General features: G+C 43.1%; 1 protein-coding gene across 2 annotated transcripts; it reads right to left on the bottom strand.

The window, feature by feature from the left end:
• Positions 1-56,530: 56,530 nt before the first annotated feature.
• On the bottom strand, positions 56,531-118,528 carry aifm4 (apoptosis inducing factor mitochondria associated 4). 2 transcript variants are annotated; one of them, XM_078224930.1, is made up of 19 exons: positions 118,360-118,528; positions 111,030-111,174; positions 108,161-108,270; positions 106,949-107,058; positions 104,115-104,159; positions 103,922-104,003; positions 100,994-101,106; positions 90,412-90,498; positions 82,471-82,562; positions 81,655-81,785; positions 78,349-78,462; positions 78,017-78,090; positions 77,837-77,900; positions 77,645-77,721; positions 74,853-74,970; positions 71,695-71,793; positions 61,832-61,907; positions 61,405-61,509; positions 56,531-58,083 (listed from the first exon to the last, which is right to left on the bottom strand). In XM_078224930.1, exons 1-19 carry the CDS (start codon positions 118,382-118,384, stop codon positions 58,050-58,052), a joined length of 1,701 nt encoding a protein of 566 aa, XP_078081056.1. In that variant the 5' UTR covers positions 118,385-118,528; the 3' UTR covers positions 56,531-58,049. The 2 variants fall into 2 exon arrangements, with proteins under 2 accessions (XP_078081056.1, XP_078081057.1); XM_078224931.1 differs by lacking the exon at positions 111,030-111,174 and having other exon boundaries at positions 118,360-118,489.
• Positions 118,529-144,179: the final 25,651 nt, after the last annotated feature.

Genomic DNA, 144,179 nt, shown 5'->3' with positions numbered 1-144,179 from the left:
TTTAAATCATTGCAACATGCTGTGGGATCTCTGCCGAAAATACTTCACAGAAAAGGATGGAACTCCATTTCAAAATATACAATAAAGACTTTCCCAGGAGCGATAGTCAATAGAGACTGGGAATCTTCTGTGATTCCATTTTCCTACATTCTCAAATTTAAATGCTGTCCCTGTAACTTGCTTTGTGTGTTATAACTGAACAAAAATAGTTTCAGTTCTGATTTTTTTTTTTTACTTCTGTCTCAGTATAGATGCAGTCATGAACAGACCAATTTGAATAATGGTAAAATTGCTGTGTCAAGATACAAATTAAAATAATGCTGAAGAGTGGAGTGAATATTGTAGATACATCCAAAACTGAATTGTTCTGATTAGATTGTCAAGAGGCCTGCTGTTTTGGCAAAATAAAAATGATTTCCAATATATGGAATGAAGTCAGATCCATGTAAATAGGTTAACAGTTTCCTTTATTTTGAGAATTGTCTGTGAAATTGGATCCCAAAGGGGTTTGAATGTTTAACGCAGAGCAGACCATAGCAGGTGGCAGTCTCTGAACTTTAAGATGTCTATAGGGAGAAATAAAAATTTGCATGGTAAGCAGTGAATTTCTTAAATTAACACAGAATTTGAGCTGAGTCAAAGTTTTATTCTGTGCCTAACTCTGCTGTTCTTGGCCAAGAATTGATTGATAGAGATACTATGGTTGGTGTTATACTCATCCTGTTGTACAAAATTTGCAGCAAGAGTGAGGAACTAAAATGTATTTTCCTAGAGCCCCTTTTACATATATGCAGCATCATTTACCAAAGAGGTGGCAAAGATTTTGAGAGCTGATACCAATAAGTGACAGCTGAAAGTGAGTAGCTTTGAGAGGTTTGGGATCAGAAGATGGTGGTGCCCACAAGCAGTCAGGTGTTGTCGTTATACAGGATGATGCTGAAGGAAAGCGAGAAGTTCTCCAGTTACAATTATAGGACCTTTGCACTCTGGAGAATTAAGGATGCTTTTCAAGAAAACAAAGATGTGACAAATCCTTAAGTTATCCAAGAGCTAATAGAAAAGGCTAAAGCTAATATAGAAATTATTCAATGACAGGTACTCATCAGCCATTTGTACACCTTGCGAAAGCTCATAATTGAAAATCAGTGAAACTGCAATAAGAGCCAACAAAAATGGTTTAAGAAAGAGTCATTCCGTCTATCACCTTCTAATCAACTATCTGGAACTTGTGGTGTCCCAATTTTCAAGGAACTAAAGCTTCTCTCTCACTGTGTATGTGACAGATTGGTATTGGAGCAATTGTACATCAACTAGACAATATTAAATATATACAATTTTGTATGTTAAAAAAAAAGTAACTCTTTGCACCTGCCAGGAGCCTTTTCTTCCATTTCCTCTTCCCTTCCATCCCAGACAAGTTGCAGGTTCATTCCCAAAATCAAAATCTTCATGCTTACCTCTTCTGAGGACTATTATCAGTTTTGGTTTTGTGAAAAGAACTTTGACATGAATTTAGGAAAATTCCCGATTTAGAAAGAATTGTTAATGATTAAAATGTATGTTTAACATTCTGAACAAAAAATCTTTTGGTTTGAATTTCTACTGGTCTTTTATCACTGTCGAGTGCTACCATCAGATGGGATCTCTGTCACTGATCAAGTTTCACTTCTGGGGCTATCAGTCAGGGAGGAGATCCATCAATGATAACTAGAGAGAACACAGTAAGAAGTTTAACAACACCAGGTTAAAGTCCAACAGGTTTATTTGGTAGCAAAAGCCACACAAGCTTTCGAGGCTCTGAGCCCCTTCTTCAGGTGAGTGGGAATTCTGTTCACAAACAGAACTTATAAGACACAGACTCAATTTACATGAATAATGGTTGGAATGCGAATACTTACAACTAATCCAGTCTTTAAGAAACAAAACAATGGGAGTGGAGAGAGCATCAAGACAGGCTAAAAAGATGTGTATTGTCTCCAGACAAGACAGCCAGTGAAACTCTGCAGGTCCACGCAACTGTGGGAGTTACAAATAGTGTGACATAAATTCTGATTCTAGGATCGCATGATAAAGACTCAGGAGGAAAAAAGCAGAAATATTTATGTGAAATAGTGTGACATAAACCCAATATCCCGGTTGAGGCCGTCCTTGTGTGTGCGGAACCTGGCTATCAGTTTCTGCTCCGCGACTCTGCGCTGTCGTGTGTCGCGAAGGCCGCCTTGGAGAACGCTTACCCGAATATCAGAGGCCGAATGCCCGTGACCGCTGAAGTGCTCCCCAACAGGAAGAGAACAGTCTTGCCTGGTGATTGTCGAGCGGTGTTCATTCATCCGTTGTCGCAGCGTCTGCATAGTTTCCCCAATGTACCATGCCTCGGGACATCCTTTCTTGCAGCGTATCAGGTAGACAACGTTGGCCGAGTTGCAAGAGTATGTACCGTGTACCTGGTGGATGGTGTTCTCACGTGAGATGATGGCATCTGTGTCGATGATCCGGCACGTCTTGCAGAGGTTGCTGTGGCAGGGTTGTGTGGTGTCTTGGTCACTGTTCTCCTGAAGGCTGGGTAGTTTGCTGCGGACAATGGTCTGTTTGAGGTTGTGCGGTTGTTTGAAGGCAAGAAGTGGGGGTGTGGGGATGGCCTTGGCGAGATGTTCGTCTTCATCAATGACATGTTGAAGGCTCCGGAGGAGATGCCGTAGCTTCTCCGCTCCGGGGAAGTACTGGACAACGAAGGGTACTCTGTCCACTGTGTCCCGTGTTTGTCTTCTGAGGAGGTCGGTGCGGTTTTTCGCTGTGGCGCGTTGGAACTGTTGATCAATGAGTCTAGCGCCATATCCTGTTCTTATGAGGGCATCTTTCAGCGTCTGGAGGTGTCTGTTGCGATTCTCCTCATCCGAGCAGATCCTGTGTATACGGAGGGCTTGTCCGTAGGGGATGGCTTCTTTAACGTGTTTAGGGTGGAAGCTGGAGAAGTGGAGCATCGTGAGGTTATCCGTGGGCTTGCGGTACAGTGAGGTGCTGAGGTGACCGTCCTTAATGGAGATGCGCGTGTCCAAGAATGCAACCGATTCCGGAGAGTAGTCTATGGTGAGCCTGATGGTGGGATGGAACTTGTTGATGTCATCATAGAGTTGTTTCAGTGATTGTTCACCATGAGTCCAAAGGAAGAAAATGTCATCGATGTATCTAGTGTATAGCACCGGTTGAAGGTCCCGTGCGGTGAAGAAGTCTTGTTCGAACCTGTGCATGAAGATGTTGGCATATTGAGGTGCAAATTTGGTCCCCATGGCTGTTCCGTGTGTCTGGATGAAGAACTGGTTGTTGAAGGTGAAGATATTGTGGTCCAGGATGAAGCGGATGAGATGTAAAATTGCATCTGGAAACTGGCAGTTGTTGGCGCTGAGCACTGAGGCCGTTGCAGCAATGCCATCGTCATGGGGGATGCTGGTGTAGAGTGCTGAGACATCCATTGTGACGAGGAGCGCTCCTGGTTCAACTGCTCCATGTGTGCCGAGTTTCTGTAGGAAGTCCGTCGTGTCGCGACAAAAGCTGGGGGTTCTTTGTACAATGGGTTTCAGGATGCCCTCGACATAGCCGGAGAGGTTCTCGCACAGGGTCCCATTGCCCGATACGATGGGACGGCCGGGTGTGTTTGCCTTGTGTATCTTCGGGAGGCAGTAGAGATCTCCAACGCGGGGAGTACGTGGGATGAGAGCACGGAGGGTGTTCTGAAGGTCCGGATCAAAGGTCTTGATCAGAGTGTTGAGTTGACGGGTGTGTTCTTTGGTCGGATCTGCAGGTAACTGTCTGTAGTGTTCCTCGTTGTTGAGTTGTCGGTACACTTCTTTGCAGTAATCCGTTCTGTTCAGTATGACGATGGCCCCTCCTTTGTCTGCTGGTTTGATGACAATGTTGCGGTTGGTCTTGAGAGCGTGGATGGCGTTACGTTGTGCTTGGGTGATGTTCGGGGCTGTCTTGTGAGTGCGGCTGATGAATTTGGTGTTGACGCACCTCCTGACGGCTTGGGCATACATGTCAAGTCGAGGGCAGCGGCCTTCCGGAGGAGTCCAATTCGACTCTTTCCTCTTCGGATGCACTGCGGATCTCTCTGTCGGCTGTTCCAGTTCATTGGCTGTCTCATTGTGTTCGTTGTTGGCCTCTTGGGGTTTGTGGAAGAACTCCCTCAGCCTCATTCGCCTGATGAATTCCTCTGTGTCTGCTGCGAGACTGATGGGGTCTATTTTGGTGGTGGGGCAAAAATTAAGCCCTTGGCTGAGACAAGATACCGAAAGGACTACAGATCACGAACCCACTCAGGTCAACCTATAACACAGACTACGCTGAGAGACTTTGCCGTCGCACCTCTCTCACCCTCCTCAACCACCTCATACACCAACTCTACAGCAAACGCCGCAGCCTGGAAACCAAGATCGAATCCATATTCTCAACTTGCGCTCAGGACGCAGACCAGCTGCGAAACTCTGCCAAGCAGACGAGACAAAGGAACTACACCATCTACATGCACACCAAGAACAGGAAACTTGAGAAACTCGGCATCACCACCAGCAGCAACCAAGCCTCCCCCGGTACCACAGTAGGAAACAGTCCCACTGCAGGGAAGTCCATTGTCAACTTGTCCGACTACACACTTCAACCAGATGAAATCGAAGTTCTCAGCCAAGGGCTTAATTTTTGCCCCACCACCAAAATAGACCCCATCAGTCTCGCAGCAGACACAGAGGAATTCATCAGGCGAATGAGGCTGAGGGAGTTCTTCCACAAACCCCAAGAGGCCAACAACGAACACAATGAGACAGCCAATGAACTGGAACAGCCGACAGAGAGATCCGCAGTGCATCCGAAGAGGAAAGAGTCGAATTGGACTCCTCCGGAAGGCCGCTGCCCTCGACTTGACATGTATGCCCAAGCCGTCAGGAGGTGCGTCAACACCAAATTCATCAGCCGCACTCACAAGACAGCCCCGAACATCACCCAAGCACAACGTAACGCCATCCACGCTCTCAAGACCAACCGCAACATTGTCATCAAACCAGCAGACAAAGGAGGGGCCATCGTCATACTGAACAGAACGGATTACTGCAAAGAAGTGTACCGACAACTCAACAATGAGGAACACTACAGACAGTTACCTGCAGATCCGACCAAAGAACACACCCGTCAACTCAACACTCTGATCAAGACCTTTGATCCGGACCTTCAGAACACCCTCCGTGCTCTCATCCCACGTACTCCCCGCGTTGGAGATCTCTACTGCCTCCCGAAGATACACAAGGCAAACACACCCGGCCGTCCCATCGTATCGGGCAATGGGACCCTGTGCGAGAACCTCTCCGGCTATGTCGAGGGCATCCTGAAACCCATTGTACAAAGAACCCCCAGCTTTTGTCGCGACACGACGGACTTCCTACAGAAACTCGGCACACATGGAGCAGTTGAACCAGGAGCGCTCCTCGTCACAATGGATGTCTCAGCACTCTACACCAGCATCCCCCATGACGATGGCATTGCTGCAACGGCCTCAGTGCTCAGCGCCAACAACTGCCAGTTTCCAGATGCAATTTTACATCTCATCCGCTTCATCCTGGACCACAATATCTTCACCTTCAACAACCAGTTCTTCATCCAGACACACGGAACAGCCATGGGGACCAAATTTGCACCTCAATATGCCAACATCTTCATGCACAGGTTCGAACAAGACTTCTTCACCGCACGGGACCTTCAACCGGTGCTATACACTAGATACATCGATGACATTTTCTTCCTTTGGACTCATGGTGAACAATCACTGAAACAACTCTATGATGACATCAACAAGTTCCATCCCACCATCAGGCTCACCATAGACTACTCTCCGGAATCGGTTGCATTCTTGGACACGCGCATCTCCATTAAGGACGGTCACCTCAGCACCTCACTGTACCGCAAGCCCACGGATAACCTCACGATGCTCCACTTCTCCAGCTTCCACCCTAAACACGTTAAAGAAGCCATCCCCTACGGACAAGCCCTCCGTATACACAGGATCTGCTCGGATGAGGAGGATCGCAACAGACACCTCCAGACGCTGAAAGATGCCCTCATAAGAACAGGATATGGCGCTAGACTCATTGATCAACAGTTCCAACGCGCCACAGCGAAAAACCGCACCGACCTCCTCAGAAGACAAACACGGGACACAGTGGACAGAGTACCCTTCGTTGTCCAGTACTTCCCCGGAGCGGAGAAGCTACGGCATCTCCTCCGGAGCCTTCAACATGTCATTGATGAAGACGAACATCTCGCCAAGGCCATCCCCACACCCCCACTTCTTGCCTTCAAACAACCGCACAACCTCAAACAGACCATTGTCCGCAGCAAACTACCCAGCCTTCAGGAGAACAGTGACCAAGACACCACACAACCCTGCCACAGCAACCTCTGCAAGACGTGCCGGATCATCGACACAGATGCCATCATCTCACGTGAGAACACCATCCACCAGGTACACGGTACATACTCTTGCAACTCGGCCAACGTTGTCTACCTGATACGCTGCAAGAAAGGATGTCCCGAGGCATGGTACATTGGGGAAACTATGCAGACGCTGCGACAACGGATGAATGAACACCGCTCGACAATCACCAGGCAAGACTGTTCTCTTCCTGTTGGGGAGCACTTCAGCGGTCACGGGCATTCGGCCTCTGATATTCGGGTAAGCGTTCTCCAAGGCGGCCTTCGCGACACACGACAGCGCAGAGTCGCGGAGCAGAAACTGATAGCCAGGTTCCGCACACACAAGGACGGCCTCAACCGGGATATTGGGTTTATGTCACACTATTTCACATAAATATTTCTGCTTTTTTCCTCCTGAGTCTTTATCATGCGATCCTAGAATCAGAATTTATGTCACACTATTTGTAACTCCCACAGTTGCGTGGACCTGCAGAGTTTCACTGGCTGTCTTGTCTGGAGACAATACACATCTTTTTAGCCTGTCTTGATGCTCTCTCCACTCCCATTGTTTTGTTTCTTAAAGACTGGATTAGTTGTAAGTATTCGCATTCCAACCATTATTCATGTAAATTGAGTCTGTGTCTTATAAGTTCTGTTTGTGAACAGAATTCCCACTCACCTGAAGAAGGGGCTCAGAGCCTCGAAAGCTTGTGTGGCTTTTGCTACCAAATAAACCTGTTGGACTTTAACCTGGTGTTGTTAAACTTCTTACTGTGTTTACCCCAGTCCAACGCCGGCATCTCCACATCATGACTACCATAGACACCGCAAACTGCCGGCTCCAAGTGGAGAGGATCGCCAAGAAGATCGCGCATATCGACACAGACATCAAGTTTCTACAAAGATGCAAGAAAGCAGACAAGATACCGAAAGGACTACAGATCACGAACCCACTCAGGTCAACCTATAACACAGACTACGCTGAGAGACTTTGCCGTCGCACCTCTCTCACCCTCCTCAACCACCTCATACACCAACTCTACAGCAAACGCCGCAGCCTGGAAACCAAGATCGAATCCATATTCTCAACTTGCGCTCAGGACGCAGACCAGCTGCGAAACTCTGCCAAGCAGACGAGACAAAGGAACTACACCATCTACATGCACACCAAGAACAGGAAACTTGAGAAACTCGGCATCACCACCAGCAGCAACCAAGCCTCCCCCGGTACCACAGTAGGAAACAGTCCCACTGCAGGGAAGTCCATTGTCAACTTGTCCGACTACACACTTCAACCAGATGAAATCGAAGTTCTCAGCCAAGGGCTTAATTTTTGCCCCACCACCAAAATAGACCCCATCAGTCTCGCAGCAGACACAGAGGAATTCATCAGGCGAATGAGGCTGAGGGAGTTCTTCCACAAACCCCAAGAGGCCAACAACGAACACAATGAGACAGCCAATGAACTGGAACAGCCGACAGAGAGATCCGCAGTGCATCCGAAGAGGAAAGAGTCGAATTGGACTCCTCCGGAAGGCCGCTGCCCTCGACTTGACATGTATGCCCAAGCCGTCAGGAGGTGCGTCAACACCAAATTCATCAGCCGCACTCACAAGACAGCCCCGAACATCACCCAAGCACAACGTAACGCCATCCACGCTCTCAAGACCAACCGCAACATTGTCATCAAACCAGCAGACAAAGGAGGGGCCATCGTCATACTGAACAGAACGGATTACTGCAAAGAAGTGTACCGACAACTCAACAACGAGGAACACTACAGACAGTTACCTGCAGATCCGACCAAAGAACACACCCGTCAACTCAACACTCTGATCAAGACCTTTGATCCGGACCTTCAGAACACCCTCCGTGCTCTCATCCCACGTACTCCCCGCGTTGGAGATCTCTACTGCCTCCCGAAGATACACAAAGCAAACACACCCGGCCGTCCCATCGTATCGGGCAATGGGACCCTGTGCGAGAACCTCTCCGGCTATGTCGAGGGCATCCTGAAACCCATTGTACAAAGAACCCCCAGCTTTTGTCGCGACACGACGGACTTCCTACAGAAACTCGGCACACATGGAGCAGTTGAACCAGGAGCGCTCCTCGTCACAATGGATGTCTCAGCACTCTACACCAGCATCCCCCATGACGATGGCATTGCTGCAACGGCCTCAGTGCTCAGCGCCAACAACTGCCAGTTTCCAGATGCAATTTTACATCTCATCCGCTTCATCCTGGACCACAATATCTTCACCTTCAACAACCAGTTCTTCATCCAGACACACGGAACAGCCATGGGGACCAAATTTGCACCTCAATATGCCAACATCTTCATGCACAGGTTCGAACAAGACTTCTTCACCGCACGGGACCTTCAACCGGTGCTATACACTAGATACATCGATGACATTTTCTTCCTTTGGACTCATGGTGAACAATCACTGAAACAACTCTATGATGACATCAACAAGTTCCATCCCACCATCAGGCTCACCATAGACTACTCTCCGGAATCGGTTGCATTCTTGGACACGCGCATCTCCATTAAGGACGGTCACCTCAGCACCTCACTGTACCGCAAGCCCACGGATAACCTCACGATGCTCCACTTCTCCAGCTTCCACCCTAAACACGTTAAAGAAGCCATCCCCTACGGACAAGCCCTCCGTATACACAGGATCTGCTCGGATGAGGAGGATCGCAACAGACACCTCCAGACGCTGAAAGATGCCCTCATAAGAACAGGATATGGCGCTAGACTCATTGATCAACAGTTCCAACGCGCCACAGCGAAAAACCGCACCGACCTCCTCAGAAGACAAACACGGGACACAGTGGACAGAGTACCCTTCGTTGTCCAGTACTTCCCCGGAGCGGAGAAGCTACGGCATCTCCTCCAGAGCCTTCAACATGTCATTGATGAAGACGAACATCTCGCCAAGGCCATCCCCACACCCCCACTTCTTGCCTTCAAACAACCGCACAACCTCAAACAGACCATTGTCCGCAGCAAACTACCCAGCCTTCAGGAGAACAGTGACCAAGACACCACACAACCCTGCCACAGCAACCTCTGCAAGACGTGCCGGATCATCGACACAGATGCCATCATCTCACGTGAGAACACCATCCACCAGGTACACGGTACATACTCTTGCAACTCGGCCAACGTTGTCTACCTGATACGCTGCAAGAAAGGATGTCCCGAGGCATGGTACATTGGGGAAACTATGCAGACGCTGCGACAACGGATGAATGAACACCGCTCGACAATCACCAGGCAAGACTGTTCTCTTCCTGTTGGGGAGCACTTCAGCGGTCACGGGCATTCGGCCTCTGATATTCGGGTAAGCGTTCTCCAAGGCGGCCTTCGCGACACACGACAGCGCAGAGTCGCGGAGCAGAAACTGATAGCCAGGTTCCGCACACACAAGGACGGCCTCAACCGGGATATTGGGTTTATGTCACACTATTTCACATAAATATTTCTGCTTTTTTCCTCCTGAGTCTTTATCATGCGATCCTAGAATCAGAATTTATGTCACACTATTTGTAACTCCCACAGTTGCGTGGACCTGCAGAGTTTCACTGGCTGTCTTGTCTGGAGACAATACACATCTTTTTAGCCTGTCTTGATGCTCTCTCCACTCCCATTGTTTTGTTTCTTAAAGACTGGATTAGTTGTAAGTATTCGCATTCCAACCATTATTCATGTAAATTGAGTCTGTGTCTTATAAGTTCTGTTTGTGAACAGAATTCCCACTCACCTGAAGAAGGGGCTCAGAGCCTCGAAAGCTTGTGTGGCTTTTGCTACCAAATAAACCTGTTGGACTTTAACCTGGTGTTGTTAAACTTCTTACTGTGTTTACCCCAGTCCAACGCCGGCATCTCCACATCATAACTAGAGAGAAGCCAGTGCCCACACCATTTATGACATTCTTTGTAATTAAAGAGAACTGGAATGGTTGAAAGCAAGAATTTAATGAAAGGCTGTGGAGATGTGGAGCGCAACCAATGGAAAGTCAGAGGCAGGTCTGCTTTATGCAAATTACTACTTTAAATAAAGGTAAATCTTTCATTTTAAAAATCCAATAAAATAATGCATCAAAAGGCAATAGTAATCTAATCTTTTGGGTTCAGAAGAGGTCAAGATTGCAAGAATAAAAATATCTCTGTTGAATTATAGTTTTAAAGTACTTTCTTTTACAGCTCTTTTAATATATGGAAACTACTTTTTCATTGTGGAAACTAAGAGAAGAGGTGGACTTCAGCAAGGCGTTCGATAAGGTCCCCCATGCAAGACTTCTTGAGAAAGTGAGAGGGCATGGGATCCAAGGGGCTGTTGCCTTGTGGATCCAGAACTGGCTTGCCTGCAGAAGGCAGAGAGTGGCTGTGGAGGGGTCTTTCTCTGCATGGAGGTCAGTGACCAGTGGAGTGCCCCAGGGATCTGTTCTGGGACCCTTGCTGTTTGTCATTTTCATAAATGACCTGGATGAGGAAGTGGAGGGATGGGTTGGTAAGTTTGCTGACGACACCAAGGTAGGTGGTGTTGTGGATAGTTTGGAGGGATGTCAGAAGTTGCAGCGAGACATAGATAGAATGCAAGACTGGGCGGAGAAGTGGCAGATGGACTTCAACCCGGATAAGTGTGTGGTGATCCATTTTGGCAGATCCAATGGGATGAAGCAGCAGTATAATATGAAGGGTACCATTCTTAGCAGTGTAGAGGATCAGAAGGACCTTGGGGTCCGGGTCCATAGGACTCTTAAATCGGCCTCGCAAGTGGAGGATGCGGTCAAGAAGGCATACGGCCTACTGGCCTTCATTAATCGAGGGATTGAGTTTAGGAGTCGGGAGATAATGCTGCAGCTTTATAGGACCCTGGTTAGACCCCACTTGGAGTACTGCGCGCAGTTCTGGTCACCTCATTACAGGAAAGATGTTGAAGCCATTGAAAGGGTGCAGAGGAGATTTACAAGGATGTTGCCTGGATTGGGGGGCATGCCTTATGAGGATAGGTTGAGGGAGCTTGGTCTCTTCTCCCTGGAGAGACGAAGGATGAGAGGTGACCTGATAGAGGTTTACAAGATGTTGAGAGGTCTGGATAGGGTAGACTCTCAGAGGCTATTTCCAAGGGCTGAAATGGTTGCTACGAGAGGACACAGGTTTAAGGTGCTGGGGGGTAGGTACAGAGGAGATGTCAGGGGTAAGTTTTTCACTCAGAGGGTGGTGGGTGAGTGGAATCGGCTGACGTCAGTGGAGGATGCGGTCAAGAAGGCATACGGCGTACTGGCCTTCATTAATCGAGGGATTGAGTTTAGGAGTCGGGAGATAATGCTGCAGCTTTATAGGACCCTGGTTAGACCCCACTTGGAGTACTGCGCGCAGTTCTGGTCACCTCATTACAGGAAAGATGTTGAAGCCATTGAAAGGGTGCAGAGGAGATTTACAAGGATGTTGCCTGGATTGGGGGGCATGCCTTATGAGGATAGGTTGAGGGAGCTTGGTCTCTTCTCCCTGGAGAGACGAAGGATGAGAGGTGACCTGATAGAGGTTTACAAGATGTTGAGAGGTCTGGATAGGGTAGACTCTCAGAGGCTATTTCCAAGGGCTGAAATGGTTGCTACGAGAGGACACAGGTTTAAGGTGCTGGGGGGTAGGTACAGAGGAGATGTCAGGGGTAAGTTTTTCACTCAGAGGGTGGTGGGTGAGTGGAATCGGCTGACGTCAGTGGTGGTGGAGGCAAACTCGTTGGGGTCTTTTAAGAGACTTCTGGATGAGTACATGGGATTTAATGGGATTGAGGGCTATAGATAGGCCTAGAGATGGGGATGTGATCGGCGCAACTTGTGGGCCGAAGGGCCTGTTTGTGCTGTGGCTTTCTATGTTCTATGTTCTATTAATTTTCTTTCTGCATAATTGGTAGTTTTCCCTGTAGATTACATTTTGAATTAAACTAGTATTGGCAAAAGTCAATTTCCATTCATAACCTGATCTAAATATCATTCAATTGAAGTACCTCGCAACGGTAGAATCATAGGCATATTACTTATGTTGTTTTACTGTGGGCTTATAGCCTAGTTGCATGGAACTGTTGTGTGCACTATGTACATCTGTTAATGCTATTCCACTTTTTCCTGTGTTTTCCAATTGGATAATTTATAGAAGCTCTGCTACATGGCAAACCCGAGATATAAAAGTAGTAGCTGCTACTTCCACAGAGTACGACCAGCTTCTGTGTTGTGGTAATGATCTGAATTTGTAAAGTGTTTCAGCAATGATTCACTCAGGCTTGTAGCAGATATTTAGAAGAGGGAAGAATATAAATTAGGTCTTCACTTTCTGCTCAAATGCAATCCGGTATTGCTAATCTAATATGGTGAATATTTGAAAGAAAATGAACACTTGTACTAATAAATAAATTCACATTTATGGCTTTTATTTGACTGAGTAAAATTTAACATGGTTCATGGGATACAGTGAAATTGTGATGAGTCAGGCTCTGATGACACAAAATTCCATTATGCTGAAGTCATCAATTAATCCTGCTGGCTGAATACACTACAATGTTTAGCACTGCTGCCTCACAGCACCAGGGACTCTGGTTCGAATCTCGGTTTGGATCACTGTCTGTGTGGAGTTTGCACATTCGCACTGTGTTTGCGTGGATTTCCTCCGGATGCTCCGGTTTCCTCCCACAGTCCAAAAATGTGCAGGTTAGGTGGATTGGCCATGCTAAATTGCCCCTTGGAGTCAGGGGGACTAGCTTGGGTAAATGCATGGGGTTAGGGCCTGGGTGGGATTGTGGTTGGTGCAGAGTTGATGCGCCAAATGGCCTCCTTCTGCACAGTAGGATTCTATGATTCTAATAGCAAATCTCATTGAATGATGCCCTTCATAAACCAAAATTCTGCATTGGTAACTCTGGGTAAGCAAATCCTCTCTAAGTTTGTCATATGACCACACCAATCAATCAAAATGGAGTTAGACACACAACAGCATGAAATCAAGTATTGAGCAAGCCTTCGTTAGACTGAGACTTCCTTGGAAAAGGAATTGCAAAGCCGAGGGTATGACTAAACTAAGCAGCATGAAAACAGGTTTGACTGCATTGACGACATGATGCACTGTATTGTGCATGTCCAATGATGGCATGCTAAACAGAAAAAAAAAGTTTTTCTGGAACTAACGCCCAGCCATTTTCAATGGAAAGCTCTGGCCTTTAACAAAGTCAGACCATTGTAGGGTGTGAACAAATTGAATAAAAACATTTTCACACATTTATTGCTTTACTGTTTTTTCATTTGGATCTGTTGTTTCTGACATAGACCACATGTGTAGGCATAAGGGGTTACATCGAGATGCATTCTTGGGAATGTGGCCTAGGCTATCATGAAATACCGCTTAACACATATTTGTGGGTGGATCCCCCGTGATTTTACTGTGCAGGCAATAAAATAGAGTTAACTGGAAAAAAATCTGATTGAAATGGCAAATATGCTTCTAGCCTTAATTGTCTTGGCTTCTTAACCCATTAAACTGAGTTACTGTTTTTGCTCAAATATGTGGACTTTCTCCTCTGCAGGCCCACTCTGACAATGCAAATACTTGGGGGAAAGTAAGCTGCCATACAGCAACAACTGGTAACATTCAAAGTTCTTTCTTTCTTTGGGGGGCAGTTATTTCTTGATCTAAGGAGAGTTTCAAGCTGTTTTATGAATGAACTGTAAGTCTGCTAATTTAAGTCAGTGAAGGAAATCTGAATTTTACACCTTGTTTGGGTGGTGATCCTTCTATTAGAATTTGTGGCCATAGATTAATTTAGTGAGGTTCTTCGATCTATACGTTCACAATACTGTTTTGGAAATAGCATAGAAACAGAAGTTTGCACTCCAACTTTTTGCTTGATTCATGATAGTAACTGGAAAGAAAATTACTAATACCAAACAAAAAAAAACTATCAGCAAATAATATTTGATGGAAATCTTCTCAATGCATGGGTATGATTATTTTTCCTTGAAACTAAGATTGGCTTCTGATGCATATTATTAAAAACAGCTTAGATTTGTTTATATGGTTTACTTCAATCCCCTCTGTTAAATTGCAGCCTTGTAACTGTGAACTCTTTTAAAAGCTTTGTATTAAAATGCTAACTGAATGTAGTTGATCTGTTTTCTATTTTTAAACTGCATATTGTATTTATTATATACTGCAGTGCACAAATTCCAAGAGGAAAATGGTTTGGAATTGCGTAAACATCTTGCATTTGATCAACTGTGCAATGAAGGATCTGATAAAGTCTTTGGCAGGTATTTGTGCCACTAATTTCATTGGGTAGGGTTTGCTGAAGGGAGCAGAAAATATTGCGAGAAGGCCAAAGTTGTGTTTTACATTGGCAGGAATGCTTTCTACAATCGCCCCCACCCCTACACCCCCCATAAGAGATGTGTCTCATTTCCTGTGTTGCAATGTCAGGAACCTCATTATTGGCCTTCACCAAGGAATCATTTCAACTCTTCTTCCCCCTCCCACCCCCCCCCACCCCCAAGGCCCAAATCAAAAGGTTCACCCATGGTGGCATGATGTCGTGGTGGCATGAATCACAGCTGATTTCAAAAGGTGTACATCTGGCAAGCAGCCCTCATGGGGAAGAGGCCGCAGACTATCCAAGGGGAGAAGGGATACCAGAAAAGGACTGGGGGTGGGGGAGTGGCGGGGGGCATTGATGAGCAGTCATGACCCAGTGGTGGTGGTGCCGGCAAAGGACTCAGTACAGGGATATGTCGGGGGTGAACAGCTTTGACTCCAGGGAAGCCAGGGGTCAACCTGGATGGCTAATGGAAGGAAGACTGTCAAGTGTGAAAATCAATGTTCCTAAGGCTACCTACTGCTGCTGGACCACAAGCCTCTTCAAAGGGCCTTAGGGCAGGAAGGGAAGCCTGGGGCAGTGTGGTAGGTGGTTGCGTTGAGGTGCATTTTGACAAGTACCCTCTATAGACTGTGTTGCACGCAAGGCATTGGAGCGAAGCTTGGGACCATACCTACACTTGAGATAAGAACTCAGGATCAGTAGAGTGGCAAAAGTTGTCACCATTTAGTCATGTAGTGTGGGGTGAAGTTGGTGTGGGGTGTTGGTGTGGGGTGTTGTCCATTCAGCAAGCGACTGAAGGACTGAGAATCAAGTGATGGCTAGGGCACGACTCTCTGGCTTTTGAGAGGCAGCTCCCGATGATTGATTGGGCAAACAGTGGACCATAGGAGACAAATTCTAACTGTCAAGTCTCTATCTTTGATATTGCAATGAAGAGAGAGAGGAGAGGTGGAGCCTGCTGAACTGACGATCATTCTTCGGATTCATAGGCAGGAGAAAAGATGATGTCAGTGGAGGCGCCTGGCTAGCCAAAAGAACAAGCAAATCCAGAGGAGGAAGGGGTGGCAGAACCTGCACCATAGGCAGAGAAGTAACTCCAGAAAGCAGTCACTCTCTGGCACTACAAAGGGGGCAGGAACTGCCTGAGGAAGAGATGGAACAGTGGCATGTTTCCTCCGATGAGGAGAATGTTAAAGGGAACGGGGATAAGGCAGTGGTGATGTCCAGGGCTCAGATGTGCTCATTGCTGCCAGATTCATGGAGAGTGATGAGGACCTCCAATGAAGACATCCCATTATCCTCACTTTTCCTCTGAGCATGGCTCTCCCATCTGAATGAAGTAGAAACCATATTATTTTAACAATCACCTGATGCTTAACACATGCTGTACATTTTTTGTTATCATTTATGAATTGCAGCTTTTATAAACAAATCTTTTATTCAGATTACTAATCTGTTGTACACTCTGTTCTTGTGACATCAGACATCCTTACAAGATTCCTGTAGTTTAAACAACTCCCATTTCAATAAACTGATGGCAATTTCAACAACTAATGACGTTTGATGTCATCACATCACGAAGAAATATTTATGTGCCCTGGGAGATTTTTGGCTCTTAATTTATTGGAGATGTTTTGTAAATATCTCCTGCGGTTCTGCACATCTCCATAGATTAGCCACCATTATGTGTGGTTCATAACTGGATCAGGATTTGTGTTTCTGGACTATAGTAGCACACAACCACTTAGAGAAAGCCAAGACCAACTGACCCATCCATGTTTAAGTGGCTGTTACAATATATGGAGATATCTTTCGTCTTTTGAACATGAAGCCTGTAGAACGTATTATTGAGGATGGATTTATAGCATGGTGCCACTGGCCATCAAATATTATCAAATTATTATTATTCTTCCACCACTGACTCTCATATTCTGACTCCTAATGGGATGGGGAAACTCTACCCACATGTGCATGATTTATGATCTTGCCTAGAGATGCATTGCAACTCTTCCATTTTGTCTTTTATTCTAACTTTATTCCCCAAGATGTATAGTTGTATGCAAGTTGGGCAATGACAGTTACAACACACTGACTTGAGTCAAGCACTCCATCTGCCCGAGCACCAGTGCACATCCTAACATTTCAGAGAACACAAATGGTGTGTTTGAGTAAGATTCATCGGTGATTCAAAATAGAATAAATGCAAGTTGCAGGAGGGGAAAATAAACAACAGGCCAAGTTGAAAGCTTGTGCATCATGCTGTCTGGTCAGGGGTTTAGTGCCATAACAGGCATTTCTTCCAAGCAGACAGTCACTATTGATGTACCTGAAAACAGCCAAGCTATTCAATTTGAATGCAAGCATCCTGTGAGTTTGGTATAAATATGTTTGTTTGACAGTATGCACTAATGAGGTTTAAACATGCATTTGCATTTTGGTTACGGCACTAGTTCAGTATTCACTCCGCACAGGCCAAATGCAGCTTGAATCTGAAGCCAGGATCAAACCTGAGATCAAACTGCAATGAGATTCCTGCTCCAATTTACTTTTGAGTGGTTTGTTTCCCGTATCTAATTTATACTCCACAAGCTCAACGTTGGAGTGAAATTGAAATTCCTGTGCATTAGCACTAAATCTATCATGTCAATACAATGTCGAAGGTACATTCTCCAATCAAGCTACCTTGTTCTGATAGCTTCAGATGCACCACCCAATTGGAGAAATACACAGGCCAAAGAGACGTTTGAACTGTCACTTATGGTCAATATGTGGGATCTTTTAAATGAAAATTATGCTAAATGCTCTTAGTATTAAACTGTACCTTTAAAGGTAAAACAAATTCAACCAACCACAACTTTGCTTGAAGGGATAAGTCGAAACAGCTCCGTTAAAATGTACATTATCCAAATTTAAAGCAAAGTGGGCTTTGCAGTGACTGCCAAATAACATAACGTTCGGCTTATTTTAATAATTCAATTTAAAGTTCCACTTGTGATTGGTGATGCTGCTTTCAGTTCACAAATACTTTGCTGTAAAAATTCAGCTTTGCCTTGTAAATTTAAGGCTCATATAATTAAATCTTAACTGTAGCACATGTCTACACAATCTCAATTCTGCCTGCGGGGGGGGGGGGGGGGAATATTACAATTCACACAGAAAAACATTCTGTTTAATAAACTAAATTTTTAGGTGAGCTCAAAATTTTGATAACCAAATGCACACCAGGATTACAACAAAAGCAACTTTACTTCCAAAGTTCATTTGAATGGTGTCTCCTCAGACAAATCAATTAAGCAAACTCCATTTAATCCTGCAATTAACATTTGTTTGTGGTTGACAGTGAAGCCTGTAGTTGTTTGCATTTTACAATGATGATTTATGTGATAAAGTCATCAGGAGAGCTGTCGATAGGCCCATTTCCGTAGTTTGCCTATATTGTCATAATGACTTCGAAATGCCATTGAGTTTGTGATCTTTTAATGGTAGTAATCTTACACCATCAGCTGAAAGGTCAGATTTTCATTTAAATTCTTTCCAAAGGTTATTTTGCTTTCATCTCCAAACTTTTCCAAAGCTGATGGATGCTCTGCACCCTGAACTCCATCAACTCCTGGAAAGCAGTTTTTAAAATTTCCATTAAAAAAAAACTGATGCTGGAATTCAATGATATTTGCATATGCTGAGTTATTCATCGTCAAGTCACTTGATGATTCCATGTTGCACAGTGGGATGGATATCTTGTACTATGTCCCTACGAGTGAATGAACCTCTGTACCTACTCTTTTGAGTGGCATTGCCATGGATTTTATAGAATCATGGAGAAATTTTCTACATGATTCTACAAAATACTCGTCTTTGTAATCGGCATTCACAATTCTGCATCTATTCCATCACAAAGTGTGTGGTTTTAGAATAAAAACAGAAGATTTAGATAAACTCAGCAAGGCTTGAAGCATCTGTAGAGAGAGAAAAAATTAACATTCCTGAAGAAGAGTCATACGGATTTGAAATGTTAATTCTGTTGCTCGCTCCATAGATACTGCCAGACCTGCTGAGCTTTTCGAGGGCATTTTGTCTTTTTATTTCCAACATCTGCAGTATTTTGCTTTTATTTGAATGCTGGCAACAAAATTTGGTACTCAAAGGAGTACCAATATGGAAACAGGCCCTTTGGCCCAACTTGTTCATGCTGCCCTTTTTTTTTAAAACCCCCTAAGCTAGTTCCAATTGCCTGCGTTTGACCAATGTCTCTCTATACCCATCTTACCCATGTAACTGTCTAAATGCTTTTTAAAAGACAACATTCTAGCCGCCTCTACTACTACCTCTGGCAGCTTGTTCCAGATACACACTACCCTCTGTGTGAAATAATTGCCCCTCTGGACCCTTTTGTATCTCTCCCTTCTCACCTTAAACTATGCCCTCTAGTTTTAGACTCCCTTACCTTTGGGAAAATATATTGACTATCCAGCTGATCTATGCCCCTCATTTTATAGACCTCTATAAGATCACCTCTAAGCCTCCTACACTCCAGAGAAAAAAGTCCCAGTCTATCCAGCCTCTCCTTATAACTCAAACTATCAAGTCCTGGTAGCATCCTAGTAAATCTTTTCTGCACTCTTTCTAGTTTAATAATATCCTTTCTATAATAGGGTGGCCAGAACTGTACACAGTATTCCAAGTGTGGCCTTACCAATGTCTTGTACAACTTCAACAAGACGTCCCAACTCCTGTATTCAATATTATGACCAATGAAACCAAGCATGTCGAATGCCGCCTTCACCACTCTGTCCACCTGTGACTCCACTTTCAAGGAGCTATGAACATGTACACCTAGATCTCTTTGTTCCATAACTCTCCCCAATGCCCTACCATTAACTAAGTAAGTCCTACCCTGGTTCGATCTACCAAAATGCATCACCTCGCATTTATCCAAATTAAACTCCATCTGCCATTCATCAGCCCACTGGCCTAATTGATCAAGATCCTGTTGCAATCCTAGATATTGTCCACTATTTCCACATTGTCCTATATGCCACCAACCTTGGTGTCATCTGCAAACTTATTAACCATGCCTACTAAATTCTCATCCAAATCATTAATATAAATGACAAATAACAGTGGACCCAGCACCGATCCTTGAGACAGCGCTGGTCACAGGTCTCCAGTTTGAAAAACAACCCTCTTCAACCGCCCTCTGTCTTCTGTCATCAAGCCAATTTTGTATCCATTTGGCTACCTCACCCTCGATCCAGTGAGATTTAACCTTATGCAACAACCTACCATGCAGTACCTTGTCAAAGGCCTTGCTAAAGTCCATGTAGACAACATCAACTGCACTGCCCTCATCTACTTTCTTGGTTACCCCTTCAAAATAGTCAATCAAATTTGTGAGACATGATTTTCCACTCTCAAAGCCGTGCTGACTGTCCCTAATCAGTCTCTAAATGCCTGTAGATCCTGTCTCTGAGAATACCTTCTAACAACTTACCCACTACAGATGTGAGGCTCACCAGCCTGTAGTTCCCAGGCTTTTTCCTGCAGCCCTTCTTAAACAAAGGCACAACATTTACCACCCTCCAATCTCCAGGCACCTCACCCGTGACTATTGATGATTCAAATATCTCTGCTAGGGGACCTGCAATTTTCTCCCCAGCCTCCCACAATGTCCTGGGATACACTTCATCAGGTCCTGGGCATTTACCAACCTTGATGCGCTTTAAGACTTCCAGCACCACCACCTCTGTAATATGTGCACTCCTCAAGACATCACTATTTTCCCAAGTTCCCTTCAATGCTTTTCTCAACGGTGAATACTGATGAGAAATATTCATTTAGTATCTCACCTATCAATATAGCAACTAAACTACTTAATATTAATGAGAAAGTTGTTAATGTTTCCTTGGACACAAAAATCTTATTATTTTCTTCTCCTGAAGATTTTTGACTCTATGGACCACAGTTAAATGGAGGGAATCATAGAATTCTTACAGTGCAGAAGGAAGCCATTCGGCTCATGGAGTCTGCACCGACCACAATCCCACCCAGGTCCCATCCCCGTAACCCTACCTATTTACCCTACTAACCCACTGACACTAATGGGCAATTTAGCATAGCCAATCAACCTAACCCACACATCTTTGGACTGTGGGAGGAAATTGGAGCACCCGGAGGAAACCCACGTAGACACAGAGAATGTGCAAACTCCACACAAACAGTGACCCAAGCTGGGAATCGAACCTGGGTCCTGGCGCTGTAAGGCAGCAGTGCTTGCCATTGTGCTGCCGCTCACCATTAAGCCAAGTTGCCATTATCCACAAGGGATCGTATCCAACTCTGGTATGTAACAGCCGAGTCACATCCTATCCTCATCTAATGTTCTTGAGTGTGATCTTTTAGCAGGGAATCAGGTGATAAGTTCTAGTGCAGCATTATTGAGGCTAACCACTTTGAGAGAGACCAGCTTATGTAGCAAACATTTAAATATTGAATCCGGAATCTTCCTAACTTGGAGGTTTCAACTACTAACTTGGAAGTTCATATCTAACTTCAATTTCCTTTTGAAAGGTGCTGTTGGCTACTTGCTGGAGAAAGATAACATTTGCAGTGTTCTAGAGAAATAAGAGGGAAATTTGATAGCATTTCAAAGAGTTGACACATAGGCACAGTGGGCCCAATGGCCTCCTGTGCTATGGTGGTTATTCCATGAGTCAATAAATCACACCAAAACTCTATAGTCGCACTACATCTAGTCAGAAATGGTGGTGGATAATTAAACGACTATTAATTGTGGTGGATAATTAAACAACTCCTCAAGGAGGAGGAGACTCGATGAACATTTCCATCAGCAGTGATGGTAGAGCCTTGGAACATGCTCCTTAATTAACACCACTGTGGCTGCACATACACCATATAGACTGCAGAGGTTCAAGGAGGCAACTCACCACCACCATCTTGAGAGCAATTAGGGACCGGCAATAATGCTGGCCTAGCCAGTAAAGTCCACATCTCTTGAATAAATGAAAAAAAGCCTAGCATATGAACACAAAAAATATGGCTGAAATTTTGCAACCATCTTCAGGCAGAATTGTGAAAAGGATAATCCATCTCTGCCTAGATCTCAGGTCGCTGCCATTGCAGGAGTTAATCTTCAACCAAATCCATTCACTCTTATGTGATATCAAGAAATGGCAATTGGAGCTCATTGGATATAACAAAGGCTATGGGCCCTGACAACTTCATAAACACAATATTTTATGGCACAGAGGAAAGTAATGCAACCAATTTTCTTTGCTGGCCAAAAAAGCACTAAGCAGCCCAACCCACCTTCCAGCTCTTGATCTGTAGTCTTTTAGGTTGCAGCAATTTGAGTATCTATCCAATGCCCCCTGATTATTGACCTCTCCACTAAGGGAAATACACCCTTTATATCAACTTTCTATAGATCCCTCATAATTTTATACACCTCTAATTAAATCTCCACAACCACTCTTTTTCCAAAGAAAACAACCACAGGCTATCAAATCTTTCCTCAAACCTAAAATTCTCCAGTGCTGGCAACATACTTGTGAACCTGCACACTGTCTAGTGCAATCAAATATTTCCCATGACTCAAACCATCTGCAGTACTGTAGCTGTCATCTAACTAATGTTTTACACAGTTCAATGGAAAAACAGTAGCATAGTGGTAATATTGCTGGACTAGAATCCAGAGACCTAGCCTATTGTTCTGGGGACAATTTGAATTCGGTTAATAAATCTGGAATATAAAGATAGTTTCATGGTCACTATCATCAATTGTCATAAAAATCCGATGTGATTCACTAATGTCAGTTCAAGAAGAAAATATGCCTGGTCTGGCCTACATTGACTCCAGACAACCTACAGCAATGTAATGCCAATGTAATTGCCCTCCGCAATGAGCCACTCAGTTCAAGGGAAATTATGACTGGGCAACAAATGCCAGTGACAAATTGCCAGTAACACCAATATCCCATGAAAGAATTTTTTTTAAATGAGCAGGATTTTCCGTCCTGCGGCTTATTTTCCAGCAGCTGGAAAGGGCTGGAAATTTTCGGCCAACATCCCTGCTCTTTTATATCCTGTGCCTCAACTATAAAGAAAAGCATTTCAAATGCTTTCTTAATCAACTTATCTAACTGCCTTGGATCTGTGGAAATGTCCCTCTGTTCTCCTACATTTTTTAATATTGTATAATTTATTTGTATATCTCCCCCCCCCCCCCCCCCCCCCCCTTGTCCTCCCCAAGTGCATTACTTCACACTTTTCCAAATTCATTGAATCATAGAATCCCTACAGCGCAGAAGGAGGCCATTCGGCCCATCGAGTCTGCATCGACACTTACCCAGGCTTTCCCTGTAACCCCATGTATTTACCCCACTAATCCCCCTAACCTATATATCTTGGGACACTAAAGAGCAATTTAACATGCCTATTCAATCTACCCTGCACACCTTTGGACTGTGGGAGAACACCGGAGAACCTGGAGAAAACCCACACTGATGCTGGGAGAAGTTGTTGATGCATGGGAAACTGGTACTGTACAGCAAGTACATCCTAAGATGACTGGTCTTCAACAAAATTTCCATATATACAATATGGAGTCTGGAAATCATTCTGATAGTTGGTATAGGCTGTTCCTAAACTCATTCCTGCACCAAAAGTAATAGGGCCAACTGCACAGCTTAAAAACAACAGAAATTACAATTCCTAAACTGAAGCCAACACATAATTTCACCAGTGAGTTCACCGTGCACCGCTCCGCTTTCTTTCGGTCTCCACCATCTTAGATTGCCTGGAATTTTAAGCGGTAATTTTAAAGGTTAATTCCTTTCTGAAATGTAGTCTAGTTTGCAATTAGAGTTTAACCACAATGAACCATTTAAGTTTTTATTTCAGTCTTTGTCAGGGATGAACAAGCTCCCCACAGGAGAGGCAGCTATAGTTAGTTAATTAGGTAGCTAGTTTGAACTGGATTCTCTAGCCAGCTTTGCTCACTCATCTCTCTGGAATCTCAACTAGTATTGTATACAGGTGGTCTTATATGCACAAAGTTAGCAAGTACGAACACAGTAGCTGATCACAGTAAAGTTAGTCACAGAGGGTAGCTTGGGAATTCAGTGCAGTGAGGATAGAGCTGCTGTTGATGTAAGTGCAGTAGCTACTTTAACTTTGAGTCAAGGAGTGCGGAGAGTAGTAGACCAGTTTTAAAGAGCTAGGGGCTCAGTCTATGTTCTGAGAAAAATCCAAGTGTGATGCCACAGGGAAACAGATAAGTGGTTTGTTGGGGAATATTGTGCTCATTTATCTTTCTAAATTCCTGTAATTTATTAGTAATTGTAAGCTTTACTAGCAGTAATAAAGCTTATTGGGAATAATTGAGTTTATTAATTAAGAAAATAATAATGAATAAACATGTAATAAAGATGACAGGTGATGTGTTGCCAGTATGATCCAGGACAAACGTATCTGCAGCTTGAGGAGCTTCGGTTAAGAGCCAATGAGCTGGAGGCCAATTTGTAAACATTGCAATGCATCAGGGAGGAGGTAAGATGGCTGGATACTTTGTTTCAGGAGGCAGTTGTATCCTTTAGATAGGGTCTCCTCATTTCATCAGAGGCAGGAGGATGTCACTGTGAGAGAGGCAGTTAAGAGGGTCAAGAAAGTAGAAGTGCTCAGCCCTTGGAACAAATTTTCTGGCGAGTCACATAATTTTGGCAGTGGAGAGGGCTTTAAACTAAATAAGGGGATCAAATGAGGGAAGATTTAATCAATTAAAAAAAAGGACAAGGAAAGTCACGGTGGCACAGTGGTTAGCACTGCTGCCTCACAACATCGGGGATTTGGGTTCAATTCCAGCCTTGTGGAGTTGGCACATTCTCCTCGTGTCTGCATGGGTTTCCTCCGGGTGCTCCAGTTTCTTGCACTGTCCAAAGATGTGCAGATTAGGTGGATTGGTTATGCTAAATTGCCCTTGGTATCCCAAGATTAGGTTGGGGGATTGGTGGGGTAAATACATGGGGTTACGGAAAAGGGCATGGGAAGGATGCTCTGTCAGAGTTGGTGCAGACTCGGTGAGCTGAATGGCCTCCTTCTGCACTGTAGGAACTCTATGATTCTAAAGTGAACAGGGTAGCAATAAGGGAAATGATAATCAGAGCATGACAGGAAGGGACGGAGCATACAAACTTATGAGTGTGCCAGCAGATAAGGCCAGAAATTGCAAAAATCATAAAAAACCAGAACTAAATGCTCTCTATCTGAATGCACGTAGTATTCACAGCAAAATGGATGGATCGACAGTTCAAATAAAAATAAATATGTGTGACCCGATAGCTATTACAGAAATGTGGCTGCAAGATGACAAAGGCTGGGACCTGAATATTCAAGGACACATGACATTTGTGAAGGACAGGGAGCTATAAAAAGGTGGAGGAATATTTCCATTCATTAAGGATGACATTTGTTAATTTGAAAGAGATGGGGTGAGATTTTACAGCCCCGTTCGTCTCAAAACCATAAAATCCCACCCGACGTCAATGGACCTTCCCACGCTCCGCCCCTTGCCCACTCCAATTCCTGTGATGGGCGGGACAACAAAATTCCGGCCATGATCTTTGTTCTAAAGTTCAAAATGTAGAATCAGTTTGGACAGAGATAAGAGAAAAGATAAAGTCACTTGTGCAAGTAGTTTTATTTGGGTTATTTGAAGAAGTAACAAGCAACATGGATAAAGGGGAGCCTGTGGATGTGGAGTACTTTGATTTTCAGAACGTATTTGACAAGGTGCCATATCAAAAGTTATTACACAAAATAAGAGTTAATAGTGGAAGGCATAACATATTAACATGAATAGAGGATTAGTTAGCTTACATGGAAGAGAAGTAGGCATAAAGGTGTAATTTTCAGGTTGGTAAGATATGAGTGGAGTGCCACAGAGATCACTTCTGGGCTCTCAACCTTTTTGCAAGCTATATCAATGAGTTGGTTGATGGCACTGAATACATGTGATTTTAAATTTGCTGATGACACTTGGATAGGTTGGAAAATAACTTGTAAAAACTTTCTGCGTAGGAATATAAATAGGTTAATTGAGTGGGCAAAAAATTGACAGATGGAGTGTATTGTAGGAATAAGTGAACTTGCCCACTTTGGCAGGAAGAATCGAAAAGCAGTACTGTATATTATTTAAATGGAAAGATGTTACTGAACTGAGGTACAAAGGGATGGAGGTGTCCTAGTTTTTGAATCGCAAAAATTTAGTTATACAAGTACCAAAAACGTATAGGAAGGCAAATGAAATGTTGTTTATTGCAATTTGGATGGAATATAAAAGTAGGGATGTTTTGCTACAGTTGTATAGGACATTGGTAAGAAAACATCTGTACAGCTTTGGTCTCTTTATTTAAGAAAGGGAATAATTGCATTAGATGCAGTTCAGAGAAAATTCACTCAACATATTTCTGATTGGGGGGGGGGCGTTATCTTATGACGAAAGGTTGGACAGACTGGGTAAGAATCCATTGTAGTTTAGAGGAACGAAGGGATGATCTTATCGAAACACATAAGATCCTGAGGGGCCTTGACAGGGAGGACGCTGAAAAGGTGTTTTCCCCTCGTGGGCAAGACTAGAACAAAGGAAAAAAATCTAAAAATAAGGGGCTATTTAAGATGGGGATAAGAATATATTCTGAGAGTTGTGAGTCTGTGGAACTCTCTTCCCCTGAGAGCAGTGGAGGCAGAGTCATTGAATATATTTAAAGCAGAGGGAGGTAGATTCTTGACTCACAAGCGAGTCAAAAGGTATCGGGGGTAGGTAACAAAGTGCAGTTGGAGGCCCCAAGAGCCACAATCCAATTATGCATGATCTAATTGCAGCGCAAGCTCAAGGCACTAAATGGTTCTTTCTCCTAAATTGAATGTGCATACATGTGTACATTTAAGTCTAAAGCATTTATTTATACCATAAAATAGGTAAGTCTGTCAGCATTTAGAAAGAGAGTTGATGATTTGTATCCTTCATAGTTCTCCAGGGTGATTAATTTTAGGCTGTTTTCCCTTAGGGTTTTGTAATACCTCAGGAAGCCCAACTGGAAAGGAACATAGTTTTATGGAATGCAAAGTAAAAACACTACCATGGTGTACACATACTAGTCCCTGCCTGAGACTACCGTTCAGCAGGCCCAGTCCTGGGCCTGTCTTATAAAAGGCTCAGACAATGGGTCCCAGCTGGGGAGGCCTGTTACCTAGGGAACTCATACTCAACAAGTCCACAGTGATTTCTCATGGACCTCATGGGGGCTATCACAGGTTTCGAAGCCAGAATCATTGTTAACTGTTGACCATGCAAGCTGGGGTTTTTTATTAGGCAACTACTTGGGTTTTTCTTTGAAATGAGAAATTCTTTAAAATGCTGAAGTGAAAATTGATTGAATCCTTGGCAGATGTATTCTGAGCTTTATATTTTCCTGGAATGAAGACCAACAATGTAACCCATAAAACCTTAAAAGGGATAGTATAGCTCTTTCAGGAACATTTGATATAAGTTCACTTCCTGGAACAGCCTCTTCCAGGAATTTATATTTCAGTCACCACAATATCTGGCAACGTTTCTATGCAGCAGATGTCTTGACTGCTTCAGCACAACAGTTATGATGTGGTTTTTGTGAAGCCAACTTAATAGTAATGAATTTTAAAAGAAAAACAATTTTAGCACAGTTATGATCACTGAAACGTCTAAAATTGAGTTATTACACCGACATTTACAAGCCTCTGGTGAAACAAAGGTCAGCCATTTCTTCAGCATAATGACAGCTCCGATTATCAGTACTTTCATTTTGACAACTGTGGAATGGCAATGACATGATGAATCAGGACTTTGCACACAGGAGCACACACAAAAAATGAAATAATCCCCTACTAAGAGGGTCAGTCACTAAGGTTTTATGCACATCTTAGTAGGGAACAAAGTAAGCACCATCGGCAGAGGCCTGGAAGTAGGACTTCTGTCCATTCTTTTGACTTTGGAAGGTGCGTGAAATGAGTCTCAGAAAGGAGTTGGAAAAAATTAAAATAGTGTAGTATCCTCCTAGTTTACACACTGTTCTGCCTCTCTGCTGGATTTTTAAAATAAACTCTGTTCATTGTCTTGTTGGAAGGGATGAGTTACGGAACCTGATGGTGTGAGGGAGCTGAATTAACATAAAAACAACAGTGATTAACCCAGGGTGAGTCAGGAAATGCATCATTCTGTCTGCACTAATTTCTCTACCTCATGCTGTCAGCAGCAGTACTTACTGCAACCTGGTATTTTCCCTTTCCGAAACAAACAATATATTTAAAATAAAATTAAGGAAGTGTTGAACATTCTTTTAAGGCAATTGTGTTTTCAGGCAACTCTTAGAAGTTCTGAAATAACGTTAGCTAAAAGAGAGTTGCCGCTGCAGGGCTGAACTTTGTTTTCTACCGGAATGACCTGATATGTAGTTTTTTAACTCTTTAACTATGAAGAACAACACAATTACAATTCCTGACAAGTGAGGAATGTCAGGCATTCTTCAATGATTCTTTACACTTTGTTTTAAGAGTAAGTTAAAGTAGAGTTGTTTGTATCTGAACTGGCTAACCTCACCATGCACGGTTAACCCACGACTATTCAATGTAATGCAGGCAGCATATGCATGGTAGCAGACTGTGCTGTTCCTCAGCAGAGGACCTAAAAGCATTACTTGTTAGCATTACTTAAAGCTAGCATAGCCAGCTTCCAATTTTGAACCAGGTGAACCTGTGTTTAGCCGGCCTAATCGCTGTTCAGTACTGGGTGGCTCTATGTCCAGTAGTTTGTGCCTTAACAGGGGCCTGAGTTCATTTCTTACCCCACGTGCAGCAGTTGTTCAAAGTGACTGGGACACAAAACAGATTGATTTTCATATTTTTTTCTCAACGTCAAGAGTACAGTCCCAATGAAGTGGCTGCAGTGTCACAACAAGCAGATTGAACTTCCATAAGTGGTCAAGATCAGTGAATATGCCTTCAAATAACACATCCTGCCAACTGCACCACAAATCAGCTACTGCTCAACATACCACACCCTAATTTCTATCAGTCAGAAATCATAGCTAATATTCATATGCTTCACCTCACTCCGTGCATTTAGCATTGCTGTGAACCTCACACCCACTCATTGCTTGCAGATGCTACCAGCTATTTATCCACAGCCACATCACCCAAACAACTTGCATGATGCTCACTGACGCACTTCCCTCTCTCTTGCAGAAGAAGGCAGTCAAAAACTAGAGACAGCAAGAACTAACTTGAAGGGAGAGAAGTGCATCTGCCTAACCCTGATGGAGGTAACCATGCTGACTACTATTAGAAGGTCTCTAACTGAGGCTGTGGCCAGTCGCCATGCTGTATTTATCAAGATTACAATATCCTCACATTCCACATGCCCCTCGTCATATAATCTCTTCTAACTTGCAAGTTGGAAATGCTATAAGCTGCACCTTCTACTTTCCACACTCTACTCAAAACAACCTTATCCTTGAACCTTTCCTTTCAGATACACAGGAAGTGCAATCTGCTCAGACAGTGGAGAAAGAGCATGGTCGCACAGTGGTTAGCTGTCTCACAGTGCCTCCCAGGGACCCAGGTTTGATTCCTGGCTTGGGTCAATGTCTGTGCGGAGTCTGCATGTTCTCCCCGTGTCTGTGTGGGTTTCCTCCGGGTGCTCCGGTTTCCTCTGACCGTCCGAAAGACGAGCTGATGAGGTGCATTGACCATGCTAAATCCTCCCTCAGTGTAGCTGAACAGGTGCTAGAATGTGGCGACTGGGAGATTTTCACAGTAACTCCATTGCAGTGTTAATGGAAGCCTACTTGTGACACTAATAAATACAAAAATAAATAACAAGATAATATTGATAATGCAGACACACTATCACTCAGTTTCATATCCACAGCTCAGATATTGACACTGCGTGTATCTTCATGAATAGAATAGCGCACAGTACGAGACTGGACTTCATTGTGCTACCATTTGGATGCGGAGGCTGGATAGTGGAGGTTCAAGCCCACCAGAGGGCTGGGTGGCATAAGAATCCTGTGCTTTGATGGGGCCAGGCTACAAAAAAGGCTGATGTGTATACATGACAGAATGCTTAATATATTGGGAAACCTTCCATAAAACTTGCATTCAATTTCAAGGAGTATGGAGGATTGCAGGATTAACTTGACACAGGGCTTTGCACATAGCTCAAAATCAATGCTTTCCAATGTATAACTGTTGGCCAACTCCAGCAACAGACTTATGGATCCAATTATGATCCATCGTCTGTTGGCCAATATCTCAATTTTCATTGCAGTATAAGCAACTTCCACTGAGAAATCTGAGTTTTGCAGAGCAAGCTTTTCAGTGAAATCATGCAAGTTATGAATACTAGTGTTCAAAATGCTTGCAGGGTGGTGTCACAGCTGATGAAATTCATCCTCCAACAAATTGTGAAGATTGTTGAAATGCTGTCCCAAGGGGGTGGTACTGCTTCACTGAGTGCTATTATGAACTTATTACTTAGGAACTGTATAATTTTAAGATGAATTTATATCTATTTGTGCGTTAAGAAAGGTAAAAATGATTTCAGTTTCATTGAGGTTCATTTATGAACTTTGGTGCCTGGGAATCTAGATAGACTTGTGACCAAAATGTTTCAGGCCTTTTGTGTTTGGTTGGGTAAATATACATTATTTTAATGAGGTTTTACAACCCCTGATGCTAAAGAGATAGAAACATAGAAAAACTACAGCACAATACAGGCTCTTCAGCCCACAAAGTTGTGCCGAACATGTCCCTACCTTAGCGATTACTAGGTTTACCTATAACCCTCTATCTTACTAAGTTCCATGTACTTATCTAAAAGTCTCTTCAAAGACCCTATCGAATCCGCCTCCACCACCATTGCTGGCAGCCCACTCCACACACCCACCACCCTCTGAGTGAAAAACTTACCCCTGACATCTCCTACTCCCCAGCACCTTAAACCTGTGTCCTTTTGTGGCAACCATTTCAGCCCTGGGAAAAAGCCTCTGACTATCCACTCGATCAATACCTCTCAACATCTTATACACCTCTATCAGGTCACCCCTCATCCTTCGTCTCTCCAAGGAGAAAAGGCCGAGCTCACTCAACCTATCCTCATAAGGCATGCTCCCCAACCCAGGCAACATCCTTATGAATCTCCTCTGCACCCTTTCTATGGCTTCCACATCCTTCCTATAATGAGGCGACCAGAACTGAGCACAGTACTCCAAGTGTGGTCTGACCAGGGTCTTATATAGCTGCAACATTATCTCACGACTCCTAAACTCAATTCCTCGATTGATGAAGAGCAGTACACCATACGCCTTCTTAACCACAGCCTCAACCTGCACAGCTGCTTTGAGCGTCCTATGAACTCGGACCCCAAGATCCTTCTGATCTTCCACACTGCCAAGAGCCCTACCATTAATATTATATTCCGCCATCCTATTTGACCTGCCAAAATGAACCACCTCACACTTATCTGGGTTGAACTCCACCTGCCACTTCTCCGCCCAGTCTTGCATCCTATCAATGTCTCGCTGCAACTTCTGACATCCCTCCACACTATCCACAACACCTCCAACCTTTGTGTCATCAGCAAACATACCAACCCATCCCTCCATTTCCTCATCCAGGTCATTTATAAAAATCACAAAGAGTGAGGGTCCCAGAACAGAGAGAAACAGATGGGTTTAAAAAAGGGGTTTAAAGTGCAGTGATTCTGGAAAGAAAAAAACTAGGTAGAAAAGCTTTGATAGTTGTCCAGCAACAGTAAAACAGAAACCAAAAAGACAGGAGCTGAGTGAAGGATCAGAGAGAGAAGACCGACAGGGATTTTAAGATTTTGGAGATGAAAAGCTGCAAGGCCAGTGAGACAAGACTTAACCTCTGACATCTCCTCTGCTGGGGAGAAGGCACAGTAGCACAGTGGTTAGCACTGCTGCTTCACAGCTCCAGGGACCTGGGTTCGATTCCCGGCTTGGGTCACTGTCTGTGTGGAGTTTGCACATTCTCCTCGTGTCTGCGTGGGTTTCCTCCGGGTGCTCCGGTTTCCTCCCACAGTCCAAAGATGTGCGGGTTAGGTTGATTGGCCATGCTAAAATTGCCCCTTAGTGTCCTGGGATGCGTAGATTAGAGGGATTAGTGGGTAAAATATGTAGGGATATGGGGGTAGGGCCTGGGTGGGATTGTGGTCGGTGCAGACTCAATGGGCCGAATGGCCTCTTTCTGTACTGTAGGGTTTCTATGGTTTCTATAACTAAATAATCAGTTATAGGACTCACTTTGGCAGAGGTGCTCCTGGAAGACTGAATTTAGAGAACATATTTGTTAGCTTTGCAGTTGAAGAAAGTGAGTTTAAAGTGCAGTCTTTGGGTGTCTTAGGGAATGATACCAGTTGCGTCAAGCTAATGTTCAGAAATTCACCTTTTGTAACCATGCCAGTGCCAACCGAGAAGCCTTTGTGTCATGTTAGTGGTAATGCTTCACTAAAGATATTGCTAAAGGATAGTGGGAATTTTCTTGGATGTATTGAGATCTTTCCAAACTTTTTGTCTCGTACAATATCGTTCACTTTTTGTATTTTAAGAAATATTGTACTCTTTGATTTTAAAATTCATTAGCAGACTTCTGTGAATTTGTTCAGTAACTTCCCTCCACAGTTTCTAAAAAAAAGGTAGGATCTACCAAATCAGGAATAAGTGGTCTGCAAAAGAGGAAGTGAAACCATTTAACCCCTTTGAAGAGACAACTGCTATCAATCCGGCTTAGAGCCTTTGTAAACATTGCAGTTAGGAACAATGGGGGTACTTGAGATGCATTCAAGTATGAAGGGAAAAGTAAAAACACATATTGCTGGAGGCTGAGTAGAAATCCATTAAGCTGTCAATGAAAGCCTATTTCAAAGTATTGCACCATGGAATTGACAGAGATCAAAGATTTGCAATGGATTAGAGAGGGTTTCAAAGGTTTTTAGCTTGTTAGAAAGGCTCAGAGACTTCAAATAAAAACTGTGAATACATTTGGGCTGAGTGCACAGCTGTGGAGAAGGCACCCCACCCTACAACATGCAGAGAAATTGACATTTCCTCTCTGTCCGAGGACTTCAAAGGGATCTCCTCACACCTGCAGCTTCTGACAGAGAGAAATGAAAATCTCTGCTGCAGAATGGAGTGCTGCTCTGATTTAAAAGTCTGGCAGCTTTACAGAGGGCAAGGAGATTAAAGTGACCAGGCCACTTCAAATATTTACAGCTCTCAGGCAGGAGTGAAGACGTTGATCACAGGGCTGCCTGAAATCACCATGCCAGGGGTGATCTTTAGGTCTGCCAAGGATGGAAGGACAGTAAGAAGTCTCACAACACCAAGTTAAAGTCCAACAGGTTTACGTGGCAGCACTAGCTTTTGGAGCCTCAAGCTCCTCTTCAGGTGAACTTGGATGGAAGGGGCAGACCATCATGGGGGAGAGTGGTGATGTTAAATCCTTGCTGCCAGCCAAGCCCACCCAACCCCAGGAGCCTTGGGAGACCCTTCTTCTGCAGCCTGGCACTGGCAGAGGGGAAATGGCTATTGGACCTACCTCCTTGACTTTTGGGAGCCCAAAACACCAGATCAGGGTGTCAGTACCAGGGTGCAAAGGGACAATGCATGTCCCTTAGCACTGCCAAGGCATGTGATCTGAAAGGGTCCAGAGTGGGGGTCTGAGGGGGGGAGGTGGACTGAGGGGGAGGTGGACTGAGGGGGAGGTGATCTGTGTAGGGTCTGAGGGTGGAGTGTGAAGGGGAGGAAGAGGAGGGGGGCTGGGAGGGGAGTAAGGTTGCATCACCCTCATGGCTGATGGTGTGGGGAGGGGAGGATTCTTTTCTTTGCTGAGGGGTTGGTGATGCTCCCCTAGAACATCGGGGTCCAGCACACCATGCCCAAGCTGGTCATTACCAGCATCAAAGCTCGCTGGAGAGACTGGTGAATGGTGGGGAGCTGGTGGCTTGCCACCTGCTATGACTGGGAACCCGATCAGGGCTGGTAGGGTGGGCTGGGAGCATCACAACGGGCTTGGTGCCAAACCTGTTTTTTGCCTGACACTCGCTTCTCCGGACCATCACAATTCTCACTGGGAGCTAGTGGGCCCGATGAATCCCCCCTTAGTCTTTTCACTTCAAACACAAGCTCCCTCCTGCATTCCTGCACCTTGAACCATACAGAATTTGGCCACCAGCTGCTCTCTTCCTCCCAGATCTTGCAGACTGCTTGTGTCTGTGAATTTCAGAAATATCTTCGAAACCCTTCCCTTCTAAAAGCCTATTCCCATGGCAATGTGAATCACATTGGCCTTTTATCCAAGTAGAAATGCTGATTAACTACCCTTGAGAACTGAACTCTCTTTTACCTAGTAAATAAATGGATAGTTTAAAGCATAATTCCTCCAGTGGTTCCCAGCATCTCAGATGCCAGCCTCCAGCCAATTCTGTTCACTCCATGTGATATCAAGAAACGGTTGGACGCACTGGATACTGCTAAGGCAATGGGCCCTGAAAACATTCTGGCAATAGTACTGAAGATTTGTGCTCCAGAGCTTGCTGCTCCCCTAACCAAGCTCTTCCAGTACAGTTACAACACTAGCATCGACCCAACAATGTGGAAAATTGCCCAGGTATGTCCTGTACACAAAAAGCAGGACAAATCCAACCCAGCCAATTGTTGCCCAATCAGTCTATTCTTGATCATAAGTAAAGTGATGGAAGGGAGTCATCAACAGTCAAGCAGCACCTGCTCAGCAATAACCTGCTCAATGACGTCCAATTTGGGTTTCACCAGGGTCACTCAGATCCTGGCCTCATTACAGCCTTGGTTCAAACATGGACAAAAGAGCTGAATTCCAGAGGTGAGGTGAGAGTGACAGCCCTTGACATCAAGGCCTCGTTCGACTGAGTGTGGCATCAAGGAGCCCTAGCAAAACTGGAATCAATGGGTATCAGGGGGCAAACACTCTGCTGGTTGGAGTCATACCTGGTACATAAGAAGATGGATTGTGGTTGTGGAGGGTCAGTCATCTCAGCTCCAGGACATCTTTGCAGGAGTCCCTCAGGATAGTATGCTAGGCCCAATGATCTTCAGCTGCTTCATCAATGACTTCCCTCCATCATAAGGTCAGAAATGGGAATGTTCGTCGATGATTGCACAATGTTCAACACCATTCGCAACTCCTCAGACACTGAAGCCGTCCACGTTCAAATGCAATAAGATTTGGACAGTATTCAGGCTTGGGCTGACAAGTGGCAAGTAATATTCACGCCACACAAATGCCAGGCAATGACCATTACCAATAAGAGACACTCTAACCTCCGCCCCCTGACATTCAATGGTGTCACCATCACTGCATCCCCCACTGTCAACATCCCACGAATGAATAAAACAACTGCTTACAACCTGACATTATTAACACCTTCCTGGGGCTTTGAGGACTAACTGTCTAACACTATAAACACAAACGCTGCTGTTATTGACTTCCAATAAGTTGTTGGAGAGGATTCTTAGAGACAGGATGTATGTGCATTTAGAACGGAACAATCTCATTAGTGACAGACAGCATGGTTTTGTAAGAGGGAGGTCGTGCCTTACAAATTTGGTGGAGTTTTTTGAGGAAGTGACAAAAACGGTTGATGAAGGAAGGGCCGTGGATGTCGTCTATATGGATTTCAGTAAGGCATTTGACAAAGTCCCACATGGCAGGTTGGTTAAGAAGGTTAAGGCTCATGGGATACAAGGAGAAGTGGCTAGATGGGTGGAGAACTGGCTTGGCCATAGGAGACAGAGGGTATTGGCCGAAGGGTCTTTTTCCGGCTGGAGGTCTGTGATCAGTGGTGTTCCGCAGGGCTCTGTACTGGGACCTCTGCTATTTGTGATATATATAAATGATTTGGAAGAAGATGTAACTGGTGTAATCAGCAAGTTTGCGGATGACACGAAGATGGCTGGACTTGCGGATAGCGAAGAGCATTGTCGGGCATACAGCAGGATATAGATAGGCTGGAAAATTGGGCGGAGAGGTGGCAGATGGAGTTGAATCCGGATAAATGCGAAGTGATGCATTTTGGAAGAAATAATGTAGGGAGGAGTTATACAATAAATGGCAGAGTCATCAGGAGTATAGAAACACAGAGGGACCTAGGTGTGCAAGTCCACAAATCCTTGAAGGTGGTGAAGAAGGCATATGGTATGCTTGCCTTTATAGGACGGGGTATAGAGTATAAAAGCTGGAGTCTGATGATGCAGCTGTATGGAACGCTGGTTAGGCCACATTTGGAGTACTGCGTCCAGTTCTGGTCACCGCACTACCAGAAGGACGTGGAGGCTTTAGAGAGAGTCCAGAGAAGGTTTACCAGGATGTTGCCTGGTATGGAGGGTCTTAGCTATGAGGAGAGATTGGGTAAACTGGGGTTGTTCTCCCTGGAAAGACGGAGAATGAGGGTAGACCTAATAGAGGTGTACAAGATTATGAAGGGGATAGATAGGGTGAACGGTGGGAAGCTTTTTCCCAGATCAGAAGTGACGTTCACGAGGAGTCACGGGCTCAAGGTGAGAGTGGCGAAGTATAACTCAGATATTAGAGGGCTGTTTTTTACACAGAGGGTGGTGGGGGCCTGGAATGCGCTGCCAAGTAGGGTGGTGGAGGCAGGCACGCTGACATCGTTTAAGACTTACGGATAGTCACATGAGCAGCCTGGGAATGGAGGGATACAAACGATTGGTCTAGTTGGACCAAGGAGTGGCACAGGCTTGGAGGGCCGAAGGGCCTGTTTCCTGTGCTGTACTGTTCTTTGTTCTTTGTTCCAAGTGTGACCATCTACACCCTCTTTTTCCTGTAAAACAATCTGGGTCTCATTTAAATTTTTAACAGCCACATCACCATGCAAGTTGTTAGGCAGATTTCAGAAGAGGTCACATGACACCAATCATTTTTATTCTAAATTAAAGACACTGCCCCAACATACAGCAACCTTATGATCTGTTTTGTTACAAAAAGAGGGTTTATATCAAAGCTCTGTAGTCCTGCCATACCCAGTCATGAATTGTGGTGGATAACTAAACAACTCACCAGAGGAGAAAACTCCACCAACATCCCCATCCTCAATCATGGAGGAGCCCAGAGCATCAGTGCAAAAGACCAGGCTGAGGCATGTGCAAACTTTGTCAGTCTGATATGCTGAGTTGATGATCTAGTCAGCATCTTCCTGTGATCTCCAGTATCACAACTATCAGTGAATATAGAAAAATAGAAAATAGGAGCAGGAGCAGGCCATCTGGCCCTTTGAGCCTACTCCAACCATTCATTGGGATCATGGCTGCTCATCCAACTCAGTAACCTGTTCCCACTTTCTCCCCATATCCTTTGATTCCTTTAGCCCCAAGAGCTATATCTAACTCCTTCTTGAAAACATAACCAAGTTTTGGCCTCAACTGCTCTCTCTAGTAGAGAATTCAGACTCACCACTCTCTGGGTGAAGAAATTTCTCCTCACCTCAGTCCTAAATGATCTACCCTTATCCTTAGACTGTGAGCCCTGGTTCTGGACTCCCCGCCATTAGGAACATCCTTCCTGCATCTACCCTGTCTAATCCTGTTAGAATTTTATAAGTTTCTATGAGATCCCCTCTCATTCTCCTAAACTCCAGCGAATATAATCCTAATTTACTCAATGTCTCCCCATATGGCAGTCCTGCCATCCGAGGAATCAGTCTGTTAAACTTTTGCTGCACTGTCTCTCGAGCAAGAATATCCCTTTTCAGATAAGGAGACCAAAACTGCACACAGTATTCGAATTGTGGTCTCACCAAGGCCCTGTATAACTACAAAAGACATCCCTGCTCCTGTACTCATATCCTCTCAGTATGAAGGCCAAAATGCCATTTGCCTTCTTCACTGCCTGTTGCATCCACATGCTTACTTTCAGCGACTGGTGTACATGGATACCCAAATCTTGTTGCACATTCTCCTCTCACAATCTATAGCCATTCAGATAATTTGCCGTCCTGTTTTTGCTACTCCAGTGGATAACCTCATATTTATCCACATTTTACTGCATTTGCCCACTCATTCAACTTGTCCAAATCACACTGAAGCATCTTTGCATCCTCCTCACAGCTCTCCCTCCAATTTTCTAATACTAACTTCACAGCAAACTTAAAAGAGGATGAACTAAATGCTTTATATTTGCATACATCCAGAATGTGAAAAGAGGGTTTGTAACGTCCCAGTCACATTCAGATAGTAAACAGTGGGATAGAGAAAGGAAACACTTATCGACAATACAGGGGAAATAAATATTGTTTCACATGGGTTCCAGATTCCAGAATCACAGTCCTATTAAGTATTCCTTCACAGAGGTTGGTGGCTTGAAATTCAATGCTGGATAATTTACTTTTCTGTTGGTGTTGACTTCACACAATGAGATAGGCATGCAGAGATGAATCAGTCTTGTAGGTAATGATACAGAACTTCTAGCAGAAGCAGTGTAGATGGAAGCTAGGTATTTCACCTGGGAAGAGTTCCTTATTTGTGAGCCTGCCAATGAGATGATGAATAACAGGCTGAGCTATGGAGTTCAGAAAGGCAATATTACCGGTTCCACAAGCCAGAAGCCCATGTCACGTGACTCCCATCTTTGCACTATCTTTGACAAAGGATGTGCATCCACCATTTGGATTCCAAAGATTATTAAACATCTCAGCCATTGGGAATTGAAAGGAAGGTTGGGAGGCTTCTGCCTGGGCAGACGATCCTTCTGCACAGCCCAGATTATTAAATCTAGATGCCCTTTCTGCAACTCTTTTTGAATTTGGACTGTGCAGTGGACTTCGTGGCTACTCGGAGATAGCAAAGGTGCAAGTTTTCCCGAAAGGGCCAGGTAACTTCTTTTCTGGAGGGCTTGGTGGATCATGGGCAGACTTAGGTTCAGCCATTTTAAAGGTCTTTGTTCAGTTTTAACAATATTTGAAATGCCAATGAGCACATCTATAGATATTTTATAAAATATACACAGCGGGAGGTCTTGATCCCTCACATGTATCCCCATTGGCCAGAGACTAAACCAAACCAGCCATATAAACACTGTGAGCAGGTCAGGGGCTGGGAATTCTGCAGCACATAAGTCACCTCCTGACTCCCCAAAGCCTGTGCACCATCTAAAAGGCTCAAATCAGAAATGTGACTGAACACTTGCCAGGATGAGTACGGCTCCAAAATCACTCGAGAAACTCAGCACCATCCAGTGTAAAGCAGCCAACTTGATCAGCACCCCTTCCACCATCTTAAACATTTGCTCCCTCCACCGCTGGTACACAGAAGCAGCAGTCTATACCATCTACAAAATGCAATGCAGCAACTCATCAAGACTTCTTTGACAGCACCTTCCAAAGCTGCAACCTCTATCACCTACTAGGAGAAGGGCAGCAGGTGCATGGGAACACCATCACCTGCTTGCAATCAGCAATGTCATTCTTGACAAAGTTAGCCAGAATAAACAAACTGAAAAACCTTGTGATCCCTCACGGATGCTAATCCGATGTGCTGACTGTACAAAGTTCATTCTCGACAAAGTTAACCAGACTAAGCAAAGTGGAAAACCTTTGGATCTCTCACGGATGCCAATGCAATGTGCTGACTGTACATAGTCCAATATAGATTTTCAGAAAGCAACATGAGGAGTGGAAAGTCATGGTACTAGTCTATATGGACTACTGGTACTCTAATGACTGGAGGTGACTCGAATGTGGCTTGAACAACAAAAGGGTTTATTAAACTATGATAACTATTTACACCATAGGGTCTATAGAAACATTTCACAAATCTGCTCTCTCCTCCTCCCTGGATCCAACTGAACTCCCGGTCACCAGGATGCGCATCCTCACAGCCAATTGGCCTGGCCTCCCGTGTTTCCGTTCCATAGGGACCAGCCCGATCTTGTGGTCTGCAAAGGATCGCCCCTTAAAGGGGCCACATTACCGCATATTCCTATTAAAATGTTCAAAACCAAGGGCCAAAGGCTGTTTCAATGGAGTTTGATACTGCGCAATTTTTAGTGCAAGTGGATGCACATTGCTGATCAAAACAATGTGGCTGTGGATACCCTGCCGAGTGCTTAAAGAACAGGGGATGGGAACAATATTTTAAAGTCAAGTGAAGATATTGGGTTTTATAAGATTGTAAAATGACACAATTTGTAATGAAACCTGTTTTGTAAATATGATGAATCATTGTTGTTACCTGTGTAACATGGAATACACTAGTTGTTAAAAGTATGTATGATGTTCAGACCTTACTGCATTTCAAATACTGTCATTAAAGAAATACTACAGTAAAGCTTTCTTTCTCTAAAGGGAAGAAATGTGGTAACCTTTGACCCAGAAGCATTACCATAGGGGTTTTTGTAATTCCTTTAAAAGATCTGTGGAATCCGTTATTGGTTTTAATGAATGTTTGAAAGGGGGTTTTAAAGAGTTTACATCAATTGTAAAGGGATCAATTGTAATTTTCTTGCATAATAAGAAATACTGGTCCATGTGACCTAGCGACCCTTCACCTGGAAGCTGTACCAAAAGAAAGGAAGTTAAAGAGCCATGTGGCTGGCAAACATAAATAGAGTTATTAGTAGAGGAGTTGAGGGTTAAGGTGATCTGTGCACAAATGCAAACCCAAAGAAAAATCAGAGAGAGAGAGAGAGAGGAACATAGAAAATTCTTGTGAGGAGATGAAGCAACTCACTCTCAGGTAGATGTCAGTTTTACTGTTCAACAGAAAAGGAGATAGCAGCTCTTGGAGGTATAGTGTGAACTGGCTAAAAAGGTCTAAAACATGAAAAGCTGCATAAATAGCTCAGAGATGCTAAAGAGCTGAGTGTTTTCCCCAGAAGTGGCCAAACTGAATCAGGGTATTATTGCTTTGTTTATGAAAAGGAACTCTGGAAAGCTACACCATCAGGACTGTCATGACCTGAGGGAGACAGGATTCAGAGAAGAACACCTTGCTGATGATAATAATACTCATGAAACTGAATGTTGAAAGATGTTGTTGGATAGGACTCCTGATGTACTGCGTATGAAAAAAGAACAGCATATTGTGGAATTGTATCACTACAAAGTAAACATTTGTGCAGGGTGTGATGCAAATATACTTTGGTTGTGTAAGACGTATCTTTGTTGTATTGATTATGAATAGTATTTATGTTTTTTATTTGAAGTATCATTTGCCTGCTAATTCATGTTTAATACAAATCTGAATCAATAAAAATTCAGGTTGCTAAAAGTGAAATCATGTTGGCGATTTCTTCTTTGGGTGCCATTTGGTAAATTTGATTATCTTGGTTTGCTGTTTCCAGAAGGGGATTGTAAGATGCATTATTCACCAATCGAGAGAATAATCTAAACCTGCAATTATCATTAGTTTTGGGAAAGGAGGATGTCCATTCTGTCAAATAAGTGAGATCGCTGTAGGAAGTGTTTCTTTAGCTCCTGGTTTAAATTACAATTACAATTTTAACCAGATTCTTTAAAAAAATTCAACATCTACTTTTGCAACTCTGATAAATGATGATATAAATGTTCACCATAGAAACAGATCTGCTGGATTAGCACTGCAGTAGCCACATAAAAATCTTTTGTGTGATTTCAAGAAGAAATTAGATATAGCTCTAGGGGCTAAAGGGATCAAAGGACATGGGGGAAAGGGGGGGAAACCAGGATATTGAATTCCATGATCAACCATGATCAAAATGAATAACAGTGGGCCTGAAAGGCTGAATGGCCTACTCCTGCTTCTGTTTTCTATGTTTATGTTTAATCTTGCCCACATCGGGGATTATTATTAAAACAGGCTCCAAACCAAAGGCAGTGTTTTAATGAAAGAATAGCTCTCAGATTTCAACAACTAGGCTAATCTATTGAGCCTTATTTCTTTCTCAAAGAAGTCATCTATTTTTTAAAAAAAATTATGTTGGTACACATTGTTCACAAGTTAAGGAATGTATTGTTGACCCAGCATTAACTTCTGAAACATTGACAGTGTCTCAAGGCTGCGCAAAATCACTTGACAGCCCTTTCATTTTTGTTTTATTCTTTCATGGTGGGTTGTTGAGAAATCTGCGGACTTTGTCTTGGTTGCATTTTCTATTTGGTGTAGTGTGCTGTGTTTGACCACAGTTTACTTGTTAATATAGCTCTTATTAACCCTGAATGTTAGGGGATAAGATAAATATTGCAATTTTTTATCATCTTTCTGGCCTTGTATAGTGAAGTTTATTTTTGTTCAAAATCCATGGAATCTTATGGCTTTATTCACTTCCCAAATGTTTTGAATCTCAAACTTTGTCTACTTTAAACAAAATGTCATTGGCCCCTAACTGGATCCCAGTGAAAACTTGGAGACCTGGCCTAGAATCATACCAAGAGTCTGAGGCAAGTGGAAAATCCAAACCACAAGTTATTTTTCATAATGGTATGAAGGTGCTAGTGTAAGAGCTAAGATTATTTTTAAATATCTTTAGTTACATGACCTCAAAATACTACAATTGAGGGGGGAACGGAAGTTGGCATTTATATGGGGGAAAGAAGTATTTGGGTTTATGCCCCAAACATTCTAAATCTTATACATCCAGCAAGTTACAGAGCAAACAGAAGAAATGTCCATTCTCTTAGTAGCAGATATATCCAAAGCATAGACTTAGAAGTAAGGAACTCACATCATATGATGCTGAGGTTTTGGTACAGGGCTGGGTCTGCGAAGAGCATAATAAGTTTTGCAGAAAGCAGTTAGTTGCAGCTGAAGCCTGGTTGAAATTAGAAGGATTTTGCAGGGTTCTGGAACTCTATCTCTCTCTGAAAGCAAGTAGGCCTGGGTTTGCTCGCTGTATTTATTTAAAAGTGGATTTGATTTATGCATAAATGGGGCTTATTTGGAACTGGGACAGTCATAAGCTAAAAAGTAATGTTGCTTCCCTTCATTTTAAAATTCTGTTCAATGGTTAATGATTAAGCTGATTCATTTGTTAGAGTTTAATTTAAATTGTGTTATTTGTCACTGGAATCACTTCTGGAAAGAAATATCCTGTCCTCACATTTATGCCAAAAAGAAAAAAAATGTTGGGGTCTAATCTGGCTTCCTTATGTAACTTGGGGTTCTGATCTAGAACCCTAACACTGAGCAATGGGCTGTCTTTAAAGAAGACATAGTTCAAGTACAGTCAAGATATATTCCCATGGAGGGGAAAGGTGCAAACAAACCCAGATCTTTCTAGATGACAAAAGATATAGAGATTAAGATGAAGCAGAAAAAATGTGCTTTTAATGTCATGAGGATTGTGGAATTGCGAATCAGGCTGATTATATAGAAGGGAACTGAAAAATAAGAGAAACAAATAAGAATAAACTGACAGCTAACGTGAAAGAAGTCTAATATCTTCGATATGTATATAATTAGTAAAAGGGTGGTAAAATGAGGAGTGAGTGGATTACGGATTAGAACTGAAGTATTAAGTGAATACTTTGCATCTGTCTTTACCAAAGAAGAAGATTCTACTCAGGTCATTGTGAAAGAGAAGGTAGTTCAGACACTTGAAGGATTTAAAATTGATAAGGAGGAAGTGTTGGATAAGCTGTCTGGACTTAAAATTGGTAAGGCACCAGGATTAGATGAGATTCATCCAAAAAGATGAAAGGGAAGTGGGATTGGAAATCGCAGAGACACCGGCCATAATTTTCCAAACTTCCATAGACATAGTGCCAGAGGATAGGAGAATTAAAAATGTTACACCCTTGATCAAAAAAAGGTGTAAATTTTAAGTTTATTAGTCACAAGTAGGCTTACATAACACTGAAATGGAGTTACTGTGAAAATCCCACACTCCGGCGCCTGTTCGGGTACACTGAGGGAGAATTTAGCATGGCCAATGCACTTAACCAGCACGTCTTTCGGACTGTGGGAGGAAACCGGAGCACCTGGAGGAAACCCACGCAGACACAGGGAGAACGTGCAAACTCCACACAGACAGTGACCCAAGTCGGGAATCGAATCCGGGCCCCTGGTGCAGCAGTGCTAACAACCGTGCCACCATGCTGCCAAAGATAAGACCAACAAATACAGGCCAGTTAATTTAACTCTGGTGGTAGAGAATCCTTTTAGAAATGATCATTTGGGATTAAATTAAAGGTTACTTAGGCAAATTCTGGTTAATTAAGAACAGCCAGCACTGTTTTTGAGGGCAGAATTTTACAACCTCACTCACCCCAAAACCGTAAAGTCCCGCCCGAGGTCAACAGACCTTCCCATACTCCGCCCCTCACCTGCTATGATTCCAGTGGTGGTCGGGCTGGTAAATTCTGGCCATTGATTTGCTTGAGTTTTTTTTTAATGAGGGATGATGCTGTTTGTGTAGTGTACATATCTTCTAAGAGGTATTTGATAAAGTGATGCACAACTGGCTTGAGAACAAAGTTAGAGCTCATGGAATAAAAATAAAAATAGCATTTTTTATGGAATGGATAGGGAATGGGCTGAGTGACAGAAAACAGAGTAGTGGTGAACCTTTTTTTGGACTGGAAGAAGGTTTATGGTGGTGTTCCCCAGGGATTGGTGTTAAGGCCTCTGCCCATCCTAAAGTATACTAATGACCTAGTCCTAGACCATGGAGTATAGAGTAGAATTTCAAAACTTGTAGATGATACAAAATAGGAAGTATTGTGAACCATGAGGAGGACAGTGCAGAAATTCAAAAGAAGATGAGCAGGTTGGTGGAATGGGTAGACAGGTGGCAAATGAAATTTAATGCAGAAAGTGTGACCTGATTCATTTTGGTAGAAAGAACATGGGGAAACAATATAAAATAAAGGACACGATTCTAAGGAGGGTGCGGGGCAGAGTGTATATGTGCTGAAATCATTTAAGGTGGCAGGACAGATTGAGAGAGCAGATAATTAAGTTTATGGCATCCTGGGCTTTATTAATAGGGGCACAGAGTACAAAAGCAAGGAAGTTAGGTTAACCTGTATAAAACATTAATTTATCTTCAAGTGGAGAACTGCGTGCAATTCTGTGCAACGTACTTTACAAAGGATGTGAAGACCTTAGAGAGGGTGCAGAAAAGATTCACAAGAATATTTTCAGGGATGAGGAATTTCAAATGTGTAGACAGATTGGAGAAATTCTCCTCGGAGAAGGTTGAGAGAAAATTTTATAAAGATATTCAAAATTGTGGGGCCTGGACAGGGGAAATAGAGAGAAAACATTCTCATTGGTGAAAGTATCAAGAACCAGGAGGCACAGATTGAAGTTAATTAGCAAAAGAAATAATGGCGACGAGTAAAAGTTTTTTTACACAGTAAGTGGTTAGGACCTACTTTGTCAAAGTGGGGGACATGACCCACAGGTGGGTTGCGGGATGTTGAAAATGGGTCAACAAGTAAATTCTGGCTGCCCTATAAACTGATCCTGTTCAAAAATGTTCTGTGATTCTGTTTTAAAAAAACGCAAGATGTTCTGTGACCCAGTTTAAAAAGACGTAGGATTTTCTGTGATCCTGTTCAACAAAAATGTAGGATGTTCTGTAATCCTGTTTAAAACAAAGACGCAGGCTGTTCTGTGACCCTGTGCAAAAAAAAATTGGATGTTTTGTTTATAGTACCAGGGGAGGCAATAGCCTAGTGGTTTAATCGCTAGACTATTAATCCAGGAACTCAGCTAATATTCTGGGGACCTGGGTTCGAGTCCTGCCAAATCAGATGGTGGAATTTGAATTCAATAATAAAAAAAATCTGAAACTAAGAATCAACTGATGACCATGAAACCATTGTCGATTGTCCGAAAAACCCTGGTTCGCTAATGTCCTTTAGGGAAGAAAATCTGCTGTCCTTACCTGGTCTGGCCTACATGTAATTCCAGAGCCACAACAATGTGGTTGATTCTCAACTGCCCTCGGGCAACTAGGGATGGGCAATAAATGCTGGCCAGCCAGCAGCACCCATGTCCCACGAATGAATAAAAAAAACATTTTGTAAAAGGCGGTATGACAATGAGGACCTCTCAGACAATGATTTGGCCAGTATAAGGACTTGTGATGTGAAGGAAAAGCTTAGTATTGCCTGATACAATTCAAGTTGCCTGCATTTTATGAAAGGAAAAGTTAAGAATTTGGAGAGAGGTGCATTTTTAAACGTACAGTAAATCCCATTTAGATTGTGACTGTCGCAGCAGTACTGCAGCCTGCCTGGTCAGTACACTCTGCCTGAGTCTCAAATTTCCCGCCATGAAGGCAGGCTATAGCTTCTGAGTTTGACAAGCGTAGTCATTATCTCACAATCCAACTTATTATTTTTCCCCTGTGTGCATAAAAATATTTTGCTGTTAAATCAATTTCAGAATGAAATCGCGTCTGAAAAACAGGAAAACCATTGAGATGTTTTATTTTATAAAAAATTACGGCTGTATGTGAGAAAGGGTAATCGACACATTAACTACAGACTTCAATGAATGCAGCAAAATGTAATTATTGATGTGACATATCCCACCGACCAGGGAGATTTATTGATGGGATGGTAATGGATAATTGTAATGCCTGCTCTATTAAGTTTCCACCTAAAATCAGCATGTTGATTTGGTGAGCTCCGCATTACAAAGGTTCATCTTAAATGAGAAATCTGTCAAATAAATAAGTCAAATTTCAGTGGATGGCCATTGCACAGTAAATGAGTGTATTGTCTGATTTTGGACATTTATTTTGAATGTATATATTGACGAGAGGAGTTTGTAAAATTCTGACACCAATTTCTTTGTGCCAGAATATGGCCGAATAAGTTGGAAAATGGATCTGAAACGGACCACCTGACATTTAATATTACTGTATAATGTTAGTACAAAGTGGAAAGATTGTATTTCATTACACACCCCACGTGACGTGATGGCCCTTTGATAAAAGTAGGTTGTCGGGGAAAAAAGTTTGAACAATACTGATCTAGAACACATTGCCTGATAGCCTTGGTGGAGCCGACCATCACTGTACTATCAAAAGAAAATTGGATCATTATCTGAAAAGGTAATATTTTCAGGGATACAGGGAAAAGGCAGGTGCAGCACTTGGTGAATTTCTCCTCAGAAACAGCAAAGAAACAATAGGTCAAATGTCCTCATTCTGTGGCTGTAACCATTCTACGATTCTATATTTCTGAAATCTATCTCTTTGATAAAGCTTTTGATCATCTGGTCTAATTCTTTTTATGTGGCTTGGGGGTCACACCTTGTTTTATAATGCTTTTGTAAAGCACCACTTCATTATGTCAACGATACTATATAAAAGTAAATTGTTATTTTTGGCTTTTTTTATGTGTATATGAAAAATTGTTACATCAGTTCATTGAGGTAGTTTACATCTACAATCTCTATTACCCTTGGAGAGGCTTGGACTGACTGTTTATACAGCAAGGAACAAGCTGTAATGTGACACAAATGGTTTTGCTTGAAGTAGGAAACACTTGCCTCTATATTTCAGTCATCTATACAGTTATGCAACTTCCAGCTCACTTAGATTTGCCAACTGTGAAATCATTGAACTTCTGCCATTGTATTGGAATCTTTTGTTATGGGTTCCATTCATTACCAGAGCCATGACTTGTATTGGTGGCTTCTTTATAGCCATTGCAATGATGGCCTCCTATTTGTGTCTTAATTCTAATCATTAAAACTTAAAACACTTAAGAAAAATGTTATAGATACTTTTTTAAAACTCTTCCAGCTGCCATAATGTGACCTATTGCAAGATTTTCCTCATCCCTTTTAATAGAATTGGCCCTTTAAGTCATGTTGGCATGCTCCCTTCCTGAACTTTCCCATTCCTGGCACATTTGGTCTACTGTTGGAAGAGCTTATAGTCTTGTCCCAGCATTCTGCTCAAATGTTATAATTGTGTAATACAGTGCATAAACTGTGCAACAAACTTTTTACTCAGCTCAGATGATACAATTTTACTTGCATCGCCTTGATAATGTCACATTATTTACTTTACATAATTGGATATGAAAAATGTTAATGCAAACACAATTGGTCCATTTGCTGTTGAGACATGTTTTGTTCACAACACATGGTATACAAGTTTCTGTTTGAGTCATAATATGATGTACCTTTTTCCCATTGCTTCACTTGCTAACCAATTGATTACATGTACTTTAAAACAACTTTCCTGGCAGAACCATAGATTTGTACAAGGGGATGGAGCAATAAGTAAAAATTGAGGTTGTTGGAGAATATATACCAGCAAACCCAGTTTATACAAGGGTTCCAAGGGATTAAGGGGGGGCGGGGGTGGGTGGGGGGGGGGGGGAGGGGCAGCATTTCCCTTTTAAGGCAATACTGGTAAATGTCTGTAATCAACAATTCAATAACAGAAATCTCAAGATTAAAAGTCAGACCTTTTCTTGATGTTGAAAAACAAGGAGATGAATTTCAAATCCCTAGGTGTCTGATCATAAACCTCAAATGAGACTGCAAATTACAAACAACTTACACTTGGCATCTGCTGCTCTTAATTCAAAATTGTTTATGCATGAAAATATTGAATTAACCAGTAATTCAAATTTAACAATCTAATATAAAAACATTACCTTTACCATGCTTGCAAAAGATTAGGATTATCAGAAAAATTAAATTTAATGGTTTTGATTTAAGAATATTTATTAAAAAAACATTTAGAAAGAAGGGCTGATGATACAGACTTGCTTATTCATTAACACTATTTTTGCTGAAGTGAAGATATAATTTGAGATGTAATTTCATTTCAGTGACTTGTTTAGAATATCTTGAATGTCTAATACACAAAGAATCTTTTTTTCAGTATGTAAGAACAGACTATGCAGAGACTCTCTTGAAACTGATCATCTGATGACATTTTGTTCATTTATAATTTTTCTGTTTTCAACTAGTTTCCCACTGGAGACTCTTGTACGTGTCTATACACACTCACTCTAATTATGAATAGATGCATATGTTTTCCTGAATGTTGATGTGGCTAACCCTATTTCGACTGGTATCGATCTATGAGGAGAATTTTGTTCTAGCTTGTATCACAGCCGTATCACAACAGCTTCATATCGTAGCAGACAAACTTCCAGAATGATCATTGAGATTTAAGTACAAGCAACAAATATGGAATAAGGCTTTACTGCCACAATACTGCGTGACCTGCTACTGTGATGAGGGTTTTGGTAGGTTAAGATAAGTCATAACCTGCAAATGGTATCAAACTGGCTGGCGCAGCCAACACTGAGATAGAATGAACCAGAAGACAAGAAGACAATAGAAAACTTGCAAACTGGGCAATTAACTTTGACATTGTGCAAGGTAATTAAACCACCTACACCTTTGAAAATAAGAAACTGACTGGGGTCGAAGAGCAAAGGGATCTAGGGATACAGGCGAACAACTCATCAAAACAGCATCAGAGAACAGCAAAGCAATTAAAAATGCTAACAAAGCACTGGGATATATTTCCACGCCCATATAATTTAAAGGTAGTGAAATTATGTTCATGTCACATGTAAAGTTTTGTGCACAATTCTGTTCTTCATACGATAGAAAGGACAGAGAAGCAACAGAGAAATTGCAAGAAGAATTTATAAGGATGGTACCAGAACTGACAGGTTACAACAATTGGGAAAGATTGAACAAGTTAGGACTTTTTCTTTTACTAAAGAAATTAATTAGACCCACGTTTTCACCATGATTACTTGTAAGACCTGGGGTTCACTCAATCTTAAGTCAATTACATGAGTTGGCATAGAGGGTATGAGGGCATGGGAAGGTATAGGGGTTGTGACGCATGGGGTGGGTGATATGAGGAGCCATGGATAAAGTGACATGGGGGTGTGAGGGTCCAATAGCGGGGGAAGCATGAGATGGCATATGTTGACATGGACAGGACATGGGTAGTGTTTGGGATTAGAGAGTGAAGGGTTGAGGCTGAAGGCTGAGGGCTCATGGAGGATGAAGGGCTGGAGCACAGAGATAGCTTTTTTGCACAATTCCCTTCCACACCTGACAGTTTTTGCACGCATTCCAGGGGCAATGGCCCTGTCTTTCAATCCAGCCAACCCTCTGGAATGAAAATCCAACCAAGAGGTGGCCATATTTAAAGGTTGGGTTTGCAGAGTTGGAAATTCTTCTGTCTGCACACCTGACACAGGAGCAAAGATCTGGGCCTTAGAGCTGATGAGGTAGTGGATAAAAGTATAGATGATAGATAAAATTATGAATGGTTTGGACGGGACCAGTGAGAATAGGAGCAGTGTTAACTTTACCCAGGTGGGTGGGTTTGGGTCAGGTGTGCTATAAAAGTGTGGAAAATATCAAACCATTGGCCAAACTGCCACAAATCTACCCACTCCTGGTAATTTCTAGCAAAACCAAAACACTGGTGTTTATCTGGCAATGTGGAAAATTTCACAGGGATATCCTAGCCACAAAAAGCAGGACAAATCTAACCTGGTCAGATACTGCCTCATTAGCCTCCTCTTGCCCATCAGCAGTGTGCTGAAAAGTGTCATTGACAGTACTTATCAAGTGGCTATACACAGCAATAAAAGCAAAATACTGCAAGTGCTAGAAATCTGAAATAAAAACTGAAAATGCTGGATAAACTCAGCAGGTCTGGCAGCATCTCTGGAGAGAAACAGAGTTAAAGGCTATTCTTGCTGGCAGGATCTTCCAGCCCCACGGATGGCACACCCCTAATTACAGGTTTCCCAGCGGTGATGGGTGCATTCGACAGGAAACCCTGTTTGCAACAGCAGGACCAGAAGACCCGCTGCGGGCCAATGGCGGACCACCTCCACTGTCGCAAAGCACATGGCAGGTTGTGCAGAAAATCCCTCCCAGCATTTTGCATCTAAATGATCCTTCTACTGAACAGTTCTGTTTCTACACACAGCAATAGCTTGCTCACTGATGTTCAGTTTTTATTCTGCTAGGGCTATTCAGCTCCTTTTACAGCCTTGATCCAAACATGGAGGAACAGCTGAGCTCAAAAGGGGAGCTGAGAGTGACTACCCTTGACTGAATGCAGCATCAAGAAGCGTTGGCAAAATTAATGTCAGTGGGAATCCAAGAAAAGCTCCCCACTGATTGGAGTCATATGTAGCACAAAGGAAGATAGTTGTGGTTGTTGGTGGTTAATCATCTCAATCCCAGGACATCACTGCAGGAATCCCTCAAGGTAATGGCTTAGTTCCAAGATCCAATCATTTGCAGCTGCTTCATTAATGACCTTTCGTCCATCATATGACCAGGGATGTTCACTGATGATTACATAATGTTCAATACTATTTGCAACCCTCAGATACAGAAGCAGTCCATGTTCACATGCAAAAAGACCTGGACAACATTCAGGCTTGGACTAATGTGGTAAGTGAAATTCACATCAGACAAGTGTCAGGCAATCCCCAACAAAAGAAAATCTAACCATCGCCCCTTGACATTCAATTATCATCACTGAATCCACCACTATCAACATCCCTGTGGGTTACCAACGACCAGAAGCTACAGTGGATCAGCCATAAAATATCATAGCTACAAGAGCAGATCAGGAGCTAGGAATCCTGTGGTAACTCACCCTCTGACTCCCCAAAGCCTGTCCACCATCTATTAAGCATAAGTCAGGAGAATGATGAAATACTCTCTACTTGTAAGGATGAGTGACTCTCCAACAACATTCAAGAGGCTTGACACCATCCAGAACAATACCCTATTGGCAGTACCTTCCAAACCTGTGACATCTAACACCTAGAAGTAAAAGGACAGTTAACACATGGGAACACCACCACTTGCAAGTTCTTCTTCCAGCCTCACAACATCCTGATTTGGAACTATATCGCCATCCCTTCCCTGTTGCTAGATCAAAATTCTAGAACCCTCTTCCAAACAGCACTGTGGGAGTACCTATACCAAATGGACTACAGCAAATCAAGAAAGTGGCTCACCACCACCTTCTCGAGGGCAATTATGGATGAGCAATAAATGCTGGCCTGATCAGCGAACCTTGCATCGCATGAAAAAATAAAGAGATGAGATGGGGAGCAGACCTAAATCTATCCCCCAGGAGTTTGGTCATCCATTTAAATATTTTAATGAGGCTGTGATCTTAAGATTTTATCTGTGTTTCTGGCTTAACCCTGTGTTTTGTGGGTTTTGGTAAAGGGAGAGACTGGAATGTTTACATATGCAGGATAAGCAACCCAATTTTTTGTCAAAAAAATCTTTTGCTCTCAACCACTGAGTTTGAATATTATGCACTTTCCAAATAAATGGGAGGATTCTTTGGATCTCAATAAAACCCCTAAACAAACAGGATGGAAAAAGGTCCCGTGAAAGTGCATAGTTGGATTATCTCTCAGAAAAGGATGTTGTACACAGGCTCCATGTCGAATTTGTTGCGGTGTGCAAATGTTTTGTTTTCCCTGACTTTGTGAGTGGTTGTCATTGTTTATATTCAAAAGTCTAATGGCAGTTCCAGTACAGTCAGCAATCACTCCACTGATTAGTTATATTCCATGACCTGATAGGACAGTGCCTTGGGTATTGCGATACATTATAAGCCAGTTGTATCTGGCAGTAAACAGTGACATTGAATGATTGAGGAGCAGCACAAGTTTCCCAATGAACTTTATCGTTCACAGCGACATCCTTGTCATAAAACTGCAGCATGACACGCACGGAAGACCAATACCAGAAGCCATAAATATAAGATAGTCACTTATAAAGCCAACAAGGAATTCAAGAGAAATGTCTTTACATAAAGTGGTAAGATATGGAGTGGTTGATTTTAATAACACAGGCACATTTAAGGGTAGTTTATTTATTAGTGTCACAAGTAGGCTTACATTAACACTGCAATGAAATTACTGTGAAAAATCCCCTAGTCGTCACATTCCGGAGTCTGTTCAGGTACACCGAGGGAGAATTTAGCATGGCCAATGCACCTAACCAGCACGTCTATCGGACTGTGGGAGGGAACCGGAGCACCCGGAGGAAATCCAAGCAGACACAGGGAGAACACGCAGATTCCACACAGGCAGTGACCCAAGCCGGGAATCGAACCCGAGTCCCTGGCGCTGTGAGGCAGCAGTGCTAACCACTGTGCCACCCAAGCTAGAAAATGGAGGGGGAAAAGAAAAGAAGGATATGCTGATTGGGTGAGTTGAAGTAGGATGGCAGGAGACAGGTGGGTCAATTGGGTCAAATGTTAAAATAAAACTAAGTCATTCAATCTGTTGTTGATCAGATACCAAGAACATCCCGTGGTCCTTTTATCATGGTGTCAAAATGTTTCTTACATTAGGCTTTGATATGCTAAAAATCCTGTATATCTGCCATATCTAACTTGGCTTGTTTTTCCTAAATGACTGCAATGGGAAAACATCCCACTGGGATAAAAGCTTTAGCAAGCAGGTAAGGAGCTGCCTCCTGGTGGTCACAAATATATTTATTGAAGTAAAATGTTGCCAGCAAAAAATCCTCATTGTGTTAATAGCAATCTTAGAATATGATTTACTTGGCAACTTTTGAATGATATTCTTCCCCCTTAAGTAGAGAATTTTTAGTCATGACCCAGCCACGTAATCCATTTTAAAATGAGCTATATTTTTTGTTCTTTGTTCCTCTGTTTGAAGACTGCCCTAATGTTCAACTACCTGGCTGCCAGGAATCATTCAACAGCAACTCTTTATTGATATTTCCTTCATCACCACCACCCCCCCCTCCACCACCCACCCACCCCCTCACCACCAATGCAATGAAAAGTTCTGCTCAATCATCCTGTAGTTATTAGCAGATATTTATAAATAAATTGGACATTTTCAATAGGGCTCTAGGGTACAAAATTAAGGAAACCTGCATAAAATACTAACTTTGGCCTCAGCTGGAGTAGAGTGTCCAGTTCTAGACACCACGCTTTCGGAATAATGTGAAAGCATTAGAGGGGGTTCAGAAAAGATTGACGAGAATAGTTCCTGGGATGAGGAACTTCAGTTCAGTAGTTCAGAGCAGTTGGGGCTGTTCCCCTCGGGGAGGGGAAAGTTGAGAGGAGATTTGATAGATGTATTCAAAATCATGAGGGGTCTGGACAGACTGAATAATGAGAAATAGTTCTCGTTGGTGAGAGGATTGAGAACCAGAGGGCACACATTTAACGTAATTGGCAAAAGAAGCAATGGCGACGTGAGAAAAAATCTTTTCGCACAGTGAGTGCTGGGTCTGGGATGCACTGCGTGAGAGTGTGGTAAAAGCAGCTTCAATCAAGGCATTCAAAAGGGATTTGGTTTATTATCTGAAAAAAAATGAAAGGCTATGGGGAAAAGGTGGAGGGAGTGGGACTAGTTGAATTGATCCTATAGATAGGCAGAATGACCTATAATAATTCTATGATTCCATTGAGTGAACACCCACGTCATAACTGGCTACCTTGAACTTGGATCAGGCCTAGTGTTAAAAGGCTGAAAATCCAGCACACTGTGAGTTTACTTGTTTTTGTGCTAATTAATTCAAAAGAAGAGATTTGTGTCCATGTCTGATGAACTACCTGGTAGTGGCAATCTTGAAAGTCCATCCACATTACCATATAGATTTGACTGTCGATACTGAATGGTATATGTAGACAGAAGCAATGCCAATCTTTGCATTCTAATTATACATAGAATCCCTACAGTACAGAAGGAGGCCAATTGGCCCATCGAATCTGTACCGTCCACATTCCCACCCAGGCCCTATTCTCATAACCTTCATTTTACCCTGCTAATCCCCCTGACATTAGGGGCAATTTAGCATGGCCAATCAACCTAACCCGCACATCTTTGGACTGTGGGAGGAAACCATAGCACCCGGAGAAAACCCATGCAGACACAGGAAAAAAGTGGAAACTCCACACAGACAATGACCTGAGGCAGGAATTGAACCGGGTCCCTGGCGCTGTGAGGCAGCAGTGCTAACCATTGTGCCACCATGCCGCCAGGGACTTGCTGCAAATAATTCCCATATGTGGCCTAAAAATGATAGTTAGCAGACGATGGTCCGTCAACAATGTAAATTCTCTCCAGTACAGGAACTGATGGAATTTCTTTACTCCAAGGATAATCCCCAGTACATCCCTTTCAATCTGCACAGTTACTTTCAGCCTTACTCAAGATTGGAGAAGCAAAAGCAATGGGTCTTTCTTCATCCCAAGTTGCCCTTGCAAAAGTGGCAGTGAACTGCATTCTTCAATCGCTGCAGTCCCGGAGGTGTAGGTACACCCACTGTGTTGTTAGTGAGGGATTTTGACCCATTGACAGTGAAGGAACGGGGATATGGATGGTGAGTAAAATGGAGTGGAAACGCCAGGTGGTGGTTTTCCCAGGTCTCTGCTGCCCTTGTCATGGGTCTGGAAATGGCTATAAAAGATTTGAAAAGTTAAGCTTCTTTACTCGCCATTCACCAGCATTCAATCCAGGGTATGTCCGATACCTAACAAACGAATCAAAAATGTCTAAAGAGCAGTAAGTGAACAGGGAATAAAGTTTATAGGTGGGATTTTCTGGCCATGCTCACCCCAAAACTGGAAAATCCCACCTGTGGCCAACGGAACTTTCCCGTTCCCCTACCTATCCCCCTGGCTGATCACCTCCTCGGTGATCCCCAATGCAGAATACACAGCTCCCCACATCATGCCTCCCCTTCAGGCGCCGCCCCCCTTCAGGCCCTGCCCCCTCCCCTTAGGTTCTACCACTTGGCACTGCCCAGTGCCAGGCAGGCAATGCCTGGATCCCAGGCTGGCAACGCTCATGGGTCACTGCCCATCCCTGCCCCTGGCCACCCAGGGGCTTTAATGGCCTTCAGTCCCACCGGCGAAGTCATCACTTCTGGTCCCTGTTGGTGGGGGACCATACTTGATCCTCGCCCATGAGGACCTTAACTAGCGAGGCCATTCAGGCTAGTGAGTCCGGACAATTCCATCCCGAACTCACTAATAATATTTAAATCGGATAATCAATATTTAAATTAACCTGGCCCCCTTTCCGGACACTAGGCTGATTACGCCGTCAAAACAGGACTGGTAATATCACAAGAGGCAGGAAACCGGGTACAAACCCAGTTTTTTATCTCTCACGCGATCTTATCCGCTTACCACACCAATTGGCCGGTGTGACGTGTTGGTAAGATCGCCCCCAAGGTGTCCGAACAAAGCAGACAGGTTGTCGATAAACAAAAACATAACTTGAAGGAGTGCAAAAAAACGAATCAAGCGGCGACAACCAAGAGGCAGAAACACAGTACTATGATTTCAATGTCAAACTGACAGTCAACCAAAAGCAACTGATTGACGGAACGAGATCTGGAAGAATTGTCAAGGCTCCAAACTACTTGAATTTATAAAGTCAGAGACTTGTGGGGGATGGGGGGGAGGGAGCGGTTGTTGGTTGGAGGGTTCAAATTGATTCAGAAAGAGAACATTTGGTCCTTTCAACTAAATGACTAGGATAAATAGAACGGTGCTAACACCAGGAAACTAGTTTCAGAATTAAATTTACAAAGACATCATTTTGCATTTATGATTAGATTTATTGAAGTTCAGAAAGTGAAACACCAAATGGTTTAACAGTGGACAGGAAGATTCAATATAAAAATCATAAACCAATCAGTACAAACTTATTTCTTTCATCTGAAATTATAAAGTCTTGTTATTATTGTGCATGAGAAAGCACTATTATTTACATACAATGTGAACTATTTAGAAGCTCAGAATATTTATTTGGCTTGAAAAAGAAACTTGTGACATTTTTTAAAAAACCTATAAAGCCATCCAAACTCTTGCATCACATTTTCAGTGCAACTCTGCTGGAGAGAGAAGACTGAAAAATTAACTCAGAGGGTCAATCTCTCTTGTTCTGGAATTGGCACTGATGCCCCATTTTCAGGGTGAATGTCCAAAGATAGACAAGAGTGGCTGCAATGTGGCAAGCTCTGCTCCATCCTCATTTATGGGATTTACGTCTCAACTGAAGGAATAAATATAAAGTCAGATTTAGATGCTACTTTCAATAAATACATTCCAGATAGTTTTAATTTTTGTAAGGAATAATGGTTCATCCAATAGACCGAGGAGTTACTGAGCATGTTTAAATTCCAATCTTTCTTGGCTTGAATGCAACAGAACAGTGAGAAAAACCATTTCGAAAAGGATATGAAAAACAGAAAATCCTTGATAAGTACACGTTCAAGACACTTGGTCGTCTTCTTTTAGGAACTATTGACTAAGTACATTTTGCACCATTCTCAGATTTTATTTCAGATTTTCAGCAATTTTTCCATCATGTTCTTGGGACAAAAAGAATCCCTGAAATTCCTCACCTTGATGTGTTTGTCCATTACTGGTGGGATTTAAGATCCAAAAGTTGAACATAGAGAAATGTGTTCTACATTTGCAGATTCCTCATTTTGTAAACTTTTTTTAAAAAGTTTCCGAATTAAACAAAACAAATTGCCAAAAGTAATGGATGGAGGGAGGGACTAACAGAGGAACAGATCGGTTTATGTTTTTTTAAAAAGAGCACTCAAGTCTTGAACGCATAATTTTACATTTGACTTAAGCTGCATGTTGAAATGCATCTCTTCCAACTATAAAACAAGACTGAGGACTTTCATCATGAAAATGCTTTACCCACCAAATCATGCTCAGTTTATCTGAATATCTGATACATAATGTGTTCATCATCAGCCGTGGTGATTAGTTATATATTCAAATTCTCACTAGTTATTTAATGGGCAATTATAGAAATTAAAGTAGATATCAGAACAAAAGGTTACCTTTAAAAATACTATTCATTAGATTATTATGGTATTTCTATAAATTTGTTTATTCAACGGAATAAAAATTAAACTTTGGACAATGCTAGTTATATCGGACTCCCAGATTATAGAAATTATTTCTTGTATTCCCCAGATGAATATACAACAATGATTCAAAATAAAAACTTAATGAAATACAACAGGAAAGTTAATGAAGTATTGCAAGACTCTCTCAGGAATCTAAAAGAAGATCACTCGAAGCACAGATAAGCATATCAGATGTTTTTAAGCCATGGCATATCCTTATCCCTGTTTCAAAAAAGAAAGATGGATAAGTACTTCAGTCAAATACACCTTGCACTGCATTATAATCAGGACAACCAACCAAACAACAATTGGAACAAGAGAGCATAGTTGTACCGAGGGAAGTTTAGAAGTAGGGGAGGCAGATATTCCTTCTCTTGTGGTTAGGCATAGGAATTTCACACTGCAAAAGAGCATAAAATCATAGAATCCCTACAGTGCAGAAGGAGGCCCTTCCACCCATCGAGTCTACACCGACCACAATCCCACCCAGTTCCTATTCCTGTAACCCCTCATATTTACCCTGCTAATCCCCCTGACACTAGGGTCAATTTAGCATGGCCAATCATTCTAATCCGCACATCTTTGGACTGTGGGAGGAAACCAGAGCACCCGGAGGAAACCCACGCAGACACGGGGAGAATGTGCAAACTCCACACAGACAGTGACCCAAGCAGGGAATCGAACCAGAGTCCCTGGTGCTGTAAGGCAGCAGTGCTAGCCACTGTCCCACCAAGCTGCCCCGAACTTAATTAAACTGAGCTAAAGGACTTTATGTCTGTCCATTCATTCAGACGAGTGGAGAAACATGTGGGCTCCTATGTCGGAGTCCCATTCTCGCTGCCTGATTTTGCACAATGTGCTTTTCCCAACCATCCCTATATGGCCAAGAGTAATGTTTGTCACAAGGCTTCTGTTCAGGCTAGCAGCCATCATGCAATACAAGTGCTGCAGAAACTTAAGGCACAGCATAACACAGACAATAAAGAGTTCATGTCACAGGAGATGGAATTAAAGTAAAATTAAATTCATAGTTGCATTAACATTTATCAAAGTGTTGAATTATCTATCTTTATAAGAGATTTTTGTGCCATGATATATAGTCCTAAAATTGCATGCACCTTCAAAGTTTCAACACTCCAATCGTGCACTGCCACAGGGAAGCAGTGGTTGAAAGGAAGCACGAATTGAAGATTGGCTAAGGATATGGTAGCATATGGATAAAACCCCTGTCAAGTATCATCCCCTGCTGGCAGCATGGAACTGGTGAACTTACTCTCATAAAAACATTGATCAAGCATCGAAATCTAAGGAAACATCTAAACACTCAATTCCAGTTCTGTGCGTTATTCTATTTCCCACAAAAGTAGCGTTTCACTCTGAGCATACAGCAAAATATTGACACCATTTTACAAAACCTTTTTACCAGCTTTAATGTTAGTGAACATTTTCAAAACATCAGCCGGCATTTTCCGCTCTCACGTCGGTGGGTTTTCCGGTGGCAGAGGTGGTTTGCCAATGGCGCACCGTCTCCGCAAAACCCACCGCAAGGAGGCTGGGGTATTCCGATCATAGCTCTAAAACCAACAGTTTAGATTTACTCTAATCCTAGTTTTCTATTGTATAACGTGGAAGTTAATCACTTCCATGGATTAAATACAATGGGGATTGGATAGAAGGTAGTTAAATATTTTCTGCATCTTTTCATATAAATACTGACTAATAAGGTGTTCAAATGAGTGGACTATCCTGGTTTATGATACTTCAATCAATTTTTTAAAGTTTAAGTTTATTTATTAGTGTCACAATTAGGCTTACATTAACACTGCAATGAAGTTACTGTGAAAATCCCCTAGTCGCCACACTCCAGCGCCTGGTCAAGTACACGGAGGGAGAATTTAGTATGGTCAATGCATCTAATCAGCACGTCTTTCAGACTGTGGGAGGAAACCGGAGTACCTGGAGGAAACCCACGCAGACTCAGGGAGAACGTGCAGACTCTGCACAGACAGTGACCCAAGCCAGGAATTGATCCCGGATTCCTTGCACTGTGGCAGAGGTGCCAACCTCTCTAACCCAAACGTCTTCATACTCAGTCCATCGTATGCTTGCTTCCATGTTTTGGATTGTCTCTCTGACCTGTGTTCTTGGTTATTCATAGGAGTGACCTATCTTCCCTTTAACAGAGTGTGGTCATACCCTGGTACTGAGTAAATATTGGTTTATTGTACTTCTAAGCAGGTTATTGAGTAGTAATGTGAACATAGTGTGTTCCAATCTCTCAAGAGCCTAGCACGACTGTTAGTGATACATTATCATCCATGTCATACATTAGCGCATCCATTCATAGAACAGAATCATAGAATCCCAACAGTGCAGAAGGAGGCCATTTGGCCCATCAAGCCTGTACCAACAACAATCCCACCCAGGCTCTAACCCCGTAATCCCACATATTTACCTACCAATACCCCCGACACTGAGGGGGAATTTACCATGGCCAATCAACCTAACCCGCACATCTTTGGACTGTGGGAGGAAACCCACGCAAACATGGGGAGAACATGCAGACTCCACACAGGCAGTGACCCAAGATTGGAATTGAACCAGAGTCCCTGGCGCAGTGAGGCAGCAGTACTAACCACTGTGCTGTTAACCCTTGCTGGTAAAGTTGACTGGAAGATAGAGCATTCATTTTGACTCTGGAGATGCACAGATATTAAGTGAAAAATAGTTGAAGATTTTTTTAAACTGAGTCAGAAATTCAAATATTTAAAAACCCAGGGAGTGAATTCAGCTTGTTCCTCACAAAATGATTTTTTGTTTAAAAACTTCTACTATTTTCCTAACTGAAGGTATACACAAGATAATTATGCAGTCTAAATTCTCCCTGGGCTAGATTTGTTGCCCACTAGTATTTGAACAGAGAGGCAAGTTATGCTGTATATTGCTGCATGTACAAGCATAAGATGAATAGAATTTTGATAGCAGGATTTAAAAAGCATAATGGGTCAGATGGCATAAGAGAAAACATTTTTAAACCACCCTTTAAACACATGAAGCAAAAACATGTTATTTTGTGCAAGTTGTCTTCATCCATTTTAGAATCATAGAATCCCTACAGTGCAGAAGGAGGCCATTTCGCCCATCGAGCCTGCACTGACAACGATCCCAACCAGGCCCTATCCCTGTAACCCCATATATTTATCCTACTAATCCCACTGACACTAATGGACATTTTATTATGGCCAATCCACCTAACATTTTAGTGCATCGTTGGGCTATGGAGTTCAGAATTCTTGCTAATTATTATAACATTGTAATAACTAAATTAAGTGCCAAAGCTCTAATATTGATAAGCAATTGCAAATATTCTACAGCAAACCTGGGTGTAGTAGCTTTAGATGTTAATTTTAGAGAATTGTGGCCTACTTTAATTTTTTGTAATCCATGATAAAAAGATAATGGCCCTTATTTCGTTAAATTCAGGAAGAATTTCTCACTTATAAAACAAGAGTCTCACAAAAATTATTTTTAAAAGTGACATACTCAGCTTCACTTCTGGATATGGTCTTTCCTGAGGCCAGAACCTCAGCCACTTGGGCAACCACAGGGTCTTGGTTCAAACTGGCAACTGCAACAACCTTATCCTTTCTTTAAAAAAAAGTACACAGAATATTACAGTTAGAAAACACAATTTCCAATTTCAGCTTAACAATTTAGAACCACAGGCGAGATTCTCTGGCCTCCACTCAGCAGTTTTCTTGGTGGTGGGAGGCGGTACGTCATTCACTGGCATCAGGATTTTCCGGTCCCGCCAGAATGGGAATTCACATTGAAGCCACTCCACACCGCCGGGAATCCCACGGCGGGGGCGCACCATCGGCAGACCCAGAGAATCTTGCTGGCATGAACGGCCGGAGAGCTACTGGCCCATGTTTATTTTCTTCTAATAATGTTCCCACCAAAAACTTACTTGATGTAAAATGCTACAAACTTCAGTTCATCAACGGCACCTTGAACTATGACTTCTTCATAACCTGCACCATATCCTGCCAAAGTATAAAATACAAACTTTTTTAAAAAACTTCAAATGTGATTGTCTTGCTGAACTTAGTGTGGACAGGATAACTCTGCATTGACTGGAAACACTAGTCTCCACAAAGTGGATTTAGTAGATAACACAGAATCATAGAATGGTTACAGCACTGAAGGAGGCCATTCAGACCCTCAAGTCCATGCTGGTCCTCAATCTTAGCTAGTCACACTCCCCTGCCCATTTCCCCATCATTTAAAAGAGGAATCACTAAACGTTTTGTATCATGAACAGAAACCTTTAACAAGTCCTTGAAATATAACACACTGTTCAAACTTGGAATGGGAGTTATCAAGTTATCAAGAACAAAGAAAATTACAGCATAGGGATGGGCCCTTCGGCCCTCCAAGCCAGTGGCGGATTAACTACCACCCTGACCCCTAGGCTGAGCTTTAGTAAGGCCCCTGACCTTTCCCCTTGGCCCCTGCCCCACCCTTCATTGAATAGAATAAAGTGACATTAGATAACTTATATTGTTGTACTATGTATAGTGCACTACGTGTATAATATCATAAAGTTACATGAATCAATTACAGCCCTTTTATTCATTTATTTTTCATTTTCTTTAAATTTGTACTTTAAAAAGCTTCCGTGTTTTTTGGTTTACAGAAGTGTCGATAACAGCATGTAAGTCAACAGATCGAAGCATGTCTGATTCAATGTGCATGAGTGCTAGATGACTAAGTTTCTCATCGCTCATTGTTGAGCGCAAATAGATTTTGATCCTCTTCAGTGCCGAAAATGAACGCTCACCTGAACAGTTAGTGATTTATTTTGCTCTCGGGTCCCCCTCCCTTCCGGGCCCCTAGGCTTAAGCCTACTCAGCCTAATGGTTAATCTGCCACTGCTCCAAGCCTGCACCGACCATGCTGCCTGACTGAACTAAAACCCCTTACCCTTCGGAGGACATATCCCTCTGTTTCCATTCTATTCCTGTATTTGTCAAGACGCCCCTTAAAAGTCACTATCGTATCTGCTTCCACTACCTCCCCCAGCAGCAAGTTCTAGGCACCCACCACCCTCTGTGTAAAAAAAGATTTGCCTCGTACATCTCCTTTAAACCTTGCCCCTCGCACCTTAAATCTTTGTCCCCTAGTAATTAACTCTTACACGCTGGGAAAAAGCTTCTGGCTAACTATCCACTCCATTTGGAAATTTTTTTAAAAACTTACCATTAAATGGCACTTGAGGGTGCCACAGGCTTTACAGTGTTTCATGCTATGGTAGTTTCAATCTGAGAGTGCATGCATATAGAGGATTGGGAAAGTGGGGGGGTGCTTGTGGGGACATCGCCAGACAGAGAAATGGCCAAGACAAAAAGTAATGGGGCCTGTATTTGATTAATTTCCATGTGCCTAAATAAAAGTTAACAAATTACTGAATACGCAACAAGATTTTTTAAAGTGGCATTTGCACCTCAAGCTCAGGTGACCAGAATTTTGTACCGAAAACAATGCAATCCATGAAAACAATATTAAAACCTATGTATGGCAGCCAACTCCAAACTAACTAGTCAATACTGCTGTGCTAAATGGTATTGAACATACACTCACAAAGAATCATTTTAAAAGGTTGAAAAGACATGCATCAAGCTGCAAGAAATATCTTGGAAACTCTTTCGCTAAACAACAATTTTTTTTTAAATCGAGGGAGGAAGATATTTGAGGAGGAGAGAAAAGGATAGCAATAAATTAGTGACATGTACTCTGCTGATGTAAGCTAAACAGGAAGGAGGGATTTCCATTTATGCTTCAGGTCCTCAAAATGCCCCATAGCACTTAACAGCTGATTAATTACTTCTGAAGTATATACACTAGTGTGTAAGCAAACTCTTCATTCTAGTTGCACATCATCCATTATAATATCTATCAACTGGGCCTCAGGTTATAAGATATTGACAATGTAAAACCAGTCATGCAGTTTTAAACGATGGTGCAGTGGTTATTTTCCACCAATGTCTTAGCAACCCTTGTAGGCTAAAATTGCATGCATGGTTACTCAGTTAAAACAATGCAATGTAAAATTACTTCACAACTGGGCATTTATTTCTGTGGGTGAGCTGTGATAAAAGTACTACTGCAATGGCACTGGCTGCTGGACAACAGCTGGAAGCATAAACTCCAACCATTTTTGTTCTCTTCGCTAACCTTGAGACAATCTATATGTCTGACTGTTACATCAGTGCATCAGGGATCAGTACAGACCAGGGGATGAAACTTGAAACCTTCTTTGTGTTTTTAAGGCTCAGCCTTAGGCATTGGTGGAATCTTTAAAAATATTTTGCCAAATTGCGTAATGCTCCATACACAGCTGTCTTTATTATGCGCATCCTGAATGGAACTAAGATAAAAGCAAAATATTGCGGTTGCTGGAATCTGAAACAAAAAACAGAAAATGCTGGAAAATCTCAGCGGGTCTGACAGCATCTGTGGGGAGAGAATAGAACCAACCTTTCTAGGGTTTGCTCAGAGTTAAGAGCAAATAGAATCAGCAGAGATTTATACTATGAGGGTAGGGGGCTGGGGGGGGGGGGGGGCGCTGAAATGGGATAAAGGGAATGTAAATGAGGACGAAGAAGGCTGAGAAAAGTGCTAAAAGTGTCCATTAAGTGATCAGAATGTGTGAATGGCAAAACAGAGATACAGATGGTTAAGGGACTGCCTGGGGATAGTGGCAGTTGCCCAGAAAGGGAGTTTGGGGGGGGGGGAGGGGGGGGAGGTGTGTGCAAGAAGAAGAGCTGGAAAGGTGAAGTGGAAAAATGGAACTGAGAAAGAAGGATGGTAAAATGGATGAATGAAAGGAAAAGAAGAAACAAAATGAAATAAAATAAATGGAAATGGGGTGAAGGTGGAGGGGAGAGTTCACACTCTGAAGCTGTTGAACTCAATGTTTAGTCCGGAAGGCTGTAAAGTGCCCAATCGGAAGATGAGGTGCTGTTCCTCCAGTTTGCGTTGGGGTTCGCTAGAACATTGCATAAGGCCAAGGACGGACATGTGGACAGGAGAGCAGGGTGGTGTGTTGAAGTGGCAAGTGACAGGAAGGCCTGGGTCCTGTTGCGGATGGACCGAAAGTATTTAGCGAAGCAGTCACCCACTCTGCGTTTGGCCTCTCTGTAGAGTACACCACATTGGGAGCAGCGAATGCAACAGGCCAGACTGAAGGAGGTGCTGCTTCACCTGAAAGGGGTGTTTAGGACCTGGGACTGTGAGCAGAGAGGAGGTAAAGGGTCAGGTGTTGCACCTACTACGATTGCATGGGAAGTGCTGTGGGCAGGGAGTGAGGGATTGGGTGTGATGGAGGAGTGGACCAAGATGTCCCAGAGAGAACAGTCCTTGCGGAAAGCTGACAGGGGGAGTGAAGGGAAGATGTGTTGAGTAGTGGCATCATGCTGGAGTTGGCAGAAATGGAGAAGGATGATCCTTTGAATGCGGATGCTGGTGGGGTGAAAAGTGAGCCATCTATCCTGGCTCTGGGAGGGAGGGGAGGGGGTGAGAGCAGTAGCCCGGTGGGGTGGGTCGGATGCGGTTGAGAGTCCTGTCAACCACAGTGGGTGGAAAACCACGATTGAGGAAGAAGACATATCAGCATGCTATTTTGGAAAGTAGCATCATCAGAAAAGATGCAGCTGAGAGAAAGGAACTGAGAGTATGGGATGGAGTCCTTACAGGATGCGGGGTGTGAAGAGCTGTAGTCAAAGTAGTTGTGGGAGTCAGTGGGTTAGTAGCAGACACTAGCAAATAGTCCATCACCAGAAATGGAGATAGAAGGGTCAAGGAAAGGAAGAGAAGTGTCAGAGATGAACCATGTGAAGGTGATAGAAGGATGGAAATTGGAAGCAAAATTGATTAATTTTTCCAAGTCTGGACGAAAGCACAAAGTGGCACCGAAATAGTCAGCGATGTATCAATAAAGGAGTTGTGGGAGGGGGCCGGAGTAGGACTGGAACAGGGAATGCTCCACCTAACCCATAAAGAGACAGGCATAACTGGGACCCCCCCCCCAACTCCCATTTCAGGGCACCAGCTTAATTCCCCACACCAATGCAAGGTCTCCGCTGCTGGAGACTTGTAGTGATTGTCGCCGGCGTGACATCACGCTGGAATGGTGGGAAACATCTGGGAGGGGGAAGCAGCCTTGCCACACTCCTTAAAGATATGGAGATCCAAGCAATCTGATGGTAATGAGTTTCATGACCTTTCTGAGCACGGCGAGCTGGTAAGATCGTGCCCAAAGCCTGCGTCCACTGAGGTCCCGCAGGGATCAGTGTTGGGGCCCTTGCTGCTTGTGGTTTAGATGATTTAGATTTGAATGTAGGAGGATTGATCTGTAAGTTCGCGCATGATATAAAAATTGATAGGCTGGTAAATAGTGAGGATAGCCTTAGATTACAGAAGGATACAGACAGGCTGGTCAGATGGGCTGATCAGTTGCACCTAGAATTCAATCTGGGTAAGTGTGAGGTGATGTCCTTCGGCAGGACAAACAAGGCAAGGAAATACATGATGAATGGCAAACCCTGGGAAGCACTGAGGATCAGAGGTATCTTGGCATTCATGTACACCTGTCCCTTAAGGTAGTAGGACAGGCGGATGAAGTAATTAAAGAAGGTATACTTGCCTTTATTAGCCAAGATATAGGGCACGAATTTCCCACCACGGTATGCTGATCGAGTATCGTAGCGGGAAATGTCAACGGGAGGCCAATGACAAAAATCGCAAATGGCGTCTAGCCAGTCGCGATCTTCCCAGGCCATTATTTGTGACGTGATCAGCCTTGTGCTGAGGAGGGGGTTGATCAGGGCAGGCAATGTCCAGGTTGGGGGTTGTGGTGGTGGGGGGGGGGGGGGCAGCAATTGGGAGGCCGGCGATCTGGAGGGAGGGGAGGCATGTCAACCAATGTCCCACTATATTCAGGGGGCGATTGTGCACACGCCGATCTCCCAGTATACAATCGTCCCCTGAGCAGTCTGCTGTCGGCCTTTTGAGTGGGATTAGGTCCTGCCTCCCCTACTGCCAAGAATCTCCTGTCAGCCTCTGTATTGCACATCCAAAAGACGTGCTGGTTAGGTGCACTGGCCATGCTAAATTCTCCCTCAGTGTACCCGAACAGGCGCCGGAGTGTGGCGACTAGGGAATTTTCACAGTAACTTCATTGCAGTGTTAATGTAAGCCTACTTGTGACACTAATAAATAAAAAATGGTGCCAGAGCCCGGAATCAGGAAGTCCCACCACCGAACCTGGCACCCATCATTTTCGCTGAGAGGATTTAAGGGGGAAAACAGGGGTAGGGTACATTTTGCCCATCCTCTGTTCACAGAGGCATATTCGAAAGTTCATAATTGTGTCAAAGTTTCAGAAACACAACTCGAGGAATTCAGACATTTGAGGAATAAGTCTAAAGCTGTTGGAGCTCTTGGGAAAAGTTAGGTACCTTTTTGGAGAGGTCATGTACCTCTTTGGGGTTAGGAATGAACATGAGTGTGCAGATAGGAATTGGAAAATAATTGGCTTTAAATGGGTTTTTATATTGACTCTTTTAATATACATGAAAGCGAGACACCTGGATTAATATGTGCTTGATATATTAACATCGGTACCTTCGCCACACCGCACGGTGGCACATTGGTTAGCACTGCTGCCTCACAGCGCCAGGGACCCGGGTTCAATTTCTGGCTTGGGTCACTGTCTGTGTGGAGTTTGCATGTTTTACCCGTGTCTGCGTGGGTTTCCTCCGGGTGCTCCGGTTTCCTCCCACAGTCCAAAGTGCGGGTTAGGTTAATTGGCCATAGTAAATTGTCAAGGGGGACTAGCAGAGTAAATAAGTGGAGTTACGGGGATAGGACCTGGGTGGAATTGTGGTCGACGCAGACTCAATGGGCCAAATGGCCTTCTTCTGCAATGTAGGGATTCTATGAACACGGACTGCAGCGGTTAAAGGACGTGGCTCGCTGCCACCTTTGAGGGGAGTGTGTGCTGGCCTAGCCAGAGTCACCCTATCCTGTACATGAATTAAAAAGAGGAAATTGCTTCCTCATAGATTAAACATTCATATTAGCTTAATTACGGATTCAGAAAGACAACTATTGTGTTGGAAAATCTTTTGATCTTTATCCAAAAAGGGTGAATGGAAGAAGGACAGGCTTTTAAGAAAGAACAGACACCAAAAGGCAAGACAGGCAACAAGTGGCTTGAAACAACACCAGACTGCAGGGAGATTATTCTGTTCCAAGAAAAGAAAGTTGAGCTACTAACCTAGAGAAGCAGAAGAATAGAAGCTGGATTAGACCGAATGGCCCCACATGAGCCCACTCCACCATTCAATACCATCATGGCTATTCTTCACCTCAATCCCACCTGCATGCTTGCTCCTCGTACCCCTTGATTCTGAGACCAAAGCGCCTACGTTCAGAATTCCTCAACCAGGGGAAACAACTTCCTAGTGTTCACTCTGTCAAGTCCCTTCAGAATCTTGAATGCTTCAATGAGATTGCCTCTCATTCTTCTAAAGCCTGGAGAATACGGGCTCCGCTCACTCAGCCTCTCATCATAGTGCAACCCTCTTATCCCAGAAATCAATCCAGTAGTGAACTTTCTCGTATTGTCTCTGATGCAATATATCCTTCCTTTAATATGGCCATCTAAACTGTGCATTGACATACACCACATTGCATCATTTACACAAATATTTGTATTGATTGCACTGAAGGATTCCAGAATGCCAGTTGGTGAAGGATCAAACTGATAACAATCTTTACTCAGCCTTGTATTTATCTACAAAATGAAATATTACAAGTATACACCAGCTAACTCAACATGGTTTCAGGAAGTGTCTCTACTTTTTATTGGTTTATTCAAGAGTATAAACTAATTAACAAATTAACCAACAAATAAGTAAACAGCCTCTTAAAGGGGCACTGTAACTAAAAACAAAATCTTCAACAGAAACTGAACAAACTAAATTAAAATGTCACTTCCGGGGACGATAATGCACTCCAGCTCCTGCAGAGCACACCGGCCACAAAAAGCCTCAAGTGTAACAGTAGACAACCTCTCCAGGGACACCTGGGTGAAAACATAGCCGCAGACGGGAGGGGGGGTTGGTGGCAGGAGGCTTTCCAGCAGTCATGTGAGTTGTTGCTCTATAATTGTGAAGAAAGCAATACAGCTCTTGATTTTCCATGACTTGCTTTTACCTGTACGTATCATTTTTTAAAATATAGAAGCACGTATAAACCCCTTGACTTCTCCATTAGCTGTTGACCAACAGGGTGTGATCTTCCAATGAGTGAAACCTAGACAGTTCACAAATTTACTGAACACAATCACTGTCAGATACTGTCTGGAGCGGGTAAGCACTATTACTCTGGAAATACTGACTGGACAAGTCAGAACTCAGTTTGTGAGACTGTAATTGTTGCTTTACGGGTGGCTTCCTGGCATTTGAGCAATGAACAATGTTCATATGAGTTGAACGTGGTGCGGTTTATGGCAACCTCATCTTCAGCAGCTCTGGATTCAGAAAGCAACAGTGACCGCACTAACTCCAACAGGTCTGACAGCTTTCTGTCAATCTCAAATACTTTCTGATGTAGTTGACTGGAGAGCCAACCTTCAATTATTTGTGTTTTCATTTCCCTTTTGACAATTTTCTAAACTCACATTTGGTTATTAGTTGCCTAACATACAACATTGGTCCATTTTCGCATTCGCTTCTTGCTTTGTGTTTGACGATGATTGTTTTGCCTATTGTGTTTCTCTTAAATGTGAAATAGGAAGTTATTGTCTTTGGAGCCTAGTCTCTCATTTTTCTCAGATGTGTTCGAAGAATTCTACTTCTTCACTACCCGTGGAAAAGGCCATTTTCCTTCCATCCTCAGAGATGGAAAAACTTACCAAACCTTCAAAATGTCTCAGCCACTTTAGCCAACGTGGGAATCAAGATAACGACTCCGGAAATGCTGGCAAATGGTCATCGAGTAGGCATAGAACATGCCATCTTCACCAGCTAAATCTGAGCTTGTATGTTTTCAAGACTGAACCCAAATGTTGACTTCTCTGCAAAGACTATAGTAAAACCCAAGAGATTCATGCCTTCATGTTTTGCAGTATCATGGAACTTGAAGCAGTCAGAGACATGAGACAGATCAGAATTTGCCCATGGGGCAAACTGGCGCTGTCCAATGGACACCTTGGCACCGTGCATTGGCCACTGGGGAGTGATTTGTGGGGTTGCAGGGATGGCCAGCAATCGGGAGGCCATCAATGGAGGGCCACTGTGCATGCGCTGATCTTCAAGCTGACAGATCGGCGCATGCGCAGTGGCCAGCTCAGCACTATGCTGCCGGCCTCTCGGTCAGGAATAGGCCCTGCCCCCTACTTTCCAGAGTGAATCCCGCTGAGGCACTCTGCAGTGCTCAGAGTGTTGGCGATTTGCTCTGGTAAGTACGCTTTAAAAAAAGGCATAAAACACGCGGCAAAACAGGGAATTACTCCCGTTTTGCCTCCCGTTGGGAACTTAGAATTTTTGGGGGATAATCCAAGCCAATATGTGAGACATTGCACTTTTCAAAACACTAATAGACTACAGTGAGTGTCTTAACATTAAGATATATATTCCTTCAGTGTGTTCCTTCCCAAAAGGTGCTACTTTATATTCCTCAACACTGAACTTCACTTACTTGTTGCTGACTCCAATAACCTATGTTCTCCTACATTTTCCCTTCACAGATAGCATTACAGTTAGGTGTAAGAGATGAAGAGAAACAATCCTTCAAATACCTGTACTTCAATTCAACCCGAACCAGCAATATAACTACTTGTTTGATCAGAACTCAGATCATTAAACCACTTGGACCACTGAGTATTTTCTTTGGCTGAACAAGGATATATCTTCAGGTTTCACAAGGTACACAGCAAGCTCTGTTTTATACGAATGTTAAACTTGCACCATCAATACAGAGACAGGGTGTGTCCTGGCTCCAGAGCAAAGCAGAGTGAGACTCACTGGAAGGCTAACCTCACACTACTTAGTATGTTAGACGGGGTGCAAATGCAATTCAAAATCAAATCTAAATTTATATTCTGATTGAGGACCTCTTAGACCTCCTGGGCACTTTTTAAAACTAGTGAGTGAGCAAAAATATTTAGATAGTCGTTTAGTGGTACAAAACCAAGTATTACTGAAAAAAAGGGGACATACTATCAAAGCTTTTCATCTTGCACTCATCAGGACATCAGACTCACATGGTGGTACAGTGTTTAGCACAGCTTTACAGTGCCAGGGACCCGGGTTCGTTTCCTGGTTTGGGTCACTGTCTGTGTAGAGTCCGCACGTTCTCCCTGTGTCCGTGTGTGTTTCCTCCGGGTACCCTGGTTTCCTCCCACATTCTGAAAGACGTACTGGTTAGGTGCACTGGCCATGCTAAATTCTCCTTCAGAGTACCCGAATAGGTGCCGAAGTGTGGCGACTAGGGGATTTTCACAGTAACTTCATTGCAGTGTTAATGTAAGCCAACTTGTGACACTAATAAATAAACTTAAGAAATTACCACAAACTATAACAGGGGGACAGCAATCAATGGCTAACCAATCAGCACTCTCTTCCCATGCAATATAAATTGTTGTCCCATTACAGTTTGGTCATTTCTTGCAAGTTCTCCTGATGAGTGCAAAACACAAAGCTTAGCTAGCATGTCCTCTCTTTCAGCAATATTTAGATAGCGGGAATATTAAGTTACTGTTACCTGCATATCGAAGACTCTTTCCAAGGAAAAATGTCCAGAAGAATGGCACGGTATTAATGGCAGTCTTTTTCATTTGCATGTTCAGGGCAGCAACATGACCTAAAAAAAACCATAAATATGTCTTAAAAATCATTTACATATTAACACGCACAATGCTACGCAATTTCACTTATGTAACAACTTTAAATGGTAGCTTTAACTTCACAAGAACATTATAAAACCAAGTATCACACTGAACCACATAAAGAGATACTAGATGGAATTTAGTTTCAGCAACAGTTGAAAAACTGGTGCGAGTCTGGCATTGCTCTGTCTGGGTGGCCTGGTCCAAGTCCAATCATGTAGTTAACTGGCCAGCGTCAGGCCTCCAGGAGTCCAGAGGGCACAAATCTTGGCCCTGAAGGTTGCTGGCCAGAAGCTGGCAGCACTCCATGGCTAGCAGCATCACCAGGAGCGGTGGCTTTGGTCAGTAACGCTCCGAGGCCTTCACCAGGGACAGTCACTGCATCCCTGGAAATGTGTGGACTGGCATGGGGATCATGGACAGGAAGTGACTGATGAGTGGGGTCTGCTGAAAGCTCTTGCATCTGCTGATCTGCCGGGTCCCTCGATCAGGAACTGAGTGGCTGTGAACGAGGATCCCTCTTGTAGGCCGCTGGAAAATCTGACAAGGTTTGCTGGGTGGCCTTCAGGAGCCACTGGAGACCTGTGCAAGTCCCGTTAAATACCTGAGCCACAATTAGTTTCCGGTGGGATCACGGATAATTGACATCCCATCTCTACCAAAGGATGGAATTCTGTGGTCAGGTGCTTCCTGCCCCACTTAATAGTGGATTCCGATACTGGAATCAGAAACAGGTATTCCTACCCGATTCCTCTGGCACGCCCACCCTTCTCTCACCACCAGCCCCCCTGCCATCATGCTCGCTCGAACACACTCTATTAAATCCCATTAGGTGAGATGACCAAAAGCTTGGTCAAAGAGGTAGCTTTTAATGAGTCTTAAAGAAAGAAAGAGAGGTTGAGAGGCGAAGAGCTGTACATGAGGGAATTCTAGAGCTTACGGCCCAGACACTTGATGGTGTGGCCACCAATAGTGGAGCAATTAAAATTAGGGTTGTTCATGGGACCAGAAATAGATGAATGCAGATATCTCAGAGGGGTGAAGGAGATTATAGAGATAGGGAGAGGTTAGATCATGGATGGATTTGAAAACAAGGATAAAAATGCTAATATCGCAACATTGCTCGATTGTTTCTGTCATTCCTATGTCTTATGTCCTAAATTATATAAATAGTTTTGACTTTGCAACTCGTCTCAGTAACATTTTCCCAAGGATCAAGCGTCAATTGTGGTGGCCACACCCTCCTCCCACAGAAAAATACTTCCAAAAGCAAAGTGATGGATTTAAAACTTTAAATATAATGCATGGGAGCAAAGAAATACTATCTTCCTTGGCCTTTTGTTTAATGAGCGCAAAAGAAAGGTTGTATACATCCTACACAATGGGAAATATTCACATTTGTTCTAGTTGTTCTAGTCCACAGCCAGATTTGTTGGCATCTACTGCAATGGATCCACCTGATCGGGAAGGACAATATTGCTGATTTGTGTGCCAGCTTGGCTCATGCCCAACTATCATTAGCGTAATCCGAGATCAACATTCTACTTAGCCCCAGCATTCAAAAGTTCCGATTTTGATTTTTTTTCAAATATTCAGCGCACGGATGTAAATGTTGCCGAATGGAGCGCTTCTCTACTTTTGATGGCCACATCGGTACAAGCAGCACATAGTTAGCTCGACTTCTCCAACAATATGCATTCTGAGAAAAGTTCACCTTAATGAACAAGGTATGATCTCATTTTCTACACCAGTTACCAATGTGAACTCTTCAAATTACAATGTCAATGAACACTGAAACTTTGAATTCCATGGGATGGGCTTCTGTCCAATAGGAACTAGGTTGAGACTGGACAAAACACTTTGGTTTATTCTCTTTGGGGGCGATCTTACCAAAAATATTCTAAGTGCCGAGAGAGCGTGAAAACGGGAGAAATTCGCACCCATTTTTTTCAACGAGAGTAAAAACTCAAATCTTATGCCACTTTGAGAAATAAATAAGGCAAAAATGTGATTGCCGCCAGTAGGGGGAGTGGATGAAGTCTCCTTACATCAGAAAGTCAGCTGTTGAATGCTAGAGGGCACTACAGCACTTGATTTCCAAATGCACTATGTAGAAGAGTACATAGTGAACTGGGAGATTGTCATTCCCGCACTCCCCTGGACATCACCTCCCCCACCCCTTGATTGTCCCCTGATCACATCCCCTCCCAACTGTGTCCCCTCGGTCGATTGCCACCCTAATTTCCCCCCTCAGCCGATTGCCTCCTGTTCACAAACCCCCCCCCCCCCCCACCCGCAATTGATCGTCACCCCGATGATCCGCAATTGAAGAGTGCGCGGCTCTCCATGCGCAGCCTCCACTTCAGGTCCTGCCCCTCCCTTTAGGCCCAGCCCGCTAACCTTAGATCCTACCCCTTGGCACTGCCCAGCGCCCGTTGGTGTCTTCACAAAACAATGGTTCTTGGCTTTCACAAATGGTGTTAAAATTGTGTTGAACTGCCCTGTGCCCGTTGGGCAGTGTCAGGATGCCAAATAGATTTCAGGCTGGCACTGCCAAGATGCCAGGTTGGCAGTGCCAGGGTCCCAGGCTGGGCCCCATTGCTGGGGACCATACATGTTCCTAGTCAGTGAGGACCTCCACCAATGAGGCCGTTATAAGGCAAGTGAGCTTGGACGATTCTGTCCCGGGCTCACTAAACATATTAAAATAGGATCATGAATATTATAATCAGCCTCGCGCTCTCATGCCAGCAATTCAGTGCCGGTGTCAACACGAGAGGCAAGAAACCAGGCGTAAACTCGGTTTTTCACCTCCCTTGTGATCTTACCGGCTCACCCGTCGATCGATTGGTGTGACAAGCCGGTAAGATCACCCTCTTTGAGTTGACAGTGTGAGCTATCGCATCAACACCAGACAGAAGCCTATTTCTTAGCCAACAGGGCCTAAACATGAAAATTAACCGAACCTCTGTGCTAGAAAAAAAAGTGAAGAAAATAGGATATCTTAATATTTCTCAAATGACCATCTCATTACCTTGCATATGCGCGATTTGCCAGTGACAAATATTAACACTCTCATTATTTTGCAGTGGTAGTGGAAATGATGCAACATCGCCAGCTGCAAATATTTTAGCAACACTGGTTTGCATGAACTGAAACAAAGAATCAAAAATCAAGAAAATTAATCACTTTCCTGGTGCAGTCCAAATCACAGCATTATATTCAATCTGCCACAACGTTTCATAGAGTTCAACTTAGCAGAGGTGATGGTCTAGTGGCATTATCGATAGACTATTAATCCAGAAACTCAGCTAATGTTCGAGAGATCTTGATATTCCATGGCAAGACCATCACTGAATCCCCTGCTTTCAACATCCTTGGGGTTCCAATTGACCAGAGACTGAACTGGGCCAGGTATATAAATACAGTCACTACAAGAGCGGTATGCTATCTTTCGCTACTCCTCAATTTCACTACCCTCTTGTCCTCTCTCAACCTGCCCCTTTATATTCACTCCTCATCCAACTATATCACTGACCAACTCCTTGACCATCATTCCCCATAACCTTTGTGTATTTCATTAGTGACAATCCTATCACCGACCATTTATCTTTTTCCGCTCTCACCCCAATCATCCTTTACTCCTTTTCTCTTCATTCTTTGCCCCCATAAGAAGCTCTCCCCGGGCTCTCACAAATCATTTCTGAATTCACAACTTCCCCACTTTGGCTGCTCTCCCAACTTTATACCTCTGCCACTCATGGCTGGCTTAGTTGTTCCCTCATCTGCCTTTGATGCCTGTATTCCAATCAAATATATCACTGTTTCCTGCACTCAGCACTTCCCCAACACAGTCTCCACCTCGACTCTCTAAAGCCCAAGGGATGCAGATTTTAAGCATTCATAGCATGCAACTGTTTTCATCAATTGCCAAATCGGAGTTAACCACACCAAGCTTTCTCACTCTCAAATAAACAATTCTAAAACTCTTTTCTAAATAACTAGCCTTAAACTCTTCCCTTCTGTCTCATCCACCTTCATGTTAATATATCACAGAAGGGGGTCATAGATTTCTTTAAATCAAAGATGGCCCAACTTTTTTTTAAATTCAGTTACAGGATGTGGGCATCACTGGCTAGGCCAGCATTTATTGCCCATCCTTAAATGTCCTCAATTTCAGAGAGCATTTGAGAGTCAACTGCACTGTTGTAGGTCTGGAGTCACATGTAGGCCAGACCAGGTGAGGATGGCAGGTTTCCTTCCCAAAAGGACATTAGTGAACCAAATGGGTTTTTACGACAATCAACAATGGTTTCATGGTCATCATTGGACTTCTAATTCCAAATTTTTATTGAATTCAAATATCACCATCTGCCATGGTGGGATTTGAACCTGGGTCTCCAGATCTTGCCTGCTGTCTCTGGATTACTAATCCAGTGACAATACCACTACGCCACTGCCCGCCTGCTGCACAGTTGCCTCCACTGCCTCATCATCTTCATCCCCAAACCCAGTCCCTAACCTCTCCCAAGACCCTCCATGCCTTCTGAAATGTTTTGCTCTCTTTGCAACTGATCCCTCCAAAATCTTGTAATCCACACTCTTGTTCCCTTCCCCCTCCATTCCAACCCACTCATTTTCTTTCCATTATAAATAATTCCCTTCCTTCACCCACCACCCTTCTACCTTTCAAAAATATTGTCATTATCTCCTTACACAAAAGACCAATTTAGTGGTCTCCCCACATTCAATCTCTCTTCTCTTTCTGAGATCTGTGAAAGCATAACTTCCCAGTTCACAGCCAAATGTCCCAAACCTTGCTTGAAGTCCAACAGACAAGGTTTCTTCACTTACACCACATCAAAATGACTCTGTAATGGCACCCTTTGTGACTGTAATCATGATGCTTTAGCTCTCCTCATGCTCCTGAACCTTTTGGCAGCATTTGACAATATTGGTCATTTCAGCTATCTTGAACATGTCTGTTACTGTACTACTGTGTCAAATGACAAAAAGTCTTGCGTATACCACAAACTCCTTTAACTCAACATCTTGAAGACTGAAATCATTATGTGGCCCCATGTGACAAATTCTGCTCCCTTGCCATTGATTCCATTCCTCTTCCCTGGACATCCTCTTGCACTGAACCACATCATTCATCATATTCAATGCTTAGAAAAACTTTAAACCATACACCCTGTCCATCACCAAGATTCCTTACTTCAATCCCTTTAAAACTATGCCCCACCTTAGCCACTGAAACTATTGCATATCCACATCACTTCTAGACCTAAGCATTCCAACACCTCTGCCAGGATGTCCATTTCTCCTCCCTTCATAACCTCCAAATTGTTCAACATTCTACCCATTTGTTTCCCTGACTTGCCCTAAATCTCATACACCCATACTGCCATCTTCAGGAACCTATACATCATCCCACAACATTTCCATCTCTCCACAGCCTTGCATGAAATAAATCAAAAGCCTCCCACTTTACAGGAAACAGACAATTTAGAAAAATCTTGAATCTCTTGCCTGTGGGAATCCCTTATTTTAAGTTTCGCCATGTGTCGGATGATTTCCATGACTAATACATTAGGAAGAATCCCTGGAAATGAACACTTGGGATTTGCTTGTATCCATATAGCGAGGGAGAATAGCAACAGTAAACACAATGGAAAAAAGCTTTACTTCTGTATTTGGACTTCAAACTGAAGGAGGGGAAGCATGCGAAAGAGCAGCAATTTCTCATCTGATACAGAAAGTGTTCCCACATAAGATGACTGATATTAAGGGTAAACAAACTCAAGATAAAGCAATCTGCACCTCATTAACAATAACTGTTCCCTTTGGATCCGTCTTTATGAGACTCCCGTTAAGGAATTGGGTCACAGGCGTCGCTCCTTTCCACAAGGCAGCAAGCAAATTCATGCAAGAGAGAACAAAATTTGAGAACACCAGCAATCAGAAAAACTAAAAGGTTTGAATAAAGCATCCAGTTAAAAGAGAACTTTATACCAATTCCAACTACACAGACATCTGCTGGAAGAACCTTTCCACTTGCGAGTACAATTTCTTTCAACTGTAAATATATGAAAAGTAATTGTTTTTCAAAGCCATGTTACAGAAATTGAAAGTGTGTAAAGATACAAGCAAATAGTTGGGGATTTAAATGATTAAACATTTAAATGGACTTACCAATCCATCCGCTCCCCTTAGCTCAGTCACTTGTTCCAGCATGTGAAACGTCACGGCTTCTTGTTGAAATGCCTGTAATTTCACAGGTTTAAAATTAGAAAACCAAGTCAAAGTTCCACATTTTATTTTATTCTATTAAATCTATCAGGTCAGTGGAAATCATACAAGTCTATATTGAAAGCCTGAGGATAACTGGGACAGGTTTTAAGTGCTGTGTTGAAGATAACAAATGGAGAAAGTAGAAAATACAAGAGTTTCCTTTCAGAACTTTCTCTAATCTACCAGTTCGAACCATCCTATCTATAACTTGTGAATTGAGTTTCAACTTAACTTCATGATAGCTTTGCCAATTTCTTTCCCCAGCACATTATGGTAAGGGACCTCAGAGTTTCCAATCACCGACACAGACTTGGCATTTTCAATCGCAGCAGCAGCTACCTCCATTCCTGGAACACAAAAGAAAAACTCTTCAGAGAAATATTTCCATTACTTAAACTTGATGAAGCAGTGTGCCAGCCATGGCTCAGCAGTAGCACGCTTGCCTCTGAGTCAGAAGGTTGTGGGTTCAAGTTTCACTCCAAAGGTTCACATAAGATCTATGCTGGCATTCCAGTATGGCACTGTGGGCATGTTAAATTGTTGGAGGCGCTGATTTTCAAATGAGATGTTAAACTGAGGACCTGTCTGTCCTATTGAGTAGGCATAAAAGATGTTGGGGGGGGGGGATTCTCCGGCCGCGCCCGCCCCAAGTCCAGAGAATCCCGCTCAAGGTCAATGGACCTTTGTGAGGTCCGCCCCCTGCCCAGTACAATTCCCGTGGTGGGCAGGAGAGGAGAATTCCCCCCGTTATATAAATCTAAGAGCCGGATTTTCTGTCTCTTTCCCCTGTGGAATCTTCCAGTCCCACCGAAGGCAACCCACCAGGTGGGTTCCCTGGTGGTAGGATGGGTGGGCCGTGCAAAACGCTATAGACATTCGAGGCCAATGACGAACCAGCTCTGCAAAAATCACCACGGAGGAGGCTGGAAAGTCCTGCCCTAACCTTTTTCAATAGACAAAGATAAAAGGTTCCTGTTGCCACTTATAATCTCACCCACAGCACTGTAATAAGGCTGATCCATCATTAAATCATTTACATAAGAACTAGGAGCAGGAGTAGGCTATTTGGCCCCCTGAGCCTGCTCCGCCATTCAATAAGATCATGGCTGATCTTTTCGTGGACTCAGCTCCACTTACCCGCCCATTCACCATAACCCTTAATTCCTTTACTGTTTAAAAATGTCTCTATCTTTGTCTTAAAAACATTCAACGAGGTAGCCTCAACTGTTTTATTGGGCAGGGAATTCCACAGATTCACAAGCCTTTGGGTGAAGAAGTTCTTCCTCAACTCAGTTCTAAATCTGCTGCCCCTTACACCATATAGTATATTACAACCACTTTAACTAGACATCATTGCCTGCTAGAGGTATATATTTTAGTTGCTGAAATGCTGCTGACTTTACTCCAAAACTCGAACAAACCTATCATTCAGCTCAAAGCAATTTCACTGCCTAGAATATTAAGAAATACTTAGATTATTGGCTTCAGATTACAGGAGCATATTTGAATCTTTTGATTGTTTGACTTGACTTTGATTCAGAAACTCATTGCAAATTAATTAAATTGGTAGATGATACCAGTTTAAGCAGCCGCAATAGAATTGAAAGCAGCAGCTTAGAAAATACATTGGACAAAGTATGCAAGCAGGCAGATGGTAGATTAAATTTAATACAAATATGCAAAATATTTCTCATAGGATTAGAAAAAAGTGTGGGTGAAAAGTACTCCATCACTGGTTTGGAAATAGTTAAGAATGAAGTTGCAAAAGACCTATGAATCTTAGCAAACTCAGCCCTTGACATGTTCCACAATTAATAAAGCTAATAGAAAGTTGAGCTATCTTGAAAAAAAAAGTATACAATCAAAGGAAGCCATGATCAAACTGTACACTGCTCCAGTCCTCACAAATTATGTCCCGGTTGGGGTCATGGAGAAACAAAGGTGGCACAGTGGTTAGCATTGCTACCTCACAGCGCCAGGGACCCGGGTTCGATTCCCAGCTTGGATCACTGTGTGGAGTCTGCACATTCTCCTCGTGCCTGCGTGGGTTTCCTCCGCGTGCTCCAGTTTCCTCCTACAGTCCGAAGATGTGCGGGTTAGGTGGATTGGCCATGGTAAATTGACCCTAATTTCAGGGGGATTAGCAGGGTAAATATGTGGGGTTACGGGGATAGGGTGGGATTGTTGTGGATGCAGGCTCAATGAGCCGAATGGCCTTCTTCTGTACTGTAGGGATTCTGTGATTGGGAACATGATTGTAAATAGTACAGAAAAGACAGAACATTGATTGCTAGACCTAGTAATGAAGAAAGATGAGAAACTGTTTTTTTTTTAAAAGGCAGTCGGAGAGTTATGCAAAATAATAAATAGGATACAAAAGGCAAACCTGAAAAATTTATGTTGGGAAATGAAGAGTGGATTTCAAACTTGTAAGGGGAATTTAGAATGGATAACAGAAAGATCATCACAAAAAAATGGTTGACACTTGGATTAGTCTCTCAGGTTGAGCAGTGGAAGTGAAAACATTTAAGAAACAAGTATAAGTTATACTAGGGAGATTTTTCATCATTCTGAATGAATGAGTTTAGAAGGGTTGTATGGTCTTCCTCATCTCTAATTATCTGGTCAAAATAACCCAGTAAAGTAACCAATCATTTTTGATAACGCATGTAAAACAAAACCTTGAAATTTACTTGATCATCCCAGAGGTCTTATGGCACAGTAGTACTGTCCCTACCTCTGGAGCAGAAGCTCAGCGTTAAAGTCCAATTCTAGGGCTTGTTGGCCCTGGAAGGAATGTTCATATCAGCTCGGGAATCCTTCCATCACTTCCCCCACTATTCCCCAATGGGAAAACCAGTCTGATTGCGAAGATTAACATCTCCTAGAATTCTGCAGCTAAGGCTTCATTCTGTTCATGGAGGTCATGTTATACTGGCTCAGCAGTAAAGGGACATGAAAATATGAAATACAAACTTTTTAAGTAGGAAATGCTAGTTTGGCCTTTGTAAAAGGGGAACAAGGAAAGACTGCAAGGAATCACTGGGCCCCAAAGAAAACGCTCTACAATTTATAGCATCAACAAATCCACTTTGATGGTGGCAGTGCCTTGTAAATAATTGATCAATTGGAAAACATTGAGGAAAAACAGAAGATGCTGCAAAAACTCAGGCAACATTTGTGGGGGGGAAACACAATTAACTGTTCAGGCTGATGATCTTTCATTTGAGGAATATCAAGTTGGCACTGTGACAGGCAAATGATCCTCCAACCGGATTTTTTATTTCCTTGCCCGGGTACCTATTACTAATTTCAAAAAGGGAAAATGTGCCCCTTATATGTAATGGAAAAGTGCAAGCATTTGCATGCAACCACAGGGCTCCGAAAAAAATACTCCTTAGCTTATGGCATCAACAGAGCCACGTGAATTCTGGTACAGTAAAACTAATTTGTGTACAAATACCTTTCTATCCCTCCATTAAACAACAGAAAGCTATAATGTCAGCAAGCTTCTCCAGGAGAATTTTTTTTAAAATTACCAATGAACGAGGCGCCAATGATGACAAGGTCCTTTCCTGTTATTAGTTGATTGATGTTATTCGCATCTTCAGGGGTATGCAAGACACAGACATTTTGTAGATCTGCTCCTGGACAATCAAGCATTCTGGGTCTGTATTTAAAAGGATAACATGATATAAATAGGGCGATGCAAGGCAAGAATTCAAAAGAAACACGAGTATGCTGTATATTTTGATCTATCCTGGTGATTTAACCAGGATATTAAAGTGCATAGCACAGACTACATTGAATTCCAAAGAACTCAGATATAAAAACAGATCTGAGACACTATTGAGTTAATAAGCACGCACACTGGTAATAATACATAATCAAGTTTAAAATTATTGAAACACACATGTTTTTTAAACATACTACGAAAGACTTGTGCATTCGACCAGTCCACACGCAGCTATGAACATACCTGCTGTTGGGTGATACATCCATGTATGTCATAACCCTAGCTCATAAACATGTTCTCTGCATACAGGGAACTGTTCAATGAGACCAGTGTGCTGTGTACCAACCAAAAGCAGTTTTTACTTTGTGAGTCACAAATCAATGCTTCATTGAAGGTGCTGGAAGTAGTACAAAGCACATGAAAAGTTTCTAACACTGGTGTTCACATATACCAGTGAAGCAATTAGCTCAGTGATATTGTCAGAACTTGCACTGAAGTTAAAATACGAAAGATCTCAGCAGGTTACGAGGAACCCGACCCTATGCATGCGGCATTACCAGCATCGGTTAATATAGCTATAGCTCAGAAGGGATCGAGTTGAAGGGAGTTAACCACTTACGTCTTGCCTGTTGCAATCAGCAGGTTGTCAAAATGCTGAACAGTTCCATCTTTGAAATTGACTTTCCTTTTTTTGGTGTTCACAGATGTGGCCTAAAGCACAACAAAATGACAGATGCATTTCAATCTGAACGAGGCATTCTAAAAAGAAGCCACTCTGGAACTAGAACACAGCAAAAATACTAAGGGGAACTAACGCAAACAGAAAAATCCCTTTCTTCACCTCATTAATTGAAGATATGTTCATTGATCCTTTCGTAGTGCTGACATATCCTGTAAGCGCCAAGGAATTAATGTAATTAAACCATCATGAATAGTGTGATACACTGCATTCTTACATGACTGAACATTGAGTCAACAAATAGAACCTGGGACGTGAGCACTTTAATTTTAGTTAACAATTTTTTTTAAAAATCAGTAATTCAAGCTACTGTACAGACTTCCTATAGTCTAACTGGTTGGGCTTCAATTAAAAACATTCTGGAAAGCTAGCTCTCTGGAATGGAGATTAAAATTTTTATAGAATCAAAGCATCCATACAGTGCAAGAGAGGCCATTCAGCCCATCGAGTCTGCACTGACTTTCTGACAGAGTATCTTATCCAGGCCCTCTTCCCCGCCCTATCCCTGTAACCCATATATTTACCATGGCTAATCCATTTAACCTTGGGACACTAAGGGACAATTTAGCACGGTCAATCCACCTAATCTGCACATAGAATCATACAATCATACAGTGCAGAAACACCTGAAACTCCCACCTAATCCCATCTGCCAGCACTTGGCCCATAGCCCTAAATGTAATGATGTACCTGCCAAGTGCTCATCCAAATACTTCTTAAAGAATGTGAAACAACCCGCCTCTACCACCCTCCCAGGCAGCACATTCCAGACCGTTACCACCCTCTGGGTAAAATGGTTTTTCCTCATATCCCCCCTAAACCTCCTACCCCTCACCTTGACCCTATGTCCCCTCGTGACTGATGCTTCAACTAAGAGAACAGATGCCCCTTATCCACTCTGTCCATATCTTCATAATCTTGTACACCTTGATCAGGTTGCCCTTCAGTCTTCTCTGCTCCAATGAAAACAACCCAAACCTACCCAGCCTCTCTTCATAACTTAAATGTTCCATCCCAGGCAGCAACATCTTTGGACTGTGGGAGGAAACCGGACAAAACCCACGCAGACACGAGGAGAATGTGCAAACTCCAAACAGTCACCCAAGGCCAGAATTGAACCTGGGTCCTGGGAGCTGAGAGACAGTAGTGTTAACCATTGTGCCACCATACCGCCTTAAGCAAACTCTCATCCCATATGTCAGATTTTAGATGAACAATGTGAATAGTACTCTTCATTCTGAGCAAGAAAGCAAAAATTAAGCAAGCATCCAAAAATGACACAACCATTGGAATATTTATACTCAATGGGCGGCACGGTGGTACAGTGGTTAGCACAGCTGCCTCACAGTGCCAGAGGCCTGGGTTCAATTCCTGGTTTGGGTCGCTGTCTGTGTGGGGTTTGCATGTTCTCCCCGTGTCTGCGTGGGTTTCCTCCGGGTGCTCCGGTTTCCTCCCACAGTCCAAAGATGTGCGGGTTAGCTACATTGGCCATGCTAAATTGTCCCTTAGTGTCCCAGGATGGGTAGGTTAGAGGGATTAGTGGGGTAACTATATGGGGTTAAGAGGATAGGGCTAGGTGGGATTGTCGTCAGTGCGGACTCGATGGGCCGAATGGCCTCCTTCTGTACTGTAGGGATGCTATGAATACAGGAAGACCTACATTTTAACCATTAAGGCAATTTTGGATCGAGTTTGAAGAAGGTATCTGGTCTCAGCTAAATATTCTCTTTCTGTGAGCTTTATGACTGCATTTGGCTGACTTTTTAAAAAAATATTCTTCAAAGCACACCTAATGTGGAAAAACAGAAGGCAGCTACTGAAAACAGAATGGGTGAACAAAACCTAATTATATTTGCATATTGATCCTGTTCTGGATTCTGCTAAAATTGTGTAGAGTTTATAGAGGCCTAGATTTGTCGATCAGCAGCGAAGTCACAACATTTCACACAGACCTCGAAGAAAGTTGCCCATGGCTATCTAATGACCTCTTGTGGTATGGAATTCATCTTTCCAGATGTCAGTTTGAATCTGGTGTCAGGAAAAGGGATCACAAGCAGCAACAGTGATGTCATCAGGTAAGGTAAACAGCCAATCGCACTGGGATACTATACAGGCAGCAAACCAGGAAGTGAAAAACACTGGGTGGGATGTTCCACCCCCTACCCCACCCCCCGGAGGCCGGCCAGCAACACAAATGGCCATTGTCCTGATTTTTCATTTATAAATTACAATTTTTTACAGGTAGTGAAATAAATTATTGGGACGTGGTATGAAAAGGTAGAAACTGAAATGCCATAAACATGGTGACACAATGGTTAGCACTGCTGCATCACAGCCCAGGGACCCGGGTTAGATTCCCGGCTTGGGTCACTGTCTGTGTGGAGTCTGCACGTTCTCCCTGTGTCTGCGTGGGTTTCCTCCGGGTGCTCCAGTTTCCTTCCACAATCCAAAGACGTGCTGGTTAGGTGCACTGGCCATGCTGAATTCTCCCTCAGTGTACCCGAACAGGCACCAGAGTGTGGCGACTAGAGGATTTTCACAGTAACTTCATTGCAGTGTTAATGTAAACCTACTTGTGACTAATAAATAAACTTTAAAAATTTAAAAGTTTTTGAAACAAGTGAGTTTTTTTAATCATAGTGGAAAAATCTGATCGACCACAATTTTCTTTTTTTGGGGTGTAATAAGGCTACTCAGCAGCACTTAAGAACCAAGTAACCTGTTAAAAAGCTGATTATAATTCCTTCGACCCTTTTTCTAGAGTTTCTATAGTGAGATTAAAAAGGCAAGTTTCTGTCAATTCAGTGATTTCTAATTGATTGCTGTCTAAGGGGCCTTCAACTCCACATCCTGCGGGGAAGCAGGGAGTCACTGACAATAACTTCAGAATTCCACATTTAAGTACAGATGTGCAGTCTCCAGAAATTTCTGTTAATTTCAGAAGAGTAATGAAGGAGAACACTGACAATTTCACTGTCTTCGCTCTTGTAAAATGCAGCACATACTGTTGTGTTATCCTAGCCAGTTGTTCAATTTGCAATAGACCAAATTAAAATTCTAAACTCAAGGTTTAATGTGGCAATAAGGCATTTGAAAATGTTGTGCAGTGACTTACTATGACATTGGTTATCCCATTGTAAAAGGTGTTCATTCGCCAGCTTAGGGAAAACACAACTCATTTACTTACAGTTTAAAACAATACAAAGGCTTGCAGCCTCGTGGCTGCAATCAGCTCCCGAGATAAGTACAGAAGCCTGCACTTACCAGGGTGATCCCCACCCTGTTCCCCGGTTGCTTCCCCGGGTCATGTGACTCTGCCGATTGTCACTTTAAGGATCAATCACCACATCCACCCTATCCCGCACAAGGGAAGAATTTCTCTGGTCACAATGTTTAGCAATATTACAATTCTCACATGGACATGTTTATGATTTATCTCTACATATAGTATCCAAAAAAAATCATCCCGATTGTGAATTTTCCAATTTTTGCCAGGGTATTTGAGAGAAAACACATTGAGGTAGGATCTCAAACTCATACATTTTAAACTGAAATTTTTATCACGCCATTTTCTTTTAGCTCCAGCTTCAGAAAGAATAGGATGACATTTGTTCTGTTCTTTTGTTATCGTTGACAGCCCTATTGCCTCTGAGGCAGAAGTTTGTTGGTTCAAGTTGACATTCTACTGCAGTGCTGCAGGAAATGTTTCCCTGTTGGAGGGACTGTTTTTTGAAAGCTCTTGTCAAATGGCTCCCAGTGATTCATATGGCCATTAGAATCCCAAACATTATTCGAAAGTCGAGCAGTTATCCTGGTGCAACAAAAACAGAAAATGCTGGAAAATCTCAGCAGATGTGACAGCATCTGTGGGGAGAGAATAAAGCCAATGTTTCGAGTCTATACGATCTTTCGTCAGCTCTGGGTCATCCAGACTTGAAACGTTGGCTCTATTCTCTCTCCACAGATGCTGTCAGACCTGCTGAGATTTTCTAGCATTTTCTGTTTTTGTTTCAGATTCCAGCATCTGCAGGTATTTTGCTTTTATTGCAGTTATCCAGGTGTGTTGGCCATCATTTTTCTCTCAACTAACATTTTTAAAAAGACAATTTAACTGGTTGTCTGTGTCATTCATGGGGGGGGTGGGGGGGGGGGGAAATCTTACTGTGACTAGAATGACTGTCATGTTTACCTATTTTAAAATAATTACAAGTGACATGCCTCGAAATGTTTCAGAGAAATGGATAAGTTGTTTCATCATTGCATCTTCCCTTATTTTCCTTTGGCCTGATAGGACATAGTGGGGGTAAAATTTTGAATATAGTGGGGTAAAGTTTTGAATATAGTGGGGGTAAAGTATTGAACATATGTCAGCAGTGAGGAAGCTCACCTGCTGTCGGCATATAATAGAAATACCCCAGAGCACCACCTGAGATGCAGTTGTGGTGGATAAATCTCTTTGCAGCCAGCATACACTTGGAGCATTTAGGTTGAAAGGTGTAACAGTGCTTGAAGGAGTTGTGACGAACCTGAAGAATTAAGCTATCTTTCCTCTTTTCTGACGGCAAAGAATCTCTTGGGATGACTTTCTTCCATCACTATATGTAGCAACAGCATTTAGAAATGCAGAAAGATTTCCTCCAATTAGTATTTTGTGAAATTGTAAATGGTTTTCACATTTAAAAATTATTAGAGGCAATCGGTTTATGCTGCTGCTATGCCTAATAAGAAGTTTAACAACACCAGGTTAAAGTCCAACAGGTTTATTTGGTAACAAATACCACTAGCTTTCGGAACAGGCTGTCCCTTCGTCAGGTGGAGTGGAGAAATGCTCACAAACAGGGCATACAGAGACACAAACTCAATTTACAGAATAATGATTGAAATGCAGTCTTTACAGATAATCAAGTCTTAGAGGTACAAACACTGTGAATGGAGGTTAGCACAGGTTAAAGAGATGTGTATTAAGGCTCATGGGATACAAGGAGAAGTGGCTAGATGGGTGGAGAACTGGCTTGGCCATAGGAGACAGAGGGTAGTGGTCGAAGGGTCTTTTTCCGGCTGGAGGTCTGTGACCAGTGGTGTTCCGCAGGGCTCTGTACTGGGACCTCTGCTATTTGTGATATATATAAATGATTTGGAAGAAGGTGTAACTGGTGTAATCAGCAAGTTTGCGGATGACACGAAGATGGCTGGACTTGCGGATAGCGAAGAGCATTGTCGGGCAATACAGCAGGATATAGATAGGCTGGAAAATTGGGCGGAGAGGTGGCAGATGGAGTTGAATCCGGATAAATGCGAAGTGATGCATTTTGGAAGAAATAATGTAGGGAGGAGTTATACAATAAATGGCAGAGTCATCAGGAGTATAGAAACACAGAGGGACCTAGGTGTGCAAGTCCACAAATCCTTGAAGGTGGCAACACAGGTGGAGAAGGTGGTGAAGAAGGCATATGGTATGCTTGCCTTTATAGGACAGGGTATAGAGTATAAAAGCTGGAGTCTGATGATGCAGCTGTATAGAACGCTGGTTAGGCCACATTTGGAGTACTGCGTCCAGTTCTGGTCGCCGCACTACCAGAAGGACGTGGAGGCTTTAGAGAGAGTGCAGAGAAGGTTTACCAGGATGTTGCCTGGTATGGAGGGTCTTAGCTATGAGGAGAGATTGGGTAAACTGGGGTTGTTCTCCCTGGAAAGACGGAGAATGAGGGGAGATCTAATAGAGGTGTACAAGATTATGAAGGGGATAGATAGGGTGAACGGTGGGAAGCTTTTTCCCAGATCAGAAGTGACGTTCACGAGGGGTCACGGGCTCAAGGTGAGAGGGGCGAAGTATAACTCAGATATTAGAGGGCTGTTTTTTACACAGAGGGTGGTGGGGGCCTGAAATGCGCTGCCAAGTAGGGTGGTGGAGGCAGGCACGCTGACATCGTTTAAGACTTACCTGGATAGTCACATGAGCAACCTGGGAATGGAGGGATACAAACGATTGGTCTAGTTGGACCAAGGAGCGGCACAGGCTTGGAGGGCCGAAGGGCCTGTTTCCTGTGCTGTACTGTTCTTTGTTCTTTGTTCTATTGTCTCCAGACAGGACAGCCAGTGAGATTCTGCAAGTCCAGACAAGCTGTGGGGGTTACAGATAGTGTGACATGAACCCAAGATCCCGGTTGAGGCCGTCCTCATGTGTGCGGAACTTGGCTATCAGTTTCTGCTCAGCGACTCTGCGCTGTCGTGTGTCGTGAAGGCCGCCTTGGAGAACGCTTATGCGAAGATCAAGAGGCCGAATGCCCATGACCACTGAAGTGCTCCCCAACAGGAAGAGAACAGTCTTGCCTGTTGATTGTCGGTGGACAGAGTACCCTTCGTCGTTCAGTACTTCCCCTGAGTGGAGAAGCTACGACATCTCCACCGGAGCCTTCAACATGTCATTGATGAAGACGAACATCTCGCCAAGGCCATCCCCACACCCCCACTTCTTGCCTTCAAACAACCACACAACCTCAAACAGACCATTGTCCGCAGCAAACTACCCAGCCTTCAGGAGTACAGTGATCACGACACCACACAACCTGCCACAGCAACCTCTGCAAGACATGCCGGATCATCGACACAGATGCCATCATCTCACGTGAGAACAACATCCACCAGGTACACGGTACATACTCTTGAAACTCGGCCAACGTTGTCTACCTGATATGCTGCAGGAAAGGATGTCCCGAGGTATGGTACATTGGGGAAACCATGCAGACGCTACGACAACGGATGAATGAACACCGCTCGACAATCACCAGGCAAGACTGTCCTCTTCCTGTGGGGGAGCACTTCAGCGGTCATGGGCATTCGGCCTCTGATCTTCGCGTAAGCGTTCTCCAAGGCGGCCTTCACGACACACGACAGCGCAGTGTCGCTGAGCAGAAACTGATAGCCAAGTTCCGCACACATGAGGACGGCCTCAACCGGGATCTTGGATTCATGCCACACTATCTGTAACCCCCATGACTTGTCTGGACTTGCAGAATCTCACTGGCTGTCCTGTCTGGAGACAATACACATCTCTTTAACCTGTGCTTAATGCTCCCTCCATTCACAGTGTTTGTACCTTTAAGATTTGATTATCTGTAAAGACTGCATTCCAACCATTATTCTGTAAATTGAGTTTGTGTCTCTGTATGTCCTGTTTGTGAGCATTTCTCCACTCCACCTGATGAAGGGACAGCCTGTTCCAAAAGCTAGTGGCGTTTGCTACCAAATAAACCTGTTGGACTTTAACCTGGTGTTGTTAAACTTCTTACTGTGTTTACCCCAGTCCAACGCCGGCATCTCCACATCATGGCTATGCATAATGACAGGGGGAAATCATTTTGTACATCCATTATTATCCCTCTCTTGACAGTTTTACTTTTTGTCATCTCTGGCCTGGAATTCCCTTCCCACTCTCATCAGTTGCGGGATAGCTGCAAGCTATCAGAAAGAAATGTATTGGGAAATATGCCCGTTGACAGCTTTAGCCCGAGTTCCTGTTGCTTGAAAGCTAAATTAGAGCCATTTGGGAAGCCTTTTCCTCGGCATGGAAAGCACTGATGCAATATTACATTGCACAAGTACCTATCAAAACTGGATTTTCTGCATCACAGAGTTTTGCATTCCAGGCTTCAACTAAATAACAGGCAACATTGTCACTACAATGAGGGTACGTTGTAAAGCCAGTGTGCTCTCTTTTGTATACAGACATGGGTCTCCTGTAAGACACTTGTGACACCTGCTTTTTTTTTTTACAAACTATTTTTGCAAAATGCTATTACAAAAAGCAAAGTCCCATCTCACCTCCTTGTTGGTCAACACTTCAATATCATGAGCTGAGTAGAACTCTGGCTTCCGCAACAAGATATTTTCAATTTGGCAGTCTAATTGCTGAGGAGACACACAGTAATCTGGTTAGAAAATGCAATTCATGATCCTTTTGTTACACAGGAGGAAATAAACAGCTACAGTTAGCTAGATGAATGCTTCCCTGGTGTGATCCAGATAATGCGCGCAGTAATGTAATTAGTACGATCAGTTCTCAGTTTTCCCCAGGGGTTGAGAGGAAGAAACTAAGTAGAATAGTATGGTTTTAGGAAGGCTAACCAGTACCTAAGCAAGATAGAAATCTACCATCCGATGGCAAAAGTAACATCACAATCATTATAATTAAACAAATATTTGATTTGTTATATCCAATATCTCAAGTCAATCTCTCACGCATACACAAGAGTAGAAAGTGCAAGCAGGACTGTTAGGAAACTAAAATTGCTCAGTGAATGGTTACAATTGCCTGCCTGCCAGGGCCACTCGGCTCCTGACCTCATTATGGCCTAATCCAAACATGAACAAAAGAGCTGAACTCAAGAGCTGAGGTGTGATTTACTGCCTTTAACACCAAGTGTGGCACCAAGGAGTCCAAGCAAATCTGAAGACAATGCAAATCGGGCGGGGGGGGGGGGGGGGTGGTAAGAGTTTCCATTGGTGGGACTCGTACCTGGCACAAAAGAAGATGGTTGTGGTTGTTGGAGGTCAGTCATCTCAGTCCCAGGGCATACTGCAGGAGTTCCTCGGGAAACCATCTTCAGCTGCTTCATCAATGACCTTCAGTGGTCAGAAGTGGGATGTCCACTGATGACTGCACAATGTTCAGCACCATTCACAACTCCCCAGATACCAAAGCAGTTCATGTCCAAATATAACAAGACCTGGACAATATTCAGTCTTGGGTGATAAGGGGCAAGGAACATTCAAGTCACACAAGTGCCAGGCAATGACCATTTCCAACAAGAGAGAATCTAACCATCTCTGCTCATCAGTCCATGGGGCAGTGCCAGCCTAGCACCCTGGCAGGGCCAGCCTGGCATCTTGGCACTGCCCACTGGGCACCCAACAGTGCAAAAGGGGTGCGGCCTGAAGGGAGGCGGGGGCATTGGCAGGGACCATCGGGGGGGGAGGGCAGCGATTGGCCAAGGCGATCATGGGGATGGAGCAGGGGTATGGAAGGAGTGACAGGAGATTTCTCAATGTATTGTGTACACTGTGTGGACACAGTGCACTTGGAGATCAGGGCGCCTGCGCAAAGGCACCCCTAGAGCTCAGCAGCCGGCTTCCTGCCATGAATAGGCTCCACCCCCTCCTCCTACCGGCAAGAATCACATCTGGGCTCATTTTTCTTTCTAAGTACTGTATGGTTGCGTCTGGGTACTCACCCAAAAAAAAAATTGGCGTGATTCTCTCCGGTTTTCACACTCATTCGGCACTGAGAATCTTTTTCATAAGATCACCCCCTTAGTCTCTCCCCATATGATATACTTGCCATCCCAGGAATTAGCCTGGTAAACCTTTGCTGTAATCACTCTATAGCAAGGACACACTTCCTCAGTTAAGGACACCAACCAACTCAAGAACAGTTTCTTCTCAGCTGCTATCAAACTTTTGAATGGACTTACCTTGCATTAAATTGATCTTTCTCTATACCCTAGCTATGACTGTGACACTACATTCTTCACTCTCTCATTTCCTTCTCTATGAACGGTATGTTTTGTCCGTATAGCACATAAGAAACAATACTTTTCACAGTATGTTAATACATGTGACAATAATAAATCAAATCAAAATCAAATGAAATCAAAACTGCACATGGTCTACATGGATCCATGCTGACTTAAGCAATAGTGAGCTGGATGGATAATACAACTTTTGTTTTTCAGATTACAGACACTTTTCTGCACCAATTGTGGCCAGGCTTTCAGTTGCAAAATCCCAAACTCTGGAATATCACCCCCACCGCCCCAACATCTCTCTACCTCGCATTTTTTTCTTTGTTCTTTAAAGCTAATTGTTTATCTGACCTAATATCTTCTACTGTGGCTCACACTTTGTTTTATAATGCTCATTTGAGACACCTTGGAATGTCTAGCCTGTTGAAGGTGCTGTAGAAATAGAAGTGGTAGTATTTTTTGACAAAGCTGGAAAAAAATCTCATCCTGATGTACTTGATTTTACAAAGTATGAATGACACAAAAAAACTTTGCAAATTAGAACATTTGACAAATTGTTACATCAATAATACACACACTTTACACCTGTTGCTACAGCGAAAGCAGTTACAAAGCTCGTTACTTATAGGTAGCAATTTGCTTGATAATACCATTTTTACATCTCTATGTACTTTGTAGTGTTTGCCAGTTGAAGGATAATTTACTTTTCTCACTAATTCTCTTCCCTCCACTCCTGAAGACATTGGCTGAGAAATTTGGCTCCATTGTGACTGATTGCTATGGCAACTGTGGCATAATTGCACGCTCCTGGCGTTAGCCCCCACTGGACACTATTTTGATGAGCTTGTTAGCATGCATATAGGGCACCTTCACTGGACATAAAGATTCTGGCTAAATTCTTTCTTAACTGTGTACAGCTTCATGTTCAGCAGCAAAATGGACCACTCACCTTTTAAAGGGATCATCAACTACATTCATGTTAGTTGCTGATTGATTTCTTTTGGGTCCTGCTCTGATGTTTAGTGTTTTTCAGTGTTTGAAATTGTTGAAGTCTGCAGGGAGTGATGTAGGATGTGCTGTAAATCTTTGTCCTGACTTCAAGAATTCTGCAATTCTACACTTCCTCAAACAGGAATGCGGTACTATGCATTTCCCTTGGCCTACTGCATGGGACCGGGGAAATGAGCAGGGCAGTCCATACAGGGCATGACAAGCAGTGGGGAGAAGTTGGAGGGGAAGGGCTCTTAGAAGAAGACCACATCCACCCATGCTTTTTCCCCAGGAGGAATTCCAACCACAGGAAGGAAGAATACGCAAGATGTCTCCACTTTACCAAGGATGTCCTCACTGACGTCTGCCACTTGTCACAGCCATTACTGCAGCCTCAAAGCAGAGCGCAAACAGCATTTTGCTAGGGACTATAAACGTGACTGTGGCCATGTACCTCTCCCATAGATTTCAGGCCCTTTCCAAACCAGGCATTTTATTCATGAAATCATCTTGGCAGTGATTACTCCGAGGCTGTTCAACTGCGACACATATTCTGTCTGTGCAAAATCAGCAGACATACGCACAATCCACAAATAAGCACTTCCAGCATGGGCTGCTGAATAGTGATCAGAAGTGGAATCCTGGTCAATCTTTTCACATGACAACACAAGACCATGGAGGACAATTATAACCGTGGCTGAGATTAGCTATCTCAACACAAACAGGGATCAGCTGATGCCTTCTGCGTAGTTCAGTTACTCAATGGATAAATTCACCAAGCCATTGGCGAAGCTTAAAATGAAGCTAACCAGTGCTGAAAGAGAACATTTTCCTCTTTTTAAGCCCAATATTTAGCTTTGAACACTCCCAAATATAATACTGCTCAAACGAAGGGCTAATTATTCTCTCATTTGCCTTAGAAAAATACTTCATATTCTACCACCACAGCTTGCATTATTAGTCTTATCAGCAGTCACGTTCTCTTAACAACCACCAGAATTGTGATGCATTCATGTGATGCATTAACATACCCAGCTGCAGAATGAGCCAAAAACAATGGTGCCAATGTTAAATGATATCACTGATGTTACAGCATGTACAGACATCACATTCATTCAATAAAAAAGGGATCTTTAACAAATATTTTCCAATTTTAAAACCTCTGCCATATTAGTTTTAAAGCTCCTTCTTAGTTTAATCTGTTAAAGTATGAGAATAACAATATCCTTACTAACATATTCAAAAATTAAATCTCCTACTGCTGCCCCACAGTGCCAGCGACCCGGGTTCAATTCCGGCCTTGAGTCACTGTCTGTGTGGAGTTTGTACCTTTTCCCCGTGTCTGCGTGGGTTTCCTCCGGGTGCTCCGCTTTCCTCCCACACTCCAAAGATGTGTGGGTTAGGTAGGTTTGCCATTCTAAATTGCCCCTTAATGTCAGGGGGATTAGCAGGGTAAATATGTGGGGTCACGGGGATAGGGCCTGGGTGTGATTGTTGACAGTGCAGGCTCGAAGGGCCAAATGGCCTCATTCAGCACTGTAGGGATTCTATGATTCATGGAAAAAAGTTTTTTTTCTTTGCCTCTCTCCCCAAACTTAAAACAGTGCTGGGGATGTATGACATGACTTGGAATATATTACACCAGATCTAAAGGAGCAGAGACATTTCCACATCAGTTCTCCCATTTGCCATTCTTAATCAGTTGTATTCCAGACTTATGGAAGGTTGGGGTAATTAGATAGTCCTGAAAATGTGAGAGAGAAATCTGGTTAACCTATGCCCATTGATTGCAATGCACTCACTACACTGCCTGTTCACTTTATTGATCTCTGCATCCAGTCAGTGTGCTAATCATGCTGTTCATTCACTGCACGTATCAACAAGGAGCCAATCTGGTGAGTAGCTAGGATCACTGTAAGCTAGCTGGAACCACTGAAAGGGAAGATGCACTGTGGCTGAATCAGGTGCTGAGAGTCTTGCAAGGAGTGAATCTGAGCTGGGAAAGAGTGAGGAATGGCACGAAAGGGAAGAGTGTGGAAAATGGAAGAGTGCAGGTTCCAAGGTTTTCAGGCACTGTATTGCAGGTCTTGATGGAGAAGGTGGAAAGGAGAAATTTCCTGGGATCTGCAGGAGACCCTCCACATATAAAAGTCAAGACAGTGCATTTGAGTACCTGGGAACTCTCCATTAAATTCACTAGTTGCTTAGTAAAATAAATGCCTAATTAGAAAATGTAGCTGTTTAAATATTTCTACCCTGTAACCTCAAGAATTTATTTTCATTACCTTTGCATATGCTATGCTTGCCTTTATAGGATGGGGTATAGAGTATAAAAGCTGGAGTTTGATGTTGCGGCTGTACAGAACACTGGTTAGGCCACATTTGGAGTACTGCGTCCAGTTCTGGTCGCCGCACTACCAGAAGGATGTGGAGGCTTTAGAGAGAGTCCAGAGAAGGTTTACCAGGATGTTGCCTGGTATGGAGGGTCTTAGCTATGAGGAGAGATTGGGTAAACTGGGGTTGTTCTCCCTGGAAAGACGGAGAATGAGGGGAGACCTAATAGAGGTGTACAAAATTATGAAGGGCATAGATAGGGTGAACAGTGGGAAGCTTTTTCCCAGGTCGAAGGTGACGATCACGAGGGGTCACGGGCTCAAGGTGAGAGAGGCAAGGTATAACTCAGATATCAGAGGGACGTTTTTTACACAGAGAGTGGTGGGGGCCTGGAATGCGCTGCCAAGTAGGGTGGTGGAGGCAGACACGCTGGCATCGTTTAAGACTTACCCGGATAGTCACATGAGCAGTCTGGGAATGGAGGGATACAAACGAATGGTCTAGTTGGACCAAGGAGCGGCACAGGCTTGGAGGGCCGAAGGGCCTGTTTCCTGTGCTGTACTGTTCTTTGTTCTTTGTATTAATCTGAGAAACATTATGCCTTGCAAATGAGGAAAGCAGTAGGAAAATGAGTATTTTGGGAAAAGCTGGACAACTAAAAGGGAAGTAATAGGTAATTTGGCTAAGTAAATTAAAGGAGTAACAAAAATAAGAACAGAACTGCAAGCAGAGATAGTTACATTCCCATAGGAACCAAGACAAGGTGCCTTCATTGGAATGTGATAAGAAAAAGAGAGAAGGTTGCACCCTCATTCAGGATAGGTTGGGAAGGTGGCAGGGCAACCCCAGCCACAATCAATAAACCATCAAATGTGTCGTACATCCCCATGGTAAAAGCTGCAAACAAGTGATGTCAGAAGTTGCAAGACCTAGAGAAGCAAATAAGAGCCTTCATAGAATCATAGAAACCCTACAGTGCAGAAAGAGGCCATTTGGCCCATCGAGTCTGCACCCACCACAATCCCACCCAGGCTCTATCCCCATATCCCTACATATTTTACCCGCTAATCCCTCTAACCTATGCATCCCGGGATACTAAGGGGCAATTTATCATGGCCAATTAACCTAACCCACACATCTTTGGACTGTGGGAGGAAACCAGAGCACCCGGAGGAAACACACGCAGACACGGGGAGAATGTGCAAACTCCACACAGACAATGACCCAAACCAGGAATCGAACCCAGGTCCCTAGAGCTGTGAAGCAGCAGTGCTAACCACTGTGCTACCGTGCCGCCCGGTAAGCCTTGTGTACATGTCATCTCTATAACCGGAGAATAAGCTGATGAGTGTAAATTAATAATTGGTCCAGTAAAATTGAATAGCTTTGAATTATAAAGAGAGGCATAGTAAATGATGTGGAGGGGAGGGAGTGGATGGGAAAAAAAAATCTGATAAATCAGATGGCATAAAAGATCTTAAGAGACAACAAGCACAAGCCAGGAATTTGGGCAGATTTCAGGCACTTGTTACTGCAACTTTTGCCCAAGGCCTAACTGGGCCAACATAATTCTCAATTATACCTCGTAAACTACTGTAATATATCAGGCCTCCCTCGTGATAAATGTAGTGTAATCACTGCCACTAATATGGGTCAATATCAGATCATTGGCTGATCAAGGTTATAATAAAGACAACCGAGCAAGTGGGAATAGACAGATATGGAGGTCAATGTGAGGAGTCAAGCCTCAAGGAACTAGATGCAGTGCCTCAAGAATAACTTCACACAAGTTATCAAAGTTAATGAATGCACTTTTAAATGCGATATCCTATTAACTATAGAACCAACATCAGACACTTCAAAGGGGCATTATACAGAAGGACACTGATGGAAATTCACAAATTAATGCTTGGCATGTTGGGAAGTCTTCCAGGAAGCCTGAGACCAATGCTAAGAATCTTAGAGGATGTGCCGAGCTTGCAGCCCTTTTTTTTTTGAGCATGGAGATGGTGACTAACTCCATTCACACACACTGGTGAACCAAATCATGGTGCAGCATCTGATGGCCAATGCAGCACAAGTAACAATCACCCAACCTCCGAATGCTGTGGTGGAGGCTCTCATGCAAGGTCAGCTTGATGGTGCAGCTCAGACTGCTGCCAGCACAGCTGTGAAGCTGTGGATTATGTGGATTACAGCGTGCAAAGGGTGCAGTAACAGTCCAGCAATTTGTCCTCCAACACATTACAGGATTGTGGAGGACGGTGGGTGGGTGAGGGGGGGAGGGGGGGGGGTGGCTCTGGCTCCAACGTATACCCTTTCTCTCTCAGGAAGACAGAATCTGTCTTCCCAGACAGCCAGCAGAAGCTACAGCTACCATGTTGAGATGATGCAATCTGCAGACAGTTCTTTTAGGACCAAGCTGCTTAAGGTCATCCTCTGCAATCTCCTCCAGTGAAAGTCAGCAGTCTTCCACCTGGCATGTACCACCATTGCGGGTGCACTGTGTAGGAGCACAATGATATGCCAAGGGAGATTAGTTGACTTGTGGGTGCTGAGTGACATGATTTGCATACATACATTTGGTTTGGAGTGTTTACTTTGTGGTGAAACTTATTTTTGGCTAAGCTGACATTGAGATGGTCAGTAATAGATGGTCAAGAGTGAGATTGTTGGTGAAGAGGGAACTGGGGTTGGGGGTTACTGGTATCAAATTAGGTTGAGATCTTCACAGATATTCAGGACAGAAAGAACCTGTCCAGGTTATCTCCTCCACTTCCTGTTCCTGCTCATGTGTTTGCTTTTCAGTTGCTTGCCAGATAGTTGTTGAAAAAGACTGTCCCCTCATCATAGGGATGCAGCAGAGCATCATGAATTAGACCACTGTCTACTAGATGCAAATCGCCAAGGCTTCTTCATCAGCACCTCCCAAACCTGCAACCTCTACCACCCAGAACAAGGACAGCGGGCCTTGGGAACACCATAGGCCTTCCTGGCTTGGAAATAAATTGTCATTCCTTTATCGTTCTGGGTTAAAGTCGGCTCTCTTATTTCATTTGGTAGCTTGTCTTATATTGTATGCATACTATTCACGTATGCTACATCATCAGTGGATAGCCCTCATCATCCAGTGGCCACTCTCTGTTTTGCTACTGTGGCTCAAATGCAGATGTTACAGTGCAGAATGAAGGCATCAGGTGATCGCTGCCAGAACATTGCGCACTGACCTATGTGATCCATAGGTCACATACCAGTGGGACGTTGAAGGAGTAGAATTCCTTTCAGTTCAGTATAGGGTAGGGCTCATGAATAACACCCACAAAGGGATGAGCTTGCAATCCTAGCAAAGACATGAGCTCACTCTGCCAGCTGGGCAGAAAAAATTAAATGGAGTGAGCTCTTGGAATAGAGAACCTCAGTGATTTATTTTACACAACAATGGACAGCAAACTGAGATGCTTCAAGTGTCTCCAGATCCAGCTGGGAAGAGCTAGATGCATGGCCAAGGTTATCTTCATAGTTATTGCATTTGTAGTCTTTGCCATGCTCTGAAGCTGCATTAAGTTTAAGTTTACTTATTAGTGTCACAAGTAGGCTTACATTAACTTTGTATTGAAGTTACTGTGAAAATCCCCTAGTCGCCACATTCCGGCACGGAGGGAGAATTTAGCATGGCCAATGCACCTAACCAGCATGTCTTTCAGACTGTGGGAGGAAACCGGAGCACCCGGAGGAAACAGGGCAGACACGGGGAGAACGTGCAGACTCCACACAAACAGTGACCAAGCCGAGAATCGAACCCGGGTCTCTGGCACTGTGATGCAGCAGTGCTAACCACTGTGCCGCCCTACAGAAGGTGGCAACTTTCAGTGAGGATGTCCTTCCTGAAGGGCAGACATCTCTCATGTTGTTGCTCACTGAAGCTCAGAGAAGAAAAATACTCTCCAAACACCCTGGGCAAATATGGCCTCCTCCACAACCTCTTCTCTCCCACACCCCCATTGACTTCCATGGTTTCTTCTAATTCTCCAAGTCATGTTGTATTCCAAAGGGATTGGCTATTAATGCACCCATGTCTTGGAGCAACTAGTTTGTACAGTAGTCACAAAGTCAGCAAAAGGTCCTTCAGCAACGGTGTCATCACTCCCTGTGAACTTTCAAAACTACTATAGAAAGCAGCAAACATTTGTATAATTGTAGCAGCAGCCGGGCGAAAAATCAATCAGCAACTAACCTGTAAGTAGTGATCATAGAATCCCTACAGTGCAGAAGGCGGCCATTCAGCCCATCAAGTCTGCACCGACCCACCATTTTATCTTACCCAGGCCCTAACCCCATAACCCCACATATTTACCCCACTATTCCCCCTAACCTACACAACTTGGGACACGAAGGAGCAATTTTGCATGGCCAATCCGCCTAATCTGCACATCTTTGAACTGTGGGAGGAAACCAGAGCACCCAGAGGAAACCCATGCAGACACAGGGAGAACGTGCAAACTCCACACAGACAGCCACCCAAGGCCGGAATTGAAATCGGGTCCCTGATGCTGAGAGGCAGTAGTGCTAACCACTGTGCCATGATCCTTTTAAATAGATCTTGTTGTCAGGGGGAAGTGCAGGGGGTGGGGTGCTGCTGCTGAACACGTATTCAGTTGTGCAAGGTTTAAGAGAGGATGCTACCTAGAGCATTGAACTCAAATGACCCTGCTGCTGACAGTCAGCATAGCACGTTGATTGGCTGGCATGATCTGCCTGCTCTGTATACTTTCAACGCAGACAATCACTGCACAAATGCTAATGTTTGCAGCAATATGGCGTTAGTGGGAATCATCCCACACGCACATGTGCATGACAGAAGACATTGTGGAGCTCTGAAGGCATTCATGACAGCCTAAAAATTAACAATACCAATTTCAGTTTGTCACATATTAATATTTAGGCGTATAAATATTTTATTTTTAAACTAATGTTCACTAACAGAATATTCTCTCTGTTATGGTCATTCTTCAACCACAATTCCAGGTGCACCTTGATTATAGTCCAGATGTATAAGTCTTGCATTACCAAAAACCTTGTTAATGGTTAACCTCTATTACAAAACTAAGTGTTTTAATAATACAAACTGAATCACAAACACATGACAGGGATGATCTGGAGCCCATTCTTGCCATCACGGGAACGGCAGCAGGGGCTCAAGATTCCGCAAAACCCCGGAAGTTGCGGACCTTGCCAGCGAGATCACAATTTCCAATTTTTGCTGCGCCTCATTGTTTGGTCTGATTGGGGCACCCTTTAATCGTGGCATCCCGATCTCCGTACAGCCGGGCTTTGCCAGCACCTTGAGGCCCCGCCCCCTTACATGATGGTACAAAACACGCCCAGCTGTTTTTTTGTGACAGATTGTAGTAATATCTGGAGAGAAACACGCCGTTTCTCTCGCCGGAACCAACACTCTGCCATTTTTTGGTAAAATTGCCCCCGACATCACTGAGCCCACACGATGTCCAAATTATTAGCCACATCTCTCCCATAAAACAGTTATTTTTCTTACTAACCTTACTGAGTTTCGGGCGATCATAAGGCAAGTGCATTTCTTTGGTTGCTAGTATGATGCGTCCTTTGTAACCTTCCTGGCGAAGAGTTTCTGCACAGACTAATGAAGCTGGACCTTATGGCAGAATTGAACACATAGCACAGCATGGAGTGAAAATTTTACCATACATCTACCAAAGAACCATATTCCCACTACCACAATACATTACTGGGAAAGGTATCATGAGCTAATGAAAAATTAGACATAGGCCGGAACTTTACCGTCCCACCCACCATGGGAATCTGAGCGGGCGTGGGGTGGACTATGGAAAGGTCTGTTGACCTCGGACGGGATTTTACGATTTCAGGGCAAGCGCAACCATTAAATCCCACCCATAATTTCTATTTAAATCTATATCCTTTCCATGAGGTTTTGCCCAATGACAGAAAATGTATAGTTGCTTCCAGGGTGCTACTAATGTTGCTCTGAAAACAGCCATGAGGAAACACACAAGTACAGTCCAGAGCTGCTCCCTCTCTTTAGACTTTTCACAAGGTGTCATTCACAGCACTTCTCACGGTGGCACATTAAGATCAGCTATTCAGTCTGCAGGGACAGCATAGGAAATGCATGTCTAACATGTGTGAGAGAGAGAGTTGTTCAGATTGAGTAGCACTTCACAACTAGAAAACAACCAAAGAGAACAATGACAGCATTTTGGAACTGCCTCTTGGCAACATGGGTGAGAGTAATTTCATCAGAATAAGTAGACATAGTGTCAGATACATTTAAATATGGCAGGCATAACCCAAATCTGGAAACCCCATTCCCATTTCCACCAAGTCCAGTTTTTGTCAATATTAGAAAAGGGGGAGGGGTATGATTCACACAAAGTAAAATTCAAACTCAGCAAGGCCACCTGAACAATGCTGAGTTAAAAATGACCACATGTTGTCTGTTACAACCCAGTGTGTGGGAGACACAAATTTATCGAGTAGACACAAAAGCTCTTGGAGGGTCGATAAAACTTTTTAAACGTGGTGATCTGAAGATATCCAAATTCCCAACCCATTAAAAAATGAAAAAAAAGGCTATACAGTCAGAGAGTTACAAAAATGATGCTGTATGGCTTCAATTGACAAACCAGGTGGTGTAGCATCTGTTCTAGTAATTTCAAAGGTTGTTTGTTGACATTTTCCCAAGAGCTCATTTGCAATGGTTGGCCAATTTTGAAAAGCTATAATTATCTCAGCAAGGAGAATCAGAATTCACGGTTTGATTGACAGGTTAAAGAGCATATTAAAGGATTAGATGTCTTTGATATGAGGTATGAATTGACGTTTGTTTGGCTTTATAAGAGATTAAGTATTTGATATTAAAAAAACACCAGGCCTTCATGAATTGGAGTTTCTTTATACTATCAAGTGTGTACATTGAGCGCTATATTAAGTATTCCAACTTTTATTTCATCTCTATATGGTATCTGAGGTCTGCCCAGGATGGATGATATTGAGGGTACAAGGGGACATGGGGGTGGGTGGGTTGAAGGGAGACGTGAAGGCTGGAGGGCCTAAAATCTTATAGCACATCAGGCATGAAGTCACAGAGTATTGAGGAAGGTCATCTAAAAAAACAGCCCATCTTGGCACTCAGCTGCCCATGGCCACATTCGCTCTGCTTCCAGGGAAATGGGCCAGACTCTGTCCCATATCTGTCCGCCTGGAGCAACGATTGTGACATTTGGAGGTAATTTTCTGTGGCAGGTTGGTGAGTCTAGAATTCTCATTGGAGCTCAAGGACAGAACCACAGCCAGTTCTTGAATCACATTAAACTAAATAATATCACCCACTCACCATACTTCACATCTCTGACAGATCAATGACAAATGAATTCAAAACTTAGCAATATTTTTCTACTATTGCCATTTTGTTTAATTGATGCAAACAGCACTCCTTCTAAATTCCTCTTCATACTGGCAGGCTCCTTCGAGATCGTTTTAGGTCGATGGAAAGCTTATACTTTAAAAAGCACCAAATGTCACAAAGATGTGAATGTCCTGTTTATTTTAGTGCACAATACATTCCAGATTGCCTCATAGCCCTGCAATACTTAGAGGAAGCATTACTCACCTTCCATTCGGCTCCTTTCGTCCCTCTTCTGGCAGGTCTCATTCCGCCTTCACACCTTGCTGGTCTGAATCCACCTCTCTTCCAACAGGTCATGTCATTCTTCTACTCTCGACACATTTCAACCTACCTTTCTCACTCTCAGTGCTCCCATTCACACTCCCCTCTCACTAGTCTTGTTTTACCCCTCCTCACGTCTGTCCTGTTCTACCTGTTCTCACACCTGGAATGTTAGCTCCTGTTTCGAGACACAAGAGCTGACACTTTCAGGAGAGTAAATTAAAACAAAGGCAGTGGGGAGGGTGCACAAAGCTCAAAAGTCTGATTTTGGATCATAAAGCACATAAATCCATTCATTGTGTCAAACAGTACAGGGAAACTCTCATAATCTGGTCTCTCGTCCATTAGCCTGAAGAGCTTCAATTAACCTGGGATTTTCAGGTTGGTATATGTGGCCCAGTCAATGCTAAATACAAGTTTCAATTGACCATGCTCCATATAGATGATCAATAACAAAATCTGTATCATAAACCCACCCACAGGAAAGCATTCGTTGTGCATTTAGGTTAAATCCATTGATGAACTTCAGCCAGACTGAGTGCGTTTATCTAGCACATGGATGAGCTTGCATGCACAGATTTTATTGTTTGCTGACTTCCAGCGTGATTCAGAGCTGGCAGCGTAACTTGGGTTCTTCTGGCTATTTCAGTCCATAGCAACTCAATCACAAAAAACAACTGCAGCTTTGAGCTCTTGAAGGACGGAAGTTATCTCATTTCACAAATAAGAGAATACAACTTTTGAGTTGGCACATTAAACCTACCTCCACCTATAAGAAGAACGACGCTTTTATCCGCTGATGACCGGGTGACCATGTCTAGGGTTCTTTTGTTTGATTCCAAATTCTATTTAAAACACAGAATATACTGAATCGTATTTACAGGCAGACAAGCAAGTTGGTAGGAAAATCCAATTTTTTTTCAAGTTGGCCTTAAGCCATGCAAAAGGAAACTTACCCTGGAATTTGTGTATAAAATAACCTTGCCATCCTGAACCTCAACCTGTAAAAATAGAAACAAAAACAATGTTGTTATAAATTAACAGTCTTCTTCAATGGATGCTACATAGCAGCATGTTTGGGGATACCTTAGTGAAGACTTTTATCTGTTTTATATATTAGTTAGATTTATTCAGTGGTGCTAGGATTCCATAGGCCAGATATCCAATATTGAAGTACAATGAAAAGAAAGTCAGTCTTTTTTTTAAACAAAATGACTAATGATCATATTAACTACACAAGGCATTCCAATAAATATTTGAAGGCAAATTCGAGCCCCACACCATTGAAGGTGTTTACGAATACTCTTTTCATTCATGTAAAAGATAGTCTACAATGGGGACCCAAAGATTTATGATCTTTCACGTTCCTCAAAAGACACCTCTGCTCAGGAGTTCCAGATTGTACTCGAGCTCAGCTTACTTTCTGGCAAAGCGGAGAAAGCAAGATGGATCTGAAGGCAATGTGACCAAGAGGGCTGAGGGATACAAGGCCTTCAGTTGTTGCAGCAAGTCCACACTCAGCAGCCACAGCCACCAGCAACAGCATTCAAATCCACGGAAATGAGTTGTCAATTCAACCCATTGCTTAGTAACTGAGTAAACTAGATCAAGGGGGACTAGCAGGGTAAATACGTGGGGTTACGGGAATAGGGCCTGGGTGGGATTAGAATCCGTAGAATCCCACAGTGCAGGAGCAGGCTATTCGGCCCATCGATTCTGCACCGACCACAATCCCATCCAGGCCCTACTCCATGCATTTACCCGAGCTGGTCCTCCTGAGACTAAGGGGCAATTTAGCATGGCCAATCCATCTAACCAGCACATTTTTGGACTGTGGGAGGAAACCGGAGCACCCGGAGGAAACCCACGCAGACAGGGGAGAATGTGCAAACTCTACACAGACAGACAGTTACCCGAGGCTGGAATTGAACCCGGGTCCTTGGCACTGTGAGGCAGCAGTGCTGACCACTGTGCCGCCCAGAATTATGGTCGGTGCAGACCCGATGGGCTGAATGGCCTCCTTCTGCACTGTAGGGATTCTATGATTCTATGAAGATGATCCCAGGTTTGCCTCCCCCCCACTTCTGTGCTGAAATAGCTAATCAAACAGATCAGTAGTGGGAATTGTTGCAACTCAGGTGAGCATAGTGGAAGACAGGAATTAAATCAGCCGCTCTTGCACCCATTGCCTTGCTGTGAATCTGTTAAAGAGAGATTGGTGGAATTTTACCACCACAGGAATCGGTTTGAGCGAGGGACGGAACATGGAAAGGTCCATTGACCTCGGGCGGGATTTTATGGTTTCAGGACAAGTGAGGGTGTAAAATCCCACCCATTGTGTGTGGATGTGGTACCAGGATGGGATTCAGCCCTCTGTATTACACCACACAGCCTGCTAATATTTACTGTGCAGGTTTCAACTTCAGAAGTGGCGGAGAGTTGTCATCACAGATGGAACTGTACTTCAGAAAAATACACTATCTTAATAAGAGAAGAGGAAGACCTTAAAATCTTTTTGATTTATGCATTTTATGATCCATTTCTCTAGGATTGATAATCACTGTGTAACCCATGAATGCTTCCTTCCATTCATGGTCCTGTACCCAATGGCTAATTGTACTTTACTGTGGAACACCCCTTAGTGATTCCCTTGAATACTTGTGAACAAAAGGCTTTGCCTTGGGATAATGCATTAAGTCGTGCACATTTTACTTGTGGCCAGCCTATGTGCAAAATTTATAATAGAAATTATTAATTTATTAAATTTCACTGCAGTTGTGACTGGTCGAATGGAAACTTGATAAATATTTGGTTGTCTCTGTCTGAAACAAAGTCAGATCTAAATTGAGTTAGGATTGATACGCAATGTGATTGAGTGAGTGATTTTGTAAAATAATCAGTTTTGTCATTACAATATTCTACTTAATTTATAGCTGTCCAGCAAACTCAAAGTTTTCCATGTTAGTATTCTTTCCCTCAGAAATCCAAAGGTAGACTTTTTTGTATACTAAACACGGTGGAAGTTTTAGCAGAAATCCAAAGTTTTGATTTGATTTATTGTTGTTACATGTATTAGTATACAGTGAAAAGTATTGTTTCTTGCGCGCTATGTAGACAAAGCATACCGTTCATAGAGAAGGAAACAAGAGTGTTTCCCTGAATGGGTAGTATAATCCTACTCTGCAAAGGTGTCCATTACTTCTAACTGGATCAAATTTCAGCACAGTGGTTAGTACTGCTGCCTCACAGCGTCAGTGACCTGGCTTCAATTACGGCCTTGGGTCACTGTCTGTGTGGCGTTTGCACGTTCTTCCAGTGTTTGCGTGGGTTTCCTCCGGATGCTCCGGTTTCCTCCCACACTCCAAAGATGTGCAGGTAAGGTTGATTGGCCATGCTAAATTGTCCCTTAGTGTCAGGGGGACTAGCTAGGATAAATACGTGGGGTTACGGGGATAGGACCTGGGTGGGATTGTTGTCAGTGCAATCTCAATCGGCCGAATTGCCTCCTAGGATTCTAAATTTGCTGTGACAGTGTCTGCTGAGAGAATCTCAATTAGTTTGACTGCTGTCTACGGCTGCACTCATCCTCACTGAAGAGCTACAACATTAATCCCGTCCTTGCCCTCACCTCAGATGCAGTCTTCACTTGAAATCTTGAACTGTGTAGACACGGAATTTAATTATAGAAGTCTCTGGATGTTAAGCTGCAAAATTTTATTTCATATAATTTTTCACTGAGAATTAGTTCCAGTACAAATTATAGAAAGTAGTAGAGCAGTCTAAGTTATACCTTATAGCTTTGTACTCCATCCACACATGGGAACTCTTCGATATCACCTGTTTTTATATTAAAACAGGCACCATGTCTGGGGCAACGAACCCTTCCATTTGATAGAACACCTAGAGACACAGGAAGATGGGAGATGACCAAAAACATTGGAACGACTGTCAAAAGCAAAATAACAGCATTCAGAAGATAAAACAGCCTGGGCTCAATTGGTAACATATTTACCTCTGAGTCAAAAGGTTCAAAACGCTTGGGCTTGGACAGAGGCAGAAAAACCTGCACAGTATGGTCCTGGAACTCCCTTTCAAACAGCACATCTGCGTACCTGCACCACATAGACTGCAGTGGTTTAAAGATGTGGCTCACCACCACCATCTCAAGGGGAATCAGGAATGGGAAATAAGTGTGGGTGCCATCCACGTGTCGTGAAAGAATAAAAAAGTACAGAGTGAGTGCTGCTTTGTCAGATTTGCAGTCCCCTAGATAAAGCGTTAAACCCAGGTTCTGACTACCTGTTGTTCAAATGGTGCCACAAGCACTTTAGTGTTCAGAGAGATGTGTCCTGTTTCGCTATCAATCACACCACTGAAAATAGTTTAACTATTTGTTCATTTCATTGCTTTTTGAAGGATCTGGTTGTTTGTAAAGTCATCGCCTGTATTACAGCCGGAACACTTTATGGGCATGTGAACTAGTTTGAGGGATGATAAAGTGCTACAGAATTTTGTTTTCACTAATTACCAAGTAGAAACTTAAAAGTGCTTGCCCCAGCCAAAACATAAAATCATCAGACGAGTTACGGGGACATTGCTGCATTGGTCGGGTACCTACTTTAGGTAGGCTATATGAAGTGTGACAATCAAGCACCAAAATCAGAAGCTCACCATGTCAGGAAATTAGAGTACAAAATGTCATTCTGGCAATTGGTTGTATCATCTGTGCAATTGCTGACAAATCACACCACCAATAACCAACATGTTGGGCGGGATTCTCCAGTCTTCTCTGTGGCGGGACCCATTGTGAAGAAGAACACAAAATCTGGTGTTCCTGCCAAATTCCATTCACTCTCAGCAGTACCGGAAAATCCCAGCCGTGAATGTGGATGGAAGATTTCCGCCAATGTACTTCCAAATTATTGCTCTTATAATTAGTTCATTTCCAAACAAATTATTTGTACTATAATCACCAATTTAATGTCAATGGAACACTTTTTACCTTTTACTAGTGGACTTCCATAATGACTGCACAAGTGTCCTATGGCACTAAATTCTCCATTACTTTTGATAAGTAGCACCTTGCGGTTTTTTATTTCAACTTCACGCATCCTGTTTGGGATAGTGAAAGATGAAACACTGATCAAAACTCAGAAAATGGTATTAAACATAACTGGAAAGAATCTTAAACAACAGTACAACAGGTTTGGGGTGAAATTTTCCTTCTATCCTTGCATTTGAAAAAAATCAGGTATTAATTTACTGACTGGAAGAATTTCAAATCCAATTATGTGTTTAATTTTCACACGTTTTTAAACTGCAAATGTATGAATTGGAGAGAAATTAAATGAATATCTAAAATGTTCAGTGAGTTAAATAGGAATACAAGACCACTGCACTCTGATATTTCAATGCTGCATCTAATGATGTGACAATTCACTCCATAAGACCACTTATTTCATTCACACATTGAATTTCAGATATCCATCTCACCAAAGAGCACTACAAAAGTTAACTGATAATCAAGACATAGTCCAATGCATTTAGTAAATCCACAGACAACTTTCATCTCAAGATAGGATGGCATTTTATGGTTCCACGATTAAGTAAGTAATGTTTGAAGAACTTTTTAAACATTAAACTGATCAATGAATGATTAAATAAGATGTGATACAGAGATCAGAGATCTGCAAGTAATTGCGTTTATCCAGTGTCTGCAAATATTCCGAACAATGCCCTTTCCTGATCCATTAGTTTATGCATCCCATTGTGATTTAGGATCACATAGTAACACGGCGTAGAGTAGGAGTTCCTAGTTGCAATTGTTAAGCAACAAAATGGTTGATTGAAATGCAAATGCTCACAGCAACCTTATCTTTATGATAAAATATTTCCCAGTCTGTGAACTAGTTAACTTAAACTATGCAAAATGCAACAGCCCACAAATAAATTATAGATCATTTTTGATCACTAAAGTCAAAAAGCATCTTCCTGAACCACCCATGCTCAGTTAAAAACACAAGACTCAAGAGATGCTGTATGTTCATATACGTAGTATAAAACTAGTTACGTTCATGGTAGTCTCATTATGGTCTGATCTCTCAGAGGTTCAAGGGCAAATACCTAGCTTCTCATAGTATATACATAGCACCACACCCAGCGCACACAGCCATTATTTGCACTATTACGAAGTAATAGTCAACGGATGAAAATTTTGTGTGCATGGCGATATTAATTAGGAGAAAAATGTAGAATTTTTCAGAAAATTGTTTCATTACACGACTTAAAAGCCAGGGCTTACAACTGCTGTGTTGCAGTCAATTATTTACATTCAGTTTCTCAATCCCAAGTATTTATAGGGGCAATATTAAACACTGGTATAAAAACATAACTAAAATCATGGCAACAGGAGGTATGTTTTGACACAAGGGGTGGGATTTTACGGCCTTGTTCGTCCCAAAACTGTAAAATCCTGCCCAAGGTCAACGGACCTTTCTGCCCCTCGCCCACTCTGATTCCTGTGGCGGGTGGGGCGGTAAAATTCCAACCAAGGTTTGCAATATTTCAGCCATGACCATCTAGCAATTGTGATGTGGGGCAGACAAAGCTGGTCTTTCCCACTGTTGGTGAGCTGGGAGCAAACAATGAACCAAGCTGAGACATGCAGCAGGTTGGAGGTTACAAGCTGAGGTTGAGGTGGACACCAGACCAATGGATTTGAAACATGATATGAAACAATGAGATCAGACACATAGCCCAATCAGATCCCAACAACAGAGCTCGAGTAATCTTCAATAATAAGCGGATAAAAACAAATAGCTTGTGACAGAAAATAAATAAGCTGCATTTTACTCTCCCGCTGGGGTAAGCGAGCAATGAATCATAGAATCCCTACAGTGCAGGAGGAGACTGTTCAGCCCATCAAGCCCGCACCGACAACAGTCCCACTCAGGGCCCTATCCCCAAACCCCACGTGTTTACCCTGCTAATCGCCCTGTCACTAAGGGGCAATTTAGCATGGCCAATCCACCTAACCCACACATCTTTGGAGTGTGGGGGAAACCAGAGCACCCGGAGGAAACCCACGCAGACACAGTGAGGATGTGCAAACTCCACATAGACAGTCACCTGAGGCCGAAATCGAACCTGGGTCCCTGGCATTGTGAGACCGCAGTGCAAACCACTGTGCCACCATGCCGCATCAGGTAGCATCCAAAATATAATTGTGGGGCAGACAACAGTAGCTTGAAACTATTTAAAATATTTCTCTGTTTCAATAAATTATTAAATAGGTGGTGATAAAAGTTAAAGTTTATTTATTAGTGTCACAAGTACGCTTACATTAACACTGCAACGAAGTTACTGTGAAAACTCTTTAGTTGCCACACTTTGGCCCCTGTTCAGGTACACTGAGGGAGAATTTAGCATGGCCAATCCATATAACCTGCACATCTTTCAGACTGTGGGAGGAAACCAGAGCACCTGGAGGAAACCCACGCAGACACGGGGAGAATGTGCAAACTCCACACAGACAGTGACCCAAGCCAGGAATCAAACCAGGGTTCCTAACGCTCTGAGGCAGCAGTGCTAACCACTGTGCTACCGTGCGCCCCTAGCAATGCAGAAATCTTGGATATTGAGATAAATATTTATTGTTGTACCTGCTATGTATACATTTTTCATTTCCCCATCTCCCTTCAGCAATCAAAACCTTTACCTTGGGGCAGTAAGAAGGGCAAAGAGAGCACCTTGACAACAAAGTTTCCATTCCCACAACACTAAATACAGTAAGCCAGTCTGCAACTATTAAATCCACAAATGGAAAAACATTCATGTTTCAAAAACTGCAATTATAAAATACCAGCACTTACTCTTCGTCTTTCATGTCAGTCACCAAGCAAACCTCTTTTTCAAACATCATCTCTGGCTCCTCTTTCTCTTTATTTTTATACTTCTGTCTGCCACCAGGCGATTTATTATCCTTGGCTTCAGAGCCAGAAAGTGCAGGAAGATTAACTGTGTTGAGGGGGGGAAAAAAAGTGGGAAAAAAACGATTTAAGTTCACCTCCTTATGTAAGGCTACAGGAAGAATAGATATGCCATCTCCAGGTGTGTTGGTCCTATCTCAGCAACTCTGTTGACATCATTGTTAATAGCTTCCTCTTTATGAGCAATGCTCCTAGTGTCACTGTTAAGAAGCAGATTAAGCTGGATTATAAACACATTTTAGCATTGGTGTTTGTGCAATGTTGTTAGCATCCAAAAAAATGTAACTCGGTGTTTTGGAGAACAAAGACCATCTTTTTCGATTTAATTATTCCAAAAAATGAGTTCAACTTAGCTTTCCTTTAACATTGGTTCAGACCCCGATGCAAAATTCAGGCTTTATTGAGCTGAATTTGCGACAGCTAAAGGAAACTGTTTCACACTGACACTCCAATATAAAATGTCAATGCGTTAAATTATCAGAAACAAGACAGGATGATAATGAATTAATTTTCCTGAAATTGCAGATTCTTACAGTAGCATGTTTAAGGCAGAATTAGTGCCACGGAAGAAGTGGGAGTCGCGTCCGATTTGGATCCAAAAGCAGCACTGATTTCTCAGCTCTCATTGTAGTGAGAAGATTTGCTTTAGCTGGTTGTTAAGCATCATGTTAAGCATGGAAGGAGGCCATTCAACACAATGTCTGCACCGACCAACAACTAACCATCCAGCCCAATTCCATTTTCCAGCTCTTGGTTAGTCTTGGAGAGCATATCTAAGTACTTCTAAAATGAAGGTTTCTGGCTACACCACCATTTAACGCAATGAGTTTCAGATTGCTATCACTCTCTGGGCGAAAAGAATTTTGCCTTGAATTCCTTCTAGATCTCCTACCTCACCCTACATCTATGTCTTCTGATTATGGATCCCTTAACCTAGAACAACAGGGCCTTCCTGTCCACTGTATCTGCAGCCTTCAAATTTTATACCCTTCAATTGGGTTCCCCCTCAGTTTCAAGGATCCCAGTCTACCCAATCTTTCCTTGTAAATAAAATTCTCCAATCAGGCAACATCCTCATAATTCTGCCCTGTACCATCTCTAGCTCAGTCATATTTTTCCAATAGCACAGTAACAAAACTGTACACAGTAATCCAACTGAGGTTTAAATGAGTTTTTTTTCCCCAATTATAGTTCTCAGCATAATCTCCCAGCTCCTTTATGCTTCCTTTAGCAATTTATCCAACTGTCCAGACACATTCAGGATCTGAGAACATGCATTCCAAGGTCCTTTTGCTCCTCTTTATTTCTCAGAATCTTTCCATTGATTGTGTATTCCCATGCCCTGTTAGCCTTCACCAAAATCCATAGTTTCGCACTCCTCCAGATTGAACTTCATTTGCCATGGTTCGACCCAACTGAGTAGTCCATTGATAGCTTCCTACAGTTCACAGCTTTCTTCTTCATTATCAACCTCTCAGCCAGTTTTTGTGTCACCTGTAAACTGCTTAATCTTAACCCCTAAATTCAAGTCCAAATCATTGATATATACCACAAAGAGCAAAGGACCTGGTACTGAGCCCTTCAGAACCTCACTGGGGCAGCCTTCCTGTCTTAAGAACACCCATTGACCATGACCCTGCTACTGAACCAATTTTGGATCCAACCTGCCACTTTGCCTTGGGCTTTTAAACTTTTGTGGCCTGTCTGCCATGTGGGATCTTGTCAAAAGCTTTAATAAAATCCATGTAGACTACATCAAATGCACTATCCTCACCAATCCTTCTTGTTACCTCCTCAAAAAATTAAAACACATTAGTCAGTCCTGACCTTCCCTTAACAAGGCATTGATGGCCTTTGATTAATCTCGGTCTTTCTAAATGAAGATGTATCTTGTCCTTCAGAATTTTTCCAATAACTCCCCCTCCCCACCCCAAAAGACTTATGATAGGCTGACTGACTAGTGATAAAGTCTATTCCTTTCTCCCTTTTTAAACAAAGGTACAATGTGAGCAATCTTCCAGTGCCTTGGCACTACATCTGTAGCCAGTGAGGATTGAAAAATAGTCAGAACCTGCACTATTTATTTTCTTAAAATGGCTAATTTCACCCTTCAACAGTAGGAGTGAATAAAAAGCTTTTTATAAAATAGCAATTTTAAAAATATCCATTGCTGTAAAGGAGTAAAGCAGAAATGATCCGCACACTGTCAGCATTGTAGGATTGCCAATCATTGTCATTCTCACCCACATCAGTTCAGATGGTCATTTAATACATACATCTTCAACCTTTACCATTCTTGAGGATGATGTGAGGTGGAGTATAGAGTAGAAGATTTTGAACAGCTGGCTATTCAAGAATGTTGCACAGGGAATGATTTTCAATTTTATTTTTGAAAATGCAACTTTTTGGGAATTAAAGTTTAGTTTTTGCTCCACAAATCCACTTTGAGTAAGGATTGCTCAAAAATGAGCAGAACTCCCTCTGCCCAACCATTGCTGTCCAGGGATCTATTCCACCACCATGGAATAAGTAGAAATTGCAGTTATGCTGAACCTGTTGGCCTAACTGGATCAAGAATTTGGCATAATATTTTTGGAAACAACCAGAGATGAGATTTCATATTTCCAATTTAAGAATGGTCAATAATAAAGGAATAGAAGTGCCGACCAGAGTATTTAATGTTGAACTTCTCCATGAATCTGGGTAAGAAAATAAAAGACCTTAAGCAGACAACATGCATGGGAAGCTCTTCATATTGTCATCCCTGTAGAATATGGGGCTATTTCTAATGGCAATATGCTAATTGGACAGTATAGACCATCACAGGAATTGACACAATGGCTGGAATTTTACGCCATTGGCTCACAGAACGGAATTCTCCGTTGGCCTCAGGTGGGATTTTACGAGCCTCGCCTGAGCAAGGTCATAAAATCCCATCAATGTCTCATTATCTTATTCTTTCTCATACAACCTTGTGGTAACATGTAGCCAGCAATAATAGATATCCCAATAAATTTAATGTCTTCCTTACCTCAGAAGACTCTGCAAATATTCATTGTTAGGGCAACAAGACCAAGAATATTGCATGGTGGCAGTGAGTGAGAGAACAAGCATTGAAATACTAGAAATGTCTCTGCTGGTACCTAAAGCTTCGACCAGGTCACAGGGCTTAATGAAGCAGAAGCATGGCTGAAAAGGTGGTGCAAATTTCCCAGATTGGGCCTCATGGTGGGACCAAGTGGCAAGCAGGTCAGTACGCATTTGTAGGCAGTGGGTGGCTGGCAGATGATATCCTAGTCAAAGCTAGGGATCAACAAAGAAAACGTTATGTCCAATGAAGTAATAAAAGCACTTGATTCAGTCGTCAATCCATGAAAGAATACCATTGTCGAGTGACTAAATACAACAGCAATCAAGTGGTTTCTAGCTCCTCGCATCACGATTAAACTCTGGAAATCCATGGGAATAGTAAACCAATTGGAAAGTTCTTGCCCAATCTATGTGAGCTGTTATGACAAGACAATACATGGTGCTGGGAGGAAGCACAACAGAGGGCCATTAAGAAAATCAGAGGTGCTGGTATCACCTGACATTTTAGCTCACTAGGATCCAGAACTGTCCATCATTGTTGCTGTAGATACATTTTCTCCAGGATTGGGAACTGTACTCTTTTAGATGCAGATGGATGAAAAGCATAAACCAGTTTACTATGCATTCCATTCACTGATAAAAACTGAACGGAGCTGTGATAAAGAAAGAAACATTTGGTGCAACATGGGCTTGTGAAAAGTTTGCAGATTACGTTCTTGGTCTCGACTTCAAGATAAAGGCAGGTCACAAACACTTAGTGAACACTCTTAAATTCTAAGGCATTCACAAAAATGCCTTCATGAGTCCAGCAATACAAACGGAGGATGATGAGGTTTGATGCAAAGACATGGTATGTTCCAGGAAAAGTGCAGATGCTTTGTCCCATATCCTAGTGGCAAGAACAAGGTGACATAGCCTTTGTTGAAGTGGTAGAAACCTTTGCATTGTTAACAATCAAAACTCAACCAGCAACAACTCAGTGACTAGATACAATTGGAGATGCACAGAAATCTGATGAAGAAGGGGTTCAGGTTAGAGAGTAGTTCATCAAAGGATGACCAGCATACATGCTGCACAATCCAATTCTCAGACAGTACTATAAAAACGTGGACACCTCAGTGTAGTTGATGTTGTGGAGATTCCAATTCAGAGACTCGATACACTGCAATGATTGCACCAAGGACATTTGAGCATTATAAAATCTCAAGCCAGTGAAAGATATTCTGCTTGGTCTCTCAAGTCATTGGAAGAAATGATATCAAGCTGAATTACTTGTACTGTAGACAAGAGAACCATTAACGGTATCTTTCCTGCCACTGAGACAAGGGTAATGTCTTGGGATGGACCTCTTTGAACACAGATGTAAAATATTCTTGATTGTAGTCAAGTACTACTCCCAGATGGCTGGAAGTCAAACAACTGTAGCGAGATACTTCTGGCGTGGGATTACATCGCTGAAGGAGATATTTGTAAGACATGCAATCCCAGACTTTGTAATCTCAAACAATGGTCTGCAGTTTACCAATTAATACTTTAAAAGTTCACAATATCATATAATTTGTCCATACTACCAGTTCACCAAGATAACAGTGGAGCTGAAGGAGGAGTGCAATCAATGAAAGCATTGCTGAAGAAGAACAACAACATCCAATTTGCACTTCAGAGCTATCCTTCAACTGCACTGCAAAATGGTTTGGCACCACATGAACTCCTCATGGAAAACAACTGAGAACTCAACTCCCTACTCTCCTCCATGCACTCATGCTACAAACATGGATCAGGTGAGGGAGAAAGATGATGACTATCATTTCAGCCAGATGTAAAAAATGACAAACGCCACAATGTATGCAACCTATTAGCCTCCAACAGGAGAGTCAGTTTGGATCAGAGACCAAACACACTATGGACAGATGGTTGAATAGAGACTCCAGGCAGGGTTTTCTGGCCGCGCTCACCCTAAGGCCAGAAATTCCCGACCGAGATCAACGAGCCTTTGCCTGCTCGCTACGATTCCCAAGGTGGGCGGGATGGGAAAATTCCCCCCTTCATCAATAGTCCTAACACATCCAAACCAAAAGTGGTACAGTGAGACAGGGAACAGACCAGTTGCCATACTGAAGCAGCCTTCTATAGAGTTGAAGCAGTCACCTACACAACTGAGAAAAAAAGGCGTGCTGCATTTATTGAGAGATCCAGATAACTGGTGAACAAGTTCTCCTTCTGCCCAGCAGAGTCTGACAGATCACATGCTGGACTCAGAGGTTCAAAGGAGCAGAGGACCCAATCACTGGGCTGGTGAAACTGCCACAGCAGTGATTGTCCCTGTAAAAGGTATTGAAGTCAGAAACTTGGAGGAGATGTAGTATAATGTGGAGAATCATAGACTTGGAGGAGAAATAGCACAAGGGTTTCATTCTAAGTGTGATATGCTAACGAGATAGTATTACATCACAGGAAGTGAGGTAATGTCTCATGATCTTTCTCTCTTTTGAAGATCCCATGGTAAAGAAGCCATAGTAAGTTGTTTCTTAAGAAAGTTAACATTTTCCTTACCTCAACAGACTCTGTAAACATTCAGTGTCAGCACGAGACCAAGAATATTATAGTTCCCTTTCCAAACACCAAATGTGCAACTCTTTCTAAATCGAGGGAAAAGTTTGGCATACCATCCCCTGCTTTTCTCCCACTCCCCTCAGAATTTAACTTGCACTTCTTCAGTCCTCCATCCAGAGCTAGAATCCCCTCCCTACAACCCCACACCAGAGAGAAGCTGCCTTTGCTGAGTACCACCCAACCCTTTCCCATTCAGGAATCACCACCACCCTTTCTTGTTTAACCTGTTGCCCTCCTACCATCTACCTCCCTCCCCCCCATCTAACCTCTCCAGCCCAACCCTCTTTAAAAAAAATGGGCTCTGGCCTAATGCCATAAGCCTCTTATTAAATCTTGTTGCTCCTTTTCCTCAACTTCTTTCTCGCACTACAATATCATTCTCCTCTCTCATCCTTTACCCCCCTGCACCAACCTCAATTCTGCTCTCCCTGCCTCCTGCCACCACCTAGCTCCTTCCTCTCCCAAGGCATTCTGGATCATGTGCACCATTAAGGGAGATCCAATAGTGAGAGAGAAAAATCATTAATATCACACCGAGATACAACTTAACATTTCACATATTCTTGGAGCTATTAACACCCAATTTTAATTAGTTTACACTTCTCGGCCTTTTGGCTAAGATCAAATGTCAGATCAAGCCCCAAGATGGGGTGCCATTAATGCTTCATCTGGTCAGCTTGGATCTTGATTGTCTCTCTAATGGGCACCTTGAATTGGATTCAATTGGAATTTGAATTTGGTTTTTGCAGCAAGCAAGGAATGGATTTGGGTTTGCCTGGTCCTTTCTCAGGACTGGCTTTGTCACTTTAAGCGTGCAGTAAAAAAATTAAAAAACACCCAACTTTAATTAGTTTACCGATATTCTAACGTAAACAGTTTGTATAGCGAGGAGAATAGAACCAAATCTACGCCCTACTCGTGGCACTGACTATAAATCGGATTTTTTTTGTATTTGGATAACTTCATATGTAAACCCTCAATTCACACACAATTCATTGAACAAGGGATGGACTAGCGACGAAAATTGTAAGTGTCATGTTTGGGAGATTCGGATGAAGGGATTTTCAATCTAAAAGCACGCCTGCTTTACTTGACTTGACGCTATTTGCAACGAAATACCAATATTGAATTGTACTCCCAGATTATTACTGACAAATGCATTTACGTGACTCTTGAATTGCCTAACCGAGTGGTGCAGAGATGAAATCGAGCGACTACTGACTGTACAATCTATTCGAGCTCGTGGTTCAACGAGGAAATTGAAGTATTTTCGGTTACTTTACCATGCGTTCATGATAATCTGCCCAGCTCATCTGGAAGCAGGGCACGACACCAAAAACTACGATATAAAGAGAAAAAAAATGAAATAAAGTTTCATCGATAGAAACCGATCCAATGTCGCTTGCCCCCTTTTTGAATCGCGACTTGGGTCATAATCCAACGTGGAAACAAGTTTAATTTTTCCCGACGCATCAATTTAAGACAAACCTTTTCTCCTTACTGTCCGTACCTGATTTAGACTTGCTTGTTCCCATCCTGGCTGGCTGTTTTTTTTTGGGAAGGTGATACAGGGATGGTGAGCCGCTAGTCCCCCTCGACCACCTCTCCGGGCAGGAGTGGCAGCAGGAGGCTCTTCGCTGCGAGAGGGTAGAGGTGTTAGCTTGAAACAAATACTCAGTAGCCAATTGCTGAGACCAGCGCCGAGACTGAGCCCAGTGTAAACAATCAGACACTATGTAACATGCTGGTCTCCTAGGAACCGCCACGCCCCCTCCCTATTATGTCACTGCCCAGACTGTGGGAATACAAATGAGACTTGACATTCTATCATACCATCGGAGTAACATACCAGCAGCAGCAGCCTCCTGCATCTCTTTACCCGGACCATTTCAATCGGCTCCCCGATTCAAATTAAACCTTATTTAAGTTTAAAAGTTTATTTATTAGTGTCACAAATAGGCTGACATTAACACTGCAACAAAGTTTACTGTGAAAATCCCACACTCCAGCGCCTGTTCCGGCACACTTGAGGGAGAATTTTAGCACGGTCATTGCATCTAACCAGCACGTCGTACGGACTGCGGGAGGAAAACAGAGCACCCCGAAGCGTGTCCTGAAACCTGATGATTTTTGATTTATTTTTTGACTTGATTTATTATTGTCAGGTATTGGGATACAATGAAAAGTATTGTTTCTTGCATGCTATACAGACAAAGCATACCGTTCATAGAATACATAGGGGAGAAGGAAAGGAGAGGGTGCAGAATATAGTGTTATAGTTACTGCTAGGGTGTAGAGAAATATTAACTTAATATAAGGTTCAAAAGTCTGATGGCAGTAGGGAAAAAGCCATTCTTGAGTCGGTTGATGTGTGATCTCAGACTTTTGTATCTTTTTCCCAACAGAAGAAGGTGGAAGAGAATATTTCCGAGGTGCGTGGGGTCCTTGATTATGCTGGCTGCTTTTCCGAAGCAGTGGGAAGTGTAAACGGAGTCAATGGATGGGAGGCTGGTTTACATGATCATAGAATCATTGAATCCCTACAGGGGCTCCGCCCATGGAACCTGCAACAATCCCACCCAAGCCCTATCGCCATAACCCCACACATCCCCCTGACACTAAGGGGCAATTCAGCGTGGCTAATCCACCTAACCCGCACATCTTTGGAGTGTGGGAGAAAACCAGAGCACCCAGACACAGGGAGAACGTATGGACTCCACACAGTCACCCAGCTGCAATTGAACTCAGATCCCTGGCGCTGAGAGGCAGCAGTGCTAACCACCGTGCCACCACCTTTGGCACCAATTTGTGAGAGTCTGCAGTATTAACAAAGTAATTAAGATTATAGCAGACTAATCTTACAACCTCCTCTTGCTGATTTTTTTTCTGTGCTGGGGTCAGTTAACTCAACAAACCCCTCTAATTTAAACACAGACTTATTGCTTACTTTTATGCCATTTGTAATTCATGCAGCAGTATTCCTGGCTGGAACTCCAAATTGAAACCGCTACAATAATGTTGTTGAACCAGATATTACCCTGAAGTAAGGTGGGAGTGTCTTGCTTTACTGTATAGCTGTATTAAAAATAGAACAGCAGAGATAGTAAAAAGACAACACTGCTGAGGAGTTGTGAGGAAAGGTCCCTCCAGCTAAAAACTTCACCTCCTGAGGTATAGCCACTTGAGAGGTGGACTTGGCAGCAGAGGCATTTTCAGAATCACAGCAGGGCATACACATGTATCAAAAAAGGTTGGGTGGAAACTGCAAAATAAGAAAATATTGTAGATGCTGGAAATCCCAAAACAAAAACCACAGTGCTGGAAAAATTTGACAAAGGATTGCAACTGAAACCTGCTGAGTGTTTCCAGCACTTTATGTTTTTGTTGGATTGAATATGTTCCCACCATCCCCCGCTGGCTGTTCATAGAAAGTAAGACTTTTTCCTCTTTCTGATTCACCTGCTGTGCGTTTCCAGCATTCCCATTTTGCTTTAGATTTAAACTATACTGCTGCTGCTAGCAGTCTCAGCACACTGGTTAGTAGCTTTAATAGAGTCATAGAGTTCCTACAGTACTGAAGGAGGCCATTTGGCCCATCGAGCCTGCACCGACAATAATCCCACCCAGGCCCTAACCCCGTAACCCCACGCATTTACTCTGCTAGGCCCCCTGACACTAAAGGGCAATTTAGCATGGCCAATCCATCTAACCTGCACATCTTTGGAGTGTGGGAGGAAACCGGAGCACCCGGAGGAAACCCACGCAGACACGGGGAGAATGTGCAGACTCCACACAGAGAGTCACCCGAGGCCAGAATTTAATCCGGGTTCCTGGGGCTGTGAGGCAGCTGTGCTAACTGCTGTGCCACTGTGTCATTATCTGGCATTTAAAAATTATGGTCATGTAAATTGACTATTATTACAAATCTAAACAGGATACAGTCAAACCATCAACTATTGATAATCAAGGGAAGTAAACACTCTTTGATAAGTCCTTGGTTGCAGAGCTTTTGGTGTGGTTGTACCTTTTCTTAAACTGATATTGTAGTTATGTAGGTGGTTCCTTTTACACATTCAGGTTTCAGACAGGCACAGAACACAATCATCAGCCTGGGAAAATAACATAATGCAAGCTTGAGAAAGAAAATAAAGCCACTGTGACTCTGTATGAAAGGATATCCTGTATGACTCGTACGGTACTTTTAATGATGCTTGTGCACAATATTTTGTGCTAAGTGGCGTCTTGTAATTTGGGTTAAATCAAAATAGTTTCACCAATTGTTTAATCCATTTTCACAAGTCAGAAATCAGGCCATTAATGCTCAATGAGCTGTCATACCAATGTCCCAATATTGAAGATAATTACACGCTGACAAAATAGAATGCTTTAGTTCCGATTCAATGAACAGATAGTGGAAATTATAACAAATGACATGCTCAACTGAAGTCCAAAATTGTTGCGATACTCAATCCCTAAACCTGAAGATACATAGTTGAATGTATGATAAATCATATATCCTCTGACCTCCATCTCTCTCAAAGTCAGATCTCCAGAAAGAATCCTGTATTTCACCAACAGAGTGAACTAATTCCCAGAATACAAAAATACTTTACTGCATCTTCAACCTGCAACTGAGTTCCCAGGACCAAGAACAGGAATTCTGCCACGCAAAGCCATTCATTGAACCTTCATTGGATGTTGACTTACTGAACTCTGCTCATGTGAATTAATGCCAATACCTTTTGCTTTGTTTTTAAATAACTCTCAATTTGTAATTTCTTTCCTCACCTTTCTACCTTGTATGCTTGTGAGTGTGAATGTTGTCACAATCCATCCCTCGGGTTTTGAATGTGTTAATGAATCCTAGTATTGTTTTACCTTAAAGAATTTGCTGTGGTGTTACCTCTAACATTGGACCTCATATCCAGGGTTTGGAAAACACACCACAGCGAACAGCGGAACAGTAATAATAATTAAATCCACTTTGTCTTGTGTTCATAACACTATTAAACATTGTAGATTGTGCAAGATTAAGTAAGTCCCTTCCTAGTAACCAGGAGAAACTCAATTGATAAGGTCACCGTTCTTTCTCCCATCTTGTCAGACATGTATACTTGTAGTGATTTTGATTTGATTTATTATTGTCACATGTGTTAATGTACAGTGAAGAGTATTGTTTCTTGTGCGCATACCATACATAGAGAAGGAAAGGAGAAGGTGTAGAACGTAGTCTTTCAGTCATAGCTAGGATGTAGAGAAAGATTAACTTAATATAAGGTTCAAAAGTCTGATGGCAGCAGGGAAGAAGTTGATCTTGAGTCGATTGGTATGTGATCTCAGACTTTTGTATCTTTTTCTCGATGAAAAAAGGTGGAAGAGAGTATGTCCAGGATGCATGGGGTCCTTGATTATGCTGGCTGCTTTTCCGAGGCAGCAGGAAGTGTAGTCAGAGTCAATGGATGGGAGACTGGTTTGTGTGATGGACTGGTCTTCGTTGATGATTCTTTGTAGTTTTTTGCAGTCTTGGACAGAGCAGGAGTCATACCAAACTGTGATACAACCAGAAAGAATGCTTTCGATGGTGCATCTGTAAATAGTGGTGAGAGTCGGAGTGGACATGCTAAATTTCCTTAGCTTCCTGAGAAAGTAAAGGCATTTGTGGCTGGCATGCAAAAAGCTTGTCTACAAAACACTGAAAATTCTCAATTTTGATGAATGGCAGGGTGGTCACAACACTGATGAGAGGGAGTTCAGTTATGCGCAGAGATTGGAGAAGTTGAGATTGTTTATCTTAGAACAGTGAAGGTTCAGGAGAGACTTAATGGGAATATTCAAAGTTAGGGTTTTTGCATTAGGAAGTAGGGAGAAACAATTTCTTCCTGCAAGTGAGTTAGTAACCAAAAGTCATAGATTTAAAATAATTGGCAAAAGAACTATAGAGAAAATGAAGAGAAATTCTTCACACAGATGGTTAAGATCTGGAACACATGACCTGAAAGGACAGTAGAATCAGATTCCACAGGAATTTTTAAAAGGCAATTGGACATGTATGTGAAGAAAACAAATGTGCAGGATTGTGGGGAAATAACTGGGGTGTGGTACACCCCAGCTCTTTCAAAGATTTCATATGGGTGTGGATGACCAAATGGCTTCCTTCTGTGCTGTAAGAATCGAAATACTCTGCAGGTCAAGCATCATCTGTGAAAAGAGAGAGAGAGTTAATAGGTGAGATTTTCTGCCCCCCAGGTGTGTTTTGCGGCAGCAGAGGCAGCCCACCTTTGGCCGCTGGCATGGTCTTTTGGTCCCGCCGATGTCAATGACTTTTTCCATGGCTCGCGCCCTCAGTCACTGGGGAACCTGCGCGGGAGGTCACCATCTGCAGGACTGGAAGATCCCGCCAGCAGGAAGGGCCGGAAAACTTCAGGTGGCGAGCCATTTGTTGGAACTGGCGAAAGTTATAGATGTAATGGCTTTTCAAACCAGTGCAGAGGCAGAGAAAGGGGGTATTGAGGGGAGGAAAGAATAAAAGGGAATGTCTGCGATAGGGTGGGAGGAGTGATTAAATGAGAAAAGAGATGAGGGTGCACAGCAGAAGGGAGTGGTTCTGTAATGGGATAAATAAATAAAAGGTAGGTCAAGCCGTGCTGTAAATAGCAACAGCAGAACTGATACCAGTATCAGCAGCCTGACAAAATGGGAGCAATGGTCATGGTCTGAAATTGTTGAACTCAACTTTGAGTTCAGAAGGTTGGAAAGTAACAGCTGTAAAATAATTAATTATATTATTTTCTTTTTTCAAGTCCTTTAATTGTCTCATTGAGGTAACTTTTTATACCAATACCAATGTGTATACTTCAATGCCAGGAGTATTCGCAATAAAGTGGGTGAACTTGCAGCGTGGATCAGTACCTGGGACTTCGATGTTGTGGCTATTTCAGAGACATGGATAGAGCAGGGGCAGGAATGGATGCTGCAGGTCCCGGGGTTCAAATGTTTTAGTCGAAGTAGGGAAGGAGGTAGAAGAGGGGGAGGGGTAGCATTATTGGTCAGAGATTGTATCACAGTGTCAGAGAGGAGGTTTGATGAGGACTTATCTGTTGAGGTAGTATGGGCGGAGATTAGAAATAGGAGAGGAGAGGTCACCCTGTTGGGAGTCTTTTATAGACCTCCTAAAAGTTCTAGAGAGGTTGAGGAAAGGATTGCGGAGTCAATCCTGCTTAGGAGTGATAGTAATAGGGCAATTGTTATGGGGGATTTTAACTTGACTAATATTGACTGGAATTGTTATAGCTCTAGCTCGTTAGAGGGGTCAGTTTTTGTTCAAAGCGTGCAGGAAGGTTTTTTGACTCAGTATGTAGACAGGCCAACTAGAGGTGAGGCTATATTGGATCTGGTGCTGGGAAATGAGCCAGACCAGGTGCTAGACTTGGAAGTTGGTGTGCATTTTGGTGATAGTGACCACAATTCGGTTACGTTCACCTTAGTGATGGAAAGGGATAGGCATGAACCTCGGGCCAGTGGTTTTAGCTGGGGGAAGGGTAATTATGAGGCTATTAGGAGAGAATTAGGAAACATAGGTTGGACTAGGAGATTACAGGGACTGGGAACGTCCGACATGTGGAGTTTTTTCAAGGAGCAGCTACTGCGAGTCTGTGATAGGTATGTCCCTGTCAGGCAAGGAGGAATTGGTAGGGCTAGGGAACCGTGGTGCACCAAAAAAGTTTCTTTGTTGGTTAAAAAGAAAAAGGAGGCTTATGTTCGGATGAGACGTGAGCACTCGGGTAGTGCACTAGAAAGCTTTAGATTGGCTAAGAGGGAGTTGAAGAGCGAGCTTAGAAGGGCTAAAAGGGGACATGAGAAGACTTTGGCGGATAGGGTTAAAGAGAATCCTAAGGCGTTCTATAGGTATGTCAAGAACAGAAGGTTGGTTAGGGCAAGTTTAGGGCCAGTTATAGATGGCAGAGGGAAGTTATGTGTGGAACCGGAGGAGATTGGTGAAGCATTGAACCAATATTTCTCTTCGGTGTTCACGCAAGGGGACATGAATATAGCTGAGGAGGACACTGGGTTGCAGGGGAGTAGAATAGACAGTATTACAGTTGATAAGGAGGATGTGCAGGATATTCTGGAGGGTCTGAAAATAGATAAATCCCCTGGTCCGGATGGGATTTATCCAAGGATTCTCTGGGAGGCAAGAGAAGTGATTGCAGAGCCTCTGGCTCTGATCTTCAGGTCGTCGTTGGCCTCTGGTATAGTACCAGAAGATTGGAGGTTAGCGAATGTTGTCCCATTGTTTAAGAAGGGGAACAGAGACTTCCCCGGGAATTATAGACCGGTGAGTCTCACTTCTGTTGTCGGCAAGATGTTGGAAAAAATTATAAGGGATAGGATTTATAGTTATTTGGAGAGTAATGAATTGATAGGTGATAGTCAGCATGGTTTTGTGGCAGGTAGGTCGTGCCTTACTAACCTTATTGAGTTTTTTGAGAAAGTGACCAAGGAGGTGGATGGGGGCAAGGCAGTGGACGTGGTATATATGGATTTTAGTAAGGCGTTTGATAAGGTTCACCATGGTAGGCTTCTACAGAAAATGCAGATGTATGGGATTGGGGGTGATCTAGGAAATTGGATCAGGAATTGGCTAGCGGATAGGAAACAGAGGGTGGTGGTTGATAGTAAATATTCATCATGGAGTGCGGTTACAAGTGGTGTACCTCAGGGATCTGTTTTGGGGCCACTGCTGTTTGTAATATTTATTAATGATCTGGATGAGGGTATAGTTGGGTGGATTAGCAAATTTGCTGATGACACCAAAGTCGGTGGTGTGGTAGACAGTGAGGAAGGGTGTCGTAGTTTGCAGGAAGACTTAGACAGGTTGCAAAGTTGGGCCGAGAGGTGGCGGATGGAGTTTAATGCGGAGAAGTGTGAGGTAATTCACTTTGGTAGGAATAACAGATGTGTTGAGTATAGGGCTAACGGGAGGACTTTGAATAGTGTGGAGGAGCAGAGGGATCTAGGTGTATGTGTGCATAGATCCCTGAAAGTTGGGAATCAAGTAGATAAGGTTGTTAAGAAGGCATATGGTGTCTTGGCGTTTATTGGTAGGGGGATTGAATTTAGGAGTCGTAGCGTTATGTTGCAACTGTACACAACTCTGGTGCGGCCGCACTTGGAGTACTGTGTGCAGTTCTGGTCCCCACATTACAGGAAGGATGTGGAGGCTTTGGAGAGGGTGCAGAGGAGGTTTACCAGGATGTTGCCTGGTATGGAGGGGAAATCCTATGAGGAGAGGCTGAGGGATTTGGGATTGTTTTCGCTGGAAAGGCGGCGGCTAAGAGGGGATCTTATTGAAACATATAAGATGATTAGAGGTTTAGATAGGGTGGATAGTGATAGCCTTTTTCCTCTGATGGAGAAATCCAGCACGAGGGGGCATGGCTTTAAATTGAGGGGGGGTAGTTATAGAACCGATGTCAGGGGTAGGTTCTTTACCCAGAGGGTGGTGAGGGATTGGAATGCCCTGCCAGCATCAGTTGTAAATGCGCCTAGTTTGGGGGCGTTTAAGAGATCCGTAGATAGGTTCATGGACGAAAAGAAATTGGTTTAGGTTGGAGGGTCACAGTTTTTTTTTTTTAAACTGGTCGGTGCAACATCGTGGGCCGAAGGGCCTGTTCTGCGCTGTAATGTTCTATGTTCTATGTTCTAATACCATATTTATAATCATTTATTTCCTCACAAATAAAAGAAAAGTGGATACCATTTAAGTTCCTCTTATTAATGGAAATATCTTTGTTTCTTTCCTTCCATCTCTTTGCTTTATAACATTACAAAGAATCTTTCTTATCTCTCAGTTTTGAAGGAAAATATTAGCCTGCTTTACAGTTATTAACTGGACGATTACTAGATATTTCCAGTAGATTATGACCTCCATCAATGAGGGTGGGTGGAGGTGATGGTTTCACCCCTACTAGTCTGTTTGTCTGTAAACAAACTAATGGACAGATTTATGTAAAACATGGTACATAGGGTATGGCCTAAGGCAGAAATGATTAGTTTTTGGTGATAGTACAAATGGACTTTTCCTTAGAATGTTGTGGGTTGCTTTGTTTAGAATGTTGTTGTTTTAGAATGTTATAGATTGTCACGGCTGTTGTCATCGCATCTGTCACAGCTGTCAAAAGGTCAGTAGAGTTTTCAAAGCAGGTTGTTGGATGTGGATTAGCTTGAAGCCTCCTCCATGAGATGGACACTCTTAATAAAAAGATTTTGTTTTCAGCTTTGTAGTTACAGACCATCAACCAGGCAGGAAAAAGCCTCAAGCTGCACAATTGTGATAAAGTTGAGTTAATACAGTGTGGCAGAGGCATACGCTCTACCAAGTGTCCTCTTTGTGGTGAACCATAGTTGGTTACCACTATGAGTACTGAACCATAGATGGTCAGTACTATGGGTATTTGTAGATATGTTACTGTTGTCACTGTTGGGGTTAGGGTTGGGCTGTTCTACCTGTTGATATTGTTCTGTGGTACACTCCAGTTGGCTCCGCCTACCTGGGGAAGTATAAAGGTCACTGCACTGCCTGGTGACCCTTTAGTCTGGGATTGTATTGTATATAGTGTGCTCCATTCTTGTTAGTAATAAAAGCCTTTATTTCCCGGGTACAATCTAGCCTCCCGAGTGATTTAATCGCACATCACTCTTCAATAGTTTTCATTTATGAAAACATTTTATTGCCCTGATCTTAAACTGATCTACCAAAAATAATAACCTTTGTGGATGGTTAATACAGCAAATTGTATACTAATGTAAAAAACCTTATGTAGAATGTAGTGTAACAGAAATATGACATTAAATAAATGGTAACATATTGCACTTATCAGTACAGTTTTGTCATATTGGATGGTATTCTGCTGAGGACAATCCAGTCATTTGGTCATATATCTAATTCATTGCATACAGTTGCCATAAATGTCTATTCTACATGAAATATGGTTAGCACAGAGTAAAATGCATTTGTGATATTATTCTTTCCTATTGTACCTGCATTCAGTAAACTGAAAAGGAAAATGAAGTTCAAATCTTAATGCAAAGCTGTCTTCTAAGTACAGATTCTCAATATTATATTGATAGTTTCTACATTGTCACATTCATGAATGATTTGCATATCTCCTAAGTAACAGATGATTTGTTGGGCATCGAACTTGTTTTGCTGTTTGAGAGGAGGAAGACTAAGGTGATTCAAATGATTGTGATAAAGAGAGATAGAACTTGATAGCTCTGTAGATCCAACAAACTTAGGATAAAAAAAGCTGCAGTAAAATTTTGCCATACAAGTTAATTAACTCATGCTCAACATAAAAGCTGCACCCCAAGCAGATATGCTGAACCTTTAATTGATAATAAACCTTTGAACGTAGCAAAAGTATTGTTTCTATTTGCTCATAGGATGTCATCAAACCTGGCAAGTTGCATTTACAGGTATTTCCCATTGATTGTTGCGCTGAGAAGATGATGGTCTTTATTTTGCTCAATTGCTCAAAGTTTATTATTATGTCCTCTTCAGTTATAAGCTATAATCATTTACATGTCTACATTGAGTTTCTATGCATCTGAGAGAGATAAAAAAAGACCACCCGACCTCAGATGACCGTCTGTGTGGAGTTTACAATTCTCCCTGTGTCTGTGTGGGTTTTCTCTGTGTGCTCCGGTTTCCTCCCACGCTCCAAAGATGTTCGGGTTAAGTTGATTGGCCATGCTAAATTGCCCCTTAGTGTCAGGGGAATTAGCAAGGTAAATTTGTGGGATTACACGGATAGGGTCTGGGTGTGATTGTTGTCGGTGCAGGCTGGACAGGCCGAATGGCCTCCTTCTGTACTGTAAGTATTCTATGATCCTATGAGTCTTCTGATCATGAACTCAACTTGCAGAAGGGATTTGGGCTGCTGAGCTGTGAGTCAAATTACTTCATAGAATCACAGGATTGTACAACACAAAAGAAGGTCATTTGACCCATCGCCACTGTATTAGCTCTTAGAAAGAGCTGTCTGATTAGTCCCACACCCTGGCACTTTCCCCATAACTCTGCAAATTAGTCCTTTAAGCACATGTCCAATTGCCTTAAATATCTCTCCTTTGATATGAGGACTTCTATGTGTCTGTTCTGCAAAGTGACTTGCCAAGTAAATTAAATGAAAACCATCTAAGCACCATGCCAGAAAGTTTATGCAAAGTAAAACACTACCGACTTTCTCTTTCCTTCCTTGGCGCCAGCATGCTCATCTTTTTAAAAGTAACTGCATTATCCTAACTCTTCACAACACACTCTGGTTAAGGAAGGCATTCATTTGGGATCTTACTATGGGAATCCACTCCTTTGTCAACAACTACAACATTTAATTTCATGCAGATATGTACAGACATTCCATGCTAACAATGTGTTCAAGATGCAGACTAGGTAGCAATCCATTCTCTTTTAAGTCTAACTCAACACTACCCCACCCCTTGGCTCTCAGGAAGTGTGGCAAGGCACTGTATAATGATGGCAAAGAACAGCATGTGGAGACTGTAAGCTGTCCTATAGACGTTGCCTGCCACATGCATTTTGTTATTTACATTGGGAGGGCATGTTGAGTACAAAGGTGAATCATGCTTCTGGAATTATTTTCAGGCATAATTCCATTTAATCCTTGGCAACACCGTGTTGCCATGTGGGTTGGCACAAACTGCCTGAATCATTTCCTTCCATAGTGCATGCATTTATGGAGCTTCATATTGAATGCTAAAGATTTGGTCTCTTTCTTCCCTTATCTATGTCAACAGAATATCCACTGATGCGTAGGAGGCTTAGGGGGGATGTAATTGAGGTCTACAAAATAATGAGGGGCATAGATAAGGTAGATAGTCAGCAACTTTTCCCAAAGGTAGGGGAGTCTAAAACTAGAGGACATTGGACTAAGTTGACAAATGAGAGATACAAAAGGGTCCAGAGGGGAATTTTTTCACACAGAGGGTGGTGAGTGTCTGTACCGAGCTGCCAGGGGTAGTAGAGGCGGGTACAATTTTGTCTTTTAAAAAGCATTTAGACAGTTACATGGGTAAGATTGGTATCGAGGGATACGGGCCAAATGTGGGCAATTACAACTAGCTTAATGGTAAAAACTGGGCGGCATGGACAAGTTGGGCCGAAAGGCCTGTTTCAATGCTGTAAACCTCTATGACTAAGTGTCTGAGAATCTGGAAGCTGTTACCATAGCAAGTGCCCTTGAAGTTGCTCTTGTTTAAGCCATTTTAGACCTCTCTTGGCTCTCTCTCTCTCTCTCTGTCTTCTCAAATTTAAAATACTTCTGGACCTATAAGCAGCTGAAACTTTTCAAATGCCTGACTGTAACTACAGTTGCCTCCCTCCCAATGGCAGCAATATGCCACTCATAGAATTCCAACAGTGCAGAAGGAGGCCATTTGGCCCATCGAGTCTGCACTAACTCTCCAAAAGAGCATCTAATCCAGGCCTACCCCGTGCCTATCACTGTAAACCTGCGTATTTACCATAGCTAATCCAACTAACCTACAGATCTTTGGACACTAAGGGGGCAATTTAGGATGGCCAATCCATCTAACCTGCACATTTTTGGAGTGTGGGGGGAAACCGGAGCACCTTGGGGAAGCCCATGCAGACACAACGAGAATGTGCAAACTCCACGCAGATAGTCATCCAAAACCGGATTTGAACCCAGGTCAGGAATGGGAATACCACTGAAAACCCATCCTGTGTATCAAATATCCTGGGAAATGTCATTTCTTTCCAGTGTTGTCAAATGTGCAGGTGAAGATCAGCCTCGAAGAAATTCCATTAGGCACAGGAAACTGGCCAGTCCCTAAATTGAAAAAGAATCTCTGCTCAGTCGTACTGACTGCAGGCTATGGATGGATGAACATGTGCAAGCTCTGAGAGGGGTTCAACATCACAATTAAACATTGACCCAGATCTTCTGATCTCCAGATAATCATACTCTGGAGGTACCACAGAAGGTGCACAAGGGAAATACTTGGAAGTTCCCAGGCAATAACTACATGGGAGTTGCCCAGGAAGTTTCAGCTTCCATTGGGCAATTACCCTGCATCTGGAACCCTCTGAAACTCTAGGTTAATGTTGGGGACTTCAGATGGTTTTGTCTCACTTACAGAATTGTTACCCACGGAAGGTTATAAGGAGTAAGACCATTTCTAACTCCTTGGTTTCTAGGTACTGACCCACCCGACTCACCACTGGGCCCCCACTCACCCCCATTTCCCCCTCTCCCACTACACCCCCTGAAAGCCCCCAAACTACTGCCCCAACTGCTGATTACACCCTAAATCCCCAAACTAACCACTTGATCCCCTGACCACCCAACAATAACTATCATTCTGATCCCCCAACCCCTCACTGACCCCTGCCTACCTTCCCTACATGCCCTACACAACCTACCCCCTCACCCATCCACCTGCCACCCTACCCATTCACCCACCCACCTGCCACCCCATCCCCTCAGGAATTGAGAGTTTTTGCGCTGTAAGTTAATAAAGCCTAGTTGTTACAACTTCTTTCTTCTGGTTAAGTTTCACTATTCAATAAATCAAATCTGTAAACTACCATCTAAGTTACATGGTTTAATGGAATGCTTATTCTACCAATACCCTGTATTGTATCATTTCAAGTGAGCAAGATACAATAACATGGGTATTCTGTTCAACATTACTTTCCCAGATATTAAGTGTAGAAGTTGCTATGTCAGTTTGTTGGGGAGTGAGGCTCAATTACAGGAGTGTTCTTTGGTGTCAAGTTCGAAAATTGCAACAGCAACAAACTCTGAATGTGGAAATTACATTTGTACTATTGAGATTCATGTTTCATATGTAGAAACCAAACCTACAACAAAATATAACCTATGGATGCTTTATTAATACAAGCTAACAGGTACTTATGAACCAGAAATGGAAATTTAAACCAACCATTAAGAGGTAAATGCTCCTTGTAAGTGCAGCTTGTTCTATCAAAATTCCTTCTTACAAAATTACACTATTGAACAGTTTGTGGAGTTCTACCAGAGAATACTTTTTGTTTGCAGACTTCAAGCTTTGTAATTCATTTCAAATTCTCAATTTTAACAGGATGTAGTCCATTTCCCCTGGCCCCATGTGTGCAAACACAACCTTACCAGCCAATTTTATCACAGATTGTAGCCCCTGTGGATCTATTATTAGAGTTGCTAAACAGAATTTTATTACAAAGTATCACCTGCTGTCCCGATAGGGGTCATTTTATCTGCACCATCTGGTGACAACCTGGCAGAACGAATCGCTCCCCTGTTGTAAAGCCAGTTGTATTGCCCTTATTTTGGGCAATGTAAATTTCAATTCCTGAGAAAAAGTACGGCCAATAATTATTTGGAGCATTTAAATGGTTCATTTTATTATTGGTTTGTCCTCCAGATTAATCACTCAGGATTGTCTGTTTCCGTCAGTCCACTTATAATACTCCAGCCACATTTTTCAAATTAAATTCTGTATTTTCTACATCCTCAGTCTGATTTTCTGCTATTTTTCTTTGAACCAATGAATGAAGTGTTATAGGAAAAGTGTGACATTGTAGGAAATAAGTGTTAAACAATAGTGCACGCAGAAGGAAGATTTTTGATTTATAAGGGGAAAAAAAACTGTTAACAGTAACTTTAGATCGTGCATTTCAGTCTAATGGTGTGATGTTGGCAGGTTTCAAAATTAGATTTAAACACAGTGGACGGAATTTTCCCATCCCGCTCGCCACAGGAATCGTAGCGGGCGAGACGCGGACCATGCAAATGTCTGTTGACTTCAGGCAGGATTTTCCTGTCTTGCAGTGAGCACGGCCGAAAAATCCCAAATAGTGGGTGTGTTACATATTCTCTGACAAAGTCAAGCTTAATTGTTAGATCTTGGCTGTGTAAATTCAGTGCATTTTAATAACATAATACAAATTTCATTTCCTAGTCACCTTTCTGAGAAAATGAAAAACACAAACCATTATATTTATGTCCAGCCATAGTTGCGTGGGTTTCCTCCGGGTGCTCCCACAGTCCAAAAGACGTGCTGGTTAGGTGCATTGGCTATACTAAATTCTCCCTCACTGTACCTGAACAGGCGACCGAGTGTGGCGACTAGGGAATTTCCACAGTAACTTCATTGCAGTGTTAATGTAAACCTACTTGTGACACAAACAAATAAACTTTAAACTTTAAAACTTTTATAAGAGTATCCCTATTTGTAAGCCATTGTAGCATTTCCTTAAAATATATTAGAATGAACCAGACATAGGAATGTAGAGTGGAGTCTTACCAAAAAATTGCAAAGTGTCAGGGTCTGACTGAAAACCAATGTGTTTCACTACAGGGAAACAGACAAGTTTTCTCAACAGATCTTATAGCACTTTTTCAAAAAAAAGCAGTGGGGTGTGTTTCACAATGTCATTTCGAGGGGCGGGGCCTTAACAAAACTGGCAAAGCCGCAACCAGTCAGAGCAAAAAATAACCTTCACTCCACCCCTTCATAGAGGTATCAGGGGCTCCCCTTCCCCACCAAACAGACATTGCCGCCATTGGTTACCTTTCTCCTGAACATCGCCAGAATCGGCCAATGCTACCCCCATCATCGCTGGCATCGGCCACCTTTCCCCCCCATCATCACCGGCATCTCCCCCACCCCCTTCCCCCCAAACTTCACCAGTATTCCCACCACTCCCATGTCTACTTCACCCCCACCACCACCACAAATAAATGAGTCCCCGCAGTTGAGGCTCCCTGTAGGGCCTGCCCCGGCACTGCCTTCTGGTCTGACCTGTGCCATGGGGCCTTGCCAGAGCCCTGCCTGGGCTTGTCCCTCTCCTTGGGGGGGCTATACTCACCTTTGTTCCTTTGTGGGGATCCCTATGACAGGTTCACGTCTGGGTGAACCTGTTGTAAACGTGCCAACATGAGGGGGAGGGGGGAGATATGGCAAGGGGGCTGGTTAATCATATTCAAATTTATTAAAATTAATGTAAATCAGGTTCTCGCCCATTATGGGCCTTATTACATCACTGGCGATGTGGGGGGGAGGTGAAAAGTGGAAATTGAGATCTCACCAGCAAGATTTGCAATTTCCAGATTCTGCCAGAACTTGAGCCCCCGCCACCAATCCCCGCAAAGACTGCGGGCTCAAAATCGCACCCATAGTTTCTCTGGATTTGAGCACTTTCTGTAAAAATCATATGCCCTCTTAATTCTAGTAAGAAGTCTCTCAACACCAGGTTAAAGTCCAACAGGTTTATTTGGTAGCACAAGCCACAAGCTTTCGGAGCGCTGCTCCTTCATCAGGTGAGTGTGAGTTCTGTTCACAAACAGGGCATATAAAGACACAAACTCAATTTACAAAATAATGGTTGGAATGCGAGTCTTTACAGGTAATCAAGTCTTAAAGGTACAGACACTGTGAGTGGAGAGTGGGTTAAGCACAGGTTAAAGAGATGTGTATTGTCTCTAGCCAGGACAGTTAGTGCAAAATCTCACTAACTGTCCTGGCTGGAGACAATACACATCTCTTTAACCTGTGCTTAACCCTCTCTCCACTCACATTGTCTGTACCTTTAAGACTTGATTACCTGTAAAGACTCACATTCCAACCATTATTTTGTAAATTGAGTTTGTGTCTTTATATGCCCTGTTTATGAACAGAACTCCCACTCACCTGATGAAGGAGCAGCGCTCCGGAAGCTTGTGGCTAGTGCTACCAAATAAACCTGTTGGACTTTAACCTGGTGTTGTGAGACTTCTTACTGTGCTTACCCCAGTCCAACGCCGGCATCTCCACATCATGGCTCTTAATTCTAAACAGATTGCTGTCCCTGAACTACACAAGAGGTGAAAATGACTCCAAGGAGTGCTAATCATCTTAAAATAATCTGTTTGCTAAAGTTAGGGCAAAGGTAATTTAGACAAATCCTAATCCATTTGAATGCAATGTAAACTATGAGTCAATATGAGTCAAGCATTTACAATCCTGGTACACCTGAAAAGTAAGCAAAACAATGAACTTTCTACCCCACTGGAGCATAAAAGCATTATCTGCAATTGTGCTTTACATTTTCAATTGATAAATGTAAAATGTATGTCATACCATATTGGAAATATCAAATTATGTTTCCTAATGTAAAATTTTTATTGACCAATTATTTGATAAAGTACATACCAGAAAGAAAGAAATACATTGATTAACTACGCAGCTACAGGGGAGAAACCAAAATGAAAGACAAATATTTAGCACATATGTATTAGGTACAGCATATGCACTGTGGTGTATGTCACTACAAAGGAATATAAGGTGTAAAGTAATGATGAAAAATTGACTGTCTTGCTTTCCTTGGGAAAAGGAATGAGAGGAGACATAAAGCAGATTTTAAATGGGTATATAAAGTGAAATGCAAATACAGCAGCTCATTTAACTTGGATGCAGAACCAAGCTTTATTTGGAATAGCTAAAAAAACTGGCATTTACTTGACAAAGTGATTTGATTTTTGATTTGATTTATTATTGGCACATGTATTAATATATAGTGAAAAGTATTGTTTCTTGCATGCCATACAGTAAAAGCAAACCGTTCATAGAGAAGGAAAGAAAAGAGTGCTGAATGTAGTGTTACAGTCATAGCTAGGGTGTAGAGAAAGATCAACTTAGTGCGAGGTTGGTCCATTTAAAAGTCTGATGGCAGCAGACAAGAAGCTGTTCTTGAGTCGGTTGGTACATGACCTCAGACTTTTGTATCTTTTCCCCGACGGAAGAAGGTGGAAGGGAGAATGTCCGAGGTGCATGGGGTCCTTGATTATGCTGGCTGCTTTTCTGAGGCAGCGGGAAGTGTAGACCGTGCCAATGGATGGGAGGCTGGTTTGAGTGATTGAGTTTGATTGATTGAGATTGCCTAGGTATGTCCTCCCCACAAAAAGGGCAAATCCAATCCAGCCAATTCTCATTCCATCAGTCTTCTCCCAATCATCAGTAAATTGATAGAAGTGTCATCGAGAGTGCTCACAAAATTCACCTACGCACCATTACCCTGAGCTTCATGGAGGTCAATTATCTCAGTCCCAGGGCATCATTGCAGGAGTTCTTCAAGGTAATGTCCAAGGCCCAACCATCTTCCAACTGTTTCATCAATGACTCTCCCTCCAACACAAGGTCTGAAAGTGCAGATGTTCACTAAAGATTGCACAGAGTTAATTTCCGGTGGCAACTGGTCAGATATTGAAGCCACCTATGCCACATTCAGCAAAAACTGAACAACATTCAGTTTTGGTCTGATAAGCGGCAAGTAACATTGACACCACACAAGTGCCAGGCAATGACCATCTTCAGCAAGAGAAAATGCCAGCAATATTGATCAGCATTGGCATCATTGAAATGATCTCATCTTCAGCATTCTGGAGGTCACCATTGACCAGAAGCTTAATTGGATCAGCCATGTAAACACTGTAGCCACAAGTGCAGCTCAGGGGCTGAGTCATCTGTGGTGAGTAATTCATCTCCTGACTCTCCAGATCCTTTCTGCAACTGCAAGGCACAAGCCAAAGAGTGTGATGGAATACCGTTCGCTTACCTGGATATGTGGAGCTCTAAGAACACTCAAGCCAAGATCTAGGCCAAAGCAGCCCATTTCATTATTACTCCTTTAAGCATCTTCAACATTCACTCCCTCCACCACCGGGCACACAGTCGCAGCAGTGTGTGCCATGTAACAGATGCACTGCAATTCACCAAGGCGTCTTCAAAACCGTCTTCCAATTCTGCAACCTCTACCGCCTAGAAGAACAAGGGTAACAGGTACATAGGAATACCACCAAATGCAAGTCTCCCTCCAAGTCACACACCATCTTCATTTGGAACTATATCACTGTCCCAAACCTCTGACCTAACAACACTGTGGATGCACCAACAGCACTGTGGATGTATCTACAGCACACAGACTGCAGCAGTTCAATAAGTCAGCTCATCATGACTTTCCTGATAGGCAATAAATGCTCGCCCACATCCAATGAATGAATAAAAAAGAGCACATGCACCTCCAACAAGACTTGAGAGTGAATTTCCTCATCATTTCCCGTGTTTCAGTGCTGCCGAAATGGCATTTGCAATCCTTCAGTACAACGTTGTAAGTCCCTAACACAGAGATTCCTCACAATCCTGGAGCTGTTTCAAACATTGCTCCCCACCCCACACTTCCACTATTTACATTTACTTCACTGTTAGTCAGATGCATTGGGGGGAATTTTCTGTCTTTGTTTTCAGTGTTTGGGAACAACAGTGGGGGATGAAGTGTTCAAAGTTGGGGAAGTCTCCTCAGTTGGTCTGTTTTTGCAGGCATTGTGTGCAATTTTCTCCTGCAAAGCAACCAGTAAATGAGCATAAGGTTGGCGGAGTTTGTAAAAGCAGACTGGGAGAGATTAAGTAATTATATATGGAGTTGTGAATGAATGAGGAAGAATTGGTGTCATGGTGGCACGGTGGCACAGTGGTTAGCACTGCTGCCAGGGACCCAGGTTCAATTCCTGGCTTGGGTCACTGTCTGTGTGGAATTTGCATGTTCTCCCCATGTCTGCGTGGGTTTCCTCCGGATGCTCTGGTTTCTTCCCACAGTCCGAAAGATGTGTGGGTTAGGTACATTAGCCGTGCTAAATTCTCCCTCAGTGTACCCGAACAGGCGCTGGAGTGTGGTGACTCGGGGATTTTCACAGTAACTTCATTGCATTATTAATTAATCCTACTTTTGACACTAATAAATAAACTTAAAAATATTGATAACACGTGATAAAGTAAGTTGTGAGAGAATTGAAAGAGTTCTGGTGTTATTTTTTTTGTCCTGTGGTCTGCTGAATATGACAGACTGAACAGTGCAATTAAAGAAATTTCCTGCTGTACCAGCTGTTATGATTTGACAGTATGACTTGCACAATGGATATGGAAATACCGTACCCAGAAAACCTCTATACATCTCCCCCTAGAGACCAGCAGCAGATGTGACACTTTCTTAAAATAAATGCAGCAGCAACCTGATTTGCATCGAGGAAATTATGGGGCCCAACTAGAAGGCATTTACTTCCTGCTACAAGATTGTTAAACATGCAGAATAGATTTCCTGATAAAAACAGTTAAGGCTTCATGGACTGGCATCATTGACCAACACGTAAGTGCAACAAACAATTAGGAAGACAGTAGCAGACTTCAAGAGGACATAGGCAGGTGAGTGGACTGGGCAGACACATGCCAGATAAAATTGAATGCAGAAAAGTATAGGGTGGTATATTTTAGTAGGAAGAATGAGGAAAATCAGTATGTGCTGAATGGTACAATTATAAAGGGGATGATGGAAGAGAGATGTGTGGGATGCCTGGCATTGACCTTTAAAAGTGGTAGGGCAGGTTAACAAAACAATTTTTTAAACATATGGGATCCTATGTACAAGGATAATGGAGCAATTTGGAGAATGGGTGTGTAAGTAGAAAATGAGTTTCAATATAGCTAAAAAGGTGTTGCATTTTGCAAGGACACTGAAGAGGCCACCTTTCCTCTAAATTCAGGAGTTGTGAAACCATGCTTTATGAAAAAAAATTTTTATGCACATATTGGCTGGAAAACATGAAAAAACTAAAGTCACAATCCAGTGATTTTAAATCACAAAGATGGCTGCATATTTGCATCACTGTTCCTTCTAAATTCCAAGTCTATTAAGTGGCGCTAAGCTGTCTGCAAATCCACACCAGGAATAATTGCCTTGAAGGAGTATGAATGGAAGCTACCTCCAGCTCAGTAGCAAGGCACCGAGACAATCACCCTAGTACCCAACTGGATGGAAACCCCCTTCCAAACAGCACTGTGGGTGTTTCCTACGATACATGGACCGCAGCAGTTCAAGAAGGCAGCTCACCACCACCTTCTCAAGGGCAATTTAGGATGGGCAATAATGCTGGCCTAGTCAGCAATACCCTACATTCCATGAACAAATAAAAAAGGGCCTTTGTTTATTTTACGTGGGACAAAGACTTATTGGTCATTCTTACTAAAATAATCCTGCAGGGCCTACAAGGATCCATGCAGACATAAGCAATAGTAAATTGGATGGATAATACAACTTTTGTTTTTCAGATTACAGACGTGGTTTCAAAGGAATTATGCAATCACCACTAGTGGCCAGGTTTTCAGTTGCAAAATCCCAAACTCTGGAATTTCCCCCGCTCACGCACACACCTTTCTACCTCGTTGATTGCACACAGACCTCCAGGCCCATGTCTGAGTGAGGATCGGTGGCACCTAAGTTCAGTGAGTAACGAAGCTGTCATTTCAGAATGTCTGTCACCATGGGTTTCCATGGCTCTCATCATTGGGATTGTTTGGGGGGGGGGGCACTGGTAGGGGATTCTGAGTACAGATGGGGAGATAAAATCCCTGTGGGAAACGAGACAAAGACGGAAATGTCGTGGCTTTGTGGTGCAATATTCTTTAATGCTATTATTTACAGTGCCAATTGCCCTATCCTTAACTACAGTGTCTGCCTTTACCCATGCTCTCTGGGTACTCTGAAATCTTCTTAATCTTGCATGACCTGCCGCTAAGTCTCAATGACTCCCCAGGATGCACATCAGAGGTAGAGGCAGCCTGCTATGTTTCGCATCTCATGGCCTTTGGTGGTCATCCTCTGGAGGGCCAGGATCTGGATGATCCTGGTCGACTTTCAATATTAATAAAGAAAAAAGACCAAAGAAGGATTGAAAGACTTTATTAATATGTAGCCATGCCACCCTGTTCAACCCACTGCCCTTGAGATGCAATGATATCAGGAAGGGAAGATTCATAAGGACTGGAGACTGCCAGAGTCTCCTGGGTGGAAGGCCCCGGGATGGCCTCCAATGCTTCTTCCTTCCTCAGGGCATCCGTGGGTCCTTGGGACACTCCATGGCTGGAGGGGCAACTGGAGTGAGCTGGTGCTGCTAGTCCTGGAGGCCCAACATCGTCTGCACCATGGTGTGAGAGCCCTCATCAATGGGCCTCTGCATCTGGACCAAGTTCTGGAGCCCTCTGGAGTTTAATCCGGATAAATGCGAAGTGATGCATTTTGGAAGAAATAATGTAGGGAGGAGTTATACAATAAATGGCAGAATCATCAGGAGTATAGAAACACAGAGGGACCTAGGTGTGCAAGTCCACAAATCCTTGAAGGTGGCAACACAGGTGGAGAAGGTGGTGAAGAAGGCATATAAGAACATACGAACATAAGAAATAGGAGCAGGAGTAGGCCATCTAGCCCCTCGAGCCTGCCCCACCATTCAATAAGATCATGGCTGATCTGACGTGGATCAGTGCCACTTACCCGCCTGATCCCCATAACCCTTAATTCCCTTACCGATCAGGAATCCATCCATCCGCGCTTTAAACATATTCAGCGAGGTAGCCTCCACCACCTCAGTGGGCAGAGAATTCCAGAGATTCACCACCCTCTGGGAGAAGAAGTTCCTCCTCAACTCTGTCTTAAACCGACCCCCCTTTATTTTGAGGCTATGTCCTCTAGTTTTAACTTCCTTACTAAGTGGAAAGAATCTCTCCGCCTCCACCCTATCCAGCCCCCGCATTATCTTATAAGTCTCCATAAGATCCCCCCTCATCCTTCTAAACTCCAACGAGTACAAACCCAATCTCCTCAGCCTCTCCTCATAATCCAAACCCCTCATCTCCGGTATCAACCTGGTGAACCTTCTCTGCACTCCCTCCAATGCCAATATATCCTTCCTCATATAAGGGGACCAATACTGCACACAGTATTCCAGCTGCGGCCTCACCAATGCCCTGTACAGGTGCATCAAGACACCCCTGCTTTTATATTCTATCCCCCTCGCGATATAGGCCAACATCCCATTTGCCTTCTTGATCACCTGTTGTACCTGCAGACTGGGCTTTTGCGTCTCATGCACAAGGACCCCCAGGTCCCTTTGCACGGTAGCATGTTTTAATTTGTTTCCATTGAGATAGTAATCCCATTTGTTATTATTTCCTCCAAAGTGTATAACCTCGCATTTATCAACGTTATACTCCATTTGCCATATCCTCGCCCACTCACTCAGCCTGTCCAAATCTCTCTGCAGATCTTCTCCGTCCTCCACACGATTCACTTTTCCACTTATCTTTGTGTCATCTGCAAACTTCGTTACCCTACACTCCGTCCCCTCCTCCAGATCATCTATATAAATGGTAAATAGTTGCGGCCCGAATACCGATCCCTGCGGCACGCCACTAGTTACCTTCTTCCAACCGGAAAAACACCCATTTATTCCGACTCTTTGCTTCCTGTCGGATAGCCAGTCCCCAATCCACTTTAACACACTACCCCCAACTCCGTGTGCCCTAATCTTCTTCAGCAGCCTTTTATGGGGCACCTTATCAAACGCCTTTTGGAAATCCAAAAACACCGCATCCACCGGTTCTCCTCCATCAACCGCCCTAGTCACATCTTCATAAAAATCCAACATGTTCGTCAAGCACGACTTTCCCCTCATGAATCCATGCTGCGTCTGATTGATCGAACTATTTCTATCCAGATGCCCTGCTATCTCCTCTTTAATAATGGATTCCAGCATTTTCCCTACTACAGACGTTAAGCTGACCGGCCTATAGTTACCCGCCTTTTGTCTCCTTCCTTTTTTAAACAGCGGCGTAACATTAGCCGTTTTCCAATCAACCGGCACTACCCCAGAATGCAACGAGTTTTGATAAATAATCACTAACGCATCCACTATTACCTCTGACATTTCTTTCAATACCCTGGGATGCATTCCATCCGGACCCAGGGACTTGTCCACCTTCAGTCCCATTAGTCTACCCAGCACTGCCTCTCTGGTAACATTAATTGTATTAAGTATTTCTCCTGCTGCCAACCCTCTATCGTTAATATTTGGCAAACTATTTGTGTCCTCCACCGTGAAGACCGACACAAAAAACTTATTTAAAGACTCAGCCATATCCTCATTTCCCACTATTAACTCCCCCCTCTCGTCCTCCAAGGGCCCAACATTCACTCTAGCCACTCTATTCCTTTTTATATATCTATAAAAACTTTTACTATCATTTTTTATATTAATTGCTAGCCTAGCTTCATAGTCTATCCTTCCTTTCTTTATCGCTTTCTTAGTCTCTCTTTGTTGTTTCTTAAATTTTTCCCAATCACTTGTTTCTCCACTATTTTTGGCCACTCTGTACGCAGCTATTTTTATTTTAATACTCTCCTTTATTTCCTTCGTTATCCACGGCTGGTTCTCCCTTTTCTTACAATCCTTGTTTTTTGCTGGAATATATTTTTGCTGAGAACTGAAAAGGATCTCCTTAAAAATCCTCCACTGTTCCTCAGCTATCCTACCTGCCAGCCTGCTCTCCCAGTCTACCTTAGCCAATTCATCCCTCATCCTATCATATTTCCCTCTGTTCAAACAGAGGACACTGGTTTGGGACCAAACTTTCTCTTCTTCCATCTGAATCAGAAATTCGACCATATTGTGGTCACTAGACCCAAGAGGGTCCTTCACAATAAGATCCTTAATTCTACCTACCTCGTTACACAATACCAGATCCAAAATAGCTCGTTCCCTCGTCGGTTCCGTAACATGCTGTTCAAGGAAACTATCCCGACAGCATTCTAAGAACTCTTCCTCCATTCCACTCTTACCGACTTGAGTCTGCCAGTCAATGTGCATGTTAAAGTCCCCCATGATTATTGCCGTTCCGTTTTTACATGCATCCCTTATCTGCTTGTTTATAGCCCTCCCTACCTCAACATTATTATTTGGGGGCCTATATACCACACCTACTAGTGTCTTTCTCCCTCTACTATTCCTCATCTCTACCCATAATGATTCCACGTTTCGTTCCTCAGAGCCTATGTCATCCCTCAGTACTACCCTGATATTATCTCTTATTAATAGCGCGACCCCACCACCTTTTCCTTCCTGTCTATTCTTCCTAAACGCCTGATACCCCTGGATATTCATCTCCCAGTCCTGGTCACCTTTCAGCCACGTTTCTGTAATGGCCACTAGATCGTACCCACTTGTGCTGATTTGCACCATCAACTCATTTACCTTGTTCCAAATGCTTCGTGCATTCAGGCAAAGTGTCCTTATTCCAGCTTTTATCTGGACCCGCTTTGATGAGTCGCGAACACCCTCTCCCTCTACTCCCTTATCTAAATTACCACCTTCATTCATTTGCACCCTCTCCTCTACCATTAATTTTGTAATTCCCCTTACCCCTGCATCCTCCCCCCCATCAATTAGTTCCTTGATCCTAGTCAACTCTTCTAGCTCCCCTCCCCCCAACCTATCTAGTTTAAATTCTCCCCAGTAGCCTTAGCCAACCTACCGGCCAGGATTTTGGTCCCCCTGTGATTCAAGTTCCACCCGTTTTTTGTATACAGATCACCCCTGCCCCTAAAGAGGTCCCAATGGTCCAGGAACCTGAATCCCTGCCCCCTGCACCAGTCCCTCAGCCACACATTCATCTTCCACCTCACTCCATTCCTGCCCTCACCTTCCCGTGGCACAGGCAGTAATCCTGAGATTACTACCTTTGCTTTCCTCTTTCTCAGCTGTCTCCCTAATTCCCTGTACTCCCTTTTCATGACCCCTTCCCCCTTCCTACCCACATCAGCGGTACCAATATGTACCGCTACCTCAGGCTCCTCTCCCTCCCACCTCAGGATTTCCGGGACGCGACTAGCGACATCCTGGATCCCGGCCCCAGGGAGGCAGACCACCATGCGAGACTCCCGCCTACCTCCGCAGAAACGCCTGTCTGTCCCCTTCACCATCGAGTCCACATTAATACCGCCTTCCTCCTCTTTTCCTTAGCCCTCTGAGTTACAGGGCTGGACTCCACTCCGGAGACACGGCCACTGCTGCTTCCCCCAGGCGGGCTGTCCCCCCCAGCAGTACTCAAGCAGGAGTACTTGTTGTGCAGGGGCAAATCCACCGGGGTGCTCTCAACCACCCTAGCCTTACCCTTCCTGGCCCTCACCCACTTGGCCTCCTCCCCTGGCCCTGGTGTGACCACCTGATGATAGCTCTTGTCTATCACCTCCTCATTCTCCCTCATCAGCCTAAGATCCTCGAGCTGCAGTTCCAGCTCCCTAACACGGTCCCTCAGGAACCGCAGCTCGACACACCCCTCACAGATGTGGATGTCCGGGAGGCCAGATGCCTCCAGGACCACCCACATCCTACACTGGGAACACCACACTGGTTTCACACT

This window comes from Mustelus asterias, chromosome 12, assembly GCF_964213995.1.
Source record: "Mustelus asterias chromosome 12, sMusAst1.hap1.1, whole genome shotgun sequence".
NCBI lineage: Eukaryota > Metazoa > Chordata > Chondrichthyes > Carcharhiniformes > Triakidae > Mustelus > Mustelus asterias.
This window is presented reverse-complemented; position numbering and strand designations above follow the sequence as displayed.

Coding starts and splice junctions, on each gene's coding strand:
- aifm4 (XM_078224930.1), bottom strand. CDS start 118,384: ATGGGAACAAGCAAGTCTAAATCAG. Junction 104,160..106,948: donor ATGGAGTACAAAGCTATAAG/GTATAACTTAGA, acceptor CTATTTTTACAG/GTTGAGGTTCAGGATGGCAA. Junction 77,722..77,836: donor TGTCTGTGTAGTTGGAATTG/GTATAAAGTTCT, acceptor CCTTGTGGAAAG/GAGCGACGCCTGTGACCCAA.